At 32.9% G+C, this 144,179-nt stretch overlaps 1 protein-coding gene across 2 annotated transcripts; it reads left to right on the top strand.

Moving 5' to 3' along the window:
- The first annotated feature begins 64,653 nt into the window (after positions 1-64,653).
- LOC111000735 lies at positions 64,654-114,135 on the top strand. Of its 2 annotated transcripts, none has more exons than XM_022270292.2 (21): positions 64,654-64,858; positions 76,138-76,288; positions 79,220-79,352; positions 81,679-81,792; positions 83,052-83,137; positions 83,637-83,750; positions 85,019-85,140; positions 86,736-86,793; positions 87,459-87,610; positions 91,760-91,904; positions 94,905-95,035; positions 95,934-96,087; positions 98,580-98,674; positions 99,142-99,211; positions 100,049-100,162; positions 100,828-100,940; positions 104,413-104,596; positions 106,318-106,446; positions 107,308-107,690; positions 110,690-110,906; positions 113,321-114,135. In XM_022270292.2, the coding sequence occupies exons 2-21, from the start codon at positions 76,198-76,200 to the stop codon at positions 113,362-113,364; spliced, it is 2,649 nt and encodes an 882-aa protein (XP_022125984.2). In that variant the 5' UTR covers positions 64,654-64,858; positions 76,138-76,197; the 3' UTR covers positions 113,365-114,135. The 2 variants fall into 2 exon arrangements, with proteins under 2 accessions (XP_022125984.2, XP_022125983.2); XM_022270291.2 differs by having other exon boundaries at positions 100,040-100,162.
- The last annotated feature ends 30,044 nt before the right edge of the window (positions 114,136-144,179 follow it).

Raw genomic sequence — 144,179 nt, 5'->3', positions numbered from 1 at the left:
TTCTGTGTATGTCTACTTTGACGTAAATAAAGTATATCATTTTTTCGCCAAATAATTGCAGAGTATCTATAATTGCAACTTGCAAGCAAATATTAAATATTTAACAATGTTGTAATTGTACAAAGTAATACACGCGCGTGAAACAATTTTCTAACATTGATATGACCCAGAACTTTGACACCTAACCTTCGTACTAGTAAAGAACTCTATGACGACAGAGTGCGCCCAACTCGTTGTCGCTAACCGGGGCGGACGTGATATACGTAAACAATGCAGATAAATTACGGTTGCAGTAAATGTCCGTGCACCTAATATAATTACGTGACGTGTTTTTATTTTTTAGGTTTTGTATTATTTAAATATCATGTCCTGAATAAAAGGGAATATGTACTTTTTGAAAGGTTGGTTAACCTGCACATTGAACAGACGGTGTAACGTCAGTGCTTTTGAGATGTGATGACGTCACCATATAAATATGTATTTCTAATTGAAGTCTAGGTTAGTGTCCTGTGGTGTATTAGTTCGATATAGGAACACTGTATCTTCAGGCACTTTGTTGGTTATGGTTGATGTGTGTATGGCAGCCTGTTTTCAGAGAATGGTGATGTCTTTAGTGGCATTTTACGGTTGAATGTATTTAGTAATACTTTACTAAAGTGTTGCTATCAAATTTATGTATTTCAGGACTATTAGGGTTTTTTAGTGAATTATTTTTAGAGAGGACTGTTATTGTAATATATTTGTTTTATATTATACATTGGAAACTGCCCTGCTTACATAACACCTAGCGTTATTGTTGCAAATACATTAAATTTATTACAAAATTCGTGTTTCTAAAATAAGTCGTGTTATTTTTATAGCGAATATTATAACTTGGCTTATTTATTCTCTTTAACGTCGACTTAATAGATTTTAGTCAAACATTACAAAGGATAAATTCATATCTATTTTAATATCACTGGCAAGGACGATATAAAGGACAACTCACTGTTAAGGTCAGTGACAAAAATGTCATGGCTTTCAGAATCTACCCCTGGCTTCCTTTAATTAGAGGTTTAAGCTAAATTAATTCTACAGATTGTATAAGAAAGTGTAAAATAATTGGGTGTAATCCTACCTTAATATGCATTGAACTATCTGCACATTAATTATTATTATAACTATCATTTTATTTAACACATAGACACTTTTGTATGGAGTACCAAGTAAAAGTAAATAGAATAAAAGCTTTATTATATCCTAAGTGTATTCTCTTTGAGATTGTGGTGAGAAAGTAAACAAAAGACAAAACCTTTCGATTGTTATTGGTGAAACGGACCCGTATCACCTCGACGTCAAAATTTCGTATGAAATCTAAGATCAATGCTAATAATGCAACCATAAATTGTAGAAAATAATAACGTGTGATTTTATTTTTCAGCCTAATCAAGATTTGAACTTTAATTTAAACAACAGAGGGCAGCAGCAGTGTAATGCTCATAACGATATCGGCTGTTCTAATTCGCTATCGTTGTTAAGAATCCCTTTAACTTTTATTAGATACGTTAAGATTTGAGTATTGGATAATCTTACTAATATTAATACAATTTATTTGCAAAATTTTGAGTAGATATGACTTTTAGGCGAATTACCTCTTAATTTTATTGAACCATTAGAATTATTTATTGAAAATTTGGCAACCTCTATTTGCAGCTGACAACCCTGGATTATACAACTTTAATCTTGTATCAATTAAATTCAATCGCCTATATAATTAATGAAAATATGCCTGACTGAGCTGACAATCAATTTTGTATTCTTTACATCATATAAAATAACTTTAAATTTATTGAAATATAGTTAGCAAATGAATTATATTTTTTAGGCAACCTATAGCGAAAGTATATAACTTACTCTAAGGGAAATTTATTTTAAACTTATTTCATTAAAAAAATATCTTCTGAAGTTTGGGATCGAATTGGGATCGAATTGGGATCTAATCCATTATGAAGTTCGAAGCATAAAAATGAAAAAAAAAAAAAACGGTTTTAGGAATGTTATTATAAACTTAGTTAAGTATTATAATAAGTTATTATAAGCTTGTGGCGGCGTCCACACGTCGGATTGTCTTTCTCCCTAAAATATGACAAGGGGCCGATGGCTGGCCATGCGTCATACTTGTAAACGGGTGCTACTTGTGGTGACTGGTCGTACTTGAATTCGTGTATGCGGTGATATTAGTTGTTCCTAATACATATTTGCCTGTTGTTCTCACGAGTATGTAAGTGCGTGCTCCTATTTCACCATGCCTCCTGCTGAAGACAAAATATCTTTATTAATCTTTATTACTTAATATGTCATATGGAACATGGTGTAATGGTTGCAGCTCCTTACAAACGTTCTGAAAAAGAAAAAACTTGGACATTAAAAAGAGTGGCGAAGAGTTTATTGCCAGTTCTTCTCTTCCGTTCTACGCTCTTGATTAGAGAACTGGCAGTAAATGTAAAATTAGAAACATTTCATGTATATTTCTGACGTTCATGTGTACATTATGTTACCTACATGAATAAATGATTTTTGAATTTGAATTTGAATATATGAAAGAATTTGTGTATAGATCTTAGTACTGAGTAATTTGGGCATGGCTCACTAACTAGGATAAATTATTGCGAGTCGCAAATAACACTGAGGTAATTTGTTCGCGACGATATCGCCCAACAAGATTTGTTTACCTTCATTAAGATTAAGAGGTACAAAAGTTAACAAAAGTAAAATCAGAGTTAATAAGTGCTTTATTTCAGATTATATCCCTATGTTTTCGTTGAGTTTGTAACAATTTGGTTTTAGGTGCTTTGTAAGCAGGAGTCTACTTAAGGGATATTTAAGCCCAGGACCCCGTTATTACATAGATTCACTTCCCACTGAAAACAATATGCGATATTTTTATAAAAAAAAATTAGGTTGGAATCCCTGAGATCAATGTCCATAGAAAAATGTTGCATAATATAATGTTTAAAGAACTTTATTTCTCATTACAAAACAGAAATATTTTATTTACATGAGAAACTTAATATTAATATATTATATACGAGCGAGATACACGTCGCCATTAGCCGTAACAATTTTAGTCAGCTATGTTCATTCTAACATGCATCTTTAATGCCTTTTTGAATTTGTCAAACACTCCAATATTACGAATTTGAGATGGTAATTGGTTAAATAATTGCACACCTTCATACCTAATAGATTTCTTCAAATAATTTGTACGCGGCTTCGGTAAGATAAGCAAACTCGCTCGACGAGTATTGCGTGTCGTTGTGTGTTTGATTTTTTTAAACGACAAGCAACTATGGATTGAGTTATTTAAAATTTTTTTTATCAAGATACAGGTGCTATATAATATATTAGTATGGAGCTACTAAAAAGCTAGGTATTATACTGAGGCGTATAAGGATGAACGAAAATGTATTAGGTATTTAGTAAACACACACACAAAAAACCTGTAATATATTTTCCCTGAATCTTTTTCCTACCAAATTCATTGCTTGTAATTGAGAAAGCGTTTTCGATAAAAGATTTCATAGTTTTATTCCGATATCTTCAAAAAACACGCAATTAATATTTAAGAAAATAGCATGTCCTCTATATATGCCAACTTGGCTTAAATAGCTTGCTTATACTCGTTCATGCATGCAAAAATTACGCATATAACTTTTAACAAGAGGCCACGTTTAGCGTTATAACGCTAAACGATTATTGATTATCGTCAATACGTTTTAAACTATATTTTTTAAATACCTTTAGGTAAATATTAGTTATGGTTTTTGGTTCCAAATTTTGCTGATTACAGTGTCGCTATATAAACGGATCGCAGATCAATTTTATTTTTATAGACAAGTAGATAATCTAAACAATGTGAATGAAAAAAATGGAACATTTTATGATTTTTTACCATGAGTTTTCAGTGTCTATTGCGACTAGAATGAAAATTTCTTTGGAACGACCCCGATTTTGAAGACTTGAGCCACTAAACACTGATAATAAAGATCACAAGCCTACGTATATAATTCCATAGAAAAACGGGCATTAAAATTATTTTGTTTCAAGGATTCGTAACACAAGAAAATCCTTTCCGTAAAATATGAATGGATACCATTCAACTTATTAAACTCGATAAAAAATTCACGATCGGGGAATATACTTTAGAAAATTGAAACAAACTAAAAAAAGGATTGGGGAAAATGTTAGAAGCAGGCGTTACAAACCTTTGGTGGCCAGTGAGCAGCGTAAATTACAGCTATTAATATCGGAAATAAATTCCCGAAATTAACATAAAAAATCTAGTTACAAGATTAAGAAAAAGAAACAACTTTGCCTTTTTTCCAATTTAGAATTTCATTTAATACCATTAATATCAGTAGGTTTATAAACTAGCCGTGGTCATTTTAAGTTCAGTAATTATGAATATAAGTATGACCCAAAACGTTATTATATAATTCATCATTAAATTTAATTGAACTTGTTAGTGAACGGATAAATATAAGCTGACTACGGAGACCGATGTTTCATATTTAAATATTAATGCTCACTCAATTAAAAAATATTTTGTAGAACAAATTGTAATGAACAGTCTCTTTTGAGCTTAATGTGTACTATCTTTTTATAGAACAAAAGTCCACTGAAATGGGCACAAGATTCATGACCTGAAATTCATTTAAAATCAAATGAAGTGCTATTTTAAATAATAATATTTAGTTTGGTGGGAAAACTCATTTGTTCCATACATTTTTATCGATTAATAAAGTTAAAATTTTGCATTGCCAAAATGGGAAGATTTTTTTAATGTTTATATCTCATTTACGTTATCAGTGACCATTTTTATAGATCAAAGGAGAAGTATAATTTAATCCTTTGCAAGGTCATAAAGATGTTAAATGTTTAGATTTTTTTTAAACCAACCAATACAAAGAGACAAACTGGCAGAGACTCATCTGAATCTCATGAAGCGGATAAGGCTCTGCTGTTGCCGCATCCCGCATGAGGCGATTGTTGGTGGCACCTTGGGGTTTTAGTGGGTATGCACATAGCGAGTCCCACACAAACCTTTCTCACCAAGCAGTCGCGCCGCGGAAGGGTATGCGCAATGCATTTCCTCAAGCAATCCAGGCGGTATCACTTAACATCAGGTGAGCCTCCTGCCCGTTTGCCCCCTGTTCTATAAAAAAAAAGTAAAAGAAAAGCCACCCATGGATACTCACATGGTTGGAATCGCAAGTGCGTTGCCGGTTGAAAATTCTTACGCCATTTAATGAAACATCCAAAGTCGAATTGGTTAGGAAATCCTTGTAAAAAGGTTTCACAACCCCTGCCCAACAAAAACAGGAAGCATATCTTTATTTAGTTAACTCATAGCATTAATCAAACGGAGCTTTCTTTGTTCGTAATTTCGCTAAAAGCTCCATACAACTATGTTTAACTTACATTATTGCTACGTTTTGTTGCTTCTAAGTTTCCGAGTACTTATATTAAGTCGAGCCGGCCAAGCAAAGGCTAATGACGATTTATCTAGGGTACAAATGCTTTTCTGCTCATGATTTAAAAATATTTTACGGATGCTACGAGATTGATCAGCTACGTACGTACATGTCAGCAGTGGTGGCGTAGTGCTTTCAACGTACGAATTGACACCACCGGGGATCAAACCACCATCCCTGGGGTGGTAGGTTCGATCCCCGGTCGTGGACAATGTATGCGCATTGATCATTCGTTTTCTTGATCATCTACGTTATTAGAAATGATTACAGAAATCTGAGGCCCAGAGCTAAAAGGGTTTAGCGCCATTGGTACCTACTTGGTCCTATATATACTAACATGCATTTCATTTACGGAATTGTAATAAGTCTAAGTTGTTCTTTATAGGTTACAATAAATATTTTTTTTAAATTAAAAAAAAAACTAATTAGGGATTTCTAAACTAAACATTTTCACAGCTTTGTTCAGCTTCCGCTTTCAAGCGTTTGTTCCAAAAGTGGACTTTGTTGGTTCGTATTTGTTTTAATATATTTAATACTTATAGCATAATAAGTACTTAAAACAACATAATGTATAATATGTTTAACGGTTACTTACCGCTGGATATAGTAACGATGGACGCCCCGAGCACTGTCAGTCACTTCTTGACATCTCTGACAGTTACTTTGTGTGTAATTACTACATCTAGGGCCTAGTAAGAAAATTATAAATAGGTCTTAAAATAACTTGCAAATTAGATTCAGGCAAATATCACGATTTTACTCTTTACAAACAATTATTAACTCATTAATGTATCTCAAAGATATTGAAGAGAACGCAACGGCTTGGGCAGCTAAAAACTTGTCAATCAAGATGGTAGAAAGATAAAAGTAGACAAGTGCTTCCCCTTCCATGCCCTATCTGAACCAACACTTCCATAATATCCACATAGTAATAATTTACTTTAGTATAAAAATAGTATTTTCTCGTATCCGTCAGTTCCAGATGCCACCCTGCTGACCGCGATACTAAGAGAGAGAAGTTGCCGTGTATATACGAAGGTAGTAGTGAGTACTCGGAAGCCAAAACAAAACGTGATATGAATTCTTGAATTGTGAAAACGCATAGCTCATTGATCTCAAGATTTTAGAATTAAAATTATATGTATTTTATTATGAAAAAAGAGACCGACCGACCGAGATGAGGGCCTCCTACATTTAGTTCTCGAGTGTAAAATCAACGCAAAAGCTAGGTTGGATTTCCTAAAGGAAACTCGATGCTCTACTGGCGACTTTCTCTTCTTTTTTCATAATATTAAGCTCAGTGTTCACTGCCGAATTTAGTGATAGATTTATAAGTTATATCATCATCCAACCCAGAATATTCGGTTAATATTTTTATTAAACAAAGGTTTTAGTTTTTTTCACTAAGCCTTACTAAAAACCCATTTTATTTTCATCACACTTTGCCGAGTCATAGCAAAAAATATTTACTTTTCATGAATAAATGGAAATCCTGAGTCAGGGTGGCCTGAATTATTTATGATCCTGAAATAGACGTTATTTTTAATATTAAATGTGGTAATTAATAGTCTTAGGTGGCTTTTACTCGTATTATAGGAAAAAAGTAAAACTCAAAGTATTTGGAAATGAAAACCTATCGGGAATTTTCATTTTCTTTAAGTACGTAAATGAGTGAAACGATTTTGATCCGAAATGGATCCGATTGTATCCGAAAAATGATTTTTATTTTAATAAAATAATAAAATTCACACATATTTACAAACATTCATATTTACTATCAAATATATAATCAAAGTTCGCCATAAAAAGTATTAGTTTCCGGCTATTACTTTATATACATTGTTTAAGCATTCAATGTGTTAAAATAGGTGGTGATTGATTAAAGTTTGTATTGGCGTCTAATATATATCCTGATTAATCACTGTAAATGATGAACCAAAAGTATAAATAAGTCCATTGTACAGCTGATCCAGAACCTCAGGGATGAGATTCGCATGCTGAAGCCACCCAACCGTTTATATATTTATTTATATAAATATAGTTTTTGGCTAAAATACAAAAAAATATGACATCAAAAATTTAAGAAACATACACACTACGAACGTAAGCAATCTATCATGAATTTCACACACACAAAAAATTAAAAATAGTTAACTAAAACTAAAAAGATAAAATATAAAATTACAATTACAACCAAAACTAAATGAAAACTTACACCTCATTAAGAGCATGATATACAAAGTTTTAAGTTGTGGTAAGTTGGCAGACGGTTGTAAAATACGTCAATAATTTCATCGATGTTAGTAATCAAGTTGAAGACGAGATAGCCTATTCACTAGACCATTCAAAGTAGCAGATAAGCAAGCCGTATAGAAGACTTTTAGTTCGAGTTACTCTAGGATTACAGAGAAAGGAAAATTTTGTAAGAAGATTAGTGTGAATATGAAAGTTAAATACATTAAAAACCCTACAAATACATATTTAATTTGACTACCCCTATTAAATAAACTAAATCTCTAAAAGAACCCATTCGACTGCCTACAATAAAATAATCCAGTTGTAACATTTGACGTTTAATAATTTATATCATTCACGCCAAATTAACATTTAAGATTCTATAACTAATATAAGATAACTGATATAGAGCAGTGTTGGCCTAGTGGATTCAACGTGCGACTATCATACCTGAGGTCGTAGGTTCGATCACCGGCTGTGCACCAATGGCCTTTCTTTCTATATGCGCATTTAACATTTGCTCGAACGGTGAAAGAAAACATCGTGAGGAAACCGACATTTTTTAGACCCAAAAAGTCGACGACGTGTGTCAGGCACTGGAGGCTGATCACCTACTTGCCTATTAGATGGAAAAAGGATCATGAAACAGATTCAGAAAGCTGAGGCCGAGACCTAAAGAGGTTGTAGCGCCACTGATTTATTTATTATTAATATATACTTAAGTTTCAAGATAATATTTAAACAAATTTATCGCTTTGGCCTGTAAATGTTAAATAGATCTTGCAAATATTTTTCTTAAGAAATGCTTGGCTAACAGTTAATAAAGGCAAGATACAATAAAATATAGGTCAAGCTATTCAGCATTGAATAACCGTTCAAGAGCATTTGTTTTTCTCTTATTTGCCAGCTTATTAGCTGGTTGTAAAGTCTTTGTTTTTATTTTGTAATTACAGAAGTCTTGAACTTGGATTCTTTGTCGGGGAACACGAGATATTGCTAGGTCAAGGTTAAAAGTAATTTCTTCTTTCATTGTACGAAAACAGAAAGTAAGTAGTGAGAATATTATTAGAAGATTTCCGTTCCGTGCATGTGATTCGTCAACAGCAATTCTAGTCTAATACGCAGTCTTTCTTTCGTCCAAAGATGCATGAAGTTGTTTGTTTCTCATTCCCACATTCCGTTAATGACCCATGGTTTTCAGATTCCTGGTTTTTTTTTAATATAACATAGGGCAAACGGTCCGGAGGCTCACCTGATGTTAAGTGATACCGCTGCCCATGGACACTCTCGATGCCAGAGGGCTCGCGAGTGCTTGCCGGCCTTTTAAGAATTTGTACGCTCTTTTCTTGAAGGACCCTAAGGCGAATTGGTACAGCAAGCATTCAATTATAATTGAAAGCTAATTTGTTTCGCACTCACATTCAGTTATAAAACTTCTTTCTTTTTACTTCTTGTAATAAACAAAATGTATTAAATCAGTTTGTCAAACTGTTATAGGAAAATGATTAAAGGATACTTTTTGTGTTTTCCTCAACATTTTATTCTAAAAGAAATACAACCCAATTATTATGAAGAAAACAAGTTAACAATTACAAATAGAAAGTTGAAGAAAAAGTAATTGGATTAAGACTAACTAACAAAACTACTAACTAGCCTTCCGCCTTGGTCTTACCAGCGTGGTGATTTGACGTGGTTTGAATAGTATTAGAACCCTGTTTAAATATGACTATCTTTTTAGATAGGATAGCCTCATACCACGCGCCATGTTTAATGCTAACGTAGAAACTCTGATATTAGGAAAGAGGAGCATACATTGTTGACCTCGAATACTACATACAGCGGAAAGAAAAGTGGAAGAGTTGGTATGGGAATTTTTTTTAAAAGAAGTTTAAATCAAATAATTTAGATTTTAAGGTTATATCAGACATGGCCAAAATTAAAATATCCTTTGACAATTATGATTCACATATATCAAGTCTATGTCCCCAAAGTGAATTCAAGCCAAGAATACATCGATATTTTTTTGCTAGGACTAATCCTACTACTTGCTAATACTAGGACAAGAATCACTCAAGAATATTTTTACTGGATTAAAGCCAGTGTCGAAAAGTCGGATGGAGTAGGCCTATGTCTAACGGTGGACAAACCAAAATCTGACAATACAAGCATATGATGGTTCCTAAATGTTACATTTGACTGTTAAAAGTTTTTTAGGATCCATACAACTTAAACTTCAATTAAGTATGAAAATATATTATTATCTTTTTACATAAGTTTGTATATACATTCTACACTCTTGCCAAAGTTTCCTCACGATGTTTTCTTCTACGGTTAGAGGAATACACTGAGAAAGAAAACTCTATGGATCGTCTTCAAACTTGGAGTTCAGTTTGACGACTTTAGGGTGAACTATCACATAAATAATAATAATAATAATAAAGTGTTTATTCATTTTAAATAGGTACATTTTCATTCATAGGTGTAAGATTTGGAAACCCTTTTAAGTAAAAAACACCTGTGTCAGGGTTCCCAGCTCTCCATAAACATACTTAATTCTTAATTCCTTAAAATAATTACATTATTTAACCTTATTTTATTTATCCTTTTTCAACCCTTATCAACATGACTGCGTACATAATAGGTGATAAGTGAACACTAACTCATATAATTGAAATTAAATCTAATGTTTCTTTCAAAACAGGATTTTAAAAACAAATATGACGCTCGAGGCTTCATAATCAGTGTAAAATGCAGACAAAACCAGCGACAAAGCCTCCTAACACATTAGCATAGCCGCTAGCAGAGCTCGTCAAATCAACGGCTTATGAGCCGCATCAAAAGAAAACTGCCACATGTAGTTAATATTGCCAGTTCTGCTTTTGAAATTAACATAAAGCGAGCCGCGGTTTTAATCTAAGTTTTGTAAATATATATTATATGTTTTATATGGCAAATTTGTAATTTTCTATGTGAATTATTCCTATTTTCAATTTATAAGTCTAAAATAATATATGTACATACGTGTTAAATGAAAAAAATTGTAAATCTAAATACTCGAATCCACTTGAACACAACAAAAATCAAAACGTTAAGGAGTTGAATTAGAAACATACACAGAAGATTTATATTTATAATATAAAGATTAAATTACAACTACTAACACAATACATAAAAGGGTTAAATGGTTTCAATTATCTTTAATTACTTTATTGTTCCCGAAATTTTCGGAAAATATTGCGAACTGGTAACCCAATCACAGGGGCTAATTTTCAATTCGCCTCAAGCGATACAAGCACGGTAGGTAGAAATTACGGTAGAATGCGATACAGACAAGATGTTAAGTTCGGATTCAAACTTAATGACTACTTGCGCAATCTCGTTACTTGGGGCCCAATAAAACGCAATTTTGTGCTATTAGGGGCGATATCGAAGGCTTTTTAACACATTATGAAACACCTTTTCGATTGCCTTAGAAAATATAAACCTACTACAAAAAAATATATTATTTAGTTGTTTTATTAATAATCTGCTACAATTTGTCTTAACCGAATATTACATCCGTATCTTAAACCTTTATTTTATAAACAGCCTTCCGTCACCTGTGTCTGACACATGATTTTTGGTTTTAAGCTGATGCTCTCACCAAAATTTACCTTCGCCGTCTTAGCGAACATTTGGTCTTTTATCGTTGGTGATTGTGTAACAGTAGCTAACTAAGCATATAAAAACTATTTTGCCTTAGCATTGAGGAAATCTCTAAGTAGAAGAAATATAGGACTGTAGACATGTGTGTGTGAGCGGTAAAATAATAAAAACGTAGGCTCTCAATTCCCAAACTAAAGGCTGCGTGTGATGGCACGCTCTCAATAAACATATTCCATCGACGATTGCAAAGAGCTACTAATGAGCTTCGTAAGATGAAGGAAATCGGAAATAGTCTCGAATTACTTTCGTATTCGCAATGGTTCAAGGCTCGAACTTAGGCAATATTTTTGATATGTACCTACGCACAGTTTGTTGATCATCCGTAAAATAGTATTGCCATTGCTTACCAGAAAAATATTTTTTTAGATTTTCTTTAGATTTTATCATAAATTTTGTTCGGGCAAAACCACGCACTTGAGTCAGTATGAATGTCGATTGTAAGGGTATTATTAGTCTCGAGTCTATCCAAGATAATGAGACTGCTTTTTGGAGTGGAAATGCGGGCTTCCATTACAAGAAGCGAAGAATAAGAAAAGTTATTGATATTTTCACAGATTGCACATAAATGGATTATTATATCCACCTCACGAGCTATTTTGTGACTAAGTATTTTTATTTTATTCTTCATATAAAAGTCTTAAGAGTAGTGTTGGCCTAGTGGCTTTAGCGTGCGACTCTCATACCTGAGGTCGTAGGTTCGATCCCCGGCTGTGCACCAATGGAGTTTCTTTCTATGTGCGCATTTAACATTTGCCCGAACGGTGAAGGAAAACATCGTGAGGAAACCGATATGTCTTAGACCCAAAAAGTCGACGACGTGTGTCAGGCACTGGAGGCTGATCAACTACTTCCCTATTAGATTTAAAAATGATCATGAAACAGATTCAGAAATCTTAGGCCAATACCTAAAGAGGTTGTAGTGCCACTGATTTATTTTAATTTATAAAAGTCTTAAAGATTTTTTGTAAATATTACCATCGTTGGCACAGGACAGACTTCTACGAAGTAACTGAAAAAACAGATTTGATCTCAATCGATGTCAAGTGACAACCAATGATCGGTTTTTGATGCTTCAATCAAATTTCCAATTTTAATCTACTCTGTGGACAAGTTATCGTGGCGTCTGTATTTAAATATACATACCATATTAGATTTTTTGCAGATGATATTTGATTATTTTTCTTAGAATTATAACCTACTCTGTGTCTACAACCTATTGTGGTTGTACATATAATATGCCTTGCCTATTTATTTCTTATCAAATCTAAATATCGATGATTCACATAAGAAAATCTACCTATATTTTCATAAAAAAACTGTATGTTGCTAAATTTACCAGTTAGTTCTCAAATCAATGGTATATTCGGACGAGAATTTGGCAACATAATACTGACAAGAGAAAACCTGGTAGACCGAGGTTGCGTTCGTGGGATGAAGTTTTCAACTATACGTGTTCTAAGATGGACGCAAGAAGCACGAAATTTACGGCTATTGCGAAATTAGCTTCAGGCGGCTACGATCCGCAAGAGGATACCCATTGGTTATGATATGTATAGGGCATATTGGGTTTGATTCAGCGAGGATTCGAAGAGAACTAACCAAAACTTCATAGTCGATGTAATTGTTGGAACTTTAAGTGTACCATTGCTTTGAAAATATAATGAAAAGTGACACGTTAAACTGTTCATAGTATAGCGCAATAGTGCTCAGTATCAATCAAATGTCAGTCGTTTAATGGAAATTTAAAAAAGTCTGTTATACATGATGTATGTATGAAAATAATGTCAACGCTTAATGTATAAACATGTTTGCAAGTAACTACATAGTTGATATGCTCCAGTTGTTTTCATTATTTTTAGATAATTATTTACTTATAAACGAATCTTCTAAATAATTATTTTGTTATTTTAATAAACGTTTTCTTAAGAAATAGTTTACAATATAACAATATTTAGAGATAATAAAATAAGATATCTAAATTAAAATTCGCATTACAAAGGCAGCCATTAATCACAGCACTCAGATATCAAGTACATATTAGTAACAAGTGCTGTTCATACGCAGACACTGTGCAGAACTGTCTACTCAAAATATTATAAACCTTACGTGCACACAGTTTAAATATGAACAGTTTAACTTATTTATTTACATTTTTATTCAAACAAGAAAACAACCGTAAAATTTTCTCAATAAAGTCTGAATACTGCTAAAACTTCAGAATTTAGGCTAATTTTAGAAATATAATTGAAATAACTTCGAATGTGTACGCTCTTAACAACTTTTATTCAATACTTAAATGTGTAATAAATAGCGCCATCTACAGTTGTTAAATAAAAAAAACTATTAATCTATTTTATGTATATTTTGTATCTTTGAGTTTGTCACAGGTTTTTCCATATGTCTTCTCGAATTTCGGAAAAATAAAACAAGGCTTATTTCTGGAGGTTTGATGAACGGTCGATGGTAGCTGCGTTGGATCTGTGATGAATTTGTGAAATGAATTTTATGGGTTTGGAATTTGTGTAACTTTGTAGCAACTTATGGAAAGCCTCTTGTAAGCACTATACACTTTGTGTTTGGTGCACCTTAGTTTATTTGATGACAATGAGCAATTATATATTAGTTATATGAAAGCTACGACCTTAGGATTATCATATACCTACTTATTATTGTTTTATTTTACCTAAAATATCCACTATATTCGGTTTATGCGTTTTACTTATATTTACAATAAATTTATTTTATCAATGATGTATGGATGCTTAAATTGCAAAAATTGTATTATTTAACATGAAAATAGCTTTTGCTTTTCAGAAAACAAACAAAATGCTCTTACTAACCCCTGAATTGACTTTACGTCACATACGAGGCTATATGCGACTACGTAAATCTAGTCAAAGTACGGTCAACCGGGAAGTCTCTAAATAAAATGAGAAAAAAACCTTTGATTTCGGAACCAACATAACGCAAAACTTCAATAGAACGCGTTCAATGAAGCCCACATAATGGTGACGGTTTCTATGCAGGCACAGTATAAGTGCAACAATAGGATTTTAGACAAATATAGTTTGGAACTCAAAATTTACAAACGAAGTTTCAATTTATCAGTAATATAATTCAAGATATATTTAAGCATACGTTTGGTAGTTTCGTTTATTCAGTTAGTTAGTAGAAACACAGGCTCGTTTACACAAAGTTATCAAAGTCGCATCTGTTATGAAAAATACATAGAACTAGAAATGTAATGCAATAATTAAAAGTCGCGATATAATTAATTGATGTTTCATAAGTCTGAAATGAAATGAAGAAGTAAAAATAAACTGGTTCCACGCGTTGTCAACCTTTTTCATCTAATTCGTGATATCAAACCCTACTGTAATATCTGTAGTATCTTTATATACATGTGTTTTGAACTGTGTACATATTTTTGTTAATGTGAAAACCTCGTCAAGAGCACCGAGACCGGTAACTAAGCTTTTCACATGCTTTAAAAAAATCTGTGAAACCAAACATTAATATTATAAACAGCCATATAAACAGTGGCGTGTTTTCTCGCCTCCCTACTGTTCGTATTTTTATATGATCTGGTTTCCGTTCAATGTAAGTAGCTCAAGAAAGTAGGCGATATTTATTACCAGCATTCGCGTGGGAAAAATCGAATAGATTTTGTTTGGTGTCGATACGGTTTGAATCGAAATGGTTGTGTTATACCGACGGGATTTAAGATAATAGTTTTCCCACAAATTGAAGGCAAGCTACGTTTCACAACGTAACAAACGTAACGTAACGTCAAACTAAAAAGGTCGTCCGCCGTTCCACAACTGCACGTTTTTCAAGGCAGTTTTTGCCGCGCACCACCACTTTGTGGAACCAGCTGTCCACTGAAGTATTTCCGAACCAATTCGACTTAGGGTCTTCAAAGAGGGTACCAATTCTTAAAAGGCCCGCAACGTACTCGCGAGCCCTCTGGCATTGAGAGTGTCTATGGGCGGCGGTATCACTTAACATCAGGTGAGCCTCCTGCCCGTTTGCCCCCTGTTCTATAAAAAAAGAGTCCATAAACCATGATATTATCTTCAATTAGCAGCAATTACTTAGGATTCCGCAAGTGTTTACATTACACGAACTTATACAATTTAGGTCGAGTCAAACAAACCGCAGAGTGTTTTAAATGTTTATTTTACGTTACTAATGTTTCCGCAATTACGTAATATCATTTGAGAATGGACTCTGATATAAATTCAAATATTTAAACTATAATTTCTAATTCAAGACTGCAAGAGGCGAACGGAATTTAGTCATTAAGTCTAATGGTTTTAATCGTTTAATGGACTGTAAATCAATGAAAATCTGTCGATACCTCCTCAAAAGCGGGGCACCCAGGCGGCAATTATATACTTTTTTATTACATACATAACAATACACACGTCTTAATATAGAATTACAAAAAGGTTAATTAAGGGGAATTACAAAAATATTATAAAACACCAATCTAAGTATTTCTTAAACTAACGGAACTGACAAAAATCATTTAAAGGACAATTAAACAGGTCCGTTAATCTATGAAATACCTACGTTATGTATTTCAATAAAATATGACTTGAATTCGCGTGCTGGTTATTATTTTTAATTTAGGTATTAGGACTCCAATTAATGGCTAAATTACCGTTACAGAATAGTGTATGCCGCAGAAACATTCCTGCTATGCCCACATGCATTCTTTACATTAAACGATTATTGTTTCATCAATAATCAAACCCACGACTACTCTACTCCTCAAAAGAACCCCTAATAAACTGTTAATATATATCGACTCTAACTCGACTCCTTGTTATTTCAAGAGACAGAGTTTTACAACGTTTGGGATATTTACAACATACAACTCGATTTGGGATATAAGATGAAGTAGCGAATCTCTAACGATCGTCAATATTGACATCTCCATCAGAGACCCTTGTCTGGCCCAGATACGCTGAATAAGATATTGTATGAAACATTTGTATAGAGGGCAGGGTGACACCCGAATATATTCTAGTATTTACTTTTCCGAAAAAATTCTTTGTTTATAAATGAATCAATTAAAACATATTTAAATATTCTTTGACATAGCAACACTGGGAACTTTTATTTCTAATTTAAACTAACTATAGAATTAATAGCCTATGTGACCTAAGTCAGCCCGTGGCCTAGACAAAATAGTAATGACTACATTCCTGGAATCCCTAGGCAATGGTTCGAAAATGTATTGTAATTTGCCTAAACTTTAGAATTCTAATTAAAATTAAATTATATTCCCAGATGCACAATATTTTTGTTGTTGTCTAAAGTGTCAGTGTGTGTGTTTGTGCTTCTATGTGTTGCCTTGTCAATTTTTAAGGAACGTGAAAGGTAATCAAGTAGAGGAATTATATGGCTTATCAACTTACGGAAGAAGTTTGGTTGGTATTAAGTAATAAATATGTATAATTGCCGAACCCTCTACCCGCATCGAGCACAGCTTCAAACGGCAGTCGTAGAAGTGTCAAATGATAGTATATTATTTATCTTTAAGTTTGAAAACAAAAGAAAAATCTGTTAACAATTTTTTTATTAAAAAAATTAATTATATTTAAATACACACTTATCCCCCACATTGAAATTCTCTGAGTCTTCTCTCTCTCTCTGGGTAGCTAGACTCTTCAATTGGACATATTATTTAGGTACCTGTCTGTATATATAAAACAACAAATATAATTAAACTACTTTTGCACCAGAAGAATACTTTCGAATTTAGTATAGGACAGGTTGAGATGTTTCAAAGTTTTAAAGTAATAAAAAGTAACATTTATTAATAATGCCGATGAAGTCACTATTGAATAGTCATAATTTGTAGATTAATTTTAGCAAATAGAACACAAGTATTTATAACTGATTAGACTTTGATGTTGTTAATTTCTGAATCCTGTGACATATAATTATAATGACAGCTGAAGATAGAGAAGTATTAGACGTTTAGGGAACTGTATACAGTGGGAAACCTAAAATAAGTAAAGAAACATACTTAAAACGTCAATTGTATTTTCTAATCACTGTTCCTATCTGGAAAATATTTGAAGTCTTTAGTTTTAGAAATAAAAACTTCGTTGTCAAATCTTTACATATGGCTTCAGAAATTTGTGTTTTATAGCTGTTAAAAAATATTTTATGATTAAAATATATTAAGGTGATAGTGTGATTACCGCCTCATCTAGTATTATATAAAAAGCGTAAAAAATTAATCATATAATATCAATTTGTATGATGATTTGCTATTTTAAAAGATTACGGTTTTACGCCGGCTTTTTCTCTCGGCCTAAACCCTCTGTCTTTTTTGGCTATGAGTTGGGATGTCTACCGATTCAAATTAAATGACGTGATACCTGTATCTTATACTGCATAATAAACTTACTTTATTTTTATCATAACGTTAAAATGTGTTAATAATTTTCAATACTATCAGGATAACAATATTGCAGACAGATTACTGGCGAGGTAACAAATAAAAGATCAAGAGGTAGAAAAAATGAAAAATGGTTTGATGAAATAAAAAGAAAAGGTGATGAAAATTGGATCACCAAAGCAAAAGATAGACAGATATCGAGCAAAATGGAGAAGGCCTGTAGAGGGGTCCATAATGATTTATGATTTTGATTATTTTTTAATTTATTTATTACATTAAAATTTATTGACATTGAAATATTACTAGTTATAATAGAAATTTAAATTTAAATGAAATAGTAATAGTTTATTTTTAATGCATGCACATATTATGTTAAAATTAATCATATTATATACTTGTTTAAAATATATTATTCATTATGGAAATATAAAGGAAGACAATTATTTATTCTCAAAAACATTTTAATTTAATCTTATTTTAATGTCTTACCCGGATTTTTGTCTGTCTTCCAGAAGACAGTAAATATCGATTCGCCATCAGTTGTTTTGGAAACGTTTGCTAAAAATTGGAAAACTTTTCTCGGCATCTGTCTTAGAACAGCAACTGTTTATAAAGTCAATAGGAACTTGGGATTTTGTTATTGCTCGTATGCTTTAGATTTAGTTTACAAGTGGGCTATGGGCCAAAACAGCCAATGTGTTTGTTATTTGTACCCGCCTTATTGATTCTTAATTTGAACTCAAAATGAATGTAAGGATGCGAGATTGTACTGTTGAAATCAGACGCTGCTTAATATCGAGTTCTTGAAGTATCGAGACTTTTCTACGAAACTCGGTCCACGAAATCCCAAGCATTCGCCTCCACCACATTTCCAAAGCGTCTATTTTCTGCCTTTCCACATGCAAGCAATACAAGTGCTTCACAAGCCTGGTCTGCTGTTCCTGTCTCTTCATATATTTTGTATGTTGCCCATACGTCATTTCGGAAAAATACCTGCAGCCGAGCATCACCTCGAGGTACGTCACTCTACAATTATGCGTTTTTTAAATCAGTGTAAAACCAGCCGTGCAACACCACTATGAGGAACCAGCTGCCATTCAATGGGAAGTATTTCCCAACCAATTCGACTTAAGAGGAGTAGGCTCCTTCAAGATAATGGCGTAGAAATTATTACAAGACTAGAAACGCAATTACGATCCTTCTGGGAATGGTATCACTTAATATCAGGTGACCCAAGGGTGAAATTTTGTCGTATTTTTATTCGAGATATTTGCTGTAAAAGCAAATTTGAAGACAACTATACTTACTCACTATCTCATACATGAAACTAATCTTTATACGCTTTATGCTTGAAATTGGCTTGATTTAAATATAATTATATAAATTAATTAAAAATTGATTTATTTATTTCTTGCCAAAAAACAAAATATATTTAATCCTTTTAGATGTTTAAAAAATATTTTATCTTTATCCCAATAACTTTGCAAGAACCCTTAATACCTCCCCCAAGGATCTCCAGGTATCTCCATCACTCACCCAACTGACATCCGCCCATCTCATGAGCGGTCTTCCACTGTATCATTTCGAAATATGGCCTCCATACCGGTTCGCCTTTATGATCCATAGTTCGTCCGATAGTCTTGCTACATCCACGGCCCATCTCTATTATAGATTAGGTAAACGATTTTCGATGAATATTTTAACTACTTTCAACCTTACTTTGACAACATTAATGAAAATATTGATGTGTTTTGCAACAGTCTTCCAAGTTACCGTTACTTTGTTGATCATGTTTTTAATGAGGTTTAAGTTTCTGTTAACATTTATATATATTTATATAGTTTTAGTTATTATTATTTTGTGGTTGCTTGTCATTTTTTCCACTGCTAGCTTGCTTATGTTCTAATATAATTGTGTTATAATTTTCTTGTTCAGAACCATAACTTAATAATTTAGTACTAACTAAATGTTTATGATACCTTTTAATCATAGAGTATAATATACATATCAAACAAATTAAACCTATCAATATAACATCTGACCCCAAGATCTTCTTCATATCATTCATATGGGAATATTATATTTATCGAGTCTTAAATAACATAGTGCCTTCGGTTTTCCAACTTGTCATTTTTCCTTTTAACTCCATATTCATACGCATGTTAACATATAAAGGTTCTCACCCTTATATATATTACTTAACAATAAATAGAACAGGTTGGTTGGATTTCATGCGTATTGAAACTTAATATAAAAATTTTCAATAAATTAAAAAAAATATATCTAAATCTCTCTGGTGGATTTCTTACAAATGTAATAACTGACTAACTCAGAGGATATGTATTATCAAAAATCAATAAAAGGAAAATAGATCAGTATTGTTTCAGCGTGCGAATCTCATCCCTGATGTCGTAGGTTCGATCCCCGGCTGTGCACCAGTGGACATTCTACGAACCCATTAAACAACCGCTCAAACAGGTGAAGGAAAACATCGTGAGGAAACATGCCTTAGAAGTGCACGAGCATATGTCAGGCACAAGGGGCTCTTTACTTGTCTATTACATTGGCAACTGATCATGAAAAAGATCAAGATATAAATCTGAGGCCTAGACCTAGTAGCGCTACTGGTCTATTTGAATATTACCGAATGAAAGGTCCTTATTTGTCCAAAAATCTTAAATTGCTATATTTTTAGTTTAATTCCCTAACCTATTTATAAAAGTACACCACAGCATAGAATAAAAGAAAATATTAAAATAATCCTGTTTGAAAATAAATTAGTTTTTACATTTGAATCTTAAATCTAAGGAATTTTATATATTGGAAATAATATTTGCAATATATTTTGATTTGAGGCAAATATTCAGGTCGTACGCGTTTCATACAGAAATTTGATTACATTTTATTATAAGCTTTTTGTTAGAAATATTACTATTACATAAATTTTCTTTTGGATAAAAGAATCGTTCCATCGCATTACAAAATAATATGTACCGGTGAATGTTTGCGTTTTTTTGGGAATAAGAAAAAAGTTTCTTTTCAACGAAATGTACGTTAATGACGTGCGCTTCCTTCAACCTAATGGGAAGATCCAGTCTTACCACAGAGTCGGGCAACTTCGAGTATACAATTAAAAGCCTAGCCTTTTAACTAAACGGCGCCGTTTAACTAGCGGCCTGAAAGATCTTCAGCCAGTTGATGAAACAGCTGGGCAAATGACTTGGATCGATACGTTTCATTACTTTTATATTAAATTTAATTCCACTTTCTGTCACTCTCAAACTTGAGTCGAAACTTCAAATTCTCAATATGGCGTCGGCAAACCATAACTCTGATGGTGTTCCAACATTTCATGGAAAACAACAAGTAAAATGGAAAAGTGTTGTGATAATAATAATGTGTGTAAATTTGATTCAAGCAATTTTATTTTATTTTCATGTCATATTCCCCATTTTATTTCTGCAGAATAATGAAAGAATATATATAATATCGTACGAATGGCCTGAGGATTAGACAGCCAGTTTATTAAATATTGAAACACACTACGGCTGAATATCTTTCAGGCAGCTAGATAAATGGTGCCGTTTAGTTAAACAGCTAGGCTTTTAATTGAACGGCTAATTAAGCTAGTTGGCTGCGACATATATATGCTTACCAGCTAGAAGAATTTTCAGCGCGTTTGTATAATGATATGATCTTAAATCGAATGTAGGTGTCGCTACAAGGTTTGTGATGGTATCGCTATATTTTAAATATAATACAGCCCTTCTAAGATGTACCTAAACCAATCGGGCACATAAAAATCAGATCTAAACATAACTGTGGCTACCAATTTTCGTAAAAAAAACAAATATGAAAACGTTTAGGGATCTAAAACAGGAGTTTTCACAACAAAAACAAAAAGTTCAATGAACATTTTTCCGCGTAAATTAACAAACAATACACAATTTTTATAACAAAAGAAGCTGTTTATTGATTTATTTTATATAAAATTCGGCTTTGTGTTTTTAGAAGGAAAAGGTTTTGACGTTGTAATATTTTTAAAAACGTTAAGTAATTTTATAATTAAAACTTTTTAAACACATTATAGAAAAGAGCGTACTAATTCTTAAAAGGCCGGCAACGCACTCGCTAGCCCCCTAGCATTGAGAGTGTCCATGGGCGGCGGTATCACTTAACATCAGGTGAGCCTCCTGTTTGCCCCCTGTTCTATAAAAAAAACCATAAAATGTTGCGTTTTCGTTGCATATCATTAAACTCTGACATATACGAGCAACATATACGTACATACGAATGTGATTTACTCAAAAAAAGCGTTGATAATCATCTATCGAGTACCTCACCAAATAAGTAATTTAAATAGGTAATCCATGTACCATTATTTGTATTGGATTGTATTTTGAATTATTATTCAATAAACTAAAGATTATCTTTTATTTAATTTTTAAACTTTTTAAATTTATTTTTTATTACTATGTTGGTTTAAGAAAATTTTAAATACATGAAAGATGTCACGCGCAACAGAAATAGCAGCTTAAAGTACTAAATAAACAATGAATAGCTTCTATAGACATCGCCACTCTCCAAGTAATTCTATATTGCATCTGTAAACCATAGACTAATACATAGATCACAGGTAATAATAATAAAAAATAAAAATGGAAAGCCTTTTTCTTGAGGGTGTCACGACGGGGCACTGACTGAACAAGGTTCTAATTATACTTAACAGGGTGCAAGTTAATAACAGACGTGCATTCCGTAGGTTACGTAGAAATTTTAATAGACGATGCAGTTTATGTATTATGGTAAGAGGAAAACATTTTGAGCATTTTATTAAAACAATTATTTCAGAATCTTTGTTTTGTTTTTCCGTCCTAGAAAGAAATTAGAGCTACTAATGGCCATGTGTGCCATCTTTTCATAATCCGTATTAAATGCGCCAAGTTTTTTTTTTTTTTTTTTTATAGAACAGGGGGCAAACGGGCAGGAGGCTCACCTGATGTTAAGTGATACCGCCGACGAGTTTTGTAATACACATTTTTTTATAATGTTACAGGAGGCAGACGACCATGAGGCTCACCTGATGTTAAGTGACACCGCCGCCCATGGACACACTGCACTGCCAGAAGTTTCGCAAACTCACTACTCACTCTTTTCTTGACCCTAAGTCGAATTGGTTCGGAAATACTTCACTGGGCAACCGGTTCCACAACGTGGTGGTGCGTGGCAGAAATTGCCTTAAAAATCATTTCGGGTAAATTTTTGGGTAGAGTATTTTTTTTCACAGTGCGTTCCGAAGTAAACAATTAGTAAAACCTAATATTATGTTCAATACACCCAATAAACAACCATACATAGCATATCTAAGGCCAGGTCTCATCAGCACCAATCTCGTGGATATTATAAAAAAGAAAAGAAATAAATGTAGATCTTTTCGAATTTTAAGAAGAATAAGTAAAAAAAAGGTTTTTTTTTATAAAACGCAAAATAAATTATAACTCTCTAGGGGTTGATCTTAAGGACCTCCCGTAGATGTTTTTTGCAGCTGATGATCTATCGCCTAGTTACGTTTAATCCACGACTTTTGGCCATCCTGTATAGTTATAGAAAAAATCATAAAATCCCTTAAAACAAATAGAGTCGTGCAAAACAAACGTTTACGGTACATAATTACCAAAACACACGTAACATTTAAACTTTTTACATAGAAAAAATTAAAGTGCAATTCGCGTGCAAGTTGCAACTGCAAATCGCTTGCAACTATTCACGAGTTTAAAACAGGACTTTTTAAATGTAAAACAAGACCTGGAAAGCATGGAACAGGTGTTTATGGTATGAAATAAAAAATATGCTTAAACTGTACTAGGATTTTTATTTATTTAAACCAAATACTAACGGACCTGGCAGATGTTGATGATATTTCAAGCGATGAATTTATTAAACAAAATATGAAAGTACCGACTGCAGCGCCATCTGCTGGCGTGATTTGTGAATCTGAACGATCATTCAAATCGGTCAAGCCGTTTAAGAGGAGGTTATTGAAATACACACGAACAGTAGAATTATGTACATATGTAAGCTATTCTATCTTTTTAGTTAAATTAAACTGCACATCATGTGCAAATTTGATTGAAATCTGTTAGGTAGTTTAGGAGTCCATAGAGACCATACGTGACGCGTAACATACATATACCTAATAAGCCCTATAAATTAATATCATCAGCAATCAGCTTGTCTGGGCCTCCATTGAAATGGTAAATAGATATTGCATATTTTATTAAGGTTATGCAATTATTTAAGTTTAATCCAAAAAATAAAGATTCTGCACAATTCAGAGATAATATTGTACTCTTTTAACAAAGCGATCTTTCGTCTCTTTCTAACAAATTGTTAACGACATTAATTTTCATTTTGTAAAAATGCGCCATCTCTGGGTCTCACTCCTAACTGAATTACCGCCTTATAATTTTGACTTAAATACAAACCCATTTTTCAGTTATTAAAATCTAGTTTTATATATATACATTATATATTTATTTATGCTCATAGAAATCACATATGTTAAAATGAGAACAATTAATCAACTTATAAAAAAAAAATTATATGCACGTGTGAAAATGACATAATATATATCATTATAATCGAGCAGCCCGCAATATCGCAGCACACAACTCGCAAGGAGTATCAAAGTCGTATAGGGTTCCCCAAGCAATGTAAATAAATAATATATGTAAAGAAAATAGAAAACACATTAATTTATTTCGTAATGTGTGTGTTAGAAATTATTTCTAGATTATTTTACCATGGCCACATAAAACGTATTTTTATTTTTCTAAATTTTATTTCATTTTATTCCGTGTGTATGCTATTAGGATAAAGATGCATTTATATATAGGATTAAGAATATATGATAGAGATTATCTCTCTCTAATCTCATAATAAGAGCACACGATGTTTTTTGTTTTATTAGAATGGCAACACCATGCAATATTATGCAGGCAGGAGGGATCAACACAAACACAACTCTTCTGAACACTCTCCATAGTACAAATCATAGAATAGACGTAGCAGATAGTCAGCCCGTTCTGTAATACACTGAAGATTTGAAAAGGACTTCGCTAAATTTGATCAAAAGTATGAAGCTGGTATTTGGAAGCAGCAGCCTGGAGATGCGAGTCAACTTTATGCAGAAAAAATGAGTTGACAGCTCTTCGCACTAGGTTTAAGTTTGATTGACTACTACCCTTATATTACTAACTAGCGACCCGCCCCGGCTTCGCACGGGTGCAAACTAAATACACTACAGAAAATCTGTGAACGTTGTATATAAAAATGTGGGTTATCCATAAGAGATAGACATATACCATCACGGACTTTTCTGTAGACCTTTTCAATGTGTACAATACTTAGTGCATTATTTTGATAAAACTCGTAGGGTTCAGCCTGCGTTTGCAATTTAAGCGGAGAAAATGTAATTATTTACGACATCACATTAGAAACCTCAAAAATAACAGTACTTCTCCACTATTTAATGGATGTTATTATACATATAAACCTTCCTCTTGAATCACTCTATCTATTAAAAAAACCGCATCAAAATCCGTTACGTAGTTTCAAAGATTTAAGCATACAAAGGGACATAGGGACAGAGAAAGCGACTTTGTTTTATACTATGTTGTGATGAATGTATCACAATATAACTGAAATTATCACTGCAACATTATTTGCTTTGTATTTGTGTCCGTAGATATTCCGGTGCAAATTACTAGGGGTTATAATCCCAAAGAGAATCCAATCGACAATAGACCGATTTGTCATCTGTCAATATTTACTCTACTCTTTGGTCCATATCTGTTTTGGTAGAACAAAATAGGTCGGCATTATTACTAAGCCACAGGCTGCGGTGTAATTTGTGCAAATCCCCAGTGTCGGTGACCTATTTCGTTGATTCAGCACTTTCGGTGTTAAGGACAGTTGATTTATTCGATTGCTCGCTTGACAATGGCTAAATATTTTAAGCGCTTTGCGCTGAATTGAAGCGCTTATATTCTTACATTGAACTGAAGTCCACAACGTTTGGTTCAACTTTCAGGGATCAGACGTAGTTAAATATAATTCTATGAAGACATTTATAGAGACGAATTATTTGTTGATATAACTGAAAAACTTTTGATATAATATATATACGATTGAGTATATATATTAAGTATGTTAAAATGATACGATTTTCACTATAAGTAAAATAATTTCAACATAACATGGCTTCTAAAGTAGGACCCGGATTTTGAGGTCTGAAGACCTCGGGGCAACAAAGAAGTGGAGGTCGCCGGCCCCAAATTATTTTCCAAAAAATGAGATTTTTTTTGCAATCAATATTTATTATGAAACCAAGTAGATTATTTTAAAATATATCAAATGTTTACTTGAGTTTACTAGTCGAAATTGGGGCCCTCTTTTACAGAGGCCCCGGGTCTGTAGCCCCGATTACCCTTCCCTACAACCGGCCCTGCCTAAAGTTATGCTTTATTGTTAGATTGCGATAATGACAGCAATGTTCCTATTTGCGTAACGCTGAATCCGCTATCTTGAAAAATTCAAAAGCTAAACAAAAAATCGCTATTGGCAGTTTCAGAGTACCGATTGCGCCCCCCAGAGCTGCCTAGAACATAATTAAACGCAAACTCCATTATAAACAGAATTTAAAAAAATATAAACTAAAAACGACAAACTTTCAAAATTAACAACCCAAATTAATAATTTTAACAGAAAATGTTCAATCATCAGTGTGTAGGTAAACAATTTTAATTAAAAACATCGCTCGCATGTTAATTAATAGAAATAACATCATGCTACGAATATACAAACAAAACCGCTTCATTCCCACTTTTTATTTTTATACTCCTATAAATGTGTTCAAAGCCTTTGTAACGGGTTCGATTTTTGAAACATTACTTGTTTAAGATTCCTGAGGCTTCGAATATGGAGACATAAGAGGTGGTTTTGCTTAGTATTGCTACTTGGCTCTATGAGAAAAATTATGGAGTATATGCATCTTCGTTGGAGTGAGGTGATGATGACGAACACGCACCTCTGACCCAAAATGTATCATGGCCGCACGAGACAGACTTATACACTTCACACTTACTGGATTAAATTGTTTATACTAGTTTTTTTATAGGATAGAGATAACGAGCCTACTTTTAGCAGACGCCCACATTTCCGTAGGTGCGTAGCCGGCCTTTGAGTGTGGGAGGAGATTTAGCTGTAAATACATGGAAGGCTACATCTATTCGTGTTAAATTATTTGTCTTTCGATCAGAATTCAAATTCAATCTGTTCATCGTACATTTAATATTCATTTTTAATTTCATTCAGATCCAAGTTTTCTTTGATACTAGTTTATAGTTTCGAATCCCAATTCGTTTGGGATTTAACTTTATGGAAGCTCACAATGTTAAATTGCACTCACTGTATTTCAGAATTTCGTTGTTGTATTTCAAAATCTTGTTGATATCAAGAGGAAACGTAGTCTTAATACAAAGAGAATTAAAAAAACTAATTACGCCTAGATAAACCATTGCTTCTATTCCACGAGTTTGAAAAGGCAATTTTGAATTTCGAACGAAGGCCACCCAAGTAGCAAACTCGTGAGGCGTGTGAGCACTTGTTTTTATCGCACTGTTTATTGTTTTTTTATCCTGTGGGAGCGTGAGTTTTTTAATAATGGACCGCTGGAACGTTGGTACATATAGATACATTGATTGAATACATTGGTGATAAGCAGAAAGTAAGAATAATTGAATGATTTTGAAAATTAAATTTGTTACTGGCGTACTGACAAACTATATCGTCAAACAAGAGCGTCAAATGTGTAAAGACGGCATTCATTTGTTTCTGAACTGAACTGAAGTTTTTATATATGATTAATAACCTGTTTTCACACTTTAAAACATAAAGTAATTAATAATACCGGCCGGCAATAATATTCATATATAAAATATATTCCTTTTTTTCTGCGTACACCGTGGACGGAACAACTATAATCTGGTCACCCAGACATAGAACCCCTATCTGGTGTCTCAAGTGTCATCAATTTTGTCACAACCATATTTTGTTATGAAGAAATTGTATATATGTATATTATAATTATACAGATAAACATAAAATTCAAAAGCTTTTCAGTAATTATTATAATAAAGGCTTATTATCATTTGCTTACAAACTTTTTTGTGCAACGACTTTATTTTATTTTTTGATTTGCATTAGTATTCCTACGGCTTCTTATTATGCAATATCTAAATAATTACATTATACACAAAAGCAAGCAAATTCACATATATACCATAGGTACTATTTAAAAATAGTTAACAAATAAAAAATAGTTGCCTAATTGTACATTAAAAAATTTAAAAAATTTATAAATTGAAATACGCATTATATTATGTATAATAAACATTGGATGCTTAGATTTTAGCTATATTTTAAGTGCAAACCAAATTTAACAATAATAATTTCAACACTCATTTCTATATGTCACTTTCAGATTTGCGTGTATATCTCAACTACTATGTTGGAATATACCTTATTTTAGGCTTGCAAACCTAAATAGTTTACAATATTGAATTCCAATATATGGCATAATACTTTAAACACATATCTGATAACCGTTCTTAAAAGTCGGGTGAAAAATTACATATGAGTTAAATTACATTACATACAGTTAAATTGTATAGGAAAAACAAAAAACATATTTAAAGGAATTTCACTCATTTCCTACACAGTTTTCTCTCAAATGGGATTGAAAGTAGAATACACCAATAAAGTACTGCATTCTAGTTTCGACTAGCGTCTGTAGCAAACTAGAATAGGTATTGTTTTTTATCGATACCATGGCACAGTATAATATGAACCGTGAGACTAGCTGGGTTAATAAAATAGAGTGGAAGAAGCAAAGAGTTTTTATTACTTTCAGTCTATAGACTATATACAGTCTATTAAAGGTTTTTAAACCGGTGTTTTGAAAATATAATTCCCCCTTTAGATAGGGAATTCCGAAATGAATAGTTTTGTCAAAAATATTTTTTTTGTAAAAAGTTTTTATAATATTAAATTTAATATATTTTTTAGTTTGTATAATAATAATAACAATTTTATAATGGAGTGGTACAGAATCCCTTCCGGGAAAATTTCTAAATTTCTGTTTGTAAAAAAAGCGATTTTTGACTCCCAGCGGAAGGATTTCCGAGTCAATTTGACTTAGTGTCCTCCAAGATAAAGGCGTGCCAATCCTTCCATGGGAATCACTTAAATAAATAAATAAAATAAATAAAATAAAATAAAATAAAATAAATAAAATAGCCTTTATTGCTGAACTTATTTTTACAGTAATTTTTCTTACAAATACGTTTATAACTTTTAACAGTTTCTTTTCTTTTCATAAATCAGGTATCGGTAAACGGTCGTTTCTACATTTCAGCTTGTCTTTCGACATAGGCCTCCTCTAAAGATTTCCACTCTGTTCTATTTTTCGCTATGCGCGTATAGTTGCTATGTGGATGTCATTTACTTTGTTTTTCATGTTAGTGTTATTTTTTCCTTTAGAGGGTCGTGGTCATTTTTCCCCACGATGACCAGTCGGCTTGGGGAAGTATTTTGTTTTGTTATTTTATGTTGGTTCATGTTGAGCTGTTTATTTTTCCGTTTACCGACAGTTAATTGTTATTCTTTGTTAGTTGTTGTCTTAGCGGGAAGAGACGAAAGAGAATTAGCTCTAATCCTCATTACGTCGAAAGCATTTGGTCTATTGTTAATCGGCGGCATTAGAGTTTGTTGTTTCCTTGGTTGAGCATTGTTTTGTGGGGATGATGATGTTTCTCTTTTGCGCTTTTCCTTATTTATGTTAGTATTTTTTCCTTTTACTACTAGTTTGTCAAATTTCAGGTACGCGATATTTCCCTTTTCTCTCTCCTCTTTTAGCTGCGCCTGCAACGTTTTCCTTTTCTCTATTACTTCCTTTGTGTAGTCTTCTGTAACATATACATTTTTGAAGTTTTTCTTCTTTCCCATAACTTCATTCTTCTTCCATTCGCTCGTAAAGGAAATCAGAATTGGTCTTGGTTTTCCAGAAGACTTTCCCTTTCCTAGACGATATATTTTGTTTATCTCATGTTCTTGTAATTGTATGTCAAGGTCAGTTTTGAAAATATGTATTGTATTTTGTATTAATTCTTGTGTAGACCTTTCGCCTTCATTTACTCCAAACATTATCAAATTGTTTTGCTTCTTTCCTCTTTTTAAACTTTCTACTTCCTTTTCGAGATTTTCTACTTTTATTTTTAAGTTTCTATTTTCTGTTATAATAGGTTGAAGTTTTTCGTCTAATCTCTCCATTATATTATTTGTTATCGAATCTTTCAATTCTATTGTTTGGTTCAAGATTTCATTCTTCATTTTATCAAACAATAGTTGAAACTGATCCTCCATTCTTGTAAACTAAATCTGCGTGTTATGGAACGTAATTAGTGGTAGTTTTTATTTACTTGCTCTGGCAACACTAGTTAGCTGTTACTGTGACAAGTGTCAATGTCATTGATCTTTTGTCTATGCTCAATATGATTGGTGGATTTCTAACCTCTAATTATCACTTTTTGGAGATACTTTTGTTGAAATTCAAGAACTTACGTGATATTGTGTGAAATCGGTAGTTCCACTACACGGACGACACTTCAATTTGTGTTTTGTGACGTCGCAGTCTCAAGAACAGTGTACGAAATTATTTTTTAGCACTCAATAATACGGAGCTACACAATTACGATGCTTACAGTATGACAGCCCATCATATTCTTCGGGAATCACTTAACATGATATAAACTTGTTGGTTAAGGGCTGTAAAATAACATGCTCACTTAACATCAGGTGAGCCTCCTGCCCGTTTGCCCCCTGTTCTATAAAAAAAAAAAAAAAATATTCAAGGAGACCGTCATAAGTCAATATGTTTATTGTTATGGTGTTAGTTACAATTTTATATTAGTAGGTTAGATTTAAAGTATATTCAATGATGAAATTAAATAGGGCACATGCAGTCTAATACACAGACGCATGAACCCAATTTAGCCTTCCCGACAGCATGCTCTTACTAAGTTACAACAACAAATTAAAACTTTAACACATTTTAGTTGATGAAAATATAATTGTCATTTTGTTTATAAAAATATACTTATCAAAAATAGTCGTTTACTTTTTACATTTAATTTAAGATTTTAATTTAGTGTACTGTTCTATTTACACTGTTATAGCAAACTTCTTTCTAGTTCTATTTTAGTAGAGGATCGGTAAAATAAATTCTCTATCTTAGCACTGGCATTTTATTTCTTATTGTCCAAGAAATTGTGGTTAATAATTAAACGTACTGAACAATATTAGATTTGACTTTACAGTACATTTAATTTATATAAAAAAATCACAAAATAAATTGCAAAACTCGAAGACGGCTGGAGAAATTCGAGTAATTTTTATTAATTTATTAAGTTTTTATGGAAAGAAAAAAATTCAAAATTCAGTGTAAATAACACACGTCTTTATTCCAGAAAAGCGGACTGTATCTATAGGGTAGCTTAGCAAAATGTTTCATGTACTGTCGGGAAAGTAAAACCATTATAGGCGAAACGAAGTTCGCGGGGACCACTAGTTGTTATAAATGACCAACTTCGGCATACATTTGTTAAGCAGTTGTTCATCCCTATCGATTTATGAGTCTTATATGTTAAATGTTACATATAGTTTATCAATATTTCTTTCTTATTCGTTGGCTGACCTGACACTCGTTCGGGTGACGGGTTTTAAAAGCTGGTACCGACTAGTGTCGATGACTGCCATCTTGATTTGCCTATTCTATAAACAGTCAGATCACGTAAATAAAGAATTATGACCCTTTTCCTGTGTATAATTGATGTAATAAAAAATGGTGTATTAATTGTTATGTGGTAAGTATAACTTATATTTATGAAAATTTTTTTTAAAGTACACTTTGTAAACAAGCATATTAGAAATTAGAGGATTATTTTCAAGATAAGAATGCTTGGAAACTAGCTGGTCCATAGAACAATCATAGATCCTTGGTAAAATCAAATTGGTTGCTGATCTAATTTTAAATATTTTTGTTATTTTTTGTTTTGTAATACTACATATAATTCTAACAGATGGCGCTGTGTTAAAAGTACCAACCTTTCACATAAGTTCTCCTACCGTTTCCCTTGAATAGTTTACTACTAGGTAATATAACAAATACCTTAGCCACAGCAACGCTTGGCCGAGTCTGCTAGTTTTACTATAAACACACCACTAAGAAAATCCTTCATTACTATGATATAACTACGCTTTCTGTCAAGTTGAGCAAAATGTAAAATGTGATTGAAAACACGAGACGTCAATGAAACCTCAAGCCTTTCAGCGTGTCCCAATTTTAGACGAACACAAATTGAATAGCACCACTTACCACATTCATTAATCCTCACTCTGCACATTTACGGAGATAAATCATGAAAATGATAAAAATTATCGCCAAGAGCGACAATACATATGCGGCTATGGTTCCGTATTTATAAGCTATCCAATAATGATCCAGTAACTTTCTGGTTTTTGAAGTTCAAGATTACGGCATTGCATAGAAAATGATAAAAATTATAGCGCCAAGAGCGATAAGACATATGCAGCTATGGTTCCCTATTTATAAGCGATCAAATAATGTTCTCGTGACTTTCTGGTTTTTGAAGTTTATAGTTATGAAGATTACGACATTGAGTATAAAATGATTAGAAGTATCGCCAAGAGTGACAAGAAATATATTTAGTACAGTGTTGTAAGCTATCAAACCAATCGTGCATGTGTGCGTGAGCAATGGATTGTCTGCGCAATTTAACACGCGAGGCGGTGAAGTGTCTAACTAATATCACCTACTCACCTACTTTCGTATCAATGAAAGTATAACGCAGAAACTAATATATACATTATTTAATTAGTATACATAACATAACATATCATTATTTAATTAGTATACATTTTGCCAAAAAAAAATGGCGCTAGAATCTTTTTATATCTGGGCCTCAGATCTATATATTTGTTTAATGATCATTTGTTAATCTGATACGCAAGTAGCAGAAGCAACCTTCCTTTTTCTAGTCTAAGGCTAGCCGGTTTTATCATTATGTAGTCTTTCACGGCTCGAGCGAATATCAAATGGGCAAATAGAAAGAAAGTTCATTCGTGCACAGCCCTCCATCGAACCTAGAACCACAGGGATAAGAGTCTCACTTTTTTTTAAATGGAAATGAAATCTTGCTGTTAGCGTTAAGGGCCTTTACAGTTTAGCTCGGGCTGTTTCGGCAAGAGTCGCACAAATATATTGTTAAGTGATATTTGACCCAGAACTATGTAAAGAGAGAAGCGTTGAGAATATTGCTCTCGGCTCGTCTAGTGATGTAGTAAAACCATCATTAACAAATCGATACGGAATCAATAATTATACATATATATTAATTACGCTTAATGGATTTACTTTTCTGATAACGGAACCCTAAAAATGATAAAAAGCTCCAATAGCTGCAGTCGTTAGCGGCTGTAAGGTGTAATTTTATTCAATATACAGCTTTATTGCTTTTTAAAGACATTCCGAGATGAGCTTTTGCTTCTTTTATGCTAATTCTTGCTTGGAGCTTTTCTTTGCAACTTTTGCTAAAGGAAATTGTATGTTACGATTTATAAAATATTGCGTTGCCACGGGATTAATTTAACAAAAAGTGCGTGCGTTCAAAGTTCACGTGTTAGAAGTGAAACTTCTTTGTAATTAATTATTACTCAGGTAAAAGCTGTAAATAGATGATCATGTACCAGAATATAATCACTTCATGTATTGGTAGATCTATATTCATACTGTTTACAGACTGTATACGTTTTAATGATGATGTAATTCTGTCGTTAGACATTTAGTTAGAAATTTCCAACTAAATTTCTAACTAATATGTACCTAACTCCTAAACGAATACGGCAACCAATAGCTTGTAGTTTATCTCGACCTCGCTTTTCTCACTCTCTCTCTTAATCAGTCTCAATCGCTTTCTCCCTTTTTTTGACAAAAACGCTGCACAACTTCGTGACGTTTTATCCGCAAAAAAATATCCTCATGCGCCTTTAGAAATGTCATTCAAAATTCTCGCGTTAAAATGTTCGTATTTTAACTAACCTGTCAAAAAACAAGATTATGTAAAAAAGATTACATTTTCATATATATCAATCTTCTATGCCTTCGTGATTAGAATCCTAAACGGCTAGATCGACTTTGATGAAGTTTTCAAGTGTGTTCGTGGATTTGAGCATGGTTTGGATTTCAAATTTGATCTTTTTTATTTTTGTCTACAATGTCGTGTCTGCTTATAAAATTTGTATGATTTTTATCAGTTTCCCTCCTGTATTTTATTTAAATAATTAAATAGAAAATATATAATAATAACTATCTTAACTTTTTCACCCACTTAGCGCCAAATTATGATGTATAATATTATTTATGCATTGAAAAAATCCTTAAATCCTTATATATTCATTCAGCTGGTTTTACAATAGCGTGCTACACCTAGACATCATTTCTATAATTGTATACGAATTAATAAGTGGCCGTTACAAAAATCTATAATATTTTATAAGAAACGCCTGAAATTTCATATCCCAATTTTCCTCTATCATTTTAATAACCTCCAATCAACTAATCTAATAGCCCAAAATCTGGCAATTAAGCCGTAATAAAAGCACATATGTCGTCTGCGGCTCATAAATTACGTTGATCGAAACTGGGTGATTGGGTCGTTATATTGGGCAATAAATATAAATCATAGCCAAAGATGCTCTCAATTGGCTGAAAGATTTGGTTGTTATACGTTACTACTACACTCTTGTTATACGTGAAAATGAGCCTAACGCGAGAAAATGTTTGGTCAATGATTTATTATGACTTTCGTTGTGGGGTTACTCAACAAAGCTATGATAGGCTGCGATTAGGATTTCTTAATGAAGACCGATCTTGAGTTTAAGCTTGGACGTACCAATGTATGAGTCAAAATCAAAAAATATTACACGAACATTTAAGCTTCAGGAAACTTTGTACCAGATGGAATCGTCATACTTTAACCGACGACCAGAAACACCTTCGCATGGACTGGTTTCTCCAAATGTTAAAAAAGTTCAACAGCGGTGACTCAAATGCTGTATTTGACATCGTCACAGTTTTTTTTTTATAGAACAGGGGTCAAACGGGCAGGATTCTCACCTGATGTTAAGTGATACCGCCGCCCATGGACACTCTCAATGCCAGAGGGCTCGCGGTTACTTTCCCGACCTTTTACAGGTAATGAAAGCTGGATAATAAGGAATAATGGGCCCACTGATTTTCTCAGTGGCTCCATCGAAGGCGACGGTGTAAAGAGGAACTGAAATTACTTCGGAAGACAATAAAAGTTTCGGCAACTTTTTACATTAAGCCATTTTTCATTTTCAGTGTTACCAAGGTAACATTCAAAGCATCGTGCGTGTCTCAGATCCTTAAACCCACGACATGTGTTACGCAGACGGGTTACTACTTTTCTATGAGACAAAAATCATCAAAGAAACGGATAATCTGTGGTCAATCCAGTAGGGTTCTAGCACCACTGGATTATTATTATATTGAAGTTTTAGTTCGACGAGTTTTCGTTCAAAGCACGACTATATGTTCTGAAAAGTCAAAGCCATAAGATTCTTGAATGATATAAATTATTTTTATGTTCATACTTGTGTAATTACGTTTATCAAAATTGGTTAAGTTCAGCTGTAAGTTTTAAGGAATTGTCAGACTTTCCTTACTTAGATTTGAGTTAGATTCATTACAATTAGTGATTACTGATATAAGTAATTGAGGGCGCAATGTTAATCTTCATACATGAGTTTTTGGATGTCAACATTGTACAATGTCTACATTGTATTATGTTTTTATCTTAGTTTTCTATTGTATTAGTATTAAGTTACTGTAAAAATATGAAATAAGTAAATAAAATGTTAAATGTTTTTTTTTATTCTACGCAAATATATAAGATGTAAAGAGATCAGTAGCGTTGATCTTGTATCAAAGCAACATAAAGCGCTTTGTTGTGAGGCGGAAACATCACTTCTTATCTTTTATCTGTTTGATCCCGCTTTAAGGGCGATAACAAAGTCAAACATGGCCACCTGTTTAAAGTCATTGGTGTTGTCATTTTCGAAGAAAATATAGATTAATAAACAATATTATTTTTTAATCTATGTTTACATAGTCTATAGTGGGGAAGATGTACAAATAACTACGTAGACCGGTATTTAAAAAATAGAGAGAATAACAATTGTGATATATAGTATTGTATAATACATTTTTTTTTCAAAAGGCACACTAATGAAACATACAATCATTTACAGAAAACACATGACATACAAAAACAAGATATACCTATGCATGTGCATCAATGATAAGCTACACATCATTTATAGGGGAACATACAATGAAAAAAGAAAATAACTTAAACGTAAAAAACAAACTAGATTTAAGAAAAATATAACTATAATAATAATAACTAAGACATTTCTTGGTCTTCATTAGGTCAGAAACACACAAATCACTCATAAATGACAATGACACAATGACAGTTGAAAACCCACTATGACGTCAAATTCAACATGGCGGACGTAAACGAAATCATAATCATAATTACTATTGTTTTCTAAATACAATTAGAAAATATCGACTCTCATCGGAATAAATCTAACCCCACCTACAATAATACGCGTGTGAACTTAGTTTGAGGGTCCTAAAACAATATACCCCTTGCCAGAACAATATATCCCTGCGGGTGACTATTGTTCTAACTTTAATTTGAGTATTTAGTTTTAATAGCTTAGTAATTTCAATGAAAAGAACACGCGATCACTTAATTGCCGTACTATGTTTGACTAGGAGCGTGCTAATTCAGTCTTACAATGGAAGTAGATAATTGTTGTTTGTTTAAGGATATATGGGATAGAAGGTTAACCAAGTTCGTGTTGGAAATAGACGAACGATATAAGTATTGGTAGAGATGTTTCAAAGGATAAATTTACTAATACAGAATGAATTAAGGGTTTTCATTCTAATCTAATCTATAAATAAGTAATATAAAAGCTAGCTAGCTAGTTGTTTATAAATGGCCTTATAATATTTTTAGATTTACTTAGAATAATAATGCTATTTATATATGATTCCTATTAACTGAATGTTTCTTAAAAAGTTTGTTGCGAACAAATCAAATCAAATCAAAAATCATCTATTAATATTATATTATATATCTATATATATATATATATATAGGGGGCGTAGAACGGAAGAGAAGAACTGGCAATAAACTCTCCGCCACTCTAGTTAATCGCCAAGTTTTTTACACAATATTTGTAAGGAACTAAAAGTATGTATGTACAAAAATATTATTCTTTTTATTAATTGATTTTATATAGTCAGTTTAAATCAATGTGGCTTATCGCGCCCAATCAATTACTTCCTCAAAACGAATATTTTGTTCAAGTGTTTGTATATACGATACATTGTCAGATACATACGATATTGTCAGTTTTAGAGATAATGATTGTTGTTTGACGAGTGGTTTTACATATATTTTTTACACAATTATATTCGAATTAATAACGCCTAATAATTCAAGTTTTGGAAACAAAAATTGTAGGTATAAATTGTAGGTCATATGAAGGCTTTTTTAAATACATGTATCTTCACTGAGTTATGGATCATTAAGATCTAGCATAAGTCAAGACTGATCAGTAATTTAAGTCTAACATTATTTATAGCTATAGATCTTTATATCTAAAACGTATTTCCTTATATGGAAATTGTATTCATTTTTACAAAAAACTCCCAAGCGAAATTAGAGAACTATCACTTAATAAATTCAAAGTCTTCATTAAAAGTAAATTAATCAATAAGGCTTATTATACATTTGACGAATTTAAAGTGATCCTAATCCTTGGGATTGATTTACTCCGGTTCAAACAAAAACAGTGGCGGAAAGTTTCTTGCCCGATCTACGCCCTCGATTTGCGAACTGGTAATAAAGGTAAATGTAAATTTAGAATTAATTAATCTTGTTTCATGACGTTCATGAGTGTACTTGTTTACCTTTATGAATATTATTTTGACTTTGACCTTAGGACTTGAGAATATTTATCATCAGAGTTTTTTTTATAGAACAGGGGGCAAACGGGCAGGAGGCTCACCTGATGTCAAGTGACACCGCCGCCCATGGACACTCTCGATGCTAGAGGGCTTGCGAGTGCGTTGCCGGCCTTTTAAGAATTTGTACGCTATTTTCTTGAAGGACCCTAAGACGAATTGGTTCGGAAATACTTCAGTGGGCAGCTGGTTAATAATTAATCCACAATCTCAGATTGAAACCAATCTGAGATCAGATCGTGACAGTCGATCGATTTCCTATCAGCATCCCAATAACCAAACCCTACGAAGGTAATTTTTGGCGACGGATACAATGCAATGTCTTCGCTCTTTACACTCATATCATAATCAATATAAAAGTAAATAAAACCGTACATATAATATTAAAATATATGTCTATGTTTAAAAACATATCAAATAGCTTTTTAAATATTTTAAAAACTTAAAGTAAGTTAAAATGTTAAAATAGGATATTGTCAAGTTGAACTGTCATTTTCATACAAAGGTCAATCCACATACACTGAGCCAACCTAACATGGATAGCTTGTATCGACAGATGGCTATTACAATCCGTCGATTGGTTATGGGCACATTTTTATCAATATTTGGATTAAAATTTACATCTGAGATGGTCAAAAATGGATTGAGATAGGTTATTAGGTTTGGGCGTAATTCCTTTTCAATCTTTTCTCCAAGCCCGTGGTGTAATGTCGTTGTATACAGACATATGACGCTGTTTTTCATTTGTATAAAGGTAGCTTGTGTTTTAATAATAAGTTCAATATTTAAAGCAGATATTTCTTATAAGATATTGGGGGAAGGATGGTATTCTATGCATGTAGATATGGTAATTATTAATATATGCAACAGCCTAGTGGCTTCAGTTTGCGACTCTCATCTCTGAGGTCATAGATTCGAGCCCTGGCTGTGCACCAATTGACTTTCTTCTATATGCGCATTTAACATTTGCTAGAACGTAGAAGAAAAACATCGCGAGGAAATCGGCTTGCCGTAGAACCAAAGTCGACATCGTGTGTCAAGCTTAGGAGGCTGATCACGTACTTGCTTATTAGATATACAAGTAATCAAGTAATAGATACAGAAATCTGAGGCCAAGACCTAAAAAGGTTGGAGCACCACGGATTTATTTAACACGTGTTCTTTGTTGAAACATGGCCTGCAATTAAATTTTTCTTCAATTTTGAAAATTAAAAAACTATTTGCGTACTCACAAACTAATACAGTAATTTACCCCCAAAATTGTAAGCACGAACATAAATGCTGATGTTGCCTCAGTATTACCTCGATAATATTAGGGTTGACAGAATTTATCATAATATATCATAATTAATTTAAATTTTTGAGTTATTTGCAGTCGGTGTGAAAGCCATGACTTCCAAACAGTGATTACACAAAAATTAATATGTAATTAATTTGTTTTTAAATAAAGTACTTTTTGTTCTCAATAATTCTGAAGTAAATAAAGATTTAACTGCTAAGAATTTTTAAAAGGGAACGTTTTAAATTGAAAACAAATAATCCATAAAGTCTTTGTTTACGCAGCTTTCAAGCAAGGAAGCTGCGTAAACTAATAATAGATAATGTATAGCATTATCATTCTTTTTTGAATGGCCCTAGTATGTACAACAAAAATTTTGATAAGACTGCGTTTTAATATTTGTACTATTTTAAATTATATCTATCTAAATAAATATGAATAGCTAAGCGAAAAATTCGAAGAATGATCCATATCTAGTATTTTTTTAAATTTATTCCTGGTGTTATGAGGATGGTTTAAAATGATAAATGTTTTTTCATTTAGTTAGATTTTTATTCCGGAAATGCGAGCTAATCTATGGGCGTTGCAAATTGTTCTGTATGTTGGTATGTAGCTACTTAAAAAGGAAAGTAAACAATCATTTTAAGGCGAAGCAAAGTTTGCGAGGGTTCCATGTCTCTTTTGTGGTCTCTCCTCAATTATTGAAGGTTGTCAGTAAATCTCCAAGTCAGTCCCAGTCAGTTCTAAAGTTGTTTCCTCTGTCCACTCTCGTTCCATAGACAAGATTTTGTGCAGCTTGGCCAATGCCATTATAATAAGCATACCTGAAGTTTTGCTCATTAAAATGGCCTGCAAAAGACGATGCCAATATCGAAGAATCCACAAAAACCAAGCAGCAGTTAGAAACCTATGCTTCATTAGTGCAACCCAAAGTTTCTCAACGGAGTTTCAAACACTTTAATCAAATCGCAGCCCGCATGCTGCATGCTTCAACCTTCAACCAAATGTGCTAACTCAAGACCCTTCACATACAACTTTGACTTAATATGATTAATTTGGTCATTATGTAATCTTAGTATATTAAAATTTAGTAATTAAAAATAAGTATGTCGGCAATAGTTCATAACTTCGTCTAGAAAATGTAAAGACTGGTTTTCGAGCCCTCAGGCAATCTGATATCTATCTATATAAAAATAGAGATGTTGTCTAAGCCATACAGAGTACAGAGACTGCCCTAACATTTTATTTATTAAAACAACCTTTTAAAGTTACTGGGGCTAGATTTCTATACCCGTTTCGTGATCATTTATTAGTTCAATAGTCAAATAAGTGATCAGCCTGGAAACGTCAACATTTTGGGTCTCAGGTCTCATGGTATTACCCTCAGGTATTACCCTGATAGGCAGGGGCATAAATCTTATTTTTAGCGATGTTTTCTTTTACAGTACGAACGGGGAGCGCACTTACAAAGTTCATTGGTGCACAGCCGGAGATTCAACATACATCCTCACCAATAAGAGTCACAAGTTGTAAAAGTTTAATCATTGCTCTCTTCCTCTGGTACAAGAAAATATTAACTTGAATTGTGTGATGGTGAGACAATACTTTTGATAGGTGGTTTAGCTATAAAAACACTTTGTAATAATAGTATGCCAAACTGTTTATAACTATGATACTTTTAAATTCTGTTATTGATACTTTTTCTTCTAAGAAAATCTGTAATAAATAATATACGTTTATTTTGGAACATAAGATCATCAAGGTATCACTTATTCCACGTCATTAAATTCGAACCTGTAGGCATCCCTAGTCCTCGGCAAAGAAGACGGTGTAGGCCGAGAGAAAAAAAAACAAATCATATAATACCAACAAAACTTTTAAAAAGTATACTTAAAATAATTTAACAAAACCTTTCCTTGTATCTTAGCGGTTATATCACAACCCTATTGGACTTACTTTCTAAAAAAATATCCATATACACTTCGACAAAATCGATTATAAACCAAGCTTTTAAAAATTCAGTGACATCCCTACTCACCTCACGTACTGATCACAGAGATGTTTAGTGCGTCGCTCGATACCCTAAGATAAAGATAAATTTATATAGCTTCCCAATGAACGGAATTCTATACGAGGAGGGCGTTATGAGGCTTCTTGAATATCTTTATTAAAACCTTTTCCCCATTTCTCTAAGGATATTGTACATTTCTTAACGCCAGTTTATACTTTGCGCGAATATAATAGGCAACTATGATTAGGTGAGTTTTGCAGGAAATAAAGTATATATTATCTAAATAAAACAAAGTTTATCTAGCGTAATTTTTTTAATGCATTATTAAAGAATGTGTGTGTACTTTTTATTGTGTTATCATTACACAGTATAAAACAAAGTCGGTTTCTCTGTCCCTATGTATGCTTATATCTTCTTGTTTTTTTAATAGATAGAGATCCATTTAATAGTGAAAAAAGTTATTTTTGAGGTTTTTAATATGATGTCGAAAATCATTAAATTTTTACCGCTTACATTGCAAACGCAGGCTTAACCCTACGAAATTTATCAAAATAATATACCAATTTAACGAAAACACTTTTTTACCGGATTGCAGAAATTGCAGAAACCCTTCATTTTTTATTCGATCAACTTTGGGGAAATAAATAGAGATAATACAACTTTTTCTGCAGCTGTGATACTTTTTTGACATTCAACACCTTTTGTCTTCAATCACCGTGACCACGCACGATGTAAAGCACGCGAAAAATCCAAATACGTAAATAAAATACGTACAAGAAGGAATATAACAAGTCCTAAAAATCTCATATACTGCGGATACGGTTTCTTTAGTTATGACTCACTGGTTTTCTAAACGTTATTAGACAAGGGTCAAATTCTTTTACTCCCGAATAAGAAAAGCCTACTAAAACCTTAGTGATTGATGGCGTATCATTTATTTCACATCATCCTCTTTGGTTATCTCCGTGATAGCCTATCGGTAGAAACTAGAACTTAATGTAGCGAAATGAAAGTATCGTTAGGCATTCGACGATGGATTATGGCTATGATAAGAAAATTTTTATATAGCTTAATTAGGTAGAGTTAGGATAAAGATGTTACAAAGTATAGGAACATATATCCCATATGCCTGTGCAGCGCACAATATTAAGAGGTAAGATATGGTATAGTGTATTTCATATACAGTATTTCACTTAGGTATGCAACTCATGTACGTGCACACACCTCTGGGCAGGTGCTCCCAAATACCAGTTTCTTCAGCGAAGGGCTTGTCAATCTGAATAGCTTTTTATTTATTTATTTATTTATTTACACTTCGTTGCTAAAGAAACACAAATAACACAATATATATAAATTACAAGGGATGCAACGGGCGGCCTTATCGCTAACAAGCGATCTCTTCCAGGCAACCCTAGTAAGAAAAGAAATAAATAAAAAAATGATGGGTGCAAGAAGTGCATAACCATATATATTTTTTAGTTATATAAAAAACAAAATAAATTTATATTAATATATAGAACCTTAATCTATTAATAACTATATATATTATAATAACTAACTAAAACTAGTTTTTACTAAAATAACCTAGTAAATACAAAGTGAATCCTATTAAAAAGTGTATCCCTTACTATATAAAGGTACTGTAAATAACATACATTGGAGATCTTTCCCATACACCCCGATTTATTGAGAAATTAGTGAAATATGAAATAAATATACAGTGAACAATTCATATTACAAAAATACCCTCACCGTTATTGTTTTGGAGACGAAAAATTTTACTCGTAAGTCAGCGTCATAAGAAACTGCGAGCTTATAAATTAGTTCTTATTCACTAAAACACTATACGTATGTAATTGGAAGTACAAATAGCATATGTAAGTTGGAATTAGACCAAAAATAAAATTGCTGCTAAAGTGAACTTTGGCGGTAGTACAAAAACTACCAGAACAAAAGAACGGTGACCCTATTGATGTCAGCATAAACTCAAAAATACTTTTTCATACTGACTAGGATTAAGCTATGCCCAACTCAAGATTGCGAAAAGAGAGAGGGTCCGGACCAAACCACAAACTTGGAAATCGTAACTAACTGGTGGCTGAAAGGAAAACTCAAACACAATTCAACCGAAATAATAAGACAACAAGCCAGTGACGACAACACCACTGCAGAATTGTGAAATTTTATGTTTTAGAAAGACTTTAGGTTTATAACTTTATGTAATATAAATGTAAATATATATAGTGTACAGGAAGCTAGGTCATAGCCCTGTTGGTTATAAATAGCAATATATTAGTTATTGTATTGTTGTGAGGTTTCCAAATTAGAGTCCAGATTTTAACACATAGATTGAATGAAGGTGTATTAATCCATCTCACTTTAAAATTGATAATTACTGTGCAAAAAGTAAAAGGTTGAATTGTGTAAGTATAAAGTTGTTACTTTATGTTTATAATTTTATGTAATATAAATGTAAATATAAAATATTGTACAGGAAGCTAGGTCATAACCCTGTTGGTTGTAAATAGCAATATGTTAGGTATTGTATTGTTGTGAGGTTTCCAAATTAGAGTCCAGATTTTTAACACACGAATTGAATGAAGTTGTATTAATCCATCTCACTTTTTAAATTGATAATAATTACTGTATAAAAAGTAAAAGGTTGAATTGTGTAAGTATAAAGTTGTTATACCTTCAAACTTCAACTGTCTGTTTTAAACATTAAATTACATAAATTGTCTAAAAGAAACCTGACTAAGCAACTGGCAGTAACAGTTATTCATGTATGAAATTAACAGGAATAGTGTAGTATTGTTACTATTAGCAAAACTGTCAAATTAAAGCATTTGAAACACACTTAATAAACAAAATAAAAAACAAAAAAAAAAAAAAAGAAGTGGACATTATCCACTGCAGGCTATTCAATGATAACATTTATACAATAAACATTCTGAAATTGTCTGTACATAATCAACTGTAAGTGAAGAGGTGATGTGCAAATTCTATTATAAAGTTTAACGTCGCTGAACAGTAATATACATTATAACAATACTGATACAACCAACACGTCATTTGCGCACTAGCCAACGGTTGAATTACGTTCCAATAGACGATAGAAGGATAGATATACGCAAAGTAAAACGTTTTGTTGCAACATGAATACTACAGGAATGCAAGAAGATATGGTGAGGTTATTTGAAATGATGAAACTAGAACTCCATGAACAAACCGCAACTATTACCAAGAACGTAACTGAAGGTATCATGCGCACTATAGATGAAAAATTACAACCAATTTTAGAAGAAAACAAATGCCTAAAAACTGAGATACAAAAATTGAACGAAAAGGTTAGACATTTAGAAGATAAAAATAAGAAAAATAATCTGATCTTACACGGTATTAAAGAAACAGAAAAAAATCACCAAGAATTACTTAACACAATAAAAGAAACCTTGAAAAATCTAGATATTAACATCGATAACTACGAAATAAATAACTACTATAGACTGGGAAGGAAAAAAGACGAGAAAAAAGTAAGACCAATACTTATAACTTTTACGTCATTCCAAAAAAAGATAACAATATTGAAAAATAAAATGAAAATGTCTAAACATACTTATATAACTGAAGATTTTTCGAAGGAAACGATGGAATTGCGTAAAAACCTGCAAGAAAAATTAAAACAAGAAAAACAAAATGGAAAAGACGCATTCATTCGAAACAACAAAATTGTAATAAGAGAAACTTCAGATACAGAAAAAAGAAAGAGAGAAAACTCGACGTCACCTGACAACATACACTTCGGTGGCTCGAAAAAGATCATTGCTCCTCCTAAACTGCACAAAACGAACGCATTTGAGTATATGAGGGCAAGACTATCACCCACACAACAACATCAACAAGTGTCAGGAGATAACAACAAAAATATAGTAGCCCCCGCAAAACTGCAAAGAACTGACCCATTCGCATGCATGAGGTCTAGATCACATTCTTTGACTGAAACAACAAAACCAAAAGCTTAGCAATCTCGAGACATCGGTAACCGGACAAAAACAACAATTACAAGCACAGAACATTTGGAAAAGGAAAATCGCCCCAACCCGGCTGGTCACCGTGGGGCAAGAGACCAATACCCCCTAGGATTGCCCCCTCCCAAAAAACACAACACACATACATATGGACACAAGGCAATCATACTGATGGGAGATTTCAATGGCCAGATTGGTAAAAGATTAACAAACGAAAATAACATACTAGGCCAATTCAGCACAGGAAAAAGAAATGATAACGGACAAAGACTAATACACCTGGCACAGGCACATAACCTTAGGATATTAAATAGTTTATATAAGAAAAACAAAAATAAAAAATGGACCTGGATTTCTCCAGACGGGAACGTGAAAAATGAGATAGATTTCATATTGTCAAATAAACCTAAATTCTTCAAGGATGGGAAAGCCTAGGGGAGGCCTATGCCAAAAGGCAAACTGATACCGAAAATTGAAATAAATCTAATGTATATTTGTTACAGGTTAATCAGTAATAAAGGCTATTTTTATTTATTTTATTTTATTTTATAACTAAAACTAAAAAGCTAATCTTACAAATTCTGACTGATATATATATATATATATATATAAGAGTCAGACTGATATATATATATATATATATATATATATATATAAATTCGGTTAATTTATACAAAATTTAAATCTTAACTTTATAACATAATTAATCTTATATATAAAATTCTCGTGTCACGGTGTTTGTCGTTAAACTCCTCCGAAACGGCTTTCCCGATTCTCATGAAATTTTGTGTGCATATTGGGTAGGTCTGAGAATCGGACAAGATCTATTTTTCATCACCCTAAATGTTAAATGTAATCCATCCCTAATTTTTTTTTATTATACAGCATTACTAAATATATATAAGCCCTAATTTTCACCCCTCTGCGATCAACACCTATTTTTTTATTATAAAAGATATACATACATGGCAAAACGACGTTTGCCAGGTCAGGTAGTACGAGTACATTTATAAAATTCTAGTTTCTGCCTTTGAAACTTAGCTCCTCTGTAACAGTTTGACCAATATTTTAGTACTAAACTATATATAATAAAAATCTTTTTTTAATAATTCAAATTTTAATGGGTTGGCATACAAAACCCATTAGCTATATTAGTTCTAATAAATGTATGGCAAAACAATATTTGCGGGGTCGGCCATTCAATACAACACTGTATTAGGACACTATTAGAATTTGTGTCATCCTCAAGTGGCTGAGTGATTCCCAGCTGGTATTTTGCAAGTTAGTGAAACTATTAAACCGCGAATGGTATTGAATTGTTTGTACAACCGATATTGTTCCATTCCCGATAAGGATCGGTTTGATCAAAATTGTAAAGGAAATTCTAACTGTAACATTAAACGATTCTACGAGGGCTTTGAAATATTGAAGATACTAACTTCGTTTCGCCTAACACATAATATCGTGTTAATTTTAGTTAAACTTAATTTAGGATTTCATTAAGGTGCAAGTACAGAAATGTTTTTTTATCATAATATATCTTTGGATCAAGGCCTTATGTATCTCCTCATTCATCTCAAGATTTCGATGAAAATGATGCGTAGTTTATTCAACAGAAGGCACCACATGCTGTTTGCATTTGTAAAATAAATTTATTGATCTTCGATATTTTATTACTTAATTTGCAATTCTGAGCTGAGATGAATCCACCTAAAAAGAGATAATTCACATCCGATCTTAAGTTATAAGTCGTGAAACTAACACGACTTTGTTTTATATATTTAGATATGGACACTACTTTAATTAAATGTATCAAATCAAATCAAATCAAAATATCTTTATTCATATAGGTAAACTTTTACACTTATGAACGTCAAGAAAAACAAATTAAATTAATCGTAAATTTACATTTACAACCAGTTCGCAAGTCAAGGGCGAGAGTCGTGGGCGTAGAGTGTATTTTGCCAATGTCCCAAAGATTTCACCTTTTTTTCTCATAGAACCGAGGGGAAGGATCAAGTGCTTTCATCCAACCTTCCAATCCAACATTCAGCCGGGACCTTTGATTTTGATCACTAAAACCTGTACGTTGTTCTAAACGATGTCGTTGTGACGGTTTTCTAATCTAAAGGATTATTCGTGGTCGCGCCGCGGAAGGGTATGCGCAATGCATATCCCCAAGTAAAAAAAAAAGTTACCGAACTTAGACGCTCTAAGTTCTACCTAACTAAGCCAGCCTGTCTCCTTCCATAGATGTCTCCACTACGCAGGCTTCACAGAGCGATGTCAGTGTTTCCATGATTTCTGTACCTTGGGAAATCAAGCCACGCATTTCAGGACTACGGGTGACTGATGCCTCTGCGCTGATACAGGCTCTGATAGACTGTAGAAGATTTTATACTAATTTTGAGGCTATAAATCTGCTCGTATATATTTTATAAACCATTTACAAATGGGAAGGGGCCTCATCTGGTATGGCCCATAGGCAAACATATGTGCATACTCTTACGAAACGAACGTAGTTCTTTGTATATTAAGTGTACATTAGAATTATCAAAGAGTAATCGAGTTACCAGTTAAATTTTAACCGTTAAAATTAACGTTAAATCCCAGGACAATTAAGTGCATTATAAAATTAAATGTAGTGCGTTAATGGGGTTGCAATTAAAACAAAGAGGCTTGGCCCGGCTCGGTTCCTTTATTGCGTATTAAATTCCTGTTACTGCTTGTTATGATAAATATTGTGTTCTTAGGGCTTAAGCTAATAATGGTAATACAGAACATTTGTATACAACGTTTAATGAAATTAATTTAATACGTTATTATTATTATAGCCATAATGGATAATATATTTTAAACGAGTATATTATATGATTTATATTTACAGTATGTGCATGCATTAAAAAAAACTATTACTATTTTATTTATCCTTAAATTGAAATTTCAATCATAATTAGTAAATTCAATGTACGACCCCTCTACGGGTACAAAGGCCTCCGCCATTTTGCTCCACATCTGTCTGACTTTTGCTTTGGTTATCCAGTTTTCACCACCTTGTCTTTTTATTTCATCAATCCATTTTTCCTTTGGTCTATCTCTTGATCTTTTATTTGTTAATGACAATTTTTCCTTGTCCATGCGTGCTATATGACCCGCCAAGTTCCATTTTTGTTTTTGAGAATATTCTCAATATAAACGTATGTTGATGTAAATTACCACGAATACTTTATAGTTTTGAAATAATAATGAAATAAGTCTTTTAACTAGAGAACGACTCACATCGGGAGTTCTACACTTTTTAAGACACTTGCCGCGCAACACCACTACAACCAGGTGCCATCACCATCACCTGGTATTGCATGGGCGGCGGTAAGCAGTAAAAATTATATATCTGAAAAGAAAAGCAGTGGTGCCATAGAGGGTCTGATTTTCAACCCCGAGGTCGTGTTTTCGAATCATTTTTTTCACACGTTCATTTGGAAAAGGATATACTCTGGGAAAACTCGCACCTTTTAGACCAGGAACCAGGAACAAAAAGTTGATCACTTATTGTAATATAAAGATTCAGATTCAGAAATCTAAGCCCATATATAAGATTTGATTGAACGAGGTGTATTTTTGTTTCAACGAAGGCGTCGTCTTTAATACTGAAAATTGAGCATTTCGCAACGCCTCAAACTAGTACGATGAAACTAAACTTCTAACATTACTATACTTAACAGCAATATGCGGCCTATATTGGAAATATACGCCAACCACACCCCATACAAAATAGTATAGTTGATTCTAAATTGCATGGTAAATGTTATGTAAATAGTATAATAGCGTAAAGTCTTCCGCCTCCACCTCTACCGTAAACCTATATTCGCAGCCAGATTTGACTAAGGACCCATATACGATATTAAATAGAAAAAGAATAGCTTCGATTTGATATATAATTAATGATTGTACGTTAAGAACGTATAATTGTATCGAAATCATACCTGTTTACACCTGGCCGCTAAGAAGTGCGGCCGAGCGATCAACGGCACCCGTGATTTTTTGAAATCTTTATGTAAATTAACGTCAAGTGGACGATATTTTCTTTAAATAACAAGTGAACGAAATGCTTTCCCAAAAATAAATAAAAATAAATATTTCCTTAAAAATAGCAGCCGAATTATTTATAACGGTTATAATATATTCTCAGAACATATTATTATAATATGCTCTTTATTGGAGTTAGCGCACCTTTATTTTAAGTGTCAGTGCCATTAAGTTTTAATTATTATTATTATTACCTGTATTTGTGTGTAAAATTTGCAATGTAATATTATCAAAATTTCATTTTTAAACGTATAAATAAAGTGCTAAAGTGTGGTAAGTGAAAAAGTAGACCATAAGAACAGACTATATTTCCTCTAATAGCGACTGTAAGTAGTGTTATTGGACATACATTAGTGACTCTCATTATAAAGGAGAAGGAAGCAAGGTATGTCAGGCTAGCAAAGATGCGACCAACGACAAATGATGCCGAACGAAGTTAAAAATTTCTAGCCTAAAGGTTATTGCAGAGTTGTTAATAGTAGTATATTTAACCAAGAATAAAGTTTCCCAAATCTTTAAGACGTTGCATATTGAATTTCGGATTCAATGTAAGATAACATGTTGCTTGTAATATCCGTTATAGGGCAATTTCGTCTCGGTACTAATTTGTTTTCTGTTTAAACGTATATGTAAGACGTTTGAGATGATAACATTTTTGTTATTTCAGTGAATATTCAATTTTTGTGGTTTTTTATTAAATAAGTTTATATTACGTCTTTCCTCCAACTTCAATTAAAGATTTTTATGCCGGCAACGCACTCGCCAGCCCTCTGGCATTGAGGGTGTCCATGGGCGGCGGTATCACTTAACATCAGGTGAGCCTCCTGCCCGTTTGCCCCCTGTTCTATAAAAAAAAAAAAAGATTTAAGTTTCCGCCTGGTAAAACCGGAGACCATAGAGTTGGTGCTGTCTTGTACACTGCCACAGGGACTAAACTTTTTAAATTTGTTTTTATTTTCTTTTTATTATTATTTGATGATTTGTATTATTACTATGTAGGATTAGAAAATTGTAAATACTTTATATTTGATTGTTATGTTTAGGTTTTAATAAACGATTTGTTTTTTAAGGTATAATATTAATTATTACTTGTTAAATTAACAAGTGGTTTTACCAGGCGCTGTTCAGTTCGGGGTCTTAGATTTATAATATATACTGTTTCATCATCGTCGTCTTAATAGGCAAGTAGGTATTGGACTCCTGATACACGCCATCGCTTAAGTCTAAGGCATGCCGGTTTCCTCACCATGTTTTTCTTCACAGTAAGAGCAAGTGTTAAGTAAGAACTCAGAAGGAAATATCCATTGGTGCACAGCCGTGATATAAAAGCTATATCACAAGGAAGGAGAGGCGCACGCTTAAATAACTACAACATCACTGATCTAGATTTAACCTATTGCCTGTTTATGAAAAGAACTAGTATACTTACCCACTATCTAGTCTATATAGGTTTTACCCGGGTTATTGCCTACAACATATACAAATAGCGAATCAGCATTCCTCGATTCTCGAGACTTATAAATAAAAATTTCAATAAAAGAAACGTATGCAATATCTATATTATTCCTGTGGATATTACAATGCAAATGCCCCAATTTCAATATTATATTCATTAATTTCAAGCGATTAGATTCAACAGTTTTACGAACTGGACTCATGGAAGGGTATTTAATAAGATTAATTTATTGACGGTACACTTCTACTAAAACTAATATCGGTTTCAATGGTAATACTCGCGGAAATACCAGCACTATGTTTTTAATAATTGTAATGCCGTTATCTGACCCTGTCTTCCCGGTCTATTAGCCAAGAATCGTTCTATTTTAAATCAATATCTATATGATATGATACAATAAAAATAAACATAAGGTTAAAATGCTCGAAGCTAAAACAGTAAGGTAAGAAGTTATAAATCTTGGCAAATATGTTGGCAAGTCATGCGGGTTTCATACTGCAAAACCTAGCCAAGATACCTGGCGAGACTAGTACGTGCCTCAACTACTGCTTAGCTAACCCCATATAAAGACAGCTAATTGTATTAATATATTAATAAAAATCAGTGGCGCTACAACCTCTTTAGGTCTTGGCCTCAGATTTCTGAATCTGTTTCATGATCATTTTTAAATCTAATAGGGAAGTAGTTGATCAGCCTCCAGTGCCTGACACACGTCGTCGACTTTTTGGGTCTAAGACATGTCGGTTTTCTCACGATGTTTTCCTTCTCCGTTCGAGCAAATGTTAATTGCGAACATATATAGAAAGTCCATTGGTGCACAGCCGGGATCGAACCTACGTCCTCAAGTATGAGAGTCGCACGCTGAAGCCACTTGGCCAACACTGCTCTAAAAAATATTTTAAAGAATTTAAAAAAATACAATTTGTACAAATCCCTAAGGTAATATAAGCCTAAATTTCTAACATGGGTGATAGTTTATTTTAAATAAATTTTAATTTACTATTTATCCATTTTAAGCTTTATCATAAGAGGAGAAGCATACACTTACAGCCGTATCAACTCAAATTTCCACAAAAAAACACTTTTAAAGCTCTTCTTACTACCACTGGGGTATTTCTAAAATAATCGGCATATGATCTTTCAATAGAATATACCGATTTTAAAAAAGCAAAGGAATTTGGCTATGAATCATTATATAGCCCATCTTATACCAAAAATGAATCCCTCGTGTACTAAAAAAGTCCACCGGGAGTTGTTCAACATCAAAAAGCCTATAATTACAATTCGAAGAGGTCAGCCGAATAATTGCATGGGTTTGTTAGCGTTAAAAATAACACTCGCTTAATAGCAATTTTCTCTTTCCAATTGAGAGTGAAATTATAGGGATGTGCGTGTTATAGCAGTGAAGTTATTTTTGATAATCGATATAAAACTTTAATATTTTTTATATATAACTATTCAATCACATTGCTGTGGTTGTACCCTAAATTGCAAGTTAATAAAATTAGGCAAAACAAAATTACATAAATAAAAAATAAATTACTAACTATAGGCACTAACAAATAGTAAGAACCTTTGTCACTCAAAGTTCAAAGAAAAAGGTCCGTTAACCAATGAAATTCGTTAAATAAATTTATACAACGAAGCATGTGCGATTTTCAGAAGCACTTTTTTTTTAAGCTGTGGGCAGAGCCCTTTCCTTGGAGCATATGAAGCAACTGCAGACGATGTCGCCTTCTGACGTACCCATCACGCACATTGAAGCTAAGAGACTGCAGTACTGCCTAATTACTATCCTTGCCATGTAACATGATAGTGCCGTGTAACACGGTGCATAATAAAATACATTCAAGGAGTGATAAAATTTTGAAGTGCAACCATTTTTAATCCTATATGGCTGGCTGTGCAGTTTTATAATTGTTCAATCTAAATGTAGCACTCAAATTAACGATTCATTATTATAGTCGACGTCTTCAAAATAATATTCTTTCGCAAATGATTTTAATTTGTTTATTTTGACTTTTGACTTAGTCCGAACAATTTGTTTATATGCGCCCAGAATGTCTGCTAGATATTCCAACCACAAAGTCACAAAAGTAACACGGCTATGAACTATTAAAACATTTCTGATATCGATATGATAGTTTAAAGGCACAACAGGTATCGTTTTTTTCAATGTTAAATTATAGATAATGTTTAAAGCTGTTGAAAGTAGCCAGAGGCATAGAATAAAAACCGTAATCAAACAAACAAGGGCTGACAAGATAAGTGTGGAACCTGAATCTATTTTCGTGTGGGTGATTCTTATGAGAAGATTTTAATTTTGAAGGATGTATTTTGTATATTTTGCACATATTGTATTTGTACTTTTCATAATACATTGGGCTCCTATCTTTAGAGATATGTGCCTTAATACACACACATACAAACGATAAACTTTTATCCATATCAATCTAGTCTAGTATTAAAGATATAAATGTTTTATTGAAACTGTGATTTAACGATCATACTTCACACATTTTGTTTGTGTGTTAAATTAATTGGACTCCACATACAGAAACGGTTATTCAGACAAATGGTCTTAATAAAATATTACGCATATAATACAATATATTTTTAAGTAGGGAAGGAAGGCGGCGAAAGTGTTTCAAATATTAAAAAAAAATCTCACTCATTTTACATTTGACAAGCCTTTAAACAATTTTTAATATCTGTTATAATTTTAAATATCGAACATCGCCTGTTTCTAAATGTTCTAAAACAATGTGACACATTATTTTTTTTGCCTTCAATTAGTTAATATTCCTCGAACCTTTTGCCTTAATGAATTAATAACCATCGGTAATAAAGCAAATTAATTGAAACGATAGCAATTATATAGTATAAATGATTTATCTTATCATATCATACACAATCGAAGCAGAAAATACCTTTACATCCTAAATGGAGTAAGTAATCAATATACCAGCTATTTATGGTAAAATTAATGAACACTTTATTTGTACTAGCAACCCACGGATTACCATTAATTAACCGGCGGGAGACCCAAGCATTGTTAGACTAACACAAATTGAATTTAGGTTACACAAATAAATAGTGTGAGTAATGATTTCTCAATAGATTATGTATTTATAGGCAAAGGGCTTGTGTTCTTATATTAATCAGTCAGGTTTTGTAGTAATTAAATAGACAAGCATTTATTGGTCTTAATCTCAGATTTGCCTTGTTATTGGAAGTCTTTCTTATAGAAACATCGGATTATAAGGGTTTTGTACAATCTTTTTATTCGTGTACCAGTGGGTACTCTATCCGCGCCATGAAGAACAGTATTAAGGCTTGCGTCAACGAATAGTTTTAAGCATAGAGAATAGATAGATAGATAATTTATTGTTCTATTTATAACTGTTTACTTATCCGTTTCTCTATGTGTATGATATGTGGTCCGTCCATATAAGCAGACATATTTAATATTCTTATTAGACAATTTGATCTATGCTTATCAATGATAAGGCATCACTCAGTACAATGATTTCCTTCCCCGTTTGAGTAAGCACATTGGCAAATTCATAGGTTTAAAACGGATAAATCATAATCATAGATCATATCAACTACTGTTAACCCTGCTATATCATGCTCATGTGCTGAAACAAATTTTGTCTAACAGCATGAAGTATTTTTGATTAAAAAATTCTTGAACGTTGATTTTCTTCCAGAAAGAAGTAGAGACGAGAAGTAGACTGTGGGTGCACAGACGCTAATAGCTAGTGATTTCCTCGCTCAACGAATAAGTAACGCAATACAGAGTAGAAAAGGTAATAAATAAATAAGTATTTAACTTTTTAATTTATTTATTATTATTATTACTACGTAGGTTAAGAATATTGTATAGACATATCTGTGTGATAAAAAGCTAAAATCACATTATAAATAAAACCATAAATGCTATGAAATGTATCGTATCTTAGACTATCGCTTTCCTATATGGATGATTTAATTGTGGATAATTTCTCTATCTGTGAACAAAGGCAATACCGACATTGCTCATACAAATTACGAAATTCTTTGTTTCTAAACGTTAAAACGACGCTTTAATATAATAAGAAATCTGGTGTTATCTAAGTTCGTTACTGCGAGCGTTGTAGGCATCTCAAAAATTAAAATCTTTGATCCCAGCTGCACGAGATTTTACCGCTAAATCACGGTAACATAGAATATATTTATATGATGTAAGTATCTTTTGCGTATTTAGTCGCAGAACTATCTCCTCTCTCCCCGTCTTCGGCAAGCCTCTGCGCCATGGGTGATGAAAAAAAGGACCTGAAAGGGCTTTTACTTGATCGGTCGAGCGACTAGGAGATCGGGCTCCATGTCTGACGCCATTTACCAACTCACGAGTTTTTTTTAAATTTCTAGATCTTTGAGAGTTACATGTGCCAAAATAAACAGTATGCGTTGGTAATACAGAAGATTTTTAACCTATATCCGTCTTAGTATAGACACGTTTGTTTCTTTAGCTGTCAAACTGTCAGAGTCGTTATTAATTAACTAAAACCTACCTTTCACCTACTAGCCTTTATAGTGATAGAAAACATGTGTGTGTTTATGCACGTTAGAAGTTTGGCGTATCAAAATAAAAATATTTGCAAAAAAAATATTCTGCGTTTGTAGAAAAAACGACAGTAACAAATTGAAAAAAGTTTATCATACATTGCAAGTTTTATTATAACTTGTTACATACAATTTATTAAAATATAAATAAAAAGCTATAATGTATAGCTAACTTCAGGGTGTCGGCTTTTGTGACGGTGTGCGCGACAATGCGTGCGATTGTAAAAATTTACTCTCATCATTTTTCCCTAACGATTTCAATAAACTTTTACGTTAGCCAAACATAAAAAAGTCAGTCTTTCAAACTCAGATGACTCAGATACTTTTACAGACAACTCCGATATAAAACAATTTTCATGTAGCTTCCATCAAATGTTTTTAAAGACTATTAAACTTTCTTTTACTTTCAAATCGACAAAAATACTGTCTAGAATTCTCTCACAGTTGATTATTTCAACTGAATACTATGAAGTATCGCATGCTCCGTCTAGAGTGAGGGATAAATATGAAATTTAAGTTTATTTGCGAGGCCTAACCCTGACCTCCACATTGGTGTCTTGCCAAAAGATTTTTGTTCCTATCACTTTAATATAAAGAGTGTTTTGTTACAAGTTATAAACTGAAACGTTTTTTGAATAATTCCTGTTCTCAGACTTCAAGAGAATACTCGCTAGACAAAAAATTGCGCTGATGAAGAGGTAATAAAGATATATCTTACTAAAGCATGGTATAGACAAATTGTATGACCACTATAATCGTTGTATTGTTCTCGAAGCGTATATTGAATAATCAAATCAAATTCTATCACATAAAAAGTTTATTGTATGTAAGCCTATGAAATTTTTAGTCCATCTGTTATATCTTAAAACGCTTTACAAAGAAATATTACATGAATAGAAATACTCAACAATAGTGAAGCGAATACAAAATAAGTTAACATACATAATCTTAAATATATTGTAGGAACCAACATTGTACATTTTGCTCACTCAGGCTTTCTTAGTTTTATAAGCGTGGCGATTTCCTAAATCATCGGAGTTTACACACCGAGAGTATAGCCAGACGTAGGCGCTCTCTTCGACTGTAACATTACAATTATTCGTGACATAGCAATTAACGATTCATTATTTCGCTTATATTCTATTGTGTCTAATAAAGTTCTTTCCTTCTTTCTTTCCTTCCTTCTATTGTTGTACGCGAGTGGTTAGTTTAGAGTAAAACAAAAACTCTCTATTATTTAAAGCACCTCGATGATAAGGACCGGTGTAGACCAAATTCACAAGAGTTGTACTGTTTATTATGTATGAATTTTCTTTTTTCTATGGAATAATTAAGTTGACAGTAATAATAGAAAATGAATTTTAAAAGAATCTTTTATTTAATAACAGCAAAATATCAGACCAGTGGCGCTGCAACTTATTAATTCAGGGCCTCAGATTTCAAAATCTTTTTCGTGATCATGTTTTCTTCTTTCTTCAGCCTGTGCCTGACACACACTGTCGACTATTTTGACATAAGGTATGTGGTTTTCCTAACGATTGTTTCCTACGCGGTACATACACAGCGAACATAGTCGGAAAGCACTGCTGGGTTTCGAACTGACTGTCTCAGGGATGACTGTTACACGCCAATAAAAGTACGCAAATTTTTTTATCTGTAGCTAAAACAACATATTTTTTTGTCTATGAGTCAACAGGTAGCATATAAAATATTTGTTTCAGTTATATCATCATAAATAATATAATAGACTGCTAATGTCAGTATAATGCTGAGTGGAATGTCGATAACAATTACCGAATTACGTTTAAATAGTCGATTTAATTTTAATGACTCCATATGGGCTTAATTTGAAGCAATTATGTCAGCCATTTTGTGTGTTTTATGTTGTTCGAATTTTGAATTTGGATAGGAAGGAAATCGTAGTGGCTTTAATTAAAGGGAAGTGGCAGCTACCAGAACGGAAACGGTATTTTGCTTTGTACGCTTTTATAGGTACTTGGTTAACAGTTTTCGTTCTCAATTATGAGAAAGTACAAGATTTTTTAAAATAAATTAAATCGATTATGAATAACAAAAATCACGATTGAACAGTATACCCATATATTAAGATTATGTTTATCTACATTTTTCTAAACAATGTATCAATTACACAAAACTCTCACTCAATCTCACACTATTAAAATAATCGAATTCAAACGCGATTTTATTTATTTCTAAGTAAACCCACATTGTATATAATGCTATTTTTACAGTATATATTAAAAGTCATCTTTAAGAATAAGGCAAAAGTTACACTTATAATTTAAGAATTGGGGCAGACGCTAGCATAATCTAGAACGCTAAAGTTTGTATCTCAAGCCGAAGTCTCCGATTAATTCTGGCTCCAGATTAATGCCAGACTTAAGTCAAGTCTCATCTCTGAATAGATGACAAATTTTCCTTTGACCAGTATGCTGATTAGTTGAAACCTTTTAATAACAGGATTTCAGCTTTCAGCTTTCTCATGAGTACCTATAGTTTTTGTAAATCTTAGACGTTTAGGTAATTTTTCATTTATAGCTATAAACTCTATAAAATCAGGATTTAAAACTTTGTAATCTCTTATGTATAATAAAAGGAATTTATTTTCATTTAATTACGGGCCGAAGTACTCAACATCGGAATTTCAATAAATAGCAGTAATAGTTTATTTCACAACAACTACTACTCTTAAATAGTCCAGATATTACAATCAAGCGTAAATGGATTCGAATTAATGTTTCGGTAGAGTCTAATCGACCAAAATTTTAATGATATATGGCTTATTATTATGTGGTCATGCTGCTGACGTCGAAACTATTTATCCTGAAGAAGAGTAGCCCTCTTGTGCAATAAAAAATTTAAAATTGAGGGAATTCCCTCGCAATATGTATTTATGAAAATATTGTGTAGGGCTGCAATTTCATTTTATGTACAAAAATAGTGATAAGTTTACTAGAATATAATATACGCATTATGATAAAACCCGGAACAAACGCAGGCTGCAATTTCCCCGTAGTATACTATCTAAAGTTAGTAATTCTTTTTTTGGAATAGGGATACTTTTCGTTCATAAAATTAATAGATTTAAGAATTGTATAAAGAAAAGCTGTGTGAAAAGGCTTACTATGAAATTAACGATTATCTAGTTAATTAAAGGGCCTGGAACTAGTGCTAGACAGGCTGCTTGTAATTAATTTGCGACATTTGTTTTAAAATAACTGTTGTTTGTCATAGTTATTTTGTTTGATGATTTGTTCCTTTATAAGAGTACCGAGACTTATTACTCCGGCTTTTTCTCTCGGTCTACACTCTCTGTTTTCTTTGCCGATGAGTAGGGATGTCTACCGTATCAAATTAAATGACGTGGATAAGTTATACCTGTATCTTATATTCCATATTAAGCATATTTTATTTATTTTATTTTTACCTGAATTACCATAAGGAGTCTGTAAAAAAAAACAATCATTCATTCTATTTATTATTTCCAGTTTTGCCGCGCATCACACTGAAGTATTTCTGAACCAATACGACTCTTTCCTATCTGCTCTTTTGTTGAATAGGGTCCTTCAACGTATCCTTATTCCTAAATTTGGCATTGAAAGTGTCCATGGGCACTTGACATCAGGTGATCCTCCTAACTGTATGCTACCTATTCTATATAAAAGTATCGTATCCGAGGCACAAGCTGTATCAATAAATTTCTATTCCTTTTATGTTTGTCCCATTCGTGATATTTCTATGCAAATGGGGGTAAGAATTTATAGGAGTAAAGTACTTTATCTTGGAGTGCTTTATCGGTCGTTACACAAAGTTCTGGAGGGTGACCTAAATCATATGTTACGTCACCTCTGAATACATATTTTTAACGCCGTTGGACATTTGCTGACGTTTCTCTTAGATACGTGTTTTAATGAATATAACACTAACAGAATTTTATGTAATAAATAATTAATGGACATACAGCTTAACATAAGAAAAAATAATTAATTAATATTTGGAACTAGCTATCCATTGGAGTATTTCGATTCAGGGTCCTCCAAGAAATGAGCGTCCGAATTCTTTCATTTATTCATTCGAAAGGCCGGCAACCCACTTGCGAGCCCTTCAGCAATCTAAGTGTCCCTTGGCGGCGGTATCACTTTTATTAAGGCAATATGTCTGCCAGAGTCACCGTTTCTGTATAGTTTCAATAAATTTTACTCATTTGCAAAATGTATGAAGTTTTATCGTAAAAATCATACTTTTAATTAAGCATTTCTATCTTTATTTAACATGATTAGGACTTATTTGATTAAAAATCTGTTTATTAATTATTAATCAGTATTTATTTATTAATAGGTTTTATTTCATAATCACATATAAAACATTTTCAATTATTAAGTTACAATCCAATAGTATAAAATATGACAACTCGGCAGACGTCCTATAAGTAAGTCAAAGTTAAATACAAGAAAAATAAGTTTAATTTTAATTTAAGGAGTTTAATTACAAATACAAAACATTAACGTAAATAAATGTAAAGAAACTAATGTTTCTTTATTTTGTACAACACCCATCCGTACTACTATTGCTGTCTTCCGCGCGGCACCCGTGGGTGGCGCCGGGAGCCCCGTTACGCCCGTGGGCTTGCGGGGGGTATCAGTTTCGCGCCCCGCTCAAGGGCGGGGTGGTCGTTGTGGCGGGCCTGGAGCGGCCCTGGGTCTTTTAGTTGCTATGTAGCGTGTTGGCTGCAATGTTGTTGTGTGTCAGCGGGGTGGAGAATGCGTAGGGACTTCTTCAGTCATCGGAGTCCTCCGAGCGCACTAGCTCGCGCGGGAAGGATCGGCGGTGGTCGGGAGGCCTGGTGTGGAGCGGGGCGAGATTCTGGAGGTGCTGGAAGCCGGAGGCGTCCGCACGCTCGAACATGCGTCTCGCCAGCGCGCTGATAAAGTCATCCAGGCTCTCCTGTTTGAGGTCTCGTTGAATGGTGGAATTCCTTACGTAGCGCGGCGCGTCGACTATACGCCGCAGTGTGGTACTCTGCACGGCCCGCAACCGACGTCGGTGCGTCTCGGCCGCAAGCGCATACCACGCGGGCGCCGCGTACGTAAGGTGCGGTCTGAGGTATTGCTTGTAGAGCGCCAGTTTGCGCTTTATAGGCAGCGATGACTGCAGCACAGGACGTAGTTTCACGGCAACCGCCTTTGCGCGGCCCGTGGCTGCAGCGATGTGGTGGCGCATTGTGAGGCCTCGGTCCAATGTGACGCCTAGGTAGGTTGCTTTGGGGCGCCACTGGATCTCGACCCCTTGTAGCTGGAGCGGTGGCGGGAGATGTCGCCGGCCAAAGACTATGGCCTGGGTCTTGGCGGCATTTGCGGTCAGGCGCCGCTCAGCCAACCAGGCGGGAAGGGCATCCAGCGACCTCTGCAGCTTGACGCCTGCGTAGCGCGCGTTGAATGCCGTTGCGATGTAGGCGGTGTCGTCCGCAAACAATGACACCGCACACCCCGCTGCGACTGGAACATCATCGGTATAAATAGAGTAGAGGCTCGGTGACAAGCAGCTGCCCTGGGGGACACCCGCGGTGATCGGCCGGCAGCTCGACTTCACCCCCTCGACGGAGACGTGGAACCGCCGGTCGAGAGGGAAGGAGCGGATGATTGCCACCACGCGCCGCGGGATGTCGGAAGCGAGGAGCCTGTGCACAAGTCCCGCGTGCCAGACCCGGTCAAAGGCATTCTCCATGTCGAGAAATACTGCAGCCGCCGCCTCTTTCTTATTAAGAGCGGCGGTGATGTCGTGCAGCACTCTCGACAGCTGGAGGGTGGTGGAATGTTCACTTCGGAATCCAAACTGTTCGGGCCTCGGAGTAAAGTGTCGCCTGATTGTCGGCAGCAACATGGCCTCGAACAGCTTGGATTGCGTGGCGAGTAATGAGATAGGGCGATAACTCGCCGGGTCGAAGACGCTTTTGCCCTTCTTGGGCAACATGATAACTTTTGCCGCCTTCCAGGCTTCGGGGAAGTGTGCGGTCCGGAGGATTGCATTGAAGAGACGCATAAGCGTCACCACCGCACGGTGGGGCAGGTGACGCAGTGCTGCGTTTGTGATACCGTCTGGGCCGGGGGCCTTCCTGAGCTTGAGCCGCGCTGCTTGTTTCTTGACGGCGCTCGGCGAGAAGAACAGCACCTCTTCGTCTGCCGGTGGAGGGGCGCCCAGCTGCTCGGCGACGGCGGTCTCGACCTCTAGCGCCCGGGCTGGGTCCTCCGCAGGGTTAGGGGAGAACTGGTGTTGAAGGTGGTCCGCGAACAGCTCGGCGCGGCCCTCGGCGTCGTAGCGCAGTGTGCCGTCCGGGTGTCGCAAGGGGCGGATGGGGTCGGCTGTGCCACTGAGGCGCCTGCAAAGGCGGTGCAGCCGTACCCAATCCGTGCTGGCCTCATCAAGGCCGCGGTCCCACGACTCGGAGGCGTGGTCGTTAAGTGCAGCCTTGACCCGATCGGCGAAGGCGTGCAGTTCTGCACGCATGCGCGGACAGCGGGTCTCTTGCCAGCGTCGACGTAGGGCGCGTTTGCGGCGGATGAGCGCCAGCAAACGGGGCGGCAACTGTTTGTACGTGGCTGGTAGAGGACGCTCGGTGGTAGCTGCGTCCAATGCACTCTGTAACAGTGTGGTAAAGGATGCAGCAAGTTCGTTAATAGCCGCTGGGGTGACGGGTGGGCGCGGCTGGGGTGACCCATCCGTAGTTAAAACAGTGGCCATGTACTATCAACCCTATACTAGATGGCGCTAGCAGTCATCGCAGTCGGCAAAGCAGTTTGTTTGGGATTTGAGAAATATAACAGAAGTCAAAGTCACCGTGCTTGAATACATTCAATATTGTTTAGTTATTATTTTATTGTAAAAATACTAAAAAGGAATGTTTAATTAAAATAATACACTTTAAATGTCATTTCTTTGTTTTCAGTTAGGATAGCGTAATTTAAGTATAATAGTGTTATTAGTATAGTGAGTTTGTACTACCCACAAAAATAAGAAAAAACTTTATTTTCTGCCACACAAGTGTTTATTTGAAACTTACATTTCCAGATAAGATAAGGTAAATATTATTATATAAATATTACGGTGGACATATAAAACAACAAAATTACAAATATTTTTAAGAAGAACAAAACTTAATCCTATTATACATATACCTATACATTTTTTTAAAGAAAATAATTGGTCCTAAAAAAAATAGAAATCATATGCAAGCTAGACATATGCAAGGATGTCCAGGTATCTCAGTTTTGGGTGAGTTGCATCAAACTCGAGCCAGCCGTTTTAGTTATGTCATCCACCCATCTCTTGTCTTCTTCTGCTTCGGATCCCAATAGGGCCTTCCCACAGGGTTGCTCTTATCGATTGGTTCCTCGATCGTCAGACAGTCTTGCTACGGTGGACTTACAAAAAAACTATTAAAAACTTATAAATCGCCCGATTAGTAATTTTAAATATATAGTTTTATGCCCAAACAGTAAGAATAATGAAAATGCAGGCAACCCTATAATTTAACTTTATTCTTCTCAATAATTGACTAGGAAACCCTATAGGTGGAGCCACAATCGTAAGGATGCATAGTTGATTGATTTTCTTTAATACATACATGAAACTGGGAAAAGAATATTAATTTTATGAAAGCACATCAATTCTAAAAACTAATTAGCAAATGTATGTATTGTCATTTGTCAAACAAGCAGGGCATCCTCCTACCAAACAGACGAGTGTTTGGCGAATGACTGCTTATCGACTTTTATATTGGAGTGTCGTTGTGACCGCGCGATCGTTTTTTTTTAACTCTACCCTACTCCGGCCTTTAAGCCTGCTATATTAACACATTAAGTGCTCTTTTCTGGGATCCGAGTGGAGCTCATAGTATCGATGCCGCCCACTCGGATTTTTTTTAACCATTGCCATCCCTGCTCTCGGGTCCTCGGTATTCAGTATAGAATGTGGTGTCGCCCACTCGGATCCGAAAAATGTTTTAGTTAATAAAAATAATAATATACATTCGTACATATTTTCAAACATTTATATTTAATTAATCAAAATCCGTCATTAAAACTTTTGGTTTCCGGCTATTACTTTGTATCCATTGTTTAAGCATTTATTGTAAATAGTATGATATAACATAATATTAAGTTTGGATAGAGTCAAAATAATTCGTAGGCGCTCAAACATATGGTCGTACTTTCAAACCAGCAGTGCCCTTTACCATATGAATACTTGCGAAGTCACGGGTAATGCTTAGAATAATTAACCGAACTAGACGTGTGTTTGCAGAAAAGAGACCGCTTTGTTACAAATTATAAATATATTATGTAATAACTAGTTACTATTATAAAGCTGGACCAAGAGTTCCATCCTCAAAGAACTTACAATATAGAAATGAATTGCGTCGAGGGCATATCTAAAGGAATTGAAATACTAAAGATACTTGATACAACTTACTTACTATCCGGGGCCATTTGGGAGGAAAAAGAACGAGTGGCTGTCACGACCACTCTGTAATAGAAATTTGTGAATATATTTGAATGCGGGTTCTAACATGTAAATTTTAATTACATAACATACATTAGGCCTTTATGAGTTTTAATTTTACGCTTGTAAGGTAGAATATTCTTGAAACGATGCGACTAAAAGTCGCAGTATATTAAATCTTACAGTAATTCTATTGTGAAATTATGTTTCGTACAAATAAATTAATGTATAGCTGTTAAACTAATTTGCAATGTTCATTTAAAATACATTACTTAGTTTTTTACTAAGTTACATGCAAAATATTCTTACATGAAGAGGGAACTACTTTATTAATTTTGTTAGAAACGATGTGACAACTCTAAGAAAAATAAGGCCGATAAATTTGTGTAAATATTGTTGTATTGATGCGGTCGAACCATTGTATCCGGCCTTACTTCGCCCCTACACCCCATTCCGCAACCCTCTATCTTCCCATACATAGCGCATGTCGTTCAATTCGTTCGACGTTGATCGGTCTTCGGTCCTGACTCCTCAGTTCTCGTTCAGTCGCGCGGTGGCCGTTCTACGAGTGGTTGTGTTGTACGTGATCGAATCATGTAACAGCGATCGTAACGTTCAAACGATTTCAAATTTTGCTGTGTATGTGGACTGTGAAAAAAAAGTTAAAATTAAAAAAAAACAGTGTAGTGTGGTGACTATTAAGTGTATGGATTGCTTAAGCACTGCGTATTAAATTGTAAGTTTATTATTTTGATTATAGTCGTTATTTGACTAAATTAACGTTACAAAATTCTAATAAGTTCTAGAATATACGAAATTTTTTATCTATTACATAGATATTATCAAATATGAAAGAAATGTACGTTTTGTATTAGTTTTACAAGTCCAAAGTGTTTTAACAAACAGCTTTGTTGTTATGAGTATTCTTTGCAATTGTCTAGGTGGAGGTAGAGTTATTATTATTACCGGTGGTTGAAATACAAAATTTTCCGACGGCGAACCGAATAAAAATATGTACCTACTAAAAAAGTAGGCAAATATATTGAATACGTCTCAATATATTGTCCACGCCGCGGTTTTTAGCGTCCTGATATTATTTTCGTTAATATCAACGTTTAACGAATACATCAGGATACAGCAATAGTAAAATACAATAAATGATTACTTATTTTGAAATATAGAAAATGGTATTTACTGCATTTTGTATACTGCATATCAAATATATCAATACGGAAAGATATTCATATATATTTACCTAATACTTATTACGAATGTTATGGAAGTTACGATACCAATATTACCTGTATTGGAACAATAAATTAGAACAAACGGGCTGACATAAACATCCTTTTTGGTTACGGATTCTGTTATTTATGGTTCTGATTTAACTCTATGTTAACTATTATTAGATCTTAGAATCCGATAGTTTTTGCCGCAGTCAACAATACCATGAGGCCTCGGTAGGTTATAGGGAACACAATTTGTGGGTTTGTTTTATGGCGTACAGAATTCATAACAATGATTTGTTGCGAATCGATTCCGGGAAATTATTGTCTTATATATTTTATTTTCTTGTGCGTTAGCCACTGAGCCTAGCAAATGAAAAACCAAAAAACACTAATTTAATAAGTAGGTACCTACATAGTATTTTAGTAATTTTTAATATGGTGTAGGATTTTCGTTTAATGCGCACTAGAGTTCGCTGTTTGCGTCCCGTCTCGGACGAGTGGTAGCATATGCTTACTAACAGTGCCACTGCAATTCCCTACATAAAAAAAGTATTTCAGTTCATATCTTAAACGCATGTCCAATACAAGAGGAAAATTATTTGCTATTACTCTTCACGTCCTTAGCAATTTAATCGCGCAGATCTCGGCAACTACTTATTCGAACAGAAAAAATCTTGAATAAATTGACTATATTAATAACACGCGTTATTCTGTTTTCAAGATATATCTAATGAATCGCACCACACTGGCTGTTATCAGTCTTCGGGAAAAAATCTGAAACTAGGCTTAGTAACTCCGACTCCTGTTGGTCAAAAATGTATTTTTGACATATGACAGTCATAGTTCGTAGAATCTGAACATGTCTTCGTCTACGTTTATTTAGTTATATACAGCGTACAGTGTTAGTAGTTATATTTTCATGTATCAGGCACAGAGTAGTGAAGTTTTATTTTAATAATATGACATTAAACAATAGTTAAGTGATACCGACGCTCACAGTACCAGAAGGCACGCAAATCCGTTGCCGGCCAATATTCTTGGAGTCCCTATCAGGAATTGATTCGGAAATACTTTAGTGGGCAGTTGGTGGTGCGGGGAAAAATATGCCATAAAAATAGAAACGCTCATGAAAAATCACTCGTGTTGTGATTAGGTATGTGATGAAGTCCAGTTATCCTTATTTTTTATATACAATAGATTACGTAAATCAATGTTTGTGGCGTCAATAAAAAAGGTCTCTTATTTATTGCTACAATTGTAAACATAACTTTCCATAAAGTTGTTGTTGATTTATGGGTTCATTTAAAACAAAATCTATCTGGATGAAAGCTAGAGCGCGTTCGTTAATATGAACACAAAAGAATGATTTTAATATTCAATTTTAATAGAAGAAATTGACACTCATTTATTAGAATAAAGTTTAAATCTGATTGTCATTTTATAATAGGAATCTAGGTTGATCTGAATCTGTTGATCGTTATCTGGGTTGATAATGAAGAGTTAGCGGTGACGTAGCCATTTAGAAATATTATAAAAAGTTCACCATAATTCCAATTTCAAACCTCGACGATATCCAGATAAATTTGATTTAATATACGATTAAGGTCTGGATATCCATCATTGCTTGTGAGGGGCACACTTTAAAATCGATTTCCGATTAGTTTTTAAAATTCAATTGTTTTCTTTTTCATTTTTTCATTCATTCAAATTTTTCTCGTGTATATGTTATGAAAGCCTATGCTTGTCACATTAAACATTCTAATTTATTGTTCTTTACCAATGTATCAGTGTGCCGATCGTTGGCTAGTTTTTATAAATAAACACATTTTACGTTGTAAAGGGGTTTGATTCTATGGTTTGTGAAGTTAGTGTACTAAGTACCAATAACCTTGCCTTTGTTATTTTTCATTTGCCCTTTTTATTGACCTATCACTGTTTACATTTGTTTTAATTTGCTTTGATCCATTATTTCTCTAAGTAATTTTGTTTTATGTAGTTTTGCACTTCTTGTACTTTACCTTATCCATTTTTTTTTCTGCACTGTGTTTGCCTGGAAGAGATCGCTGGAAAGTGAAAACGCCTGCAGTAGTCTTCCTTTTCATTTAATTATTTGACTGTAAGTAAAGTTTAACTAAAATTAATAATCAGAAATTAATTTTCATTGTAAACGAAAATAAAGTCAATAAGTTACCATTACAAATAATTGGATCGTCGACTGAGCGTTGTTGTTTTGGCGTATTTTTGTTGGGTTATTTAAGTTTTAATTAATTATAAGTAGTCTTGTGAATGACCGCCCTTCTCCATTCCATTTGTATATTTAAACAAATTTTCAACTAGATACTTGTTTGATGGTTTTCAGTTGTATTGTGTCTGTCTGTTTCTGAACTAATTTAGCTCTGTTTTAATTGAATAATTCAACAATTTAATAAACACAAAAATATCTACTATATTCTTTAAATAATTAATGCGCAATTTCCTTTTGTTTAATTGACTATAAACACAAATCGCGCTCTATGATTTATCCAATACGAAACCTACCGCATTTTATTAGGTACGAGTAACGCGTGGTTAGAATAATTTATGCGCCTACGCGTTGATATTGTACAGATTGCGGTATTACGTAGTTTGGATTAACAATCGACACAGAGATTTTTCTCTAACACTAGTTACTACTAGTTACAACTATGTTGTAACATTATTTTTGTAGCTGAATATTAAGGTAGTCTACTTATATTAAAATATTTCTCAAACATGCTCCAGGGTTTATAATTAAATTGAGTATTTTTTTATATAAATTAAATTTTTATTTTTAACATTACTAAATGTTATAGAGTTTTAATGCAGTATGGAAACATCTAGTTAATATTGTTTTTGGTGCTTATACCTGAAGTTATTCGGTATATGAACAATTTCTAAAACAAGCTGATTTATTTGTGACTCAACTATAAAAACCTTATTCAGAAGTATTTTCTAAATAGAGTTAAATTATTCACTAAAAATTGTATATAATGCGCAAAAAATAGTTATTCGTGCTGTCCAAAATAAATATATAGCTTAATAGATAAAATAATTATTTTATAAAAATATTAAATAATTATTATCAAATATATGTAATAGTTAAATGAATTACAATTCACTGAATATTATGAAACGGTACTCCGCCGAGTCGTATACAATAGTCGAACGTCATGATAAACTCATATATACACGGGTTTTTACGGTTCTTGTCAATGTAGTTGTTGGTCAAGTTGTTGTTCATAGGGTTTCGGTAATTAGGGTTTTGTGTAAATCTGTTGTAATATAAAGATGATTTTAGGGGTTGCTTCAAGTACAAGGCAACATAAGAAAAAGGCAAATATATATACTTAATAAAATAAATAAGGCAAAATATATATTTTTTCTCGAATACAAGAAAACTATACTTGAACTAAACACAAAATAAGTTTCACTTTGCGACAGTCGGGCTTAGAGACAAAACTTTCTTTAAGTGGCTTATAAACTTGGAAGCTTTGAATTTAATTAGACGTTGAAGATTTTTTTATTTCAAGGAATTTAAGAGAATATTAAAAATAGACGGAAAATAATAAATGGCTCAAAATATAAGAGTCTTTCCTCCAGTTTTTATTTTGGAGTAGAGACTCTTGGGCTTCCAGTGCACAGGCTAATTAAAGTTTTAAGTTGGCGCCTGGTAGGTACCGACAATCCATGAGCTGGTGCCTTCCTCGCTCAACGAATAAGTATCGCAATACAGCGAGGAAATACTGCCAGTATTATAGGTACACTGCCACAGGGACCAGTGTTACTTTTTTAAAGTAACACTGGTCCCTGTGGCAGTTTAAGTTTTTAAATTGTTTTCATTTTCTATTTACTTACCAATATATAATTATTATAGTATCAAATTGTATTTTTTTTTTAAGAACATGGGCAAAAGGGCAGGAGGCTAACGTGATGTTAAGTGATACATGTACGCATTAAATTCATATATTTAATGCGTACTTTGTACTTCTCATGGGTTTTATCTTCGTCCAGTTTCTAAAAGCTCAAGGACCCATAAATACTAATCAATCATGTCAATATTGAACACAAAAAGATTTCAGTTCGAATATGTAGTTTTTCAAACAGATTCTTTCGTGATATAATGTTGGTTGCCTGAAAGCGATCGCACACTTGCGATAAGACCGCCCGTTGCACATAAATAAATAAATAATTCAGCATTCACATGAATATTATTATAAATATATTTTATGTAAGTGCGGATGCTTGTTATTAATATAATAGCCATTACTTCAGACAACAGTACAATACACCGCCATTTTTAATAAGCAGAAGCAAATTCTGTCATATTCACTTGATATCATCTTCGTAGAAATAATTAAAACGGCAAAGGCGTTGTGCAAATGAAGGTTGTTAATGAGTTCTATATTCTGTATTAAATGTAATCCTTACTGCACACTTCTTTGTCTACGATCTTTAATAAAAAAAAACATAAGTGCTATATGATAACATTTATGCTTAAAATTAGGGTTGTCAGGAAGTGCTTTTTAGCGATAAACCTTACAGTAGCAATAGCAGTGATGGAGACTCAGTTTAGACGTTAAAGGCTAATTAAGCTAGTCTAGCTCCTCCCAGAATCTCAGAAGTTTCTGGGCACTGCTTCGAAGCTACTGTTTGTTGGGTGGCTAATTCCTCTGCGTAAGAGGTTGTGACGCGCCAATGACAGAGATAATTATTTTCTAATTGGGTCATCATTGTCTAATTAAAAATTATTCCAACCGTATCTCCTCGACGTCCGCCGTTCGAAAACTGAGCGTTTTTCAAGGCAGTTTTTGCCACGCACCACCACTTTGTGGAACCAGCTGCCCACTGTATTTCTGAACCAATTTGACTTAGGGTCCTTTAAGAAAATAGCATACCAATTCTTATCTCTTACCATGGGCGGCGGTATCTCTTAACATCAGATGAGCATCCTGCCCGTTTGCCCCCCGTTCTATGAAAAAAATATTAAAAACCGTTCATTGTTTGTCTGCCCTCTCACTCCAGTCTTAATAAATTAATATTGGCTTAAACAGATATTACTTAAAAGGTCGGCTACACACCTTCTGGCAAAATGAGTTATAATAAAAAGTCATAGGGAAAAATTAAAAAACGACACGTTTCCTGTATGTCAAATGCAGTTGACATATTGGAGTCATAGCGGTAAGTCTCGATTCTGGTCACACTAGTTAATAAAATTTTAAAAATAGCCATACAAAGAACGGGAAAGGTATCTTTATCTCAACAATAAATCCTGAACTTTAGTACAATTTCGTTTATAGAATTTATAGTTTATGGTCGACGGATATAGTTCAATGCGTCAATCAATCTCAAACGTTTTACTGCAAAACATTTTTATGAGCGGTTTTATATCGTAGATGACTTGAGAAAGTTTTGTAAGTACTATCTTAACTATACATTTGAGATGATTATATCAGATAAGTTGGAGTTCCAAAAAGAGAGAGAGAGGCAGCGACAGAGAGAGACAGAAAGAGGATGTTAAGTTAAAAGTTGTCTTTTGGAAGCGGATAAGGTTCTGTTGATATCGCATCCCTCCTAAGGCGATTTTTGGTGGCGTCTTGGGGTTTAAGTAGGTATGCACAAAAGCGAATCCCACATAACCCTTCCGCACCAAACAGTCGCCGCGTGGTAGGGTGCCTTGCATTTCCCAAAGAAAAAAAATACTTTTATTGCCCTATTTGGCATTGACTAATTATAAATTACCTGAGTACAGTTAATCTATACATAAAACAAGATACCTCTCGGAGTAAGGCATTTTCGTTGTTGACAATCGCATCTAATATTTTTCAAACTCTGGACTTCCGGATTAAAGGAGTTGTTTTTTTTTATAATATACTCTTCTCAGACACTTGCCTCACTCCAGACACGAGTGAAATTAATCTAGTATCGCAATAGCATTAAAAATGATAGATTTTTAACGGCAAAGAGCCGCGCCGCGCGTTAGAAGTTATACTTCTTTGGCGTATGGAAAAAATTAACTAAAATGCAGTAATGATTAACGATAAATAAAGAAATTAATCAAAGAGATTTTATTTTAATAAATAAATTATTAGTAAATACTATCACCGTCGTATATGAAATTGATTTAAAAACACCAAAATAATATTCACACTGTTTAATTGTACCTACTGTTACACGTGTTCTAAATATAAAAATACTAGAATATACAACTGGAACATAGTTGTCGATTTCCATGCTACCTAGACTTAACTTTACGATGTCGAATTTAGGTGTTGGTGTGCGCGCGCATTGTAAAAATTCACTCTCATGTTTTTCTCCATCGCGCCAAAAGAAGTATAGCTTCAAAAAATTTAGCCTACGAACTTTTCAATCTACTTATATGACGATATATGGATTTGACATACATCGTATCAACATACACGAATACTTGAGTATCGGATTACAGTAGTTTGTAAGAAGCTAACACTTTCGACCTATACAAAATAAAGTCGTTCAACATCCTGCTCAAACCTATACTAGTTTCTCGTAAAAATAAACAATTTTCATTTAAAACACCTGCCGGCTTCTTTACCTTATCTTATTGGTTGAGGATCACTGATTACACTTTTTATCGCCCTTTGGGTGCATTTTATAACTGAGTCGGTTCCCGTGAATATTTAAACTTGATACAAAGTTTTTTTACATCCCGCTTATAAGTGGAGTTTCACATAATAAACTGGGTCTAGAAAATTCATAAACATTTATTTTGTATTTGAGTTCTATTTTTTTAAACGAAATGAAATATTTAATACGAGTTTATTTGATATGTAGAATTTGTTTATGTATTATTATTATTATGTATATAAACACACTATAATTAAACACATTATAGCATCTTAATAAGCTGATGCGCGCGAATTTTAAGATTTGGAGAAAATATCCAATCTATTTTTAAAAGAGTTCAATAATAGTATGTATGTATGTATTGTGTATTTCTGTTAAACAGAGAGGCGGAGAGTTTATTGCGAGAGCTCTAATGTTCCGCCTGCTCTGAAAAAAAAAACAAAAACTAACTGTTTTCGCTTTTTGTCCATAGATATAAACAGCCTAACAGCTATTGTATGTACTTAGCCACAGTCCCTTCCCTCCTTGCGTAGATCCCTTAATCTCTGAAACAGACTCCTTTTACTGTTTATCCCAAGCTTACGAAGCTTTAGAAATATGCGTTTAGTAGCAGCTATCAATTTTTATAATAAGTAGTTTATACACTAAAGAAAAATCTAATAGCGTCTAAAATATTACATAAAAAATCCCATACATTACAGATACAACTCCACCCGTTCTTAATATATAGAAGTCTGTTGCTAAACAATAGTTAGATAATATATTCGAAGCTAAGTGCTCTGCTAAGTACAGAATATCGACCAAGTTGCGGTGCCTTTGTGGTCTTGTGGTGTATATTACCTCCCAACCAATATACACATTGATTTTCATATTATGAATTATTCTAGTTGTCTAAATATTCAATACTGCTATTTACCCATATTATATATTATAACACACATATACTAATCAGTTATATATAACATTTAGCGTGGCAGTATGAAATGTACGATTTAAAGGACGTATTTTAAAATTATTTATCAAAAAAAAAGTATTTTTTGTTATTGATTTGTAAGTAACACACAGATTCTTCATAGAAATATTTGTTTTTATGCACATAATTCTCTTAAGGAGATAGCAGTCTGCCTTGTGGCTTTAGCGTACGATTCCCATCCCTGAATTAGTTTACGAGGGTAGTAGTATTTTTATTTAAAACTTTTGAATTTGATTTGATGAATAAATTAATTAAAAAAAATTAGTTAATTTATTCAGACCTACTTTCGCATCACATATTTTTCACGAAGGACAAAGGGCCTCGTAAAACCTGCCGCCCGGAGCCTCGCAAGGCCGCCTTTGCCTATAAGAAATTTGAAGCGATTAATACTTTTTAGGTTATATAAGCAAATTTGTTAGTGAAATATGTATATTCTAAAAGCTGTTATTATGTTAAATGTGGTCAGCCCAACCTTAGCCTTTTGTAATGATAATACGATTCTAATGAATAAAATTCTATGGAAGCCCTTGAATTCATTGAGTATTTCCTTTGTTGTAAAGTTGGTCAGGCGCGGATTTATTCATAATGTACCTACGCACTTGCTTTTGCACCAGAATATCAAAATCTACTAGATAAATTTATTCAAACGTTTTAACTCTGTATATATAGTAAGTACTTTTATTTAGTAATAAGTCTCAGTTTTCTATTTTTCTTTATACAATATTTTAGTATCGTTTATTTACTTACAATTGATGACATGTACCTTGATGTACAGGTAGGTCTCCAGACTTAGTGCAGGGGCTCCGATGCACCTGAACTATGTCCTGCAATCAAACTTGGTATTGAATAAAGAAATTTTGAATTTAAAAAATGCAGACATTATACATAATTAATTATTGCCAACGTCCATACCACGTTTATTACACTGGTTCTCATCCGATCACCGAAGTTGAGTTACATAATTATTACAATCGCTATTATAATGACGGTTAGTGGTAGATGGGTGAGTTACGGTACATAAAAAGTTTGGGTATATAGTTTATACAAAAAAAAATTTAAATTATAAATGGCGTAGTTTTGTTTGTTTTTGACATTCATAAGCATGCCTTAAGTCGCATCTAAACTGAATAAATAAATTTTGATTGATTGATTGAAATACTCATCCTGCATGATGAGGTTTAAACACTGGACCTGAGAATAAGGCCTGCATTTTTAAACATCAATAAAACTTAAATCTAGATTCAATACCAAAGAAACCATTTTTTTGTATGAAGTTAAAAAGTTATAAATACGTTAAGATGGTAAAAAAAAGTTAGACATATTTGACGGCGGTAAAGATGAGAATGTGTCTCGAGATACGAATCAGAATATGGATCTCAGACTTACCAAATACAAACAAAACTTTCATAAAAATCTGTTATTCTGTTCCGATGGAGTTTGGTTACTGTGACACGGGTCATTAGTCCAAGTATCAAATCAAATATAAAATAAAAAAATCATTTATATCAATTAGACCACCTAAAATGGCATTTTTGAACGTTAAATAAAATATAAAGATGATAGTTGCCCCTTTCAAAACGTTTCACACTTACTGTATGTTTAACAATGTCTGGATAAGTTCCAAATAAGCTATTTATTACTTATTGGTAGGATAAACACTATTGTTGCGTTTCACGACTGTCAGAAAGCGCTATTCGTCATGAAACGCCAAGTTTCTTATTCGTAACTTTTATCTTCTGAATAATTTATTTGTTGCATAGCTAGCTATTTTGGTACTTTATCCATAAGATTGTGAAACAGACTCTTTTAAAATAGACTAACAATATTTGTATGTACATTAGTTAAATAATTAAGTATATGTGAAGACAATGTACTAGAATAGAGTTGATATACCACGTAACTAGTAACACGTTATAACACACAATTAATTTTAAAATAAGTAAAACAAAAGACGATAAAACCTATTAAATGTAAAACTTTAAAAAAAACATTCAACTATTGAGCTCATTTATAGCAACCTCTATACAGGAAAGAAACCACAAACAAACAGATCAATAAACCACATGGTGTTGATTTCTGTGAATTGGAGCTGGGTTTATTGTAATCTGTTTATTGTTACACTTTGAAGAATTTATTTAACTACTAAACACAATTGTAAATCTTAACACATTCACGTTGAGGCCACGTCTTTTAATCTCGTGGATTTTCAGAGTAATTCATGTTTCAAATGCTTTATTTCTCATTACAAATGATTTTCCTCACCTAAAAAACATAACATATATACGAACGAGATACATATTTGCTTTTATCTAATACATAAAAGTGCGTGCGTACAAAGTACATGCTTGCATGTCAGTAATGAATTTTTTCTTTGTAAATTAATTATTACTAAGGCAAAAGCCACAATAGATGATCATGTACCAGTATATAATCACTTCATGTATATATCTATATTCAAACTGTATACGTGCTAATAATAATATAAATAAATAAAAAATCTGCGTTTACTGCACCAGACGTTATGCGACAGAATTTCCATTTATAGCTCTAACATGTAACTACTAAACGAATACGTATATAGCTTGTATTTTTTCTCGATCTCCCTTTCTTACTCTCGCAATCATTCTCTCCCTTTTCTTCGACAGAAACGCTGCACATCTTTGTGACGTTCCGTAAAAATTGAACCCTCATGCGCCTAAAGAAGTTTCACTTGAAAAATACATACTTAACTGGACAGGCGTTTGGCCATAATCCGCCCAGATGATTAAAATATATTGATAATAGATGTCAGAATCACAAGATATGGCTTATAGGACTTTATCTGCCACTTAAATTAACTCGTATATATGTATACTGACTAGGGCATGGGGTTTCACTCCTTTGCTGTTTTATGAGATACCATTAACTGAATAGTGCAGTGCGGCCTGGGGATCTTAACAACGAAGGGTTACTGAGCATTTACTTGAATTTCATTCTAACCACTGAGTTTCATCATTATTAGCATATAATCAAAACATTTTACGATAACCTTTATTTATGATTACTTTTTTTATTTAGACTTTACCTATTTTAGTTTTTTTTCAATTAAGTATTATAGTTAGTAAGTTCTGCGCCAATTCTAATAATATACGACCAAATCTAAATGTATTTATTCAATTTAATGAGCGAAATAATGATTTAAACATTTCGTTTCAGATATCCGCTCGAGCGTCACAATGTGAGGAATAAAGTGTGAAAATGTGAAAAACAAGAACAATGATCAAAATTCGTGTAGCGTGCTTAGTGATGTTCGCAGTCCTGCAGCGGAGTGCCGAAAGCCAGCAAGACGTTATTATAGAGGAATCTTGTTAGTATTTGTTCTTAAATTTATTTAAATTCACGCATTTATACGCACGCATACATACAGTTTTGAGTACGGTATTATATTATATTATAATCGCCTTCATACATAGAAAAATAATATTACAAAAATCTAGTATATCTATATATATTGTTTTGTTTTAATTTTTTAGGCTATTGCATATATTTTGTCGCGGAATTTGAGCGCGGCGACCAAATCGATGAAGAATTTCGTAACGAAAATAAAACCTAACACACGATGACGTAATATAGGTGCGACCAATACGCGTTAGAGTGAAACATAATATATAGGCGTATTAATTAGTCTGAGTCTGGTAGAGTGGTAGAATGCCATAATAACAAAGAAAAAAATACTGATAAATAAATAAAGTAAATATAATTGCATAAGTTTATAAAAAGTGCTATGCAATAGCTATAACACGGCAGTACCCGAGTGCCACACGTTATTTTTAACTTGAATTTGTTTCCCTACATTATGTACATGTTTATTATTACTATATCTTAGTACCTATGCCTGCTGTGGAATGGAAGCCCGGAAATCCATATCTCAGATTCTACCTAGCTTTGAAACCAGTCGCCCAATACCTTTTTAACTGTAATCGTATTGTTTGTTGCAAATGTTAAACAGGAGAAAACATATGAGACAAATAGAACAGTATTTACAATTCTCTTCTTGCTGCCAGCGTTAAAGGTACACTGCCAGAGGCACCGAACTTTTTGAATTTGTTTTAATATTATTTTTCTTTTTTATTATTAATAACGTATAAGTACTTATTTAAATAATTACAGAATATTAAAGTGGCTTTGTAATCTGTAATCCGGAAACTTTTAGGTTTTGATAGTCCGAAAGCAGAGCAGTTTTGGCCTAGTGGCTTCAGCGTGCGACTCTCATACCTGAGGTTGTAGGTTCGCTCCCCGGCTGTGCACCAATGGACTTTCTTTCTATGTGCGCATCTAACATTTGCTCGAACGGTGAAGGAAAACATCGTGAGGAAACCGACATGACTTAGACCCAAAAAGTCGTCGACGTGTGTCAGGCAATGGAGGCTATTCACCTACTTGCCTATGAGATTTAAAAAAAATCATGAAACATTTTCAGAAATCTGAGGCCAAGACCTAAAGAGGTTTGGTTTCGATTTGGCTTATTGACTTAGTTTTCCCATGTCCCAAGATACCGATTCACTAAATTCCATGACGATATCCGGCAAAATGCGGTAGTAAAATGAATTCCAAATCTCAATTAGGTTAGGCTAAACCATTTTAAAGGAATAAAGATAAAACATTTCCAGAAGAATTAATTCAATGGTGCCGACAGCTGACACCGTTACATTTAAATTTAATCTTAAATCTCTTCCGATATCTTAATTAACTGGATATCTATTAAAGGAAAAACTTCACAAAAAGTTACACAAAAGCCTTTGACAGTGCGGCGTGAAATATGGCCCCTTTTTGTGGTTGATTTAGAATACTTAGGGCGTAATAGGCCGCAAAAGATTTAGGTCAGAGATAGTTCTTCGAACTAAAGTTATGGGCGTCGCTTCGTATTAAAGTTCCTTTTTTTGAAACATTGCTAAATGGGGTGTTTCTGTTTCATTTCTGGATTAATAATTTTATGTCCATGATACACGACATAAACCTTTAGTTCTAGTCTGTACAAAAAGAGATTCGTTGTGGGATTTCAAGCCGGGATAATTTTTTTGTAACGACCCTTGCGTCATTATAAGTCAGTGATATTTGAAACTTAATATATGATATTAAACGTATGGTATTTTTGTGAGTATATGAATTAATGACTATGAAACAAGAATTTATTTATTTATTAAGTAGTGTTCATTTTTTTTAACAATAAAAAATGTAAAATAGTTTTTAAATTTCTAAAAAGCCTTGCTTCCATAGCCATAGGTAGGCTTTTCGTTTTGTTTTGATACTTTACTTTCTTTGGTTTTTACTTTAGTCATAGTATGTTGTCATCTCTATGTTTATTTTCTCTCCGCGATGGAAGGCTGTTGACTTGTCACCACAGACTTTTATAGTCCTATTATAGGCACTAGCCTCTAATAGGACTATAAAAGACTACAAGACAATTTACAAGAGGCAAATAAACTTTATTATTATTATATTAGTTCGCATAACTGCCACGGTTCCCTCTCCGCACAAATTAATTGCACGTGAGGAAAAATCCATTGCGGTTATGGGTCAGTATCACTCTCTTTATAACCCAGTTTTTAACTGAACTTAAAATTCAAAGGACGCTTATAGATTTATTTAAATAATTGCACTTATAACAGCCATTTCAAGTTTGTATAGTATTAGTTGTATTGACCTAAAAAACTGTAACGAATATTCTCGATAGAAAGTTGCAATTAACAACTCCACGCTAAATGATTCAACAGACTTAAATAAACTTCATTATTGGCGAATCAGACTAAAACCCGAGGCTACATCAGCATCAGCTATCTACAAATTATTCTAGTAGACGTTTTAATTCCCGTTTTTATTAAATTGCGTATTCTATGCATAGCATCTATATGCCATGTCTTCAGTTTCTGTTTAAAAACCTTTGAAATTTGATGGCATTGAATAATTCACTTTATTGTTAGTTTTATTATTCAGAACAACAGAGTACTGACACAGATCTTTGTAAAGAGCTCTTGAAGTCTTACGCATTATAACTAATGCCGGCACAAGTTCGAACCGATACAAAAGTATGGAGAATGCGAGACTGTATAATTATATAGTAATTAATATATAATTATATATTTATATGAGACTACATTCACAAAATATATACTATATATACATTTTACTGTATACTCTAATAGGAATCCAGAGGTGAAGAGCAAATTGAATTTTTACGACATCGCCTCGCTATGGGGTCATAAAGGTACCCAAGTTTAAACAGTTAATCATTTTACAGCGTCCATAGAATCGGTACATGCTGCACTAGGGCGGGCGGCGGAGTTGCCATGTGACGTCACGCCGGCAATTGCCCATGACAGCGTCGCATTGGTTATTTGGTACAAGCAGGGACACAACACACCTGTGTATACGTAAGTATTATAATAGTCACTAAACACTATTTAAACGTAGAAGGTTTTAATTTAATCTACAAAGTATTTGATTAAAAAATAAAAATATAATGTTTTGTGCCCGTATTATTTTCACATTTAATGAATTTTTTCACTTGCCAAATAATATCACACCTCCTTAGACTCCCACAATTGTGTTCTGTGGATACTTATAATCCACAGATCACGAAGATCGTAGTTGTCGAAGCTTATAAGTGTTTAGATTGTGCCGAAACTTGTTTAAGCTGACACGTTGTCTCTAGTAGATCTATTAACGCCGAAGTGATAATAATTTATATTTGCTCAAAACTATTATTGATTAATAGACATTTTTTAAAAAATTTGAATATTTATCAATTACACTCGCTTTAGATTATTTAAATCTCAAAGTATTCGTGTAGCGCGTTTTAATTAGGTTACATTTTATTAATATATTGTTACGGCAGCAGCAGTGTTAGCTCAGTGGCTTCAGCGTGCGCCTCTCAACCCTGAGGTTCGATCCCCGGCTGTGCGCCAATGGACTTTATTTCTATGTGCGCAATTAACATTCGCTCGAACGGTGAAATCGTGAGGAAACTGACATGTCTTAGACCCAAGAAGTAGGCGGCGTGTGTGATCACTACTTGTCTGTTTAATTAAAAAATCATGAAACAGATTCAGAAATCTGAGGCCAAGGGCTAATGGGCTAAAAACTGATTTATTTTTTATTTCCTTACAATTTTGCGTTATAACCCATTAATATAGAAGAATTTATCTAAATTAGTGGAGAAAGCTTTCTAAATGTACCAAATACTATATTAACGCCGTACATGAGACGTATGTCATAATTGAGCTTTAAAAACTTTTAATTAACAACAGGAAGTTAAAATTGGAATTAAATTGTGATCAGTATTAATCACGTCTCAAGTGAACTCGGGATGTGCTTGACATGTCAAGATACGGATTGACACTCGAGCTTAATGCACGGTTAATGGAATGCGCTTAACAACATTATAATTGAAAAACTAAAAGTGTTTTATGATATGAAAATTAATTTTTTCTTGTTTTTTTTGTGAAGTATTCTGACACATCCATTATTGAGTTTTAACTTGTGGGACATTTATTCCTAATAAGTATTAATAAACATTAACTGTAATTGGAAATGTCATACAAAAATAGGATTATTCGAGCCATATACCTACTTGGGATACTTTATCGGTTTCGTGGGCTTAGAGATAAAATTAACTAGGCCTTTTTTAAAACGTAACTTATAGGCTTTTTAAAGTTGCGTACATATGCAAAATAAATGATACATACTTAATTTAAACACACATGTGACACGATTGCGGTGGGTACATTACCCTGCAATTATTAACAATTCCGTGGTCTGCGTTAAAGAATAAGAACGAAGAGACAAATCACGTTCTACGTAATTATCTCTATAAAATTACCTGTAATAACATGGAGGTGACATTTTGGATACTTCCTGTAATTATTTTCTACCTTAATAGGATTCCGCCTATAGCTATGGTGACAATATTATACAGTAATTGAATAAATGCGTTGATGCCTGATTAATATCATTTATTTTAGTAGCCGCATTTTAGTAGAAGCATCAAAACTAAATATAGATTAAAGAATCATCAAAAACATAGATTATAGAATAATTTAAAAAACATATGTTCGATTCGGGGAGTTGTAATAATTTAAAAAAATGTTAAATTAACATTCAGTGTCAGTCAACAACAACATTTATAGATTATATTTATTTAATACCTTCTGACACAGTGTGTTTTTTTGTTTTTTATAATGGCTTTAATTTATGCCAACTGGGCACAAGGTACTTCGTCAGTGTCGTGTAGATGGAGAAGGCACGAAGGAGATTGATCGGTGAAAATAATAATTATGCACCTAAAAAAAATAGTTGAAATTCATGTGTTAGCTTTTTCATTTCATAGAAGTTGGCGCCAGTTTATTTAGTTGTCATATGTCATGTCGCAATCAATGTCCAATCATTTACAAGTTTCGCGCGCTTGTCATTGTGCCAAGACTTAAGTCTTGTACTAGGCGGTCAATTGTTTTAGTGAAATGAAATTGGTAAAATCTATTTGAGTGTTCCAGTTTTAATTTAAGTTACAAAAATAAATTTTGTTGGATACATAACCTTATTTTTAGTCAAATTATTATTTAACTTTCAAAATCTATAACTGCAGCTCGCTTGTACATTGCATATTGGATTTACTAATCAAAGGATTCAATATTTTGGTTATTGCGACTTAAATTTTGTCATTTGTTTTGATAATGCTTAGCTGAAAAAAATTGTCTACAGTTTCGACACAAGAGATGGCGTTGACACGCACTGGTCGGATCCAGCCACTCTGGGTTCCAGAGCCACCTTCCGAACCAGCACTACACCAGCATTGCTTGTACTTACTAAGATAAGGTAATAATTATACTACTAGTTAACAGCTTGTGAAGAATACCCACCATCATTGATCTTAGAATATTGTACTGAGTTAATAGTTCATCTTCTTTTTAAATATTCGAATTCCTGAAAAGTCTTATGGCGTCATCCCCTTTAACAAAGTATATACTGCTAGGGATACTACTTCCACTTGCTCCTTGCTACTGGAGTCTTGGAGCCACTAGGTGGTTACACTCTACGAGGCTTCTCCCTTTAGGAGGAAAAGTTCACCATCCTTTCTCCAAATGTTCAGAATTGCAAACCTTTAAGCAGTAGACAATTTTATACTAAAACAAAATGAGATCCTAACTGGAAGTTTAGGAAGATCTAGACATTCCGTATTTTCCAAACTAAATTCTTTACAAATAGTAATCCTCAGAGCTGCGCTTAGCCCATTATAACACCACCGCTTTCGTGAATAAAAGGAAAACATAATACCGACACATACCCGCAAATTTGAGGACCTGTCATCTACGAACCTGCATTTGACCTATTTTTAACTGAGCTTTTGCGAAAAAGGAGAAAATCGGGATTAATATCAGCTGCGAGAGAACTGGGAGCGATTTAACTAGTTCTATTTGTCTAAAATTGAACGTTCAGAAAATTATCAACATTATTTGCGATATTTTTTCTCATTTTTTTATCTTTATATTATTATATAGTAGGTACATAGATACGTGCCAGGTGGGATGTAAAATATGCCTAATAGAAGGTCTAATTAACGGTTGGTTTTCCAAATACCAATGGTTCTTACGACGTGTTTTTTTTTAAATAAAATGGGCTACAAAATAGGGCGAGCTACTACTGTTAGGTAGAATATAGAAACTAGTCGTTAGTGTTGGTAAACACGTTTAAGTTTACCACAAATATGTAGCATTTTTAATTAATTACATTTTTATCACTTTGCCAATGTTTTCATCATCGGACGTCAAGGCAGAATACAAAATACCATCCGTATCACCTTGACGTCCGCCGTTCCACAACTGAGCGTTTTTTATGGCAATTTCTGCCGTGCACCACTAATATGTGAAACCAGCCAACTGAAGTAACTTGGAGTCCTTTAAGAAAATGGCGTACCAATTCTTAAAAGGCCAACACACTCGCGAGCCCTCTGGCATTGAGAGTGGGCGGCGGTGTCACTTAACATCAGGTGAGCCCCCTGCACGTTTGCCTCATTTTATGAAGAAAAGGTTAAATTCTGAAGTATTGATTATTTTACTTAACACTTTTTTTACCAGGCCTGAAGACAGCGGCCAGTATAGATGTAGAGTTGACTTCATCAAGTCACCTACCAAGAACACAAGACTCAATCTCACTGTATTAAGTAAGTATAACCTTTGTTTACTGTAAAAGTAGTTTATAACTGACCATTTTAAAGCAGGTCTCTCTGAAAATGAGTGGTCTATGGGCAGCAGTATCACTTACCGTCAGATTAGCCTTCTGCCCGGCAAACAGTTATATAAAAAAATACAATTTACGCTATGGAACACATACACAAGTATGGTGCAGCCTTCCAATGCAAGTTATGGATTTTGTTGATTCGTATATATGTAATGACGAGGCAATGCTTGTACAAAATTAAACGAATTTTCAATTTTCTATGTTTATTCCGTCTGTAAAAATTATGATGATTTCGATTTTTTGTCGCTTCAATTAAATACTGTAGATATAAATTGTACTTTCACGCTGAAAACGTATTTTTGACGAAATCTTATAATGTCTTGAAAAAGCTTTATTCCCTAATTATGACGGAATTTATTTCCCAATATTCCTTGTATCCGTAATTTTACTTTTAATTGTTGAAAACATTAATTATTCAACAGTACCACCGGAACGGCTAGTGATACTGGATCAAGATGGAGAAGAGTTCCGTGGTGGGGCAATGGGGCCTTTCGATGAAGGCACCAGAGTCAATCTTACTTGCGTGGCTATTGGTGGTGAGTTATATTGATAATTTTAAAGAAAATATTGTAAAAAACATTGTTTTTATTCTACTAAAAATAGAGTTATTTGATATTTATTAGCTTCCTCCCGTACTTGTGTGTCTTGTAGGCCATGATTCGTTGAGTCCTATTTCACAATTATCGTTTCAGTCAATTTATAAAAAAATATACTCCTAAACCTTTCTTAGAAATCTCATGGTGAAACTGTACGGATACGATACCAAACGGATTTTTCCGTTTGGTTGCTTTGAGTTGAACGTTCATTATATCTTTATATAAGCAAATCTATGTGTGTTTATAAATTTGTGTGTATTAGTTGTTATAACTTGATTCGACTTTTCTCTATTTAACACGTACAAGACTCCTATGCTTGGAGTATTCAACTTCTCCTTGACGACTGTGGGGAAATTTATAAAATAATTAAATAAATAATTTTATTATGTGTTTAAGTCGTGTACCTACAGAACAAAATCAGGTACAAATAAGAAACGCTCTTAGTATTTAGATTCACTTGGTGAACCCACAAAAACGATTATTCAACTTTTGTATACAATAGCGTTATTAAAAGTACACGTTCATAATGCACTAAAATACCTCATCACTGAGACTTCTGAAGTGACTTCTTAATTGGGTCAACATTTCATTTACGATTTAAGTACATTTCTGTACATGTGATAAAATACTAAGTGTCCGATATTGTAAATTATGCAATGGTTATTAAAAAGCATTTTTTACACATATTATATATAATATTTTTAATAATTTATTTTCATACTCATTAACTTAGCGATAATTTTGTATATTCGCTGTTTGGCTTATTGTTTTATAAACGATAGTTTTGGGAATAGAAATCTTTTCAACAAATTATACATTCACTACTAAGCAACATGCTGAAATCGAATTTATTTTTAATGTGTAACACTTGTGCTTTAATTATAGAATTGAAATTATGTTGATTTTATTACGCCATAAAACCTTCTTTTCGAAAATTTATCAAAATTATTTGGAATTCGAATTTCAGTTTTTCAGTGTATGTTTTGAAAATTTACTTTCTCTTTTTCGTTATCAATTTGCAGTAATTTATTTCTAAAACTTAAACGTAAGGTTCCTAACTGAACAATTTAATTTTATAATATTGAAAATAATGTAACATACGAATTTTTACATAGACTTACGTAGATGTTACAAAAAATTGAATATAATTACGTACGCAACATAAAACATCAGTTATCTGTTAATTAGTCTTCGGTGCCTGTTCATAGGTCGACCTGCAGCTAGAGTTTCGTGGTGGCAGTCACACGCACTCTTAGCCAACTCTGAGTCGAGGGCATCTGTCTCTTTCACACTACAGAGAGATTTGTATCCTGCAACTCTCACTTGCCAGGTAAGTTCAATTCGTAAACATGATTATACAAAGAACTTCAAAAGTCTCAGTGCCACAGACTTCTTTATAATGTTTGGTGATCTTTTTTTATACGCAAAGATCTCCTAATCAGTCTGTGATCCGAGTTGTCGAACTCTTTGGATGTTAGGTTTGCCATACGATCTATACCTTCGTCGTATAACTGTGTGTTAAATAACATAGGAAAATCCATTGTTGCATGGACGCGATTCGAACGCCCTGTAACAAAGTTGAGAGCTGTAAGTAAGTAAGTGACTAATTAACGGTTTATACGGAATTAATCATTTATTTAAGAAGGACTCATCACAAATGTAGGACAAAAAAGACTAGTTATAATTAGAAAAGGATCCTTAACAGATAATATAAAATGGTTATTAAACTAGAGAAGAAAACGAATAGAAATAGGTATCGTAATACAAAATAAATGAATTGTACGAATGAAACATTATACTACAAATTGTATGGAAATTCGATATGTTCGAGCTGTCAAAAATTGATATTATTGCACAATATATATGTATACGTAGACAAAATGAAACTACGATGTTCGTGCTTCTCAGAATTTCTAAAAACGTGCAACACTTCTTAACAAAATGCACAAAGAACTATAAGCCTTTATGCACTTCTGTAAACGTCGCTTTTCCTATGTTAAAATAGTTCTACGCGTCATTTTAATAAGCTTCAAACGAACCCTATAAGGCACCCCATTGCTGCGACAAGGTCAAGTGTTTGCCCTGTCTAGTATCTTAGGTACATACATTTTTTCAAGTTCCGACTTCACAACTGAAGCAACAATTACTTGCTGAAGTTAGTAAAGCCAAATTAATTGTCACAACTAAACAATTATCTGTTGATCACGAAACACAGGCAAACGGGCAGGAGGCTCACCAGAGGGCACGCGAGTGCGTTGCCTGCCTATTAAGAATAGTTACGCTCTTTTTTGAAGGGTCCTTCAATTGGTTCGGAAATACTACAGTGGGCAGCTGGTTCCACAAAGTGGTGGTGCGCGGCAAAACTTGCCTTGAAAAACTCGCAGTTGTGGAACGGCGGACGTCGAGGTGATGTGGTGGAATTTAGTATTCTGCCTCGACGTCCGATGATGAAACTCTATTTGTAAAATCAGAAATGTTTCAGTCTAGAAAACAGGCGTAGCAGATATAACTAATATCAGTAATGTTTGAGTCTAGAAAACTGGCGTAGCAGATATAACTAATATCATTCTTGCTACGCGTTTTTTCATTTATTCAGAATTTTATTATATTAAGTATCAAGAACTGTCGAACTAGAATGACGCTATGTAAATGGGAATTAAGCCCTGCACCGACCTCCAATACCACGATGTTTCTCGTTCCGCACAGACTACGATGTACATTCAAATAGGCTAGTACTATAACAATGTTATTTGTAAGCATGAATTGACAACCATTGCCTATAAGTAACATTGCTATCATTTATTCATTTCTGTGGTTATTATTACTCTGTTCCAACCGATTTCTTTAGAGAGATATTCTAATAAAGCAATGATTCGACATTTATTAAAGTATTTCGATGAATCTTTATCTACTTTTTATAAACAGGCTGTCACTGATCCTTCGATATCACCGCTGTCGGAAAACATCACTATTGATATGAATCGTAAGTATATCTTGAATATAATTAAATATGATTTTTGACGTTCATAAGTGTACATTATGTTACCAACATGAATAAATGACTTTTGATTTGATTTATGGATTATAACGAATTACATTGCACATGTTTCATATTTACTTAATGTACTTTAATTAAAATTTCGATGTTTTTAATGTAGCCATTAAGTTCTTATTTATTTTAAGTTATACAAAATATTATCAATGTTTTACGATTAAACATAACATATTATGGTGTAGTAAATTTATGTACATAAGTATATATAATACCATTGCGGTTATCAGCAAAGGATTGTGTCACTGTAGAATGATAATCATATCTTCTTACACTCATGTCATTTAACTGGAATAATCTAATGAAGTAAGGACTTATTTAAGTTATTAATAAAGATGTCCTTTTTAATCGAAAACTATGGTGAAAAGCACATAATAAAATTTTAACGAAGATTGACGAAATGAAAAAAAAAATTCGTTTGATTGGACATAGCTGATTATCATTCTACAGCAATAGACGATTTTTATGATTTAAGATTCTTTGTATATTTATTTGTTATATACTGTGTATTAAATTCAGGTACCGTACAAAAATATAAAGATTTTACATGTCATAATAAAATGCTTCTGGTTCTCTGATATAATTTTTTTTGGCAGTATATCCTCTATGGGTGCGAATAATTGGTGGTGCAAGACCGTTGGTAGCGGGAAGAGCGGTGGAAATAATATGTCAAGCGGTCGGAGCTCGTCCGCATCCTACAATATCATGGTGGAAGGGAGCAACTAGACTCCATACAATACGGGAAAAGGTAATTTTTTTTATCTATTTATAAAAATATATTCTATTTACATGCAAAAATACAAAAATTTCTACTATTACAAAGTATTCAACAATAATAGAACGCCTCGTTGAGTTAGATATACAAATAAAACATTTATTGTTTTGTGTTGTGGTAAAAATAAATCAGTGGCGCTTCAACCACTTTCAGTCTGGGCCTCAGATTTCTGAATCTGTTTCATGATCATTTTTCAATCTAATATTTGATCGTCGTCTTCACGCCGTCAACTTTTTGGGTCCAAATCATGTCGATTTCACCGTTTACCGGTTGAGCTATTGTTAATACGCACAAAGTCAATCGGTGCACAGCCGGGGATCGAACCTACGACCTCAGGTATGAGAGTCGCACACTGAAGCCACTAGGCCAAAACTGCTCATATCTGCTGATAATTAAATTTAATAAATGATTCATTTAGTCAACTATCCAGAGAAGCCTGATAATCATTTCAACTATAACCCCATAGGCTCGTTTGCCTATATGGGCTATATAAAAACTGCGCCTTTTTCAAGGCAGTTTTTGCCGCGCACCACCACATTGTGGAACCAGCTGCTAACTGAAGTATTTCCGAACCAATTCGACTTAGGGTCCTTCAAGAAAAGAGCGTACAAATTCTTAAAAGGCAACAACGCACTTGCGAGCCCTCTAGCATCGAGTGTTCATGGGCGGCGGTATCACTTAACATCAGGTGGGCCTCCTGCCCTTTAGCCCCCTGTTCTATAAAAAAAATAACTATGTGCAGCATAAATAATTTTAGTATTGTTCAAGAATTGTTCTTGTATTTTAAATAAATATTTTTTTAACTTCAATAAAATGTTATGTGTGACAGTAACAAAAATTAACGGGGCATAGTAAAAAGTCACAAAACAATCCCGCTATAAAACATACACATCTTTTATTGCGGACCTTAATAAAAATTTGAATATCGTAAACTAAATTTGCTCTACAGAATTATGCATTTTCATTGTATAATACTATAAAAGCTATTTTTGAACTGGCCTCACTCTAAGCAGACTTGACCTAGATTTTACCACTGAAATCTAGATTATTTTCTTCGCTAAGCTCTAAATTACTATTAAGAGTTGAGAAAAAGGGCAGTTTTTCTATGCCACTTTGAGACGATGAAAACGTGGAAAGTGCTGGAAATTTCAGCTAAGATTAATGTGTGGCTGTTTTGTATGTTGTACACTTTTAAATAGATGCTATTAATATGTTACGTGACTTTCTCTGTATAGTATTTGTATATACTAACGTTCTTATATAGAAATTATCTAATGTATAAAATTCTCGTGTCATCATGTTTGTAAAAAGAAAATTTAAAATTTGTAAGGCCGGCAACGCACTCATAAAGGCACGAGCCCTCCAGCATCGAGAGTGTCCATGGGCGGCGGTATCACTTAACATCAGGTGTGCCTCCTGTCCGTTTGCCCCCTAAATTTTTTTATTTTTTAGAATTCCTTTTTGTTTTTATTTTTTATGATAAAGCATACAAAATACATAAAATCCTCGCCCCTCTACGATCAACCGCTATCTTTGTTTGTTTAATAAAAACTTATGACTTGAACTCTGAGGTTTATGCAGAGAAAAATTCACAGAAAAACCGAAAAGTTTTTATTCCGAAAAACCGAAGAGTTTCTGCAGTAGCATAGCAAAACATTCCATGATTTTATGTACTAAAGAGGGAGGCTAAATAAAATCGTATGAGGGAGAGAAAAAGTTCGTGGGGTTGCTAGTTTCTATAATATATCCTTACCGACTTGAAAAATAGTCATCATGTGCTAAATATATTTTATTGTTGAATTATATTTAACTTCTCGAGCGTTAAAGACCCAGCCAATATATGCTTGTTTTTAGAGGTTAAAAAAACACACCCAATTCTTTAACATGGCAGTAACCTTCAGTTATCTTAATAATATAATCTTCGATATTATTGATATTTATTATATATGTATTTAAAATTATATACATACATTTGCATCACGATCACGATCTTATTGGATATTTGGAAAAACCCAAATTAATATTATTATTTATGATAATGAATCAAAAAATACTAATTAAGCGATTCGCTGATTAAAGTTTGCAATAAAAATCAGGTTTTATTTGAATACTTATTAATAATATTATTTCGAGTTAATAATCAAAAATAAATTAAAGGCTTATTAAAATACATTTGACCTCTCAAACTTTTAATTAACTATTAGCTATGAGCTATGTATAAATTTGAAACAAACGGCTCATATTATTCACAACTACACAAAATACTCGTCGAGCGAGTTTCCTTATCTTGCCGAAGCCGCGTACAAATTATTTGAAGAAGTCTATTAGGTATGAGGGTGTGCAATTATTCAATCAATCATTTCAATCAATCAGTTTTACGATTATCATTCACTTCTTAAAATATGTGAACTGGTTACAAATTCTTCTATGTATATAAAAAAAAATATTTATATATACTGTATGTGTAATACAATATTCCTTTGATTAAAATAATATTAATTAAACACTCATTTGTAACCCAGTATTAAAAGCTCCGAAGTCTCATTGGGTTTCATTATATTTATAATTGGAGCTAGCTTATAATTTGTCGTTTGCCCTGAAACTTGAAATAATTATTTAAAATATCCTCGCCATACAATTAATCGTACTTTTGAGCTTAATTTCAATGCTAGAGTCTGCGGAAAGAACACTGGCGCCCATATACTTATAATATATGTTTACTTTAATTGTATACTTATTTTATATTTATAGATATTATAAAGCTAAAAAAAATCAGTGCCGCTACAACCTCTTTAGGTCTTGGCCTCAGATTTCTTAATCTATTTCATGATTATTTTTAAATCTTAAAGGCAAGTAGGTGATCAGCCTCCTGTGCCTGACACACGTCGTCGACTTTTTTGGGTCTAAGACATGTCGGTTTCCTCACGATGTTTTCCTTCACCGTTCGAGCAAATGTTAAATGCCCGGGATTGAACCTACCACCTCAGGTATGAGAGTCGCACGCTGAAGCCACTAAGCCAACACTGCTCATCTGTAACTATAAATAATATATAATATAAAATTGTGTGCAAATAAATAATTATCTAGTTCCACTCTGACTAACGCAGACTTCAAAACCATAGATATTTCCGTTCAAGAACCGAGACCGTTTCTATGAACATATTAAGTAGCTATCAAATTGCGTATATTTGAATAAAATACACAAAAACGATAGATCACGTCGCTTAATTGTGATTGGTCTAGACATACTGTTGGCGAATAAAAATGAGGCGCTACGTTTCATTATTTTAAAACTGTATTCTAGAAGAAAGAAAAATTAAAGTAAAAGCTTACCCTAGAATAACGTGTATTTAATCTTAATCTCAAAGTAACTGGACACACAAGATTGATCGCCCGTGTACACTCTGCGCATCAATCGCATTTTTAATGAAACCTCTGAGGAATTCATTTATACTAGCGATTTTTCGATGTAGAAGCTAAATTCATGAATTGTCAGATATTGTGATCGAAACGTTTTTAAATCCATATTCTGTTTTATTTTGAAGCTAGTTGGGAAACAAGGATTATATTTGCTTTGCTTTTGATTGCGTTCAGTCCATGACAAAGCTATCATATGTCAGATTCTAATAAAAAAATGCATGGTTACAAAGAACACATGTTGGATATGAAACTTCTTCGACGAAACACAGTCAAACGTCTCATTTCCACAACGCTCTACTGAATATTCAATCAGAACTGTCTTCCGTTACCTGAATGCTCTGTCCCAAGTCTAGATGGTGTCTCGACCCCCAATCGAAGCATTTCCTCTGATAAGTCCAATGACTTATATTCGTTAAGAAATGTGAATTAATTCTAACGAATTATGATGAATATGAAAGAAAGAAACTATTATATAATAAATAAATTAAATAATGATTCTTAAAAGTAATATAAGAAATTTTAATGGTTATCCAAATCAACAGTCAATTCAACATTTCCTTACATTTATATATTTTTTTCATTAACAACATTTCCTTACATTGACATTTAACATTTTCTTACATTTATATATTTTTAAGTAACCAAAGTGTATTCAAACACATAGTCCTGTAACCCTATATCCTAATGCGAGTTCTCTTCTAGATATCACCCGATGGCAACGTGACAAGTAGTATCTTGAGCATAATACCGACAGTCGAAGATTCGGGACGAATAATCTCATGCAGATCTGTTCAGCAGAACCTGAAGCATTCCGTTCGTGAAGATGGATGGAAGATGGAGATACAACGTAAGTCAGCATCATTAGTCAACGTCATCCAACATTATAAACCTTTAAATAAATTTTTAGTGATTCAAAATTATTTTAATTCATTTCTGTTTTTATATTTGCTAGGATATATCCATGCTCATACAAGACTCATGGCGTTTATAATGGAACAGGGAAAAGTACATCTTACAAACGAAAAAAAAACAGTTTATTGCTATGAGTAGATTGGAAATTGCCTAGTTCACCAACAAAACATGTGTGGCTTCTAGAATAGGTGCCGACGACGATAACATACTGTTATAATTATTTAATTTACATAAATAGCTTATCAGTATAGGCAAGAGTTCTGTGCATAGTATGCATGTACATTTAACATCGCGTATTCAGCTCAAAAAGGAGACCTGGGTCACATAAAAACGGCTGCCTATAAGCAAAATCAAAAGATCACAAATCATACACAGATACTAAAGGCACAAGTTTGTAGCACCAGTATTTTTGTGTAATTTAGACTGAAAAAGAAAACATATAAGAACAAATAACATTAAAAAAGAACAATGAAAATTCTTGAAATTCAGTAACACTTCAAACGCGTCTTTATAGAGCCAATTTGTGTATTTCCTCAATTGGATTTTAATTGGAATATTGACCTTCAAACGTCTTGTGGTATCAAAATTTCTATTGAAATACGATACTGTACAGCTAATTAGTCATAAAAATGTTCGTAAAAATATAATTTTCTATGTATATTTTAGATTTTACATTGATTGAATAAGTTTAATCACGAAGACGCTGTCAAATTATTGGTTCGATTTTACTTTAATCTACACTAATATTATAAAGAGGAATTTAAGTATATTTGTAAGCCAAACCGTATATAATTTTTTGCATACTAAATTTCCAATATATTTAATTCAATAAATATTGAACGCTGCTGCTCGCTCGGCTTATATAAACCTATATAGATATCAATAATATATACTCTACCTGATATATACATATCATATATAACAACAAATTAAATATTTTTCAATTTGACACAAATCATAGAAAATTCTTAGAAGATTCTTAGAAAATTGCCAAAGAATTGCTTACTATGTCTAATTATTTCTGTTCTCAACTAAGAAGCGCTCATCTTAAAACAGTTGACCTGATTTTGATTTAATTAAATTCCTCTTGCACTGTAAGTGATGCTTTTGTTTTTATAGTACCTTAAAATGAGTTGAGACTAGATTAAAAATTCTTTCAAGGAGATATCTGAGATAAAATTCATACAAAACAAGTTTATAAATATTTTTTGAAAATTTCGACACAAATATCTAGCAGATACAGATTAAGAAAAGACTTTGGGTCTATAGAAGGTCTAACTAAAAGCCGATATATATAAATAGTAATAATCACGTAAGAGAAATCTGAATCAAGAACTATAATATCGGTAAATGTTTTCTATTAATTTAATAACAATTATATAGTCTGTGCCAGAATTTCGATTTCCCGACGAAACTTAAGTGATTTGAGCGAAATTCTACAGAATACAGGCGTTTGTGTCACACATGTCTTTGTCTGACAGTTCACAAAGGCTTTACAGAGAGAACTCTTTGGTAGCATTTGAATGAAGTAAGTAACGATGTGATAATGACAGAATCTTAGATGTTATTTATATTTAACTACTACATATGTATGTAAAAGAAACTTTTGGTTTTATTGCTATTAACAGCTTGATTTTTTTGTATTCTATTAAAAATATTTACTTAACGTTTCAACAAAAATATCGAAAAAGGAACAAAAGGTTACCTATAAACACTGGTAAGGACTGACTTTTATTCTTATTTATTAAGTCGTAAGTACCATATAAAACCTCATTTAATTTCTCCTTTGCCACAGCTTCATGTGAAGCTATGATAGAAAAATAAAATAAGATTTTGCATAACTAGTAAACGACAATTATTAATACAATTTAAATTACAAATCGATTGAAATACAAGTTCTTCATCGAATTTCTGGCATTTATACTTTTTTTAAATGCCGGCAAGGCCTAACACGTTATCGATTTTTAGATTTGTAAGACAAGGTTTCCCTCATCGTACTAGTAAATAGCAATTAATGTTAGTTTGCGGGTATGGAACGATATATCCGCTTACAGTCAGGCCTGTAATGTGTTTTAAGAGTTGACAATCGAAGATATAAATTAATATAATATTAAATATAACCAAATTTAATTAAATTGCATATAACATTAGACTTGTTATTTAAAGATACGATCTTGACCTTTTTTTGAACCAAAATGAATACATTTAGATGTACATTTAGTTCAATTATAAGGTATAATTGAAATAAATGTGACGTCACACAACGTCGACGTGTAAAGCGCCATTTTATTAAGTTCTTTTCAGTTTACAGTTTACAGAAACTGAATTAAGGTCATTTAAACGTTTCACTTTAATGACATTTAATTCCTCCCAGGTGAAGACAGTATACCTATACTAATATTATATAGAGGAAAGATTTGTATGAAAGCATGTTTGTAACGAATTTGCTCTTAAAGTACTGGACAGATTTTGAAAATTCTTTAAACATTTGAATGCTAAATAAGGATGTATATTCTGAACCTCAGTGAAATGTTTAAAAAAAATACCAGTTGATGTGATTTATTCTGTTATCATTTTATTTTCATCAAGTCCCGTACACAAAGGGCAAAGCAATCCACTATAAATACATTATTATTTTCGAGACATCAGGCCGAGAAAAAAAGGTGGCGTAAAAAACTCTCGGTACTCTTTTAAAATAAATTTGGTTCGTTAAATCTTATGAATCAGGAAAGAAATGGAACTCCCTGCCCCCTTCCATCTTCCCTAGATAGTATAATAATATGGTTTAATATATAATATGGGTTCATTTAAGCGGCGATTTAACAGGCGTGCCCTCCAATAGGCCAGATCATAACACCCAATTCTGACCAAACATCGGTCCAGTTCTGAATAAAAAATAAAACATGTTGTTGCTAATCGAAGTTTTTGTCCGTAGATGTACCCATACCGAAACTTAAGTTGGGTGCCAATTTAGATCCTGACAATATAGTGGAAGGGTCAGATGTGTACCTTGATTGTGACGTGCGAGCGAGGCCGGATCATGACCACGTTTATTTCACATATAATGTAAGTATGGGATGCCTTCAGTTATGAAAATTTCTTTGAACCTTTAGATTTTCACTAGCTGACCCGGCTAACTTCGCTCCGCCTAACAGGCTAATAATATTGTGTTCACTTGGTTAAACTTAACTTAAGATTTCATTATGGTAATAACATTAATTTTTTTTGCAAATACAGAAATGTTTTATTGCTTGCCATTGTGAACGAAAAATGGCAGTTTGACACATTAGAATTCTCTCTAAATATTGGCGTATTGCAATACTACTAACACAATATGTCTTCGATCAAAATCGAAGCCTGGTTACGCATCTCTTCAATCTGAAAACTGACTGAACTGACACGAATTTGATTTAAATGGTCAATAGGTACCATATACTGCAAACATTCGTAAAATTAATTAATTAATTTATTGTTAGTCAACTTGTACAACTAATTCGATATTTTATTACTTATTCTGCTATTCGGAGCGAAAATAAATCCACGAAAAAAGATATAACTACCATCGGTCCAGCCGATCTTGAGTGACAAGTGGTGTACTAACTACTACTTCTACTAACACGACTTTGTTTTATATATTTAGATGTCTTGATTGCCCTCTTGACTGTATGAAAATTAATGTGTCGTAATATTACGAATAAGCTATTTGTAAAATATCGCAAATATTACTAACTGATAATTTTAATAATGGTTTAAGTAATATCACCTGTCAAACATTAAGTATATAAGTAATGCCGACTACTCCAGTTAAGATTAAGTCATTTGATTCTTGCTAAAACAAAAGTTGTTTCGTAAAGGCAATCAGAAAGTTATTAATCAAACTCACCCAGAGGGATTATATACTTAACAACGAAATAACACAGTGGCAACACAGCTTTAATATTAGGTAATTATTTTTTTAATCTAGGGGGTGATTGTAAAAGGCAGTGGTGGGGTGCTCGTATCTCGTCAGAGCTTGGTGCTACAGGGTGTTTCGAGACAGCGAGCCGGAGCATATGTGTGTGTTGCACGGAATTCGCTTGGAGAGGGCAGTAGTGATCCGTTACATCTCGATGTTAAATGTAAGTTTAATCAGTTGTTTAAAATTTAAATATACTTTTTAAGTTATTGGAAGTATGACTCGATTAAAAGAATCATGGCGGATGGATTTGGACGAACAACATTTATTATCATATGTATTAAAATAATAAAGCAAAAACGAATTCGCCCCAGCTGGAAATTACATCAAAAAAATATTTATTATTTGTTAAAAGATAAATACTGTATAAAAGAGCGCAGACGAAACGAAGAAAGCTTTCGTTCGATTGTGATTGGTCAACAAATCTATTTCTACTATAGACACTCGAAGCGATCCGTCCTTTGACAGTCAAAGAAAAATTATATACGTAATAAATGTATGTCTAACACAAAAATTAAAGGCTTTGGCTTTTAATTAAATATTGAAGAATTCCTAATGAAATTTATAAGATTTTACGCTAAACCGCCTCTTAATCAAAGTTAGGTGAATCAAACTTCCAAGTTCACGCGTGAACTTAATTTATGAGATCACTAATCCACACCGCGCTGGTAAAAGCTTTCATGGCGCTCGCCGCGACTAGAATATTAAGTGTGGTAAAATGCTGAAAATATTACGTTTATGCCTGGTTCCTGTGCATTGAAAAGAGTATCCTTACACCAAACGAAAATAAACCTAAAGTTAGAGACGGTGTTATTCTCGTTTGGCATTTTGTATAAGATTAATCGTCATTAACTAATTGAAGCATGTGCTACTAGTCCGTTAGTATGCAAATATAACACATGTAGCAGGAATTAAGAATTTTGTCATTTATTTAATGTTAAACGACACACAAACACACATATTGTGTGTATTATCAGTGTTGAGATTATACCTTTAATTCCGTAGTATGAACAAATAGTATTCAAAAGATTTCGATATATGGTATCATCAACTTTTTGCAAATATTCATTTTTTTACAATACTGTATTACATCACCTTGTTCTTCTTTTTTTGGTATTTTGTTACATTATTGAAGTTTACATACTGATCTGTAACTTTTAAAAATTTCTATCTTAATATATATATTTCTTGTGTGCGTGTGTATGTGACTGAACTCCTCCTAAACGACTGGACCGATTTAGACGAAATTTTTTGTGTGTGTTCAAGGGGATCTGGGAATGGTTTATATTCATAATTTTGTCCGCTGGACAATGTTTTTTTAATTAATTTTCAATTTTTTTATTTTTTCAATTGATTTTGGAATGTTTTACATTGGATCCGACAGACGGCGCGGCGCTACCATCGCAGTGTCTAATTTTAAATAATATTCGAATTTTAATTTTAGTCTGTCCCGAAATTTAAAAAAAGTTTTGTTATCATTATGTTATATCCTGTGTGACCATGTGCTGGATCGTTAGATATTGTCATAACATTTGAATAATAATTTTCATCAAAATGGCTTATTAAAAATTGAAATTTTGAAATTAAAGACGTGTAGACAGGACAACGTCTGTCGGATCCGCTAGTATATACATAATTTCAAAAAGTTCATCACAGATAATGTAAGACTCTAATGATAAAATATTTTTTTCAAATCGGTTCAATAATTTTGGATATTCAATTTAAAACATCTAAAACAGTATGAATACATTTATATCGTTAACGCGTTGGTGTATGTTAATAGTGTTAGTAATTTTAAAAATTTAATAGGATATTAATTATATTAGAAGTAATTAATTCTAAAACTATTCCACAAATTAGTTCAGTTCGACAACATCCTATATAAACTTGTGCCCTATTTCCACACTTCATATTGCAGACGTCCATTAGCGACAAGTTTCGTTCTTAGTGTTGCTATTTCAAATATTACGCATTTTGTGCTGGCAACTTCAGTATAAATTAAGCCGATTTAATGGTGGCTATTTCATGAAAATCGACTTGATATAATCTTGATCGCTTCTTGGTTTAAAAAACAATGAATTTTAAAACGATTTTATGTGAATTATTGTTATTTAGTACATAACATGTAAGAAATATGTTTGTTTTGTATACATTCGCAAGTTTGGAAAAGTAGCGCGATCTCTCCCCGTTTTTTTACGTTTCATAACTCTTAAAACAGTTTTTGGCGAGCACCACTATTATGTTGAACCATCTGCGCATTGAATTATTTTTAAACCAATTTGACTTTTCAAAAAAAGAGCATACCAATTCAGAAGATGGCAACTTGGGAGCCTTCTGGCAATGAGAGTGTCCATGAATCACTTGCTATCCGGTGAGCTGTTTGCAAGCTTCAGAATACAGACTTAGTACGCAGCGAACCTCTATAAGTAAAAAAAATAGTCGACGTTCAGAAATAAGAGCGATCTGTGTTAAAAACAGCAGTACACATAGATCGCTCAAGTCTTTACTAAAGTTTTGCTGTCATAAGCTATATTTAGCGTTAATTTTAATTGGTGGCGAATTGTGAAACGTGTTAGGTGCAAGAAATTGCAACCCTACTGCAAACCCCTCAATAAACAAAAAAAAAAAGCGTTAATTTTAATATTATTTGTATAGTCACTCCCGTGTGCACAAAAAAGGACGGCGTGGCGCTGCGGGCCGCCCGAGGAGAGACTATGTCCATAAAATGTGACGTTGACGCTAATCCTATGGTAAGACGTTTTTTCAAACTTAGGACTATTTCTATAAAATACCGATAAATCCGACTTTTTATGTCTCAATTCTTGTATTAAACTTGTCATATTAAACGTTTATATTTTTATTAGCACGTCGCCTTGAATGACGACTGAATCTTTTGTGATAAAGATCTGTCTTTCTCCTTAAAGTGCTTTAAAATAATTTGCTTTGCTTTTAATTTTTTTTTATAACCATATTTGCATGGGTTCTAGTCCCGGGTGGAATTAATTAGATTTGTTTGTTTGCTAAGACTGGAAGTTGATGTTTGCATATTCCCTGTGGTCATATCTTGCGCTAATTTGCGAGACTAAAGTTATCTGATCAGAGTTCACTTTTATCCGCATTGTTCTTAAAAATACTATTTCCTGTTGCCTAATCCGTATGAAAATTTGTTTTATTCAATTTATGCTTAATACGATGTAATAGAAATGTTTTCTTCTAGCCATCGTCATTTAGGTGGTGGTTCAATAGTTCAACATACACTGAGCGGGAACTCACAAGTAGCAATGGAAGTGAGTATTAAAAAAAAAATATTGATTTTCACAACTGTATAAATAAATGTAAAATATGCATATTTTCCACGGACCAACATTTTTAAATTTATTTTAATTATTATTCTTACATTGTAAAACTAACGCATTATTTTAAGTAAAGTGCATTTTAATGTGTCCATTCATTGTTCATTTCAAATTTTAACACGCTTGTTTTGCTGTATTTTGGGGTTATAATTCTCGAATATTCTAAAAATGACATTTACGTAATTTACAATTTATAATATCGTATCAATTTAATAAAACCTGTCGAAATAAATACGTATACTAAATACATACCTACGTAAATTGAATATTGCGAATCCATTACTTACACTAAAATCCCATTTAATCCGTTAAAAGTTTTTAGTCGATGTTATTTCTATAAAATAGAAACTATTTCAATAAAAGTTAATTAAAACGCTAAAACGATTTGATTAAACGAACGTGTGAATTCTCTCAAAATACGCCAACTTTCATAATCATTCTATCCTCTTACCAAAAATGGAGTTATCAGTTTTACGTGTATGTAATATTGTGCTTACGCCTCTTAACCCTGAGGCCGTGCACTCACGTACTATGCCTTTTCGTTCTATCTATTAACGATTGTTCGGTTTCGCTCGTAAAGAAAAACATTTGAGTGAAATTGGTATGCTTAGATCTAAAAATCAACGACTGTATGCCTGACACAGGCACCTCTTTGTCACGAACCTTCTTGTCTATTAAAAAAACTTCTTTCTTTGTTTTCTTGTTTCTTTATGTTTGACACGCATCGTTTAAATTTTAAATTTCGAACGTTAATAATTTTAGTGTCCACAGATGCATATGACTATAGGGTGAACAGTTCATCTGAGTATGGATGGGTCCAGTGCACCGGAACTAACTCGGTTGGACGTCAGGCTGAGCCCTGTATGTTCCACATTTTACCTGCCGGTCAGTGTAGTTTATTTTTGATTTTGATACATTGAATTTTAAAAAAATAACATTTTATTTTAGTATTGTCTTTTATTAACATAACTTTTACAGATGTAACGTAAATACTTTTTTCGGATTGAAGCTATGTTTTAATACAAACTTATAAGTATTTTACATAGTTTTAAATTTTTACCGACGTTTCGCGTGCATTACAGCGTGCGTGGTCACAGTGACTGAACACACACACACACACACAGCTCATAGCTGACACACAGGTCACAGCTGTAGAAAAAGTTATATTTTCTGTATTTATTTCCCCGGAGTTGATATATCGACTAAAAGATGTAGGGTTTTTGCAGAAATTACTCACGGTGTCCTCTATTTCTATAAGTTATTATTATAAGACTATTATTATACGTTTATAATAATACAAAGCTTCAATACGTTAAAAAAGTGTTTCCTTTAAACATTTTATTATTTAAATTATTTTGTCTAATGTTAAATCGCTTAAATAAAACAAAAAACTTTAAAAATAAGATTACACTTTCTATATATGTACTTGACATAAAGTGTTTTGATTGTAACTATGTTTTATATGATATATTTTGTTAGTAGTTGATGGTATTATGTATAAGTTTGGTTTTTGCTGTAATAAAATAAATAGAAAGCAATTTTCCTCCTAGACAGACCATCGGCAGTGCAGAGTTGTGACATTAGCAATGTCACACATGAGTGCTTCTTGATCGACTGTAACCCAGGATATGATGGCGGACTTGCGCAAGAGTTCATGTTACAGGTCCGATTATTTTTCATCTCTTACTTATTCTGATATATTCTAATTCCTATCTCAAATCATAATCTTGTCTTGAGCGTTATCAAATATGTCAGTCAAACTTTGACAATGAACAAAATGGTTTGACAGCTCTTGAAACTAGATTTAAGTATAATTGATTTCAGGTAGCGAAGTTATTTTTAATTGTCTATTTATGATGAAATATACATTTATAATAATAAAACATATGTCAGATTTGCCAAATGTTTTGAACGTTTAGCGTCAAGACCTGATACAGACGAACGTAGCGACCTCGTTCTTATTATATACAAGACTCTTTATATACAATTTAGTAGGTTAAATCTTGATATTTATGAGAATGGTTCAATGTCATATTTGTAATTTATAACATAAAATACTTTTTTTCTTAAATACTAAAAACTCCAACTGTACACATATTGCAAAGCGCATGACAAAGACAACAGAAAAGAAAGGAAAAACACAACAAAAAAATAGTCTTTTTTCTGAATTAAATTATAAATAACCGTAACTATCTCCCGCAATTTTGATATATATATATATATATATACTTATTAAATATACTACGTTTCCTCAAAAAGCGTGACTTAAACAAAAGTTGAATTTCGTAGTTGATTAATTATAATGTGGCGGAGAATACAATGGTTGAAACTTGACTAAAAAAGTGATAAATGAAACATTGAAACAGACACATTTTAGAGATAATTTTAATTTATCTCTAAAATTTTTTTTATTCATCCGAATTAAAGTTTCCTGGAAAAAATGTCAAAATGCCTTTAATGTAGTATAGCATAAGTCAAAGATGCAGCTTTCTTATGCTGAAAGAATTTTTGAAATCGGTTGTTTTAGTCAGTCGGGATACTTTTTGAGTGAAAATATATATAGTCAAAAACACAAATATTAAGATATAAGATTAGTATATATATCGTCAACCTTACCAGTAATCTGCGGTGAGTTCACTCATAAATTTATTAAGCGCCCCCGCTGAGACAGGTTACAAAAATTAGACATTATGGCTATAACTTTAAAATATCGCATCCTAAATTGTAATTTATGTAAAGGTTAATTTGTTAGACATTTATATCTTACTTTGACATCACGAAAGACGTACTTATTTTTTTTTTATCTTGATATAGTATTTATACTTTAAACCAGTGGCGCTACAACCGTTTAAGTCTACGCCTAATATTTCTGTATCTGTTTTATGATCGTTTGGCAAACTAACAGGCTGTTGATTAGTCTCCTGTGCTTCGTACACGCCTTTAACATTTTGGATTAAGTCAAGCGGGTCGCACCGTTCGCTCGAAAATGGGCAAATACAAAAAAAATATATTGAAGCCGGGAAATTAACCTACGACCTCAAGATTGAGTGTCACAGGCGGCCTCTGGGCCAAGCCTAATAATATTGTCCCTGTAGAATGATAATCTTGTATATCAAAAAACATATTTTTTATTCTTAGACTCTTATGCCATTAGCTGGTGAACTAATGAAGTATCTAAACCATCTAAACTATGAACAAAGCGCAAAGTACTATTTTAACGAATATTGACGAAATGAGACGTTTCTTTCTGCAATGTTTGGTTATCTATGGTCTTATAATATACTTAACATAGTATAATTAATAATGTGTATCCTATAAAATATTTTGCAGCGTGTACACAAGATGGTCCTTTATTTAAAAATATGTGTGCGTTCAAAGTACGCATGTCAGAAGTAAGAGTTCTGTCTAAATTAATAATTATTAAAGTAAAAAAAGTCCCAATAGATGATCATGTACCAGTATTTCTATATCTATATTCACACTGTTTACAAACTGTATTCGTGCTAATAATAATATAAATAAATTAAAAATCTGCGTTCACTGCACAAAACGTTATGCGACAGAATTTCTATCTCTATATCTCTACTTCCAATATGTAACTACTAAACGAATACATCAAACAACAGCATGTATTTTTTCTCGATCTCCCTTTCTCACTCAAAGACCTCTTCAACCATTACTTTTAGCCTAAGATTGATATTTATATTTTTTTCCTCAAATGTTAACCTTCCGTATCTCACATGTTAATCTGGCATTAAACATATTTATAAAATCTCACCCGATATTAAAAGACTATCCACGCGCTGAAAGCTCGGTAGTACTAAGTCGGCCTTATAATTTTGAATTACGTAGTCTAATAATTGGGTCAATCAACTTTTAAGTGTACATCAATGATAAATTTTATTTTTTTAATTTTATTTGAATTTTTTTTATATTTTAACATTTTTTCTTTAGATAATTATTTATATTTTAAGAATTCACATAGAGCAGAACGATTTATTTAAATAAAATAGTAAATTTATTTTTCCGTCAAACCCATTATAGGGAAAAGAACACGTAAAGTTAATATTTGTCAATTTATCACTTTCATTCACAAGATTGTGCCCAGGTTAGGACATAGCAAGCTAAACCACCTGATTGTTCATCACAAAGATGCTTCCGTGCTTCGGAGGCCATGTTGAGCGGTTGGTCCCGGTTGCTATAATTAATTAAATGGCAGTCGTTACACAATCATGTCAGAGGCCTACTGCTAGTAGTAGGACTAATTATTGAAAGGAAAAGTATTGCTCTATGCTCATTCTATAATTAATTGTCCTATGGGCAACCAAAATGTACCACGGACAACGGTTTTGGTTGTCCAAGTGACTGGTTGTCCGAGTGACATTTATCAGTCTTTGCGCTTTCTGATAATAAATAATGATATTTTGAATTAGGTCTTACGCACAGTGAAAAATATAGATAAAATAGAATATATTTCACTTTTATTTACTATGATATATCAAATACTGACGTTTTTGTGCTGGTTGTCCGGTAGACACACAAAAAAGCCACGCACTTTTTCAAAACGCGCGCGACCGACTGACACCGCGGCAATGATGAAATCAAAATGGCGGTTGGATGAGTGTTGTCACCAAATCGACTGACTTATTGTCAAGGCACTGATCACTCCATTTATGTTTCGGTTTCGGAACTTTTTTACCGTTGTCCGGTGGAAGTCGGAATAATAAAATATAATAGGGACCAAAACGAACATGCAAAAAATTCGGTAAAATTATGAAACAAACAAAAGTCTATATGCTAGCATCTTAGTGAACATTGTAATGAATAATTATGTACAAGCGTAATTAATTGCCATATAATATTTTTTTGTATAAAGTAATGTTTCATTGTAAATAGCTACTGGGGGACAAATAAAAAAACGCTACATCCAGATATTTTGTCACCTGGACAACCATTAAAATTCCAGTTTAATAGTGATTTATTTAAAAAAATTTACTCGTATGTTTGCTTAATAATAAGATAAATGCGACATATGCCAAAAAACCACTTAATTTTCTTTAGAACTGCGATTATTGGTCAGGGACAAAACATAGTACTTACAGGACAAATAAAAGTTGATTGACCCAATTATACAGGTATTCATCGTTGAAAATGGAGCGCTAATAACGAACAGGACAGGCATGGCAGCACAATGGAGGGTCTGCAACGTGTCTGGGGCACAATCTGTTCGCGTGTCGGTTTACGCGTATAACAGAGTGGGACACAGCGAACCCCATTCAGTCACTGTTGGGTTACTGGAACATCCGCAGCGGCATACGGGTTAGTAATGATAAATTAATTTAATTAGTTTGAAATTTTTTGTACAGCTTTGGGTTTCATGTTAGTTTATTAGGACAAGACATTTTTCGTGTGTTAAATTAATTTGTCTGTCAATTTAATGAAATAGCTACCCATTACAATTATGGGTAATGATGCGATAGTTCAAAATGCGCACACGCAAGGAGCTACTCAAGGTTTGTGTTTAAAACATTTGTTGACATTATTATGTTGCGTTCACTATCCAATCAATACCTCAAACTCTCGATCTATGAAAGAATTAACTAGCAACGCCGTATTAAAATTTTCCCGTTGATTTTGGTAAGTTAGAAATATTTTTTTTCTAATTTTTCTTACAGTTCTCTAAATAGGCAAAATTGCCTATTGTTTTTTATTCATAGTACATAATGAAGTATTATTTTGTCTTAATGAAAATGTCTTGAATTATGAAGGTTCAGTGGTAAACCTTGTAAGGGGCTGGCATGCCTAGCCCAACCACGTTCCTCTCCGTACTATAGAAATGACATAGGTAGTTGAAAGTATTGTTCGCGCTACGAAATCATACAAAAAAATAATCTAAAAGTTAAAATAATTCCCATCCATATTTTAATATGTACAATTTTAACGATTCTATGTAAAGTATTGTTCGTGGGAAAATTTTCTATTAAAATATTATCCAACCCTTTCATTTATTCGAGTTAATATTTAAGAAGGGTACACTTTATTTTAATCCAATTCTGGCATTTGGCTAATTTATCGCTTCCTGCCCTTAGCCCAACCAATTTATGTTTATTCAAATGTAATTTCTTCAATGCGGAAATGAGGTTTGGGTAAACAGTGATCTATATTATCCTTTGTATTTATTTTGGAAAGCTATTGTATACGTTTGTCTAAATATTTTGTTACAATTTACCTTTTAACACTTAATTTTACACGAAAAGCACGTACATTAAATCATTCGTCAGATAATCTGGCATTAATGTTGCTAAGAACGGTACGTTCTTTATATAATATTTATTTATATACGCGTTTTTCCCGACGAGATAGGCAGGACCACAATTCTCCACTTACTACGAACATTATACACTCTCTCACTTCAACCACTTTTATGACATTTACCATCGGGGTTTGTTATGGGTATTAACTTGTTCCTTCTCTAGTACCTCTGAATTTTTCTCAGTTTGCGGTCTTGCGGTATATGTATAATATAAGATGACATTATTAACCCTTAAATCAATGCGTTTTTAACTGCTTTAAAAAAAGAAGGAGGTTATTATTTCAACGATAATTGACAAAAGTCGACAAAAGACTAGTCTTGGCCTCAGGTCGAACGTTCGATCGCCAGCTGCACACCAAAGGGCTTTCATTCTATGTGTGCATTTAACATTGAAAAGAGATCGTGAGGAAACCGACATGTCTTAGAAACAAAAAGTCGATGGCGTGTGTCAAGCACTGGAGGCTGATGACCTACTTAGAATTCTGAGGAATATTTTGTTTTTTAAAACATAAACGTCTTTTTCTGATAAATTGCCCTCACACTTCAATTGATAATTGCTTAAGTTATATCAACTTATTTTGTATGAATAGAGAATTGTGTAATCATTTACCATTCGCGACTGGCGGGGGCAAGATACCAATCACTTGACATCAGCTACCCATATGCTATATGTATGTTATATTACCATCCTCATTTAAGTGCATTGTATAATATAAGATATTTACAGGTATTTCGTCAGTCAGTGTACAACTATCAGCGGTGCTTGTGTCGGTACTTTGTGCTGTGAGTGTACTTATTTGTGTCGGTACATTAGCAACGTTTGCATTGTGCTACAAACACTGTCAGCCGAGACGAGGTAAGTTCCAGTTCTATTAGTTAGAGCGTACGAAAACGTTGCTTGAATTCTGATTGGTTAAAAGCGTCGGCCAATCACCGTCAAGCGCGACGATACTACGATTTTTCGATTTCAAAACATTTATTTTAACAAATGAATGCCATACTAATTTAGAAGCATTTATAATATTCAAGTCACTAGGACAAAACATCAGTTATCATGAGTCCAAAAATACTGATGACTAAAATTGATTATTAAAAAATAATATTAATATTTTCGTTGTAATTTTATATTCATGTAAACGTATTCAACGAAGAGCGGTTCGAATCATTTCAACAACTGAGCGTTTTCAAGGCAGTTTTGCCCTCTGGCATTGAGATGGCGGCGGTATTACGCTGTGTTAGGCGGTAACTTAACAGCACTTTGCCCACTGTTCTATAAAAAAATATTAAAGAAATTCACCGGTTCGTAGTTCACTTATTTTGGAGGACACAAAAAGCCTTTTTTTTATATCTCTAAGATTCGCTTATTGATCAAAAATGTTGTATAATATGCTTTAACGGTTTTCCGATAAACCTTGTAAACTTGATAAAAATGGTAATGCAGCCCCATGGGATGCGTTTCCCAGAATATTGAAGTTCAGTCATTTCCATTTTGTAGGACAGAGAATGTGACCTGCTTTAGTAATTACAGATTTGATTTTTTATGAACAGAGAATTCACATAAATCTAAACGCCATAACTAAACTATGAAAGTTACATTTCTATAATTACTAAGACGCAATAGAAGGCTTTACGCGCGTAGAAGTTCGTGTTTGGTTAAATATATTTAAGTAGCTAGTAATACCACATTTTTTTCTTAATGTTGTAATTAATTTCTTAGGAGAAAAACCAGAAAAGGCGAAAGGTCGCGACGAATCAACCAAAGATCTCCTCGAAGAGAAATCAGAGGCGAAAGACGAGAAACATTCAGACACAAACCCAGACATAATACCAATAGAAACGAAGAACATCGCCGTGACAGAGACCGCGCAACCTTTACTTTCTCACGGGCATTGCTGTGACCGGCCTATTTGCGACCAATATGTAGTTCGGCCTATGCAATATCATGTGCATCCTTACAATATTGATGCAAATACACCGAGTTTGAGTCTAGAACCGTTGGAGTTGAGTTATTTGCCCACAGAGTATCGGTTGCCGCATGATAAGGTGTATGAAGACTGGCTGAGGTATAAGAACGCTTTGCCCATGGACACAAGTAATTTGGTGAGTTGAAAATTTGATCTAACATTTATTTATTTTAAATTAGGGCTGTGCTAATGGAGTAAACTGTCAATGTGCGCCTGCGAACGGTGGACGCAAATATCAAGAGGTCATATGTCAAACTCAAACTCAAGGACAGAAGACTTAGCACCTGCTTGTCTATGAGATAAAAATGATCAAAGAAACTTGTGCAGCCATGACACATTTAGGGTTTTAGCACCACTGGAATGTTATTTTTTTTTTAAATAATTTATCTTAGAAAATGCGTTCAACGATACGTGTAAATTTGATACCCATACCATCCAATATATTTAATAACTGGTATCCAATGCATTTATGTTACATCAATAACAAAGTATATGCAAATACAGTTTGTATAACTTTTATTATATTAAAAATATAACAAAAAGCTCGCTATTTTTGTCCGGTTCCAATTCCATATAACGATTTGCCGCATGTCAAAGATCGAACTTGAACTTTTTCGTTACGCTGAAATAGCTGGCTTATACTCTTAATTTATATCCGTAGAATTTTAACATTTTATAAGTGTTGCTACTGAAAAAACACCGGAAAAGGGTAAAAATTGACTCAGTATTGAAAAATGAAATGTATACTTTGTTTTACCTAAAAGGTAAATATAGATGTTTACTCAAGTGACAAAATATAACAAATGTTTAAATATCACGAACAATATATCGAATAAACGTTAGTTCAATTACTTTATTTACTATAGTTGGCATCACTGATAAAAATATATTATGTTTAGTTGTGCGTTTTTTACTGTTTGTGATGAAAAGTGACGTAATTATCGCTCGCTGTGTGGAGCACCGCACTTAATAAAATGGATACATTCACTAACAAATAAGATGTATGTTTAGACTCAGATGTTCAGATTCGTATTGAAAAATGCGCCCGGCCGAAAAGGTTTGCCCTCTCTGACATGTCAAAAATTAGAGCTGTCAGAATTCTACGGAATTAAAAATCAGAGTATTGGTATTTCGATCACTTAAGATGACATTCAAATCCGACTGCCGTATGTCAAAAATGTATTAAATATTGTGATACGGGGTTCTTAGTTTACACAGAGGCTAGTTTCTGAATTTTACCCCAAACTTACGTGTTTAATAACGATTCGGAAGCAGAGTTAATTGCTATTTCGAAATTAGTTCGAATTTCAAACTGGGAATCAACACAAACTACTGTTATTAATATATCTTAATCGTAAGAGATCGCTTACGTTCATATCATATTAATACAGACTTTAGACCGTCAGTATATAGGCAAATAGAGTGAGTAATTATGTTTGAATATTCATACTCCACTTAAATAAACGTGGCGTCTCCACCGTGAAATTCTATAACTATAATATCCGGTTAGACCAGTAGCGTCCGGAAACTATAATTCTAACAGCTTCTGTTTCTCGACTAGCCTATTATTTAACCCACCATTTCAAACTACAAACTTTTAATTTAAACGTCAATATTTTTAATGTGATTTATAATGACATTTGCGTTGGTCAGTGCTTAATTAATGACATTATAGAGTTTTACGCGGGAAATTTTTATTTATTATAGGAATTTTTAAACTAAATTGATGTAATCACTACTTTAGGGAACCTAAACATAACAATAACAGTAAAGAATCTTTGTTTACAACAGTTGGTACACGGTGCCTTGTGTCTTTAATATCTTCATAAAATGAAGTTCTACGTACGCCCGCGGGTACTGTAAGAAAAATATCTTATATAGTCCCAGGCTACATGTTTGCGTCTGCAGTATACAGGCTGTTAACCAACCCAAAAAAATAAAATTTGATTAATTCGCCGTTTATTAAAAATGACGCGTTTACAACCCTTTTCGTCGGGGTGCAAGGCCGTGTGTTTTATAAAAAAACAATATATCAATACAAAATCGGTTACAGTGAGTATTAATTATAATAAAGCTACTATGAAATTGGATTATGGTCTGTGATAAATCGAAAAGTTTTGCAAAATTTATTAAAGTATAATGAGTATGATATTAGACCTAAATTCTCACTTTGTGGAACCAGCTGCCCACTGAAGTATTTCCGAACCAATTCGACTTAGGGTCCTTAAAGAAAATAGCGTACCAATTCTTAAAAGGCCGCCACTCGCGAGCCCTCTGGCATTGTGAGTGTCCATGGGCGGCGGTATCACTTAACATCAGATGAGCCTATAAAAAAAAATCTACGGTGTGTATATCGGGCACAGAACACATCACCTACCTTCAAAAAGGTTGTAGTGCTACAGATTTAGCAGTAGCTAAAGCGTAAAACATACAGAGTAAAACCTCTTTACGCGGACCTAAATGAAATTGTATCTAACATGAAAAAGAATTACAATCAAAGAAGGTTTTATTTTTATAACGCATGAATATCACAGAAATTAGCAAAACATACTCCCGCTATCTCCGCGCACAACCGTGGTTGTAAAAATAAGGTTAAAAGACATTAGATATTCATATTGCACAACTCACAAACTTTATAACTAGGTTTATCTAGTTTCAAAAGTATTTTAGTTTGAATTTCCAAGTTTATACATGGAAAGTTGAATAATAAATATTCAAGCGAATTATCACTTCGTATACTTGTTGTAATAGTAAAACAAGCGCTAATTCGTTTAAATTTAAAAGTTGTTATATTGTGTTTTCGATGGGAATTAATTTAATATTTGACGTATAATTACGATTTTTAGAATTAGTATTAGTGATATTGAGAAAAAATCAAGCTCCAATGAATATTTCAGTAATTGTAAGTAACTATCAACAAGCCTAAAAAAGTAAAGAGTAATAAACCACGTCAAACATACCGTAAAATAAACATCTGCCATCACTTACATAACAAAACGCTTACATATAATTTCATAAGTTCTATTTACATCATTTTGGGCATAGACTTCATTATAATCTGTAGTCTGTGCACAAGAAAATAGAATAATACAGACTAAATATTCTCAACAGCTAAAGATATATTTATTTTCGTAGCTCCCACCACACCAACTGACGCCCCAGCCGAATTCAATATACAGCAGCATCAAGCGGAACCCCCTTAAATTGGTCAAAATGCCAGAACTGGATCCATGCCGACTGGAGGTGTCGAACTATCAACGATACTCACCGTCGCTACAGCTAAACCCCGAAAATAATACAGCAAGATTCAATAATACACAAATGAATGAAGCTCAGCCAATCAATGGGAATGGTAAGAATAAGTTTTAATCCCAACGAGACTTGGGCATACAAATTTGTGTTAGATGTTTTAATGGAACAAAAGGAACCTACTTGTTCTTTTGTTTCTTTCTGCGCCTTATTCCTACCAACCCAAATCAATATGTATAGCCAAGAATTGGATTCCAGGACTCCAGCTTATACGGTGGTAGCAATGTTTTTGTATGTATGTAAGTTAATTTATGTATCTATATCATCGACTACGTCAGGAGACTGCAGGCAAATTGTGGTTTCTTATTATAAACGAGAATAAAACATGCCAAGGTAAATGAAAGTAAGAAAAATTCCAAAAAACCTTAATTTATTCTAATACGGGAGAAAATTGCAGAGTTAAATCTAAATGCAGAACTTAAAATGAATCTTGAATAACTTTAAGTACATTCGAGGATTCTAATTTCAAATTCTTATTCGTTTTTACTTGAACTACGCTAATGGCTTTAGAATTAGACTTGTGTATAAAGCTCATAACTTAACGGTACAAATACAGATAAGTTTAAATTGCTAACACACGCTATAAAGTTTTTAAACTTTCTATGCGTGATAAATCCATTGTCATTTTTCATTCATACCAGATGAAGTCACGAATAAAAGCAAGCGTTATAAAAGAAACTGCGAGATTTCTCATAATAACATGTCAGGGCTGCTAACTGCATAATATGTCGTTGAATAAAAGCGTGTACAACTTGCATTTTTCACCCTCTGACCTACTTAGATGTGACAGCCCTGCAGAATACTTGAGCAGTCGTAACAATACGAAAGACGCGCGATTTTATTGAACCACCATGCTCAGAATATTAACTGCACTGTTTATAATTATATTATATGTAATGCTTAATTATTCAATGCGTCTATAAGCGAATTCTTGAAAGCAATATACAATACTAAATCTATTTCTATTAAAATAACAATAAATTTGTTGCCTGGAAGAGAGTTGCCTGAGAGTTGCTTTTCATTTAGTTTAAATTGTATAAAGTTTATGCAACGAAGTGTTAATAAATAAATCACTCATCAAACATACGCAAACTTTATGAGTACAGCTGTCGATGTATTGTCTTTGTATATCGGTAACGTTTATCGCAATACTGAAATACTGAATGTTGTACTGTGTTCTAAAATTAGACACAAGACGCAAGCACTCGCAATATTCATTCGCCTAACTGAATATTAGTTTGTGGCGTATTTATTACGTGTTTATATTTGCTTTTATCCTTCCGTATTTCGCGATGAACTCAGAGAACTGATGAGCAATGAAAGTTGATATCTGACGATATTAGTAGAGATGTATGCTTTTGGAATACATTAAATATTCTCCAATTTAATTATTATAACGAATTGCTATTCATTTTATACCGTCATGCTATGAAATTGAAAACTGCGTGATGTTTTATTTACAGATTCAAAATTACGTTATAACATATGACTATGAAAATATCCAGTACCTATTTAGTTCCAAATTTCCTAACAATATTAGTTCATTTTCAAGCAATCGTCAATTAGAATAATAAATTTGTTTTTTCATAAAGCTGTGAAAGTACCTTCCATCAGTGTAACTAAGTAAAAGAGGCGGATAGTTTATTGGCAGTTCTTATCGTGTGTTCGACGCCCTTAATTTGAGAACTGGTAAATGTAAAATTAGAAGCATTTTAGAAGTGAAAACTTCTTTACCGGCTTTGTTTTTTTGGAATGGGTAAAAAAAATTAACTCGCGTCAGGGCACGTGACCTGATCTGAAAATTCGTAAGACGGATGGAGAGTAGACAACTGGCGCGGCGTATTTAATGTAATTTAAATGTTTATGTACAATAGCGCAATAAATAAATTTTGTATTGAACCACATAAATGATAGTACTTTTATACTGATACTTAAAGCAATTCGTGCAAAATTATTCCCTAACCACTCCAAAATATCAAAAACGCACTCAAACTCAAAAATATCTTTATAGTTATTACGTCGGAAAAATCGTTTTAGAAAAGAAAATTAACCGAGAAAGCCAATTTTTTTTTCAAGATGGCGGAAATTGCACACGGTTATTTTGGTCGACAATTTGAACTTAAGCTTTTCTAGCCATCCCCCACGTAATATCCAAAATTTGGCTTTCACGGTTAATTTTCTTTTCCAAATGTATATAATGACTGGAGTATTATTCATATAGGTAAACATGTACACTCATGAACGTCAAAATAAAACAAATTGAATTAATTGTAAATTTACATTTAGAACCAGTTCAAGTTCACAACGTTAATAGTCAAGTTTTCACTTCTGCCGGCACACCCGCAGTGCAACTCGTCGTTTTTTTTCTTTATTGTCGTTCATAAGTGTACATTGTGTTACCTACATGCATAAAACTAGTTAACTATTTTCGCGCATTCATGTACTTGTTCTTTTCAGAACGCCAACAAGCCCCGAACGAAGCGTCCAATACACAGCGATGAAGCCAGTGAATTGTTTTTGTGTGATTTTTGTGTTACCGCGAGTTTTCCCTTGAAGGACGTGACATTTCAATTATGAAGAGAACAGTGCTTCTGTTTCTAAATATAAAAGATTCGCCATTACAGTAGATTTCGGAAATATACTGTATTAGTAATAAATAATTGTTTTCTCTTCACAGATTCTGATTTCTTTTCCTTGTACTTACGTACTCCAGATTTTATTTGTGATATATCGTAAAAATAACAAAACTTTATAGTCCCTGTATAATAAAGTACTGCAAGTGAGACGTTGAAAGTTTGGACAGGTCTCAAAATTAGTCTCGTGACAATTTAAATTAGGAATAGGCAACAGCTTTGACAGTTGTCATTTGCGAACGTATGTCACTGTCGCTTTGACGTATGATTTTTTTACCCTCGGCTTAAATTAAGAATTTTGAGAGCATTTGACACTTAGATAGTCTTCAAGTGGATAAGATTTGTTTTTGAACTATTTGTGTCAACGAATTTAGTATTAAAAGCTTGTCACGCCATAGATTTTTTTGCTTTTTTTTTTCAAAGCGTTGAACGCATTTTTGTAATCTTTTTCCATCGTAATATTTTCGTCGAGAATAGAATTTATGTCTACGTAAGGTTGTAAATATTAATTGTTACATTTAATGATTGCAGATTGAATTGAGTATTTATTGTAAAGTATTAATTATAGTTTTATTAATAACAAAGACTGTAATACTGTTATTTTAAATAAATTGTTTATAGCTGTAAGTAATTTTTAATTAATAAACAGAGTAATTGAATTATGAGTTTCATTTACAGACCTCTCGATTGCCAGGTATTTTTATTTGATTATCGAAATTAATTAAATTATAATAATTTAATTAATAGTTATAATTTATTTAATTGAAGGTAAATGTTAACAACTTTTTCAACATAATTTAAAAGGAATATGAATTGTCGAATTCACCACCGACACAAGAGGTGAGCGAAGTTTATCCGTTCAAGTTCCGCTGAAGAACCGTACAGTATAAGAAACTTGTCGATTTAGTAATAACACCAACTCGATAAGACAAGCTTAGTTGTTAGCGACAAAGACGTAGATTTATCAAACATTTGGTATAACTATACCAATACGAACAGTCTGCTTGTATTTGTGTCAAAATTAGTTTTTATTTGACCAAGTTTTAGAAAAAAAAAAAAACAAAATTTTGTATTTATTATAACAGTATGTTTATATCATTCTAATTAATAAGTAATTTTAGGTGATATATACTAAACTGCATATTAAAATTTCACGGAGTTAAATTCATTGTGATATGTCATTTTTAAATCGGGATTAATTTTCGGGCCATCGGGTCGTGGGGCATAAAAATGCTAATTTTTATTACTCTTTAACGTGAAAGTCAAATCCAAATTCGCTTATATATGACACCCATACATATACTACAAGCAAATCTTGCGAAAACGAATTCTAAGTAATATTGCTTATGAGAGTGCAACTATTTAATAGATACCTACTTATAAATAATAATATTTTTTTAATTATTTTATTTTAATTATTTTTTTTATAAATACACAAAACCCAAAAATAAACTGAAGAGTTTGGTCGTGATACTTCTTCATTGAACATAAAAAGCACAAAATTTAATTACTTCATAAAGACATCGAAGATCAAGAGAGACTCCAATGCAATAAACAACTTTTCCATATAATTAAGTTCTAATTAAAAAATATTTGATGGTAAATCTTATTAACGTTACAAATATAATAACTTGTAAAATTTACACTAATAAACGTCAGTATTAAAAAAATAAACTATATTATTATATCTATACACTAGACAGTAAAATAACAATAAAAAATAGGCATGGTTATTAAAAAAAATAAAAAAATCCAGTCTTGTTGTTAGCAATATGTATTTCAAGTACAAATCAACCAGTTACAATTGATATGGAGATAACGACTTGCTCTCTGATTAATACGAATTCATTAAAAAAAGGTCATATTAAATTCTAATAAAATCTTTTTTATCTAAACTGTCAAATTCCTAACATAAATAAAAATGTAATTATACACACCCGTTTAGAAGAACTGTCTTCTCATTAAACTAGTTTTAATATTGATTACGAATAGGGTTTTCAACTGTAAACAAATATTCATATCGAATTTTGTGCCTGATACGCCGAGCGAGCTTCATGAATACCTAGTATTTCATTTATATATAATATTAGTTTACTAACGAGGACATCATTAAATAAAACATCAGGATTCATACGAATTTCGTTGACGGTTCATAAAGCGAACGAAAAACGAAAAATTAAAAAGTTATGATTACAACCAAATGTATATTAATTAGATTTTGCTTACCGCGTCTTTATATTGCAAATACACTTATTTATTGAGTGTTTAAGCGGACTGAGCCATTACACATTAAATATCAAAATGTTAATCTTTCGAAAATGTGAATGAAAAGATACCTCTTAATTCACAAACGTCACAAACGAAACGAATTAAAAAACCATTTTCTATCTTAAAAATCGTCTTGTATGATGTAAGAGCGTCATTCAGAGTCCTTATTTAAGAGATATTGGTGACTTAGGTAAGATGAACTTATCTATAATCTCGTCTAAATTAATTTAAATAATTTACCTATTGGTATAAAAGGAATTTAATATAGAAATATTAAACTCAGTTGCCAACCCTGATAAAAGCGGCAATACTTCTTCATTTCCTGTTTATACCATTTAAATATGTAAATTAACTGGTCAGGCATTTTATTAATTGCCGACTATTATCAACAGACACGGACACTGTATAGGCCTATATTTATTACTCATCGTTTCAACTGTAAATCTACAAAAATTACTTGTATATATTTTTTCGCTGGAAAACAATTGAGTAGTAAAGAAGCGAAATTGTATAAATAAATACCCATTCTATGTCAGAACGCATTACTTAATCTTCCTAATAGTGTTGACAAGGACATGTTACAAACTACTGAATATTGTAAACATCAAAATAATGCAGTGAAATCACAAGAACTATATTATTTACTAATCGCAATTGCTACGAGAACACTACAGTTGGTTTATTTAAAAAAACGGTCTGCCAACGGACTGTGGAATCTTTCAACTAGAAACATACAAAAAATCTTTTAGATGCTAAATAATGATTAAAAACAAAGACACCTCTGGCATACTATGTTTAAGAGAGGTCAATTATTACAAGGGATAAGTCTAATTTATAAAACCTAGGTATAAGCGAGGAGGACGGTTTGTCTACAAAGTGTATTTATATAGAATTTGCCTTGGTGGTCCAATACAAGTCAAGAAACAAATACTAGTATAGTATTTTGGAAGGCAAAAACCATTTCATATACACCAAAACCGGATGTTACTGAAGCAGAGCCTTTGACATGTAATACTCTTGTGAAATTTGATGACGAATTTCGATAAAAGGATTGATGTCTATCGAAGACTATTTTGTAATAGCCCTTGGAGGATCTTCGATTTGAATTCTGTGGTTTGCGCTGGGAATCATAGATAAAGTAAATGGCTTACATATGTCAATTTTCATTATAAACCATAGACACGATAACGTCTGGTTTGAATAATTGTTTATCTGTGATTTCATCATTAAGTTGTAGTTTTACACACACACAGTCATTACTAATGTTTTAATGAAATTTTGCCGTTTAATAAATGACATCACTATAGATCTATTCGAAAGCCTGACTGTCTGCCATTGCCTGACGATTATATCAATAATTATTTAAACATAACATCCACTAATCAGGCATAATTAAATTGGTCCGTTTTTTTGTAAATAAGTAAATTTGTCTAGCTATAAGATGTCTACACTTTAGGTGGCATTTGGTTAGAGAGCAATGTTTGTCGTGCACAATAATTTTGCTTGGACTAGAGCATTTATAAGGGTTAGAAGTGACTTATATCCCCAGTAGAGGCATTTTAATTGTCAAATATTTCCATAAAGTTCATTCTATAAATATAGGTAATGTAAAGGATGACATTTCTCCATCAACACGACACTGGCGAAGTACCTTGTGCCCAGTTGGCTCAAATAAAAGCCTTATTTAAAAAAAAGATGACATATGTCACCCTATGGTGTGTCAAAATCTAATACATTTTTGACATACTGAGGTCAGACTTATACAAGAAAATAGCATCCGTTAAGTTTCTATTAAGACCCCCGACACGAATAGACTTAATGACTATGTGTGCATTTAACATTCATCCTAAAAAGAACTAAAAAGTTGACGGCGTATGTCAGGCACAGGTTTGGTTTATCACTTACATGCTAGATTAAAAAATATTGATCATGAGACAGACGATTTTTCCCCAGATTTCCATCTGGGGCCCAGAGCTGAAAAGATATTAGCATCATTGGTAAGGGTATTCCTGTTTATTAATTAGCCTATCAATTCAGCATACAGCATTAAAATGCTTCGTATATAGAGAAGGCTGGGAAGGCCTGATTTTGTTTTAAAAAAACAACTGTGAAAACGGAATATTTAAGTAAGAGCTGGCGCATAAAACAAGTTGAAAACGAGTTATTTATGTTGCTGATTGTCATACAAAGACAGGTAGCTGCGTTAAAAAGTAAAATACAACATGTATTCAAGGACCTTAATTAAATATAAGATTTAGTTCAAGAATATGTATTAAAAGAATACTTGTTTTTGTTCCATTGCATATTTAGTTTTTACCTATCCGGCCTTTTCTATTGCGCCCTGCCTAAAGGCGATTCTAGATTCGATCCTTCGAAAAAATAATTGATAAAGATGTGAAGGGAAACATCGTGATCTTAAGATCTAAAATTCGAGGGGTCAGGATGATCAGTTGTATGTAAAGTCGGTTTGCGGACGATAGTTTAACGTGACAACGTCATAAGAAAACATTGATGCAACGATTGCATACTAAAGTCTTCGAGTGAAAGAGAGATAGATGCAGCGCAATCGTACAATGAGCGTAACGGGACAGTGAACGTAACGGGCAATGTGTCGTGCTTTTCCGTACGTACAGCCAGCGTTGTCCAGACCCAGATATCTGAGGCCCAAAACCCATAAATGATCGTACCACCAAAGTAATTAATAAAATCATTACTTTGCCGGATGTATATACATACGTAAATGTACGTTTATTAACTTTGCAAGTGTTTCTTCTGTGTACAATTAAACATTCATAAATGTTTATTTTAACACTTTTAAGTAAAATATACAAACCCAGTTCTTCCGTTACTTAGATGGTAATGAATACTATACATAATAACATAATTTATTTAACATAATAACAGTTACTAAATCCCCAACTACTGTAAAAATAAAGCAGCTATTGGTAAAACATTAATAGCTGATTCGTTTGATGTAAATCATAACAAAATATTGGGTTATCAGAGAGGATTACAGCAGTAGGTAAATGATAAATCCGATATAACTTTTGCGGTGAATTTGAACTAAAATAAACAAGATGAAATCCGATTAATGATGGTCAGCTGTTTGTAATTCAATCAGAAGTTTCATATTTCGGCCACAGAATATTCGCTGTTTGATTGTATGAAAATTAATACAAATCTAAACATTCTTATATTAATTTGATAGCTTAATTGTGAGTGTGTTATATTTGTAATAAATGTTATGTATGTCTGTCTGTTTTATTGCCGCAATATATATAATTAATGTAATTTTTACAGGAAAATTCTTACCATTAGTCAGTAGATCTATGCATACATTTAACGAGATGAATGTCTTTCCTCTTTTGATGAGATAATGCTGCAATGTACCAATTATAATATATCTTTCATAAAGTGTGTATCAGTTTATAAAATGTGTTTTATTTCTAGAATTTACAAAACCATTTTATTCGCTTTTACTACTGAGAGTGTTCAGAAGAGTTCTTAGGATTAATACTGAGTTTGCTGAGTTTCATCATCGTACGTCGAGACAGAATACTTAATTCCACCCGAACCAGCCAAAATTCGTTTTAGGTTTATTCAAGAAAAGAGCACACAATTCCTAAAAGGCCGGCAACACACTCTCGAGCCTTCTGGCAATGGGCGGTAGTACCTAACACTGTACATCAGGTGAACACGTTTTCCCCCTGTTATATAAAAACCAAACGCTACTGAGTACTTTGGATCTTGTATTTTTTGTTTTTTATTAAGTGCCTTCCTTTTTTCAAATAAGGCACAAATTGCAATAAACGCCTAAAATAAATATAAATAAACTCTACTCGAAAAATTTGTCGCCCGGAATCAGAAGTACGAGGGAGTTAACCAATACGCCAAGTAAGGTAAAAGAGACCTATTGCATATAATAGGCACATATATATATAAAGAGAAGCCTTCGTTACGTACAGACAGACCGACTGTAAATCACATCAACAAACACATGTCACTCTAATTGACGTTATCCGAACATTTTATTGTAAATAAAACTACTGAATATCATCGAGATACGGGATCCAAAGTTGTATACAAGACGTTGTTGTCTGTTATGTATTTACGGCTAAATCACTGACATAATTGACATGAAATTATCTTTGAATAAATGCGAAATATCCACGCCGTTATACAGATGAGCGTTATACAGATAATTGCGTTGATCAATAATAATCAGCGCTCGTTAACCAACTTAATTTTTTGCAAGCACTAAATTAAAAATAGTAAGATTCTAATGCTATCCGTAGACCAGATGTCAGTTGTCATTTATAAAATGTCAACTGTCAAATTTTGAAATAGGGCACAGAGTGCATCTAAAATAATGGGTTAACAAGACACATCCATATCAACAATGATTCCGTTATAAATCTTAGTGATGAAGGCGGCTAGGGAAGCAAGGACAAATATAAATCTTCTACTTAGTTCTCTCTTAGCAAGGGAGCGAGGGTTTGCGGATCATCTCTATATAAAGCTTTAGAACAAGTAATCCAAAAGCGCAACTATTTACGTAATAAATGAAAATTTTTGAGGTAAATATTATTCAGTGGGTCATAAAGATATTCCTCATTATTCAAGCTTCTTCATAAATAACCCTGTGACCCTCTTGTCCTCACTCAGCTGGAGATAACAAGGTGTAATCAACCCATGACCAGGTAACATGTTACCACACAAAAGTTTTAAATATGAATATATATTCGAATTTTTAGGCAGAAATCTTCTTGATTTATATATTATCTATGTATATGTAATAATAGTCTATTTTCTTTTGTACTCTATGAATTATGACTTATTTTAAACTTTAAACGTCAAAGTCACAGGTTATAATTATTAGATTATAATCTGTATTCTGGCATACTGACTAATATAATAATATAATATAATAACGTAACTTAACAGAAAAAAAACATAATAATACGAAAATGGCGTTAGAATTTCACCTCATATTATTGTCGCACTAGATCCTAACTTGACAAGATTTTGCGTGTTTATTTTTTTAATAGTTTTGCTTAACGCACATTAATTTTTAATTTGAAAATGCCCAAAAACTACATCTTCTAGCCACACTAATCAATTTTTGGCGGGAAAACCAATGCTGATTAAAAATACTAGCTGTCATTAGAGTTACTGAAATTGCCGCATAATTTAAAGAAAAGTCATATTTTCCTTTATGAATAAATCAGTTAAAAACAAAAGATAATATACACTCAAGAAATTCGACCTCAAAATGTTTCGTCAATGATCTCAATGATACATTTTTATGAACTAACATGCACCTGTCCACTTTCTTGCTTGTTAAAATACCTCATTGAATGAGACCGCTGAATGAACGAAATGAACGAAAGACCTGTGTGGCGCCGTGTGAGCAAAAACTATGCGTAAATGTTTAAAAACTTGTTTGTTTAACATGTTGTATGTTATTCATATTTATAGGGTAACAATATTTTTAATTTAAATCTAGAATACTAATTAAGCATTTGTCATAAAATTTTGAAAATAGAATAACTGTGATAGTTGCCAGTTATTTATTTTTTATTTTTAGGCTTAAAATATTTCCTGATCCACTTATCTTATGAATCTATGTGTTAATCAGATATAAGTGGATCAGGAAATATTTTAAATAATAAGTACTCTCCTCAAAAGGGTAATGGCCTCCTCCAAGGCTTGCCATCTTTCTTTATCCCGAGCTATTTGCATCCATTGGGGACCAGCGATTTTTTTGATATTATCATCCCATCGAGTGTAAGGTCTGCCTCTGAACCGTTTCCCTGTTAAAGAGGTGAAAATAATTATCAAATCAAATATTTACGTGTAAGTGTTATTCCCCCTATTTAATTTGATTTAGTCTTCTCTTACCCCATGAGGGCGTCCACAGTGAGTCTCTATCTCGTTCGGTCTTAGGTTTTTTAGGTAGGTATTAGGTTATTAGGTTTGCTTGGGACGACGACGGTTCCGCTTACCTTGCTGGTTCCAATCAAGCGTCTGCTGGTGGATATAATTGGAATTTATAATATAATTTCTTTAATTTATAAAATACTAGCTGACCTGGCAAACGTCGTCTTGCCAAACTACTACCTTTAACTCAGCGCCATCTGTTAGAATTGTATCAAATAATAAACAAATGTTAATGTTATCGTAATTTTAGTAAGGATGCCTATTTTTTTGAAAATGAAATATAGCCTATGTCACTCAGGAATGATGTAGCTTTCCAACAGTGAAAGAATTTTTCAAATCTGCCAAGTAGTTTCGGAGCCTATTCAATTCATACAAACAAACAAAAAATCAAACCTTTCCTCTTTATAATATTAGTATAGAAATAATATAATTTCACGAATATATAATATTTTATATAACGAACATTTTTGATTCATGATTTATAAACGGAATGCTTTTCCACGGATTTAGAATATTTATTTAGCAAAACCGTTTTACCCGTTTCCGTTTTAACATTTGCATACGTATACATTACATTTGATTCTGGTTTATTTGTTAGTATTCATTTGAAAAAAAAACATTTAATTATACTGACAACTATAGTTCTATTTACTCGGGTATCGGATTAAAACAATCCTTTCATGTGTTCTCAATATATTGATAAAGGCAATTATTACATCCCACAACGAACGTGGCAGATACAGACAACAGACCTACATGCCGAGGTTGAGCAGCTGATGGTCTGATTCAGCGTGCATGGAGTCGTAGTGTCTTTGGCTTAACATTCGCTTTAACCTTCAAACACATCGTGAGGATACCGGTCGAAAAAAAAAATAGAAAAAAATTCTAAGACAAAATATTTCATCACAGATTCACTTGAGAAATGTTATATATTAGAACAATGTCCATCATTTTTTAAAAGAAAATTCTAATGCGATTACCAACAAGGTTGCTTTAAACATTTAACTCTCCTAGGAAGATGGAAAAGAAAGAGACAAAGCGAGAGTGATTGCGTGACACTTGAATGAATGCGTGTAGGATACCTGTTGCAGACCAGCGCGAGCGTTAGCGATGAGGAGCGTCCAATATTCCAACGAAAGAGAGAGAGAGATAGAGAGTGAGTCGGTTGATCCCCAGAACATGCACGTTTTTATATTAGTTGAAATACGAACTGATTGTTCTATATTATTGATCTATTTTAATTAATAATATTTATTATTATATTTACAAAGATACGACCACTGATGAATTGTAAGCAATGTAAGTAAAGTTTGTCTTAAAGAAACAACATGATTTCACTTAAAATCAATTTTTGCCCCTTGCTATTTTCATTTCCACGTTAAGTTTCATTTCTTCCCCGCGCTATTCTTTATCATTGATTTATATCATTGGGGGATTAATAGACATTCATAATTACAAAAACTTCAAATGTCCTATTAACTACAATTGTATGTACACCCCACATGCCGGTTCGCATCTCGTTTTAATAAGGGCACGTAAAGTACCTACTTGTGAAGTCACCGCCTCTTGATCAAAAAACAACATGATTCTTATTGGTAAGTTTTTTTGCGAGGCGGGACTGACATTTAAAATATTAACGTTCAAATTATAGACCATACGAGTCTTGGATTAATACAAGAAGTTATTTTTAATGAGCTTGTTTGAAGTAGCCTTGAGCCGCCATTAAAAATCACATAGCAAGAAAAAAAGCCCCCTACACAACCATGCCCTATTGGAGTAGCTTGAAACAAATTTTTACCAAAATATTTTAACTGAAGGAAAAGTTTAACAAATTTGATTCAATCGGAATAATACAAGTACACAAGACGGCGTTCAATTATTTTCCAATTGCGCCAAATAGAACCGGTTAAATTCCGAAATAACACTACTTGTGTCATTATTATTATATTATACATGAACAAGCAAAGCAAAAATATTTATTCATCTATTTCTTATAGTAGTTTTAGTAACAATTATTATTATCTTATTTTTTATTTACTATGTACTTTTACACACAAATCTTCCATCAGTTCTTTACTTACACTGTTAATTAATACTATTATTATTATTTTTACTATTATAACGTTCTATTTCTTTTCTTGCGTCCGAGGCGCAAACTATCTGTTGTGGTCTCTGTCTGACACAACACACAACCTTAAACCTTATTCATATTTGTTCATCTTTTTTGATTATTACTACGAGTATTACAATTTTTTTGTGTGTTTCGTTAGTAATAAATGTTTTCTTTGTCTATGTCTAATTGACAGCGTGTATAAGTTCCTAATAAATATAGTAAATATGAATATAGTACTATATTTGAGAGTAATTATTTATAGAGATTAAGGTTCCTTTAATTATCTACTGTAGAAAAATTACCTTTCCACATCCCCAACATAATTTAGAAATAATAAATCATTTTACACTAAGTTTGTTTTATTTTGTTCTTTCTTAATTTTATTTAGTTATGCTCTTCTAGCCTTTTTTTTCCTTAAACGCCATTGAGAGATCGCTGAAAAGCGATAAGACCGCCTCTTTCCCTCGTTATTTATTGTAAGTTTAAGATTTATGCAACGAAGTGTTAAAACATATACCTAACGAAAAAATTAACCAGCAGCATTATCTGAGAAACTAAATTGATTTTGATTATATAGACTCCAAAATCTACATGGTTTAAGACACATTTCGGTATGATTTTTATTATGCATAATTTTATTAATTTCCATTAACGCATAAACTGTACCCTATTTTAATTAAAGACTATAATTTAAATATATGAAAATACTCTCTTAAATTTGGTTATACACTGGAAGTAATGAGGCTTCCAAATACCTGTATAGAAAAACCCGTATGAAAAGTCCACCGGTATCCGATAATACATTCAATCAATCCAATAATTTGACAGAGCATTAAGGGACAAGCCAGGTTGATTTATAATAAGGTTTTTGAAGAGATTTGTTTCCAATTCAACTTTTTAAATTACTTACAAATAAGGTTAAAACGTATAACTTTGTATATTAATTATTAACATATAATTTAAAGCAAGAAACGAAATTCCACCCGATCACATTTGACGTTTACGACTGAGCGTTTTTAAAGTTTTCTGTGCACCACCACAATGAGAAACCAGCTGCCTAGTGAAGTATTCAGAACCAATTCAACTTAGGGTCCTTCAAGCACACCAATTCTTGAAAGGCTGGTAACGCACTCGCGATCTTTCTGGTATTGAAAATCTCCATGGGTTAGGTTGGGTTAAGAAATTCACCAGTGATACCAGCGGTATCACTTAAAACCAGGTGAATTTCTTGCTCTATTAAAAAACAAACCAATTATACGGGAAAATGAAAAGTGTATCCATGGCTTTTATGATGGATTCAGGCCTGAAGTGGGAACGTAAAATGAACGACGAAACGACGCCGTGCTGTGTTTGTATGTGGTCAATAGTATCTCTAATCCATACGTACGATACGACATAATCCGTTTGTCCAATCAGAATTAAACGATTTTGTCTTTTGTTATACATTCTCTACACTTCTGATTCCTAGCGATTCAATTAGTTTCATTTGGCTTTAAAGAATTTGAATAACATACATATATTTACGTAAAGAAAAGGCGTCGACGTGGTTATTGGTGGAGAGTTGGCAAACATAATATTTGATGAGTTATTTCCTATAGTTAGCTAAGCACAGCTTGCGGAATTGTCAAAATACCGGCAATTGGTAGTAAATGTAAATTTACAATTAATTTAATTTTTTTGACGTTCATAAGTGTACTTGTTTATGTAGATGAATATAGATATTTTATTGTTGTTGTTGACGTAAATTAATACCAACTATAGGAAAAATACCTTCATGATTCGAAGTGTACAGACCTACAACCAATATTCAACCCAGACATCGATCATTTCTATTTATCTTTTGACTCTGTGAGACGCACACTTACATCCAGCTGTATCCATTAGAATAGTTATAAATTTAAATCTTCTGCTTTTTCATACTTAATTTCAATCTTTAAATTTATTCGTGGTTTTATAAATTCATCATTGATAATTTTACTCTTCCTATCTCCCTAAGGTATTTAAGGTTTAACTATAGGTGGCGATTAGTAATAAGTATTTTTTTATTTTATTGTAAAAATAATTTACATTCTGCTAAAATACTGTAAATCTTCCTTAAATGCAATAAATAAAAGATAAAACAAAAGTTATACAGCAAAGATACACTTGTTATTATTACAAACAGTTGCGATACCTAGCAATCACAATTGCGCCTTTTCGAAATGTTGTTTATGAGTCATATCAAATATTTATGAGTTGGTTTAAGGATGTTCCTTGAATAAAATTGCTTAATTAATTCGGCTCATAATAGCACGCCTTTAACTAAAATTTGAAGCGAGCTTAAAAATATCCTCAAGCTAAATTTCATAACAGCAATTTTTAATTATGTGAAGATATTTCTGCATAGTTTAAATATTTTTAATAATCTTGAATTTATCGCATAAATTTATCCCATTGAAACCACTTTCGCATGCTACTATCAAACGTACTTTTCAGATATCAAATGGATATAACATGCCAGAGATTTATTGATTCCATGTACGGTGAGTTTCTTACCGAGACCGATGTCATGTTTGGGTAAATATGCTTTAATAAAAATTCAAATAAACTTCAAGAGGTAGACATTCTTCTTACAACATAGCCTAAGAGCTGCAAGTTAATTGAAAAATAAAAATATTGTTCAATATTGTTGGATTTTATAATGAAAACAAAATCAGGTAGTCAAATTTTAAGACTGAGATTGTTCTTTTTATAATACATATACTTTATTTTAATATGAGAAGTTGTTCCAATCACAGCCCTATACCCCACACTCACTAGATCTTTTTCCTAACGCATAATAAATGTTTACGAAGCAATACAAAAAAAACAAAAGATGTATGCTGAAGTCTCTCAAAAAAATTCTATAATATAACCCTAATCTAAAAAACAAAGGATCGTTTATAAACAGTAAAAGTATTAAAATAGATAGATATGTAAGATATTTTTTTATTGACGCATTCTAAGACATATATTTTAAAATTAATCTATTCAATCAAAGGAAAAAAACGGAATCAATCTAATAAAACAAAAAAAATCTTTTAACAATACAAATAACACTTTACTTAAATTATAAAGAGCAGCGGGTTCAATACCGATCTCACAATTAATCCTAATCTACCTTCACGTCAAGTCATAACTTATTTAGAAAATGTTTAGTAATTTGGAGACACAACACATGGCGCCTCACTCCTCACTCGAAGCATTTCCTCAGATCTGATTTGTCGTAACAAAATTCGAAATTTTTTTTTGTTAAGTAATGATTCTAAATTATGAAACAATCAAACGATTGAGGAATATTTTGTAATTTAAAAACCATTACTTACATTTTGCGAAATAGCCTTATTTGATATTACAGTATTAAACATGTCAGTAGATCTTAGCCTATAAAGTAATATCACCTGCAGTAAACGCGTTGGTGTTTGTTTACCTTTACGCCTTTAGAAGCGCTTTGTTTGAGAAACCAAAGCTTTATCCTTGTAAATATTACATTCTCCACAGATCTTGTTTGACGTCAGTAAAATATTTTTTCTACTTTATTAAACTATTGACATTACGGTGACAATTAAAAAAAATATATACAAAGATTTGATTTTTGTATATATTTGACTCTTTAAGCCTTTTACGGTGGCCATATACTGACTTGATTTTGTTTTGTGAAATTGTAATGTTTTTAAGATTGCCTTAGCTTTGAAATTGTCCATATAACTTTTATAAGTTATTAAAATACGGTTTGCCAATCTAGAATCCTTTCCAAGCCATATTAACCGAATCATGTCGGTTTAAATAAAATGTATATATCACGTGAAAAAAAGAATTTATTCGTACCACACTCGATAACGAACGGAAAGTCTTGGAATAAATATCATTACTAATTTATCTAAACGCATATTATTTTTTGTTAAGGGTTCTGGAACGCACACATCACAAGAGGATTATACACAATACACTATTTTAATAGTTACGTAATAATTAAAATATAAGACGAGGTGCTATGGCAGCGCTAGAACGACGCATTAAACAGGATTCAATCAAATTTGTAATATTTGTTTAGTTAGGAATATACGCTTTGGTTTTCGTGTTTCTTTCTAGTTTTAATGTGTGGATATTTGTTTTCACTATTATCCGCGTTTCTTAGTTTTGTGAAGTAATGTAAAAGGATCAATTAATATTAAACACTTTTTAGAAAACATAATTGTATATCAACTGCTCGTTCTTGTATAAAGCTAAGAGCAAGAGCTAGAGCTGCTTGAAGTTAAAAAATAACATCAGAATAACGAAGCAATTTGAACGACGGAGTATTTCTCATTTGACTTGAAATATGTCAAGAAAGTTTGTAAATCGACGAAGTTTCGGGCGGTAACAAAGTTAAAATTATTTCAGAAAAAACTGTCTGAACTTTTGTGTCCCACATACCTAAATGATAGATTTTAGTAAATGTACTTTATTATAGTTCAAAGTTGTATTACCCTAACATTTTCGGCTGCAACTTTGCACAGAAAACTGATTTTTTTAAATGTAATAGGAGGCAAACCGCCCATGGACACTCACATTGCCACAAAGCTCGTTAGTGCCTTGCCGGTAAGCTGCTTTCCTTGACTATCATGAATGCATATTTCTAGAACTATCCACGTCGGCTATATAATTGGGTGATACCAGATCGCTAGGTAGACACAAGTTATAAGCACTCGTTTTTAGGGGCCCCATTAGAGTGGCGCGTACACATGTTCTTCTTAAAAACATATAATCTAATCTATATCATATACTCTGTATTTAGAATACTTATTTGCTTTATAGTAGGGAATAACATGCACATACGTGGGTAACACTGAAAATGTTTAGACACTGGCCAGTTAAAACATTGCTAATAAAAACTTTTTTTTATTTCAATTTTAGAACCCTTTGGTAACTGAATGTAGTATCGCTACTTTAGCTACTCATTTGTTTCTGTGAATTGGCAGCAAATCTAAAACTCTTGTTGTACGTGAAAATGAACCTGACGCGAGAAAATTTTCGGTCAATGATGTATTATGAGTTTCGGCTAACTCAACAACAAAGCTATAGGCTGCAATTAGCATTTCTCAATGAAACCCCATCTCGTGCCACTATTTAAAATTGGTTTTACGAGTTTAAGCGTTGACGTAGCAATCTCCATCGCTTTTCTCAGGTACCAAGGAATGCGGTGATGTATAGAGAAATGGAGATTACTACGAAAAACAATAAAAGTATTGGCAACTTTTTACACTACGCCGATTAGTTACCCTGAACAGTTCTTTCCAAAATACGGTACAAGATACATCTTACGGCTTATCACGCGCACCCACAACGCTTTGACTTAAACGAATATTATTTTGTTAGAATTTTAAGCCTTCTTTCGGGAACATAAAAAACATGAAATATATCTGCAGTATGATTATAGACTATTGATCACCCAACACCCCTGGGCACGGAACAACCAAAATTTCCATCTCAACGATCAAGGGTTACTATGTGCATTCTCCGAGATATCTTTGTCCCAACAAACAAAAGCCTGTACGAGAGTTCACAATGAGTAATATTCGATACATGATTATTCTTGTGAGCGTTATGTATACTAACTTTAAATTAAAAATATTTTTAATTTAGCGTGATAGTAATAGTGTTCTGTCTAGGCAAGCTTGTCTGTAATTGCACCCAGTAGGTACTTTCTTTTATTTGTCAAAATACAATCTGCATCATGGTATCTGCATTTAAAAACCAATGTGGTTTGTTTATTAGTGTAACAATAGCAGACTTGGCAGGATCCCGACAAATTAATATAAGAATAGTTCTTGAACTTGTAAATTATGATGTAATAGTAGTGGCTATGAAGCCATTAATATTGGTTTCCATAGCTATGAAGTGAATCAAGGACGTACATTTGAAAAATGGAAGAAGCGAAGGGAAGCCTCGCACGTGCGTTGCCGGTCTTTTCTTGAAAGAACTTAGTCGAATTTGAAAGGAAATAGTTCAGTGGAAAACTTTTATTTTAATGTTAAGTTACAAAAGTTATTATAAAAGTTTGAGTAAAAAAATTAAATTAAAAGAAAACTTTAAGAGGTACGAAAACGTAGACATATTATTGTAAAAAAACTCTTTTTTTAAGTCCGTGTTAGGCCCTTTAATTTTAAATATTCGACGCTGCTTACGCACAATGGGTTGAATATGACGACGCCTTGATTCTATACATGACGTTAACAACTTTGGTAATTTTTTTTATAATATTGATTTTGTATATGAAATTATACTATGATTGGAATTGTATATTAATGTACTAACTGAAGATTCCATTTGATACGATACATATAAATTTGATTAATTTCTGTATACATTTCAAGTAAAAATAGTAAAATTAAGTATTGAAATAAACTTTATTCCGTCTAAAATTTAATTTATCATTCTCTTGATGAATGTTCTCTGACCCCACCGATAAAGTAAGTTTTAATATAAAATGGCAACATATAGGGGTTATAAAGTTCAAAATTTATGTGAGCATAAACATCCCTTATAAACTCTGCTGTCTGTATTGACTTTGGGTGGCAATTATAAATTCTAATTAAGGAAGCTTTAATGTGTAAAAGTACTTTGCACTTCGTTATGCTAATAAAACTAAGTTGGAGTTGCGGCTTTGTTTGTTGAATCTATGAGAAACTTATGTAACGATGCGAATTTAAAAAAAATACTACGTCTCATGGCATCAGATTGCCTATTTTTTTAATTTACAGACAAATTTTTATACCTAAAAAGTGGATTTCGGGTTTTTTTAAATGAGTAAGTATTATTTGATATAGGTTTGGTATATAGACAGCTGGGACTTGATTGGAATATCGCAGTTTAATATCTCTAAACTATGTTAAGTCATAGTGACCATGCATACAGACCCACTCACACTACGGGGAACTAAAAGTGGCCTGTGGCCGTATGTTTCTAGTACAATAAAATTTTATATTTTTCTGTAAACCATTTTGCTACATTGCATATGCTAGTATGACGGTAATAACTACTATTTCGAGTAGTAAATCCAGTATTAATCTTTAACAATAAAACCTACATCTCATCTTAAATCGCTCAACCAAAACGCCCCGTTACATAATTCATATCTCATTAATATTAACACGGCCTTCTATATTCCCTTGCTTTATTTTTTTACAACATATAAATACCTTGACTTGGAGAAACCATATTACACTATTTTCACTTAGCTAAGAACTGTTTGTTATATACCAAACATTACAAACATTCATTTTATGTCACTCAAATAAATGTGGAGTAAAACGCAAATAGAATTTTGCAATCTTCGGAAGACAAAAATTAAAATATACCAGGTTATTTTAGTTGGCGATTTAGTTTGAGTTTGAGTTAGTTAAGCATGGCGATGTCCTAAATCGTCGGATATACGCCTTGACAGTATAGCCAGACGTAGGCACTCTCTTCGACTGTTTCATTACATTACAATTAATATTCCATTATTTGGCTTATATTCTATTATTATACGCAAGTGGTCAATATAGGTGTATAAACATTTTTTTCACAAAACCTCAAAATTTATGTTAAAAATTAAAAAAAAAGTTTTAGGTCTTTTTATCATCTACTTACTACTTTGCAATTTGATTATTTTCCATGGGACTTTTAGTTTTGCCGGAAATCGAGAAATCGTTTTCTACCCTTAAATCTCACCCCCTTCCCCACCTCAGATCGCCCGGAAATTATTTCTCTTTAATTTTTTTATAAAAAATATTTTTTTTTTACATTTTATTATGTTAAAAGGCTTCTACCCTGGTCTAAGACGAGACTTAAAGTTTGACAATTGACACAGGGATTGTTCAGAACGTTTTAGGATACAAATAACGCACGCAAAATCACAAGACACACATCGTTTAGAATAAAATATACGCAAGTAAATAACGTAAATTAATATTTCATTTCCAATAACGCCACAGCGTGTGTGAAGTTGTTTTGTAGTGTTTAAAATGTCATGAGCACACATTCAGATCAATGAACAGGAAACAGGAGAGAAGGGAAACGACATATAACGTATATTGAAAACGATAGAAATTGATTTCTACATTGAGGTTTAAATCTTTATTAAAACGGGTTTATGTACAATGAAATCTAGAAACTCACTAAATAATAGATTTAATTGATTAATTTAATAAATGATCGATTGCTAATCGGGTGTGTCGATCGAGATGATGTTGGCACTGCTCTTATATTACAAGGCCTTTCCCATTAGGCCAACCTGGTGGCTCAGCGTGCCACTCTCAACTCTGTCGTAGGTTCGATTCCCAGCTGTGCACAGGAACTTTATTCCTAAGTGCGCATTTACATTCGCTGGAATGGTGGAGGAAAACATCGTAAGGAAACCGGTTTATCATCTACTTGCCTATTTGATTAGACCTAAAAAGGTTGTACTTCCACCGATTTTTTATGGTATATTTGAGACAGAAATCCGAATTTTACGATTCTATAATATCTTATTTTTTTTGTAATTCAGATTTAGAGAAATCAGTAAAGTGGTTGATGCTGACAGATTGGCTAAAATTATCAATTTTCCAGACCTTAAAGCTAATAGCTAAAGACAATTAGTGGAGTATAAGGATTCTACATTGGCATGCAGGTGATGGGACGTGAGTGAGAGGACGTTTGCGACAGCGTTGGTACAGAGTCCTGGTGCAGCTGTCCGACACATGGTCCCGGCAAGTCCACAAAAATGGCCTTTGAAAGGGTTTGGTAGACTATGAGAGGGTTCCCACACTTAAAAACAACAGTTTAGAATTTGTATTATAATTATTTAACTGTACCATAAAAGACTTATAAGGATTCTACAAATAAAATCATCAAATACGCAAACCTATAAAAAGGACGAAACGTCGTCTGCGAGTTGCCATATTTTAACGATTATTCCCATAAAAATAAATACGCTATTGAAACATCGTAAAGGCGATATTATTGAACTTCTCATATCTCATATCTAATACGTTGACAAGTGGTTCAATGCCCGCCGACAGAACATACGACGCGTCAATGAAAATACTATATTATTAACAGAAAAATAGATATAGAATATATTTTTACCCAAAGATTTGTATATCTTAAGTAAACCTAAGCAACCTTTGTTAATAATTTGAATTATATGAGACAAACGTACTTAAAAAGTTAAATTATTTTAACAGTATTTACTATTTTCACAGTATCGCAATACAATGAGGACAGGTACACCTTTAACGCTGGCAGCGTTTCCTCACTGGCATTACAACAATTTTTTTCATGTAGGTAACTCAATGTACACTTATGTACATCAAAAAAAGAAATATATATTAAATGCTGCTAAACTTTTTTTAAAAAAAGGGCGTAGAAGGGGAAGAGATTTGTTTTAATTTTTTGATAACCTTTTAATTATTCTTATTATTATTTACATTACATATTGTGAATACTGCATATTTGATTTTTATGTTACGTGAATAAATATGCTTATATTTTTTAAATGATTTACCCATTTTACTATAATATTGACAACCAATGCTCGATCGAATCGACGCTCTTGTAACATATTATAAACCTAACCTAACTAATCCTCAATCATGAGGATTGAGGATCTGATTTAAAATTTAACTTATTAAGTACTTTAATGTCGTTAAATATATGTTTTTAAGTATAAAATCAATTTAATTTCTATCTATGCCATTCGGTGCTAACCATGTCCACTTTTTCGATTTTCGTTTTTTGAAGAAACTATTTTTTTTTAATTGTAAGCGAAAGAAAAATTTTGTAGTCTTTGTCAATTGTCATTTATGTCACGGCTACTGTACTTTCCTAAGACAAATTCATCTTTGTTTGATTTCCTATCAATCTTAGCTTTAAAGTCTCCCATCATAATGATGTTCTTTTTTTGCATCAATTATGTCATGTCTTTATAAAATGTATCTTTCGCTAATTATTAATCTTGTTCCGTGGGTACTTGAATAATGGACCTTGGTTGTTTAGATTTCGTTAATTTAATGTTGAATACGGCGATTCTTTCTGATATTCCTTGACTTAACTTAAACTTAACGGTGGTACCGTTACACCACTGTCGCCTACTTTTAAAAATTCCCGCTGTCGCCCATTCACTAAACGGTTTACACTGCGAATGAGAGACTTTCTTTGAGGTAAAGATGATGCTGAGCTCCTTATTAATAGAAGAAAGAAATATTGTCTTGTTTCTTAAAAGACTGGTAATTTCCTGTAACCTAACATACACCTTACTATAATTATATAATAAAGAGTTTTTAAATCAATAAAAGCAAAGTGCCTTTTCCATTAATTAGGCTTCCAAATATAGCAGCTAATCTAGCTTTTGTTCTATTACAGCTTGGATCGATATAGAGTTTACGCTCCAATCAATAGCTTGTTACGATAGTGTTGGGCGTCTCTCGAATGAAATAGCCAGTTTAATTTTATACTAACTCTATATATGTAAATCAGAGGTTGTATTTCTAAAAAAACAAAAATTCAATAAAACTATTTTATTTCTCTTTATAATCAAGTATACTAAGGGCCTGTTTCACAATGTACGGATAAGTTCCAAATATGCTATTTATTACTTATTGGTAGGATAAACAGTATTTTCGCGTTTCACGACTGACAGATAGCGCGATTCGTCATGAAAAGTGAAGTTTCTTATTCGGAAGTTTTATCTTCCAAATATGAGTTGCATAGCTATTTGGCACTTTATCCATACTTTGTGAAACAGGCCCTAAGTGTTATGTTAGTAACGTGTATTAGTCTATCCAAACTTACCCAAACTCCATATTGAATTGAACTTTTAATATTAGGCGAGATCTGAACTAACTGGTGATTTGCACTAAGAAATTCATTTTTTGTTACAAATCATAAATTAATTATTTTTTATGTATTCTATCAATATAATTATTTTATATGTATTTTATCAATAGAATCTCTCTCTTTGACGATATTTCAAGCACGTAAACTGTAAATTTTATATCAAACGCCATTAGGTTACAAAATAAAAGTTTTAACGAAATGATAAAAATACTTAATATGGTGGTTAAGTATTCTTAAATTTTCAAAATTTACGCAGTATTTTCTTATTTTTTCTTTTATAAATACCTTCTCCTGACAATAACAAACACAAAAAATTGCAAAATCGGTCCAGCCGTTCAGGCGTGATGCCGTGACCAAGGAAAATAAGGATTCATCTAAATTAAGTCCTCCGCATCATGTCAAACAAATTTTCGAACACTGCAAAAAAATGTTAACGACATTTCCTGAGGATGATAGAGGTATACAGTTCATTATGGTTTGCAATAATTTGACTTAAATTTTCCGATATCTGAATACACGAAATCGAAGGTGAAGGAAGCAAGGACTATATAAACTGATGCCTCAGTAATATTTGAGTTTAAGTCGTTCAATAGCTCGAATTATACCTCGAGTTGTTGAGCGCTATGCAAGCTACAATCTGTATCGAGTTCGATTCGGCTAAGTCCTCACGTACGTTATACGTGAACAAATGGTTGAACGAATGGAGAGGCTAATTTGTACAGTTCCATAATAATATGAACTTTGTTTTTTTTTGGAACATAGGATCATAATGGTATCACTTGTGGTCAAGTTATTATCTCTATGCTTTTAATAATTAAATTGAATGTATAATTCGTTTTTGAATATAGATTTATGTATTGGATTCCGACGGAAAAGCTGCGCCGCGGTCAAAGAAATCAAAATGGTGGATGTCAAAACAATTTGACAATCTAGGTTTATAACTAAGAATACACCTATATAGTATGGTGTTGATTGACATGAGACAGACGATACAGTGTTTTGCGGAACAAATTTTAATAAATAATAATGTTTTAATTAATAATTTGCGAAAATTCGACATGATTGAATATAAACTAAATTAGACAAAAGCTGATGATTTTGTAAATATCTTTTTATTGAGAAATTTTTTTTATGTTTTGTTTTTAATTAGAGTCAACGATTGAATTTATAGTGACCGAGTCAGTTTTTTCCGAGGGACGTGAGACGGAGCAAATGTGTCCACACAACAAAAAATAATTCGTTTTAAATAATATTTTCTTAACCACCGCTATTAATATACGAAAAAAATAGTTTAAATTAACGGAAAACGTATATACATTAAATGAATATAAATTGCAATAAAAAGGTGAGCTATATAATTATTTAAAAGAAATATGAAAGCCAACTTCCAAGTTTCTTTGATAGCTTACAAAGCCTTTTATTCTTTACACAAAGGTTTGATTCTAAGGAATTCCTTAGATTTCTATAAATCGATTTTTTGTGCTAATCTTTAGGTCGGCTTTTATTAAAAAAATTGGTACCATTGACATTTAAAAAGTAGGTGGAATAACATGTAAGTCCCAAAATAACGTGGGTTATTATGGAGTAGATATTCGGACAGTCGTTTTTACTGTCATAAGTATGTCGCCTGAAAGAGATCGCTTGTACGAATTAAGGCCGTACGTGTATTCTTGTTTTCTTAAGTATCAAGTAAAAAATAAATGTTTGGTATGTTGTGTGTCAAAATTCGTTTATTGATTATTATTTCACATTATATACAAAGTCTGAGGATTTTATATAGAACAGAAGATGGCAAGAAGGGTCCTCTGATGTTAAGTAATACATGCTCATGGACACCCATACTGCCAGAAGGCTCTCAAGTGCATTGCGGGCTTTTTAAGAATTAGTATTACGCCCATTTCTTGAAATCGAATCGGTTCGAAAATACTTCTGTGGGCAGCTGGTTCCACATGGGAGTTGTTCCCGCCATAACAACCTTTAAACGCTCAGTTAGTTTTACGTGACTTAATTATTTATATGAACACAACTAAAATGTATCAAAACAAAATGTGAAAAAGTAAGTTCATTTAAAAATGTATATTAGTTTTAAATTTACGCATTGTCAATATGCAATTAAAATTAAAATTAATCATAACGGATAAAATGAAAACCTACATTGCTATTGTAAAATATTGCAAATGGCAGGTTGACAGTGATTGTAATGTAATAAATTAATTTAAAGTTAAATTCAATTTTGAGGCAAATTCTTTGTATGCAATAAATCATATCAATGTATGTGATTTCTAAACTTGAAAATAGACACTGGTTATATACTTTGTCTATCCTATGGAAACTAGAATATGTTTTGCTTGTCTAGCTATATGACGTCATCGATTTATGATTATATGAATGATTCGTTTTCGGTCCATCTCTTACCGTTTCCTAGACATTATGGTCAGGTCTGTTTATTGCAGCCCTTTATAAATTAAAAGCTTGCTTGGCAATATGAGTGATAGACCAGGGTAGAAGCCTTTAAAAATAATAAAAAGTGAAAAAAAAATTGTAGGATGAAACCCATTAGAAAAGTAGAGATTTTAACGAACAGAAAACATACCAACTTTTTGAAAAAAACTGATATTTTAGCGGGTGAATTTTCTATTGAAAATTAGGTTGTTTTTCGATATTAATTCAAAATCAGGTGAAAATATAAATAATTTTTAATCAATTAAATTACAGCGTATTTGGGACATAAAAAGGTACGTTTTCACCAAATTTCGTTGAAAAAAAAAAATATTTTTGTAAAAGATAAAAATAAAAAACCAAAAACTTGTTTTTTTGAATTTTTCACATAAATTTTGAGGTTATGTGAAAAAAGTGTAAATACAAAAGTTTTAGATCTTTTTATTACCTACAACTTTGCTATTTGACTTTTTTCGATAGGACTTTTAGTTTTTCCGGAAATCGAGAAAAACCGTTTTTTACCCTTCCTCCCTCACCCCCATCCCCTTCCCGACCACAGATCGCGTAATTCATTTTTCCTTTCATTTTTATAATATTCCCCTCCTTTTCTAATGGGTTTCATTCTACTACTATTTTTTTTTTGGTTTTAAAAATGATCGACACTGACCTATGATGAATTCAATAATTCATAAAACAGAATATGAAATGACGGCACGTGTGACACGCACAAAGGGAGTCAGATAACAGGCTTTCCTTCCGTAGGGCCAATAGCCATGTTCCAAAGGATATCTCTGACCGACTCCAACATTATCAACATCACTTCAAGATTAAGGCACGCGAATGTAATGTATTACTAAACATTAAAAAGATATTACAAAAACATGAACCGTGTTGCTTGTCTTTAATAGCTGTTGATAGGTTTAAAAAAAACTGTGCATGTCCTAGTGTACACACGTAACAACTGATTTATGACCTTATTTTTCGAAAAATGATCGTGCCACTTTACAGAAATTGGTTAAATAAAGTTAAATTTGATAAAGTTTAACACAATACTTTATTATCATAGACATGAATACAAATAATATATTTCATTTTACCTAATTACTAATAAGATTATTACAGAATTTTATTAATTGTAATAAAATTTCTATCATTGTTATCGTTATTATATATTTTTGTTTGTTTCCAATCTCTTCGAACCAAACGTGGTAGGGGCAAGAAAAAGATGACGCGTAACGGAAAAATGTGTAAATTTTTTTATACCGATACAGAAGGTTCATTTAAAAAAATAATCAGTTCGCTTGTGTTCACCTCTAGAAACCTTTGGCGCGTTCAGCTATAAATGTCACTAATGCAACATTTGTTGAATATCACAAAACCTCACGAATAAATTGAAATATATTATAACGACACCTAAGCATCGAAACTCATTTAAGAATTTATAAAATTTAACCCAAATAAAGAATAGTTTAAAACTATTACATTGGACCAATAAAATCTACTGTTTTACTCTGTCTTTGTGCTGAGATCAATCAATTGATATGTGGTCGAAACACCTGGCGTATAAAAACATGAAAGGAATTCCTTGTGCAGGTAACTTTTTTTTAATTCAATTTTGATTTCATGCATTATATCGATTTAAGCGTAAGCTTCGAATCGTTTTTGTGGTATCTTTAAAAAGGCGAAATCACGTTTGACTTGCATAATAAAAAAAATTAATAAAACTTCTCATGTGTAAAGTGACCCTAATTGCCCTTTGCGTTATAGTTCAAAATCATTATTTAAGTTATTTAATTTTACATGAGTTTATAAGAATTTATTTAAAGAACCTCTTTTAATAATCGTTGTTTTTGTTTAACACTATGGATTATGCTCTATGGTTTCTGACCGCCAGACGAGATTTGGCGGAAAAGGAAATGACCGAACATTTTGAAGGACCAAGCGTGCTCAACAGCTTTTAAGTAATAGGTACCGCCGTTCATTTACACTTAAAATGCACGTAGACTCGCGAGTGCGTTGCCAACCTTTTAAACGTTTAAGTTAATAATATAAGATAGGTAAATAACTTTACGTTGGCGCTTGGTAGATAGTACCTACCGGCGACCCCAGACCTGGTGATTTTCTCGCTAAACGAATAAGTATCGGAATACAGAGTTAAAGGTTCTCTGCCACGGGGGCCACTTCATAAATTTGGTTTAAATTTTCTTTTTATTAATTTTTATTATTGTATTATTACTAAGTGGGTTAATAAAATTTTAAATACTGTATATTTGAATTTATAAAGCGTAGTTTTTTTTTATATAAAGTTTCCACTCTTGTGGCGCGGGACCTTATTGTATACCTACACATATTTTGTACAAATACATACATGAAGATTGCATCATTTGTGTGTTAGGTGTCTTTTGTCTAATAATTGTAGCCGTCTAAAACATAACGTTTGTCCCACTCCGATATAGTTTTCTGTCTAACCTCTTTCCTCATGTAAGAAATATGTATCTTCACGTATTCCACTTTCGTCCCCAATAAGTAAAAGAGTAGTTTATGCACTATATAATCATAGTTATATATTTTGATAAATGAGATTTTGAATTTGTGTGGACAATTTTTTTTACATAACATCATTGTTTGTTTAGTGGCTTTAACAAATACAATAATACAAACATATATTTAATCTACCATGTATGAACCATGTTTTTTATTTTTTTATTTTTGTTATGTGTGTTTTTGTATAAGGCAATAAAGGATAAATAAATAAATAAATATGAATTCTGAAGGTTTCATTTCTCATCAAATCCTCACACAAAGCCCATGGTGCCACTCCATTACTCTTTTCTGTGCTTAATTCATTTAATTCGTCTTCTTATGAGCCTTTGAATAAATCGCCGCCATCTTCTCGTTTATTACCTCATCTATCTATTCTTTTCAGTCAAATTTTCTTTATAAAAAACTTTTTGTGCTTAAAACTTTTAAAAGGAAAATGCTATATCTTTACGAGAGGGGTCAATACATATCCCAATCCTTGAGATCTCGTCTGTCGATATGTTTTAAATGCAGTAATATAACTGCTCTAAGAGAAATACAATCGAATAGCTAACATAACAATATAAATAGGCTTATTTATTTACACTTCGTTACATACGTTACATTTATAAAAAAAACAAATGATAAACGAACAAATTGTTGGCGGTCGCTAACAAGCGATCTTGTCCAGGCAACCCTAGTAAGCAAAACAACTAAAAAATGAAATATGATGAGAAATGTGCAATAACCAAATCATATAAAAACCAAACTTAATCTAAAATGAAACAATTACAAAGTAAACTAAAAGCTAATTTCACGGATTCATAAATCGCGTAATACAAAAGAATCAGAAGACTTTTGTATGAAATACTTCAACTTCGTTTAAAACTCATAGAACGAACTTATAGACAACCGTTCATTTAGTTCGTTGAAAATGTTTTGCTATCAAAAACTTTGTTTCTATGTATATTTGTATTGTTTATTTGAATACTTTGCAAAAGTTGTGCATGTGTAGCATGTCTAGGAAGTTTTTACGATCAACGTTAGACAAAGTATCATATTTAATCAATTCAAATATACGGCAAATGAGACTTGGTTTCGCCAATGGAATAAAAGAGTCTATGAAGTGTGCTAGCGTCATTTACGCTAAGCGTGGAGATTTGTATTAAATAGTCATGCCTGGGAGCAGAATGTAAGAATTGTCATAAATAATATAGAATACCAACAAATATTTGAGAATTTACTGTCCAGCTGATAATAGGATATGTACTTTGAAGAACCTAATGTGTGGTTTGTGTGCACCACCACTATATGGAACCAGCTGCCCACTGAAATATTTCCTAACCAATTTGAATTAGGGTTCTTTAAGAAAGAGCGTACCAATTCTTAATTCGGGCAACGCACTCGCGAGCCCTCTGGCATCGAGTGTCCATGGGCGGCGGTATCTCTTAACATCAGGTGAGCCTCCTGCCCTGTTACCCTGTTATATAAAAAAAACACTTAATTTTTTTTTTGGGAACACATGTTCAGAGTTCAGCGATATATACAGCATGACATACGAAATAAGTCTTTCTCTTTTAATTAAAATTATGAATTTCAAATCAATTTTGAAATCAGCTTAATGTCCGGTCCGCTTTAGATTTACCGTCCGACCTGATGAATCCCGGTCTGATGGAGTGGATTAAAAGGTAATTTAGATATAGTTTTAAGCTTGGAATTAAAAGCTCAAACTTAATCAATATTTCACTTGAAAGTAAAACCTATTAATAATTATTAATAAGAAATTTATAAAGTACACTATTCTAGTTAGTTTCTTTTTAATGCTTATTAAGAGAAACAGCTAACTAACTATAGCTGCTAAATAGCTGTGCATTTAGTTGTACTATAAAGAAATACTATAAGCCGTGTTGGCCTAGTGGCTTCAGCGTGCGACTCTCATACCTGAGTAGGTTCGATCCCCGGTTGTGCACCAATGGACTTTCTTTCTATGTGCGCATTTAACATTTGCTCGAACGGTGAAGGAAAACATCGTGAGGAAACCGACATGTCTTAGACCCAAAAAGTCGACGACTTGTGTCAGGCACTGGAGGCTGATTGTCTATTAGATTTAAAAATGATCATGAAACAGATTCAAAAATCTGAGGCCAAGACCTAAAGAGGTTGTAGCGCCACTGATTTATTTTATTTTATAAAGAATTACTAAAACTCAAAATGGTTTCCAAAATGCGACTTTATTTTAGAACGCAGTATAATATGAGTTTAAGTTAAATCTATATATATAAAAATCAATTGCTGTTCGTTAGTCTCGCTAAAACTCGAGAACGGCTGAACGGATTTATCTTATCTTGGTCTTGAATTATTCGTGGAGGTCTAGGGAAGGTTTAAAAGGTGAGAAAAATTCGAATAATTGCCGGGAAAATCCTCAAAACAGCATTTTTCTATTTCCCATACAAACGTTTTCTAAATAAAATGGAGAGTCAATTTGTAATTTATTACCGCTGCATAAAGTTCAAATTCGCATGCGCGTTGGAGGACCTAATATCGCGTTCTGAAACTCAACAAAAGTGAAAGTGAATCGCGAACGCGACAAAATTGCATAGTCTCAAAATACATAGTACATAAATAAACACAATTTTAGCTAACTTCAGTTGTTACTCTGTCCGATTATTTTTTTATTTTAGCTAACTTAAGTTGTTACTCTGTCCGATTATTTTTTTAATAAGACTATAAATATATTTTTTTTATAAGAAAGATAAATCAATAATAATAAAGACAAATTAAATTATGGTTTCCTTCAAATCAGTCGACACCGTAATGAACCAGGATGACGTAATCAACTATCCCACGGAGTTTTTAAATTCACTGGAATTGCCTGGATTACCACCTCACAATTTGCAGTTAAAAGTAGGATCAGTTGTCATCATGCTGCGTAACATTAATCAACCTCGACTATGCAATGGAACAAGACTGGCTGTGAAAAGGCTGATGAATAACGTCATTGAGGCGACAATCATAAAAGGAAAATACAAAGGAGAGGATGTCTTGATCCCGCGGATACCGATGATTCCAACGGACTTACCATTCGATTTTAAACGCTTACAATTTCCAGTACGTCTGGCCTTTGCGATGACCATAAATAAATCGCAAGGACAGTCTTTAGAAGTTTGTGGAATCAACTTGGAGTTTCCCTGTTTCGCGCATGGACAATTATACGTCGCGTGTTCGCGCGTCGGAAAACCGTCTTCTTTGTTTATTTACGCACCACAAAACAAAACAAAAAATATAGTTTATGAGAAAGCTTTAAATTAATTAACAGACTGTATTTTCACAGTGTGTGTCTGTGAATATCAAATTTAAACCTTATAAATAGCCAGTATTTCAGGAAAACTCTGATTTCTAAGTAAGCAACATGATGTATCGAAAATAATAATAAAATTTCATGCTTTATTCAATAAATGCTTTTTCATTAATAATTATTTTGTTTGTTTTAAAATCATTTTATACAAAAGATTAGGTCTTTTATTTATCGATGAGGCAGTACGAAGTCTGCCGGGTCAGCTAGTAGTGAATAATTTCAATTGAGATGTTATACCACTTAATGTTAATACAGAAGCCAATAAATCATTACATTGTTTCAACTCTATCATATTGCATTGTAACTAACGCACTTTAAGCAATTGCGATTCATTAGTGTGTTGTTGAACCATTTTAGAACAATGTATCTATTCAAGTATAATCGTAAAGAATTTTTATATGGAAATTGTTAATGCTATAGAAAATTGTTCTAAGCGACTTTTATCAAAGACCAAATTAAACTTTGATCTGTTTAAATATATACAAGGTATTCAAAAGAAAGTTCATATTTAGTGGATAGATTTAAAAAGTAGTCGTGTATCAAAAAAGTGTTTGTTCATTATTAGCCGCGTACTGATTGAGCGGCTTTGTCACTTTGCCTGTAATCTATTTTTGTATAAGAGTTTACTCCAAAAACGTTTAGATTTCTGTTTTCTTTTTTTTGCAAGCCTTAGAGTTATTAAAAAGGCAGTGGTAGCGACAGCTATGGTGGTCTCGGGCAAACCATACGCACGCGCGGTCTCTATTCGACTTCAAGTTGAACTGAGCGTCGATGCTCATGGTGGCTCGGCCTTGCTGCGCGAGGCAGCCTCGGATTAGAAAACTTACAGACCGAGGCTGCCTCGCGCGGCATGCATACTGCGGCAAATATCCGAGGCAGCCTCGCGAGGCTACTCGCTCAATCAGTACGCGGCTATTAAAGTACACATTTTGGGAATTTATTTGTAAGTGTAGACGTGCCTCAGCCGAGGCAAGCGCGAGCGATGTCGCGGGCGAGCGACCGAGCATCCAAGCCAACGAGTGTCGGCTTTTTGGTTTAATTAAAGGCGACTCATTCATTTGCCGTGCACACTCTGAAGGCTCAAGCTTACCGCGCGCGGCCGCCTTGCGATATGTTTCCTCGTGCGGCAAATGCCTCGCGAGGATGCACGCTCTGTGTGGACGCAATTATTTAATCGAACAATAAACT

The sequence above is a fragment of the Pieris rapae genome, chromosome 9 (genome assembly GCF_905147795.1).
Source record: "Pieris rapae chromosome 9, ilPieRapa1.1, whole genome shotgun sequence".
Taxonomy (NCBI): Eukaryota; Metazoa; Arthropoda; class Insecta; order Lepidoptera; family Pieridae; genus Pieris; species Pieris rapae.
The sequence above is the reverse complement of the archived record's forward strand: the minus strand, read 5'-3'. Positions and strand labels throughout refer to the sequence as shown.

What these genes read in the sequence shown, in the direction of transcription:
- LOC111000735 (XM_022270291.2), top strand. Translation starts at nt 76,198, where the DNA reads ATGATCAAAATTCGTGTAGCGTGCTTAGTGATGTTCGCAGTCCTGCAG. An exon ending in CTGCAACTCTCACTTGCCAG is followed by an intron (nt 85,141 to 86,735) that starts GTAAGTTCAATT and finishes TTTTATAAACAG; the next exon opens with GCTGTCACTGATCCTTCGAT. An exon ending in ACGTTGACGCTAATCCTATG is followed by an intron (nt 98,675 to 99,141) that starts GTAAGACGTTTT and finishes GTTTTCTTCTAG; the next exon opens with CCATCGTCATTTAGGTGGTG.